This window comes from Cupressus sempervirens, chromosome 5 (assembly GCF_028749045.1).
Source record: "Cupressus sempervirens isolate cs-2001-9-10 chromosome 5, ASM2874904v1, whole genome shotgun sequence".
Lineage (NCBI taxonomy): Eukaryota > Viridiplantae > Streptophyta > Pinopsida > Cupressales > Cupressaceae > Cupressus > Cupressus sempervirens.
This window is the reverse complement of record NC_143122.1, coordinates 972630820-972771203: the sequence shown is the minus strand read 5'-3', so window position 1 is coordinate 972771203 and position 140384 is coordinate 972630820. Positions and strand designations below refer to the sequence as shown.

The following is a 140384-nucleotide window of genomic DNA, read 5'->3' as shown; positions in this document are numbered from 1 at the left end:
ACTAGTGTTTTCTGATATATTGGTGGTAAAAGGCTATTATTTGCAATCACCTTTTAGAAAGTAGTTTTAATTTTTTATTTGCAATCTTCCTTAACTCTTTTCTCAGCAAGAAAGTAGTGTTAGGAGAATTAATCAGGTGATTTTCTATAGAGGAGCCGGCCTAGAATTTGGAGGTTCAGCCATTGATAGGTTACCCATAGCCTTTGGTTGTTCTAATGTTGCCCTAGATTTTCAAGTTTTTCTTGAAATTTGATAGGGTGCAAATTTAGGTGACAACAATTATCATCCCACACATTCAAATATTAGAGATGGAAAATAATATTTTTGGTTATTGATAGAGATGGAAGGAAACTAGTCAGTAGAAATGGAAAGAAATTGGGTCTATTCATTTTTTCTTTTTTCTTTTTCTTGCATACTTTAGTTTTTTATCGTTGTCTCGCCTTGTGTCATACCTAATTGTGGGAGCTTTACTTTTTAACAATTTGTGTAACTTCAACCCTAAAATGTTATTCATGTAGATGGTTTGATATTTGTCAACAATGGCTCCTTCGAACAAGTGCCCCTACAAAAAAATGTTGGAAGTGTTTAACATACAGATTACCTACTCTAAGCTCATAAAAGTACAAATCAAAGAATCACAATTTTCACCTCAACCTTATACAATGACTGGAAAGCAATAAAAGATAATTCACAATAACACCTCAGTTCTTTACAAGCAACTGGAAAATATTCCAAAAATAATTGATCGAAGACTCAAAGGTTAAGTCAAATATGTCATACCATTCATCTCAGTTTCACACAAGAACACTAAAAATAATAATGAACAATAAATCCAAACTCATCATAGAGCATACTAGACACATTACCATGGTTTAGTTTAAAAAGATCGAGATCAAATCATCATCATGACATCACAAACACAGAACTCTCGAGCCTCTGGTAACATCCTAAGACTAGTCAAAGCTAAGTCAAACCCTGAAACCCCAAATCATAAGATACACGATGCAGAACACACAATGTAGCTTTCTCAATACATTACATTTTGAAAACACAAAGGTTTAATTTTACTATAGGTTTCAAGTTTCCATTTTTCTTCTAGTTACCAGATTCATTAAAGTTCTCTATTTCAAACAGAGTTAAGTTTGTGTCTTTACAAAGTATAATAACTATTTAAGGTTCTCAAATCATAAAATTACCCTAGTGATAAAAATCATTTTTATCATTATTATTTATAAATTAGACAATCGACTAAACCTGAGACTACCAAATAACCATTCATAATTTATGATCTTAAAATATTTTAATAATAATTTAATTAAAATCATTAATTAAATATTATTAAAATTTAAATTGATAATCATAACATTATTAATAGATAATAATTATTTGTGTATCTATAAAATAACTTATATCAATTTATTAATCTAATAAATAATGTTATTAATATTGAACAACATTTAATATTTAATACTTAATAAAATTTAATAACTTTAAAACATTTAATAATTTTAATTAATATATTAATTAAATTATTTTAAAGAAAAAAATTTAAATAATCTAAAATAAATTTTAAAAAACTTACCCCTAACTATGTTTTAAGCCCATGCGGTTGTTCCATGCAACCACAGGCTATCATTGCAGTTGCGATTTGCCGTTGGCAGCTGCGGTTTGCGGCAGCCATCGGCGCCAAAGTAGGAGGAGGAGAAAGAGGGGTGGGGGAATGGTGGCCCCCACCCACCCACAATAAATTTTTAATTTATTTTTTTAATATAAATTTTTAAAACAAATCAACAACCCCATAAATTTTTTTAATATAATTACATGGCAATTATATTCTTTATTTATATTTTTTGAAATATTTTTTCCAATACATATTAGATATAGAAATTTGAACCAACTAGTCAAATTTTCAAAAACAGAATTTATTTTCTTTTCAAAAACCAAAACCTGATTTCAACATCCAATTACGAAATAAAGTTCTCAAATTTGTTTGATTTCTTATTCAAACCCTACCGGTAATAAAATATAATTCTCTAAAATATACAAAGCGAGGTTTTCAACTAAATCCATTCATAGAAATTCTCATGAAACAAAGAGCGATAAAACATAAACAAGGGTTTTCTAATTCTTAAAGCATAAACAAATATTTCTCAACCAAGAACAATAACCTCACGTACAAGGATTTCAATCCCTGGAGAATTCTGAAAACAGGAAACACAATAGACATGGAGAAGATAGAAGATCAGAGAATGAAAATCGTAGTACAAATAAATCACAAGATCCTACTTGGATCTAATGCTAAGATGACAACCACACGAAACACACAAACAAAACCCTTTCTCTAAAAACTTCCTTCCCCAAAATTACTCCTCCAAAACTTTGGTTCCTAGAAAATGAATGCTAAATTGCTAATAAGGAGTTCTCCCCTAAATTCGGGGCACTAATTGTGTGATCACCCAGGGAACTCATTGATCACAATCTTTTATCACTTTATTAACTCTTCTTTTATGTTTTCATGCATGCTTTTTGCAATATAAAATATCTTTATTAATTTTATTTGCTTTTTCTTTTTAATTAATTTATTATATTTTAATCTCATGCATAAGCTTTATGCAATTTAATTAAAATAAACTTTATTAAATAATTGTTTACTCGCTCTTATTAATTTTCGAAGCATTTTTAATATAATATTTATTAACTTCAATAATAATAATATTTAACATTTATTTATAAGTGAATATGGCGAAGTTTCCAAAAAGCATGAAAAATGAAGGCATTTTGATTGATAAAAAAAAGCAAACCTTCCACAAAATATCTGAATTCCTAAACATAGAAGGAGAATAGCCCTAGAAATGATTGCATTTATCCAGATTCTGCACAGTGCTCTTGGCATCAAATTGAACTTGAAGGTTTTAATTACACAATCAACACCTCAAACAAGTTCTCCATTTTAGAAGGAATTAAAGATTTGGAACCCTATTGTTAGCAATCGCCATCTATTCGATCCAATGTTTCACAATAGGAAAATAGATAGGAGAAGGCAAGAAATCGATTGCAACTCTCATCAAGACATTTCACTAGTAATTGGATCAGACAAGAATCAAAGTTTTATCAGAAATTTCTGATCCAATACCAAAAGAAGTCTGCTCAAAAACACCCCCGCAAGGAGGAAATAGGTTTGATCCAGAATAATCATAACTCCCCCTATTCCTCAGTATCAGCTAGGTTTTTTAGACCTCATCCTACTATTTTCTCAATGAATCGCTTAGACAACCAAATTAGGATTTTCAATCTCACCAAATACATTCAAATTAACCAGAATGAGATGTTATTTAAATAGAAAGGGTTTCTATTAGATGCACCTCTAAATACATCCTTTCAATTTCATACCTTTTTTAATAGGTTAGAATATCCCAGCACCCAACTTGCAGGCTCGCCTCATAGATCATATGTTCCCCCTCACCAGAGGGGCTCAGATGACAATTCTCCTAGAGCTTATCATTTTTCCAAATCTTCCCTAGTTTCAACACCTCTAGTTTATGAGGATAATACCATCGTCATAAGCAATCAGGAATGTGAAGATAGATGGATAGACTGCCAAAAGGTTGGCATATTCGCCTTTTGGAATGGCCCCAAACGTGAGTTGCTTAACCTCGCCAACTGGCTACAGGATTTTTGTGAGGATCAGGTAAGTATTTATCACTTCTTAGATAGATTACTTTATATACATTGCAATGATGAATATGTGAAAGAAGACTTTCCTTTTGCTTATGAATGCTTTTTCAAAGGATATGCAGTTAAGTTTTTAGAATGCGTTCCTGGATTGTAAGGAAGGGTTGCTTGATTTTGTGATTCCAACATGGTTCACCATTCAATCTCTCCCTCCTGAACTTTTGCAAATAAAGATTATTAAAAAACTAGGCTCTTCTATGGGCGAATTGATTGGCATGGATTCTTCTTTTCATTTGTATAATAATGTTAAACTTCTTATCAAAAGAAAGATTAACAATTCGGATTCTTAATAAGGAAATATCAGCTAAAGTTGTCTCCTTCTCATCTCTCTTGTCTTGGGATCCTCTTCTGTCTAAGGTGGACCAGGAAGACTTGGTTGCTTCTATTCCTCAGATAATCCAACCTCATCATAACTTAATGCTTCAAGCCATTCCTTCTGCAATTGAAGTTCGTGAAGCTCTCTTTTCCTTGCCTGCAGATAAATCTCCTAGCCCTGATAGGTTCCCTACCTTCTCTTTTTAGATGTATTGGCAGGTGGTGATGGAAGATGTGTTGAAGGCAGTTCAAGAATTCTTTGGAGCCAAGAGCATTCTTAAGGAGATTAACTCCACTTTTCTGGTCCTCATCCCTAAGGTGCCCAAGGCTAACTCTTTGGAAAAGTTTAGACCTATTAGCTTGTGCAATTCTTTTTACAAGATTATCTCAAAGGTTCTTACCTCTAGGTTGCTCAAGCTCCTCCCTTTGATTATTTCGCAGCAACAAATGGGTTTTGTCCTGAGCAGACAGATTTTGGACTCGGTCATGATGGTGCACGAAGTGATTCACTCTTTGGAAGTTGGAAAATGAGAAGGGATGCTGCTTAAACTGGACCTATCTAAAGCCTATGATCAAGTTTACTGGACTTTTCTTGATATGGTGTAAGAGGCTTTTGCGTTTGATTTTAAAGTTTGCAAACTGATTTCTCAGCTTGTCTCTACTTCCTCTCTTGTTGTGTTGGTTAATGGAGCTTCTTCAAAAAATTTCAAACCCTCAAGAGGGTTGTGGCAGGGGGATCCTCTCTCACCTATTCTCTTCATTATCCTAGTTAAATGTATGGGAAGGCTTATTGAGAGAAAAAAGAAAGAAGGCAGAATTAAAGGGATCAAACCTTCCTCTAAAAGTGATCCTTTCTTGCATCAGCACTTCATTGATGATACTATCATGGGGGGGGAGGCTTCTATGAAGGAGGCAAAAGCCATGAAGGATGTCCTGGATACCTACTCCAGAGGGTCAGGCCAACTAATTAATTGGGATAAGAGCTCTTTATATTTTATTAACACCCCAGAGGACAGACAGAGGAAAATTTCTAAGATTCTAGGTTGTAATGTGGGAAAGTTTCCCTCTACATACCTTGGGCTTCCTTTGGGTCCAACTCCTCCTGACTCCTTCTGGAATGGCATTATGGACAGGTTCAGTAAAAAGCTTGTTGGCTAGAAAGGAGCTATCCTCAGTCAAGCTGGCAAATGTTAGCTGGTTAAATCTACCCTGCAGAACTTGCCAATGTACGCTTTAAGCCTCTTTGTGATCCCAATTAAATTCACAGAGAGGATGGAAAAAATTCAGAGGGATTTCTTATGGTCAAGTGTTGAAGGGAAAAAAAAATACCCACTAGTTGCCTGGGACAAAGTTTGTCTTCCTAAGAATTATGGAGGTCTTGGCATAAAGAAGCTTACTCACCTTAATAAGGCTCTTTTAGAAAAGCAATTTTGGCACATCTTCAACAACACTGGGGAATGGAGAGACACATTGGTCAACAAGTACATTAAGAGGCCTTCTATCCAGTTCACCCTTTTTAGTGAAAACATTCCTAAAGGATCTGCTATCTAGAATGGCTTTCTTAAAGCCAGGGACCTCACAAAGGCTAAAGTTTCTTGGAAATTGGGGAATGGGTAGGATATCCAGTTCTGGTCTGATAATTAGCTTATTCAGGGCCCCCTAATGAACAATCTTGTCTATGATGTTTGGGCGAACCATTGTATTCAACTTTTTGGGCTGAAAGTCTGCAACTATAGGAACAACCAGGGTTGGATAGATCTATCTATAATCTCTGATGATCTAAATCCAATCATGTTAATGTTAAATTCAATGGTTCTCAGTAATGAGAGGGATGAAATGATCTGGGGGGACAACTCCAGTGGTAATTACTTTGTTGCTTCTGGGTATATGGCTCTTTGGAGCTTAAAAGAGAGGCCTCCTTGGTCGAAAGCTTGGATCCTAGGCCTCACTCCTAAAATCAATATATTTGATTGACTAGCATTACAGAAAAAAATTCTCACTCAGGATAACCTTATAAAAAGAGGACAGATTCTGCCAAGCAGATGTAGTTTATGTAAGAACCAGCTGGAAACAGGCAACCACTTGTTCATTCACTGTTCCTTCTTGACCCAAGACTTAGGGATTAGTTGGTACATGCCAAATAATCTCCCAAATTTTTTTTGCCATTGGAAATCCTTGTTCAATTCCCCTGTTTTGCAGGAATTAGGTACCTAGATCTTACCCCACTACTGTTGGAGCATATGGAAGGAGAGAAACAATAGAATCTTCAGAGATAGAGAGGAACTAGCCATTGTTCTTGGGAAGAAGATTAACAAAAATATAAAAGAAAACTACCTAGTGAGTAAGGGGGGAGATATCGAAGTGGGCGGTAGGAAAATGGAGAAGGAAAAAGAAAGATTGTTAAAAAGATAGGAAGCCAAGTGGCTTCTCCCCCTAGAAGGATGGCATAAAGCCAATTTTGATGGGGCCTCGAAGGGAAATCTTGGCTCCTCGGGATGTGGAGGCATTATTAGGAATGAATTCGAGGACACAGTAGCGACCTTCTCTCTCCCGCTAGGATTCCAAACTAATCACTTTGCGGAAGCAAGTGCGGCCTGCCATGTAGTGAAACTGGCTTTTGAAGTTGGAGTTACTAATTTAAGGCTTGAAGGGGACTCAAATAACATTATAAAAATTTTAAATGAAAAATCTCATTATTCGTGGTTGATTGCAAATCTTATAAATAAGACACGTGAGACTCTTGCTAAATTTGAAAGAGTCCATGTGACTCACGTTTTCCAAGAAGCAAACCCAGTGGCAGATTGGTTTGCAAATAATGGTGTCTAATCTGACCAAAAAATGACCTGGCAACCGGGAAAGAGCTTTCCGGCGAATGTTAAAAGCCTGATCAAGCTTGATAAGATCCAAGGGAGTACGAAGGAGATCAATCTGCAATTATGAATAGGAAAGGCTTATGGAGAAAGGGTACGACTCTTAAAGGCTACATTGGTAAATGCAAGAAGTGGAAATTATTACAATTTATTCAGCACGCTTTATGGGTCATTTTTTGCATTTGTAATCTGAGCAATGACAAGGCTTATTAATTCTTTGGTCGCTCTCTAAAACACAGAGAACCCTATCAGGTGTGAGGTTTCAGAGAGTCGTGCTTAGGAGAATAGTGGGAGAGAAAAGTGTCAATATGGTGGGTGAAAGGTGAAGAAAAGAACCGGTGGGAAAAATGGAGAAATGGAGAAGCGTATGGGAGAAGCTAGTTCAGGGTGAGATTTCAAGGTATATCACAAAGCTGCATGGTTACGACCAAAATGTGACTGACAGCATAGTCAATTCATGGAAGGATGGTAGAGTCATGGTGAATGGGATAGCTTTTCTGATAATGGAGGAGGTGATTTTGGCTATTACTAATATTCTGATGGTGGGCTTTAAGTTCTTTAGGGATAAAAAGCTTTCGGCCAGTGCAGTGAAGGACTTTTCCGACAACCCCAATGAGTTGAATGCCCTGAAAAAGAGTGATATGTTTTATGATCCGGAGTCTATAATGAAGATTTGAGGTATATTGTATGTGCTATCATTGAGTACATTACTCTTGACCCTAGGTTTTATCGTGTTCACACCCACCATTTTGTTCTTTTGAATCATTTTTGGCATGATAACAAAGTTTCTTTCCCTTTCTATTTGTTAAACTCTATGAGCAAGGCAGTGTCAAGCTTCAAAAAGAAACCCTCTGCTAACCCTCCTCTGCATGAGGGGTTGTTACTGCTCATCTATGAGCACTTCAAGGCTCAGAGGATTAGTAACATCCCTTCGTAGGCTAAGAATGAGGAAATCAAAAGCTTTAGGTTCTCCTCTAACCCGGATGATATACAGAGCATTAGTTTTGAGGAAGGAGGGCTTACCTTCTCTAGTAAAAAAGCAACGCCTAATGTTCAGAAGTCACCCTCCCCCATTATCCCTAGAAGAAAAAGCCTTAGAGATCATGGTCAGAAGAAGCTTGAGAAGGAGGAGCAGGACACCTGTGATGAAGAGGAGGCTATGGAGTTTGAGGATGAGGAAAAGGAGAGGCAAGAGGAAAAAAATGATTCCCAGGGTGGAAAGAAATGCAAGAGGGTGGGCACAGAGGATGAGACGTTGAAGCAGGACCTAGACTCTTCCTCGCTCTCTCTCTCCCTTGTCCATCCCCAAGCCCACCCAGAGGAGTAGACTCAGGATAGTTTTGGAGCTAAGAGTGGGGAGGTGTTGGCCAAAGATAGGAGGAAAGCCTAGAGAAATTTTAATGTGAGGACCTCAAAAATGGATATTTTAAGGGAAGTGATGAACCCCCAGATCCTGATGGACAATCAAGAGGAACCGCACCTTGAAGAGCTCATTAACCCTACGATAGTGGCTATCTCTGATAATGCCAGGGAATCTGGGATGAATCTCTTGAACAATGTCCGCAACAGCATGATTGACAATTACAGGTCAATTAAGTGGCTTTTTCATGAGCTAAAGGAGGTTAAGGAGAAGGTGGTTCAAATGGAAGGAGCCAGGAATCTTAAGGGCCTGGACAAAGGGACAAAATATGATTATAGGAGAATCCACAATTTGGAAAATTATAACCACAATTTGTCGAGCCAAACAATCTCACTGCTCAACTCGATCAATAACAACATCCTATCTTTAACTGATTGGCTTAAAAATAGAGGCATGTAGGGGGATGTGGAGGGAAAAGAAAGGGGTAAAGCTAGATCTAATGAAGATAATACCACTGTTATCACTTTTTCTACTCTGGACTAGGAAGAACACAGGACTCACTAGCAGGAGGCTGAGGAGAACAAGATGGCACAAGAGGCTACCTAGGTCATGCAGGAGCTGGAAAGAAAGATCGAGGATTAGTTCCTATCTTTTTCCTTTTTGGCTAGCTTTTCATTCTGGCTTTTGACTATTTTGTCTCTCTTGTCTTTTTTGTTTGGCCTTTTCTTTGGCCTTTGTTTATTTGGCTAGGCCTTGTGCTTATTATCAGCCTTTAGACTCGTTTCTTTTGTGGATGGGCTTCTAACACTTATTTTCAGCCTGTTTTGTATTAACTCTTAGGTTTCAAGATCCCTATAAAACCTATTTATCTAATCAAAAACAATTTGGATTCCATGCAAAAGAAAGTGATTACCAACAGAGCCATTTATAATCTAGACTTTCATATTTACGAAGGCAAAATTCTAGAAATAATAAGACTAGATGATGATAGGAAAATAATTTTTAGATCGCTCCAACTTACTTCGAACCTCAAGAGTACTTTTCCTATGATGAAACATAGGAATCTTAAGGAATTTCTAATGACATCTTCCAAAAAGACCTCCTCACATTCTCATAGGGACCCATTATCCCAAACAGAGCTTACCCAAAAGGAGGGGCATCCAGAGAAGATAAAGAGTAGGAAGGTATTTCCATCAAGGGATAGAGATATTCCCATTTCAAATACAAAGGTGGCCCAAAAGGAGGTTTTTGAATCTATTCAAGCAGATAAATCAACAGATAACCAGAGGGAGGCAAAGAATAAATGCAATGCACCAAATAGCAATAAAAGCAATACTAAGATATCAAATGTAGGAGTTAGAAAAAAGATTTAGTAGAATCCTAACTTGTAGCTTTTAGATGGAAAGAAGAATTCGAAAGATTTGGAAATGGATAGTACTAACAGTTTTCATAAAATGATTAATGCACAATCATAGGTAACACCTAGTAATAGTGGAAACATAGAGCCCAGGAAATCAAGTATCCAAATTACAAAATTAGAATTGTCAAAGAATAGAGGAAAACACCATACCAAGGAGCCAATCAGAAGTGAGGATACCAGCATAGAAGAATTAGAAAACTCCCTTTTATTCGAAAAGGAGATGGCAGGAAAAGAGGAGGACAATACTCTTAAAAAGGATTGCAAATCTCCACAGCATCAATCAAAAGATAATGGGGAAACAAGGGACACTCCCAACAAAAAGGCAGTTATCAGGCTATCTAAATTTTAGCAGAAACCAATGTGAAAAATTGGCCCTCCTTCTCCATTGGTTAATAATCAAAGGGATAAGAGTAATGATCTATACAAAGAAAATAGATAGTTGTGCAAGAGTTCCATGAATTTTTGCATAGTGATTTGATTTGGGAGGAAGAGCTAGAAAGTAGAAGTCTGAGCAAGTCTAAAGAAGATAATCTAGATTCTTTAACTGAAGAATTAATACAAATCTTTAGTTTTGAAAATATAGATGGAAGTACAAATACTCATAAAGAGAACCTTATCTAGAGGATTCTAAAATTAGGAGGAGAGAATTACACATGTCAAGATTAAAGAAGAGATCTGATGAATATAGAAAGTAATGTTAAAGATAGGGAAGATGCTCAGATAAGGATAAACATACCATGTTCAAAGCAACATGAGGTCCCTGAGGGAAATGAGATCAGGAAATTCACCATGTTTAGAAGACAATATTTCAAACAAGCCAGATATAATGAAGCAAATTCTACAAGAATTGAAAAGGGAAGATATTGAAGGGAAAATGGAAAGTATGTCAGATGTTGTCCTAGATGCACAAAGAAACATTTATTAGCTAGGTATTCAGATGAATCAGGAAGGATTAAACTCCCCTAAGTGTGGGAAAGCAAAAGCAAAAAGAGATAGAAAATCCCTCAAGGAACTTAGAGAAGTGGATGGTGTGGACAGAGTACAACAAAAGATTGATCAAATATTTAACAATGGGAAGGGGAAGTTCCTTCCCAAGGAAGCATGGAGATCACACATGCCCCTAGTAAAAAAAGATTACTTAAAAAAAACCTAAAAATATTTGAATCTGATATTATTTTAGTACAAGAAACAAAATTTAATAAGATAGAAGGAATTAAATTAGGTAAGAAGCTAGGTGATTGGAGCATCAATCTGCAAGAATCTTTAGGTGCATCCAGGGGATTAGGCTTCATTTGGAATCCCAGGAATGTAACCTTAGATATCTTAAATACAAACAACAACTAGATCAGTGGTTCAATCAAAAGTTTGAAATCTAATCTTAAGTTCATTTTAGTCAACATTTATGGTCCAACAAATAATTTAGAAAAAAAAATTAACTTGGGAAGAAATCAACACATTTATGAATGATCATAAGAATAGTATGATTTTATTAGGTAGAGATTTCAACACTATTCTAAACCTGAATGAAAAGATAGGGGGCACTTAGTCAATTTCTCAAGCCTCCAAAGATTTTTTAAAATGGTACGAGTTACGTAATCTGATTGATATCCCACTTAGTAATGAGAATTACACTTGGAACAATAAAAGGAAGGATTTTGCGTATATAGCTGAAAAATTAGACAGGTTTTTCATTAAAGGAGAATTGGATGTAAATAACTTGAATATCCAATCATCTATTTTACCTATTGCTAGTTCAGATCACTTCATAGTTAGAATTGAATTTTTTGAACCGTATAAACCTACAAGGAACCCATTTAAATATGAAAAAATGTGGTTTTCAGATCTTAGCTTTCTAGAGAATATTAAAGAATGGTGGTCTCAAGGCAATTTTGAAAGATCTAGGATGTTTATTTTTATTTCAAAAATGAAAATGCTCAAAGAAAATATTCTTAGATGGAATAAAGAACACTTCAATAATATTTTCAAAGAAAAATTGGATATCGAAGAAAAACTAAAGGAATTAAACCTAGAGGTAATTAAGAAAGGTATGAATAATGATAGCTATCTTTTAGAAAAAGAATCACTCACTAAACAAGAGGATATATTATTCAAAGAAGAAATTTTTTGGAGGCAAAAGTTACAAGAAAGGTTGTTAGATGAGGGAGATAGGAACACGAAATTCTTCCACAACTCTACCGTTCATAACAGAGCTAAGAGTAAAATATCTAGAATTAAAAACTATCTAGATGTTCCAACTGAAAATTTGAAAGAAATTTCAGAGATTTTTGGACTATTTCCAAAAAATGTTAAATAATTTTGAGGGGTCAAACAGAGAAGCTCAAACCAATTTTCTTAAAGTGATTCCCAAATTATTATCAGCTGAAGATAATAAAGCACTAAATAAACCTATCACTTTGGAAGAAGTTAGATTGGTGGTATTTAATATGTGTTGGAAATATTCAGGATAAGATAGGTTACTGAGAGGGGAGGGGTGAATCAGTAACTTATAAAACTTTTAAACAATCCAGCATTTTAACCATTCATCATTCATTCATCTAATCTACTGCATAAATGAAAGATCAATCATTTATTGGACATGTACACAGAGATTTGGTGACCCAGAAACCTTCCAAATAGAAAGTAAAACTAGGGTAGGGATGATGCCCACAAAACTTCAATACTGCAGCATAAAGTTGGCCTGTTAAGGCTTACAATGATCACTTCTGGTGATCTGCCCTATTAGGAGCAAGTAGGACTGCTAGATCCACCTTGTTAGAGGATTTACAAACATACAGTGAAGTATGCACTCTGTTAGGAGATTTACAAAAAGACTATTAAGTCTACCCTGTTAAAGGATTTATAAATTGATTCACCTGTTATGATGAAGTAGTGGATCTACTTACAATTGTTTGTTGATAAGATCCATTTTGCATTGATCACCACATGTGATAGATATAACTTTTCTGCTCTTATGTTGACCTTGTTGTATTCCTTTTACTCTGTTGCTAATTTGCTTTCACTTTTCTCAAAATATAGCAATACCTTCTTCATATGCGAACATCACTCTCTTCAATTTTTCATACATCATACTGAAAATGATAACATACATTACATATATACCATTCCAATATTTATAATTGCAAGGTCAGCGAAAACACAAGTGAACAAAACATTACTGAGTCGGCCCAATAGTAAATAACTCGGGTTCACTGAAATGACTCGGTGACCTTCTGATACTCAGCATCTACTTCATTTCTTGACATCGTCATGCACTTGGTAGGAGTAGAGGCTCAGTTCATACTAGCCACACAACATTTCTTGGAACTCAGTAACCATAGGTGACTCGGTAGATATAGTGTCACTCGGCAGAAACTAACTTCTTCATTTATCTTGCTTTACTCGGTAAACACTGAGTCCTTCACTTACCTTCTTCACTCGATAAACACTGATTCCTTCATTTACCTTTTTCACTTAGTAAACACTGAGTCCTTCGTTTACCTTTTTCACTCAGTAAACACTGCTAAACTTCTCATTCACTCGGTATCTCTGGAATGCTCGGTGAGAAGTGTTTACCTGCTGAACTTATAAGGTAACCGTTGAATGCTTGGTATACACTGTAGACTAAGTGATGAGCTAGATAAGCATTCAGAATTGAATAAGTGTTTGCACTAATGACAAATATATCATAATTCCAACAATCTCCCCCTTTGGCATTAGTGACAAAAACACTTATGAGCCAAAACTTATGTGAAAATTTTGACATAATGATTTACATATATCTCCCCCATACAATATGTATAGAGTATTTACAAATATCTCTATCTTTACACATGGCTTCCTTATTTACATATATCTCCCCCTTTTTGACAATAATGCCAAATTACACAATATGTATTTACATAGAGACACCAAAATGGGAGATAAACTCAGAGTGTACCTTGAGAATAAGAGCCAAAGTCTTATCCCAATTTTATTGCAAAATTTTGCAGGTGGAGAGTGCTATTTGAACTTTAGCTAAAAGTTCAATAATATGATCTGCAACTAAAAATTTGTTGTCATGGATCAATGCTTTGGAGTAGACAATGTGTTTTACCATTGTGTCCATGATAGGAAGGATCATATTCTGAATGTCAATCAAGGTAGACCTGATCCTTGCTTCCTCTCTCAATAATTTTGCCTGCTTTTCTGAAAAAAATTTGATTCTGAAATGATGGGATGAACTTGAATTTGGGGTCAAGTTGCAGCATTTGGGCACTGACCTTCATATCCTCATCAATTTTATTCAATTTTTCTTTGATCGCCTTGGTGTACTCGGTAACATCACAAAGTTTGGCAAAAAGTGAAGTTACATTATTAAAGGAATTTTCAATATTGGCCAAAATTGTGGATTTCTACCTATTTTATTGCAATGTGCTCAAGAACCTTATTATCAAATTTCCCTTCAGCCTTTTCAATCATTTTTTCTTGACCAGAGGTATCCTCATTGAATTTATTTACAGCCTCTTCTAACTGAATCAAAATGTGTTGAGTAGAATCTACTTCAACACCTATAGCATCTGTAATTATATTCTTAGCATTCTCAATTATTCTGTATTCCTTATCCCTTTCAGACCTTAACTGCTTCTGTGTAGCTTTCATCTCTATTAGTTGACTAGCAAACCTCATCTCTTCAATGGTAGCATTTTCATAGTCAATCTTTGGAATCACTATCTCTGTGTCTAAGTCAATATCTTTTGGAATTTCCTTTCCAGTGATCAGAAGTCTTAATGGATGCTTTTGTTTGACTTTTGTGATGACTAGTTTGATCTTAGGAATAGACACAATAGTGGAGATGGAAGGACTAGCAGTAAAAACTGGGATAGGACTTGAGGATTGAATGCCAATAGAAGTATTTATCGAATCAAAAATTGGAATACTTCCCAAAAATGACGATACACTCGGTATAGCAGTATCTAAACTAATTGGATTTGAATTAGATGCAGATAATGCTGACAAAATTGTAGAACAAGCTATAACTGACAAAATTGTGGAACTTACTGTTATACTGACTGATGATGATGAAGCTGAGGAGGCCGGCTCAGTAGCTGAAGAAGAGGGTTGCAGCTCGGTAGATGAAGTGGTAGACACTTCCATTGATGATACCTGGAGTTGTGATGTGGTAGGTGCAGATGATAAATCTGATGTAGATGCTATCAAACCTGCTAAAGCTAACTTCAACCTTGATGATGTGATAGTTTTAGGTGGAGAGTGAGGAAGGGATGCAATAATTGTTGCTGCAATTTTTACTGGATCATCTTCCTCCTTATCTTCCTCTTCAGCTTATTCCTCCATTCCTTGTTCCTCCTTGTCTTCTTCCATTAGTGCATGTAGCTCTCCTGGTGAGACTATAATGGATGGAGTGCCATTAATATCATCACTATCACTGTTGTCATCATTCTTGATTTCTACCAGGTCTTCACTGGGCTTATGCAGATGATAGATGTTTTTCTACATGTTTGTTGCATCATTTACAACATGCTCAATGTCTTTGATTAAAATCAAACAGGTGTGAAATCTGATCATCATTTTACCTTCATGATTTTTCATTTCAGTCTTTATTTCTGCTCCAGTGAGACTTGGTCGAAGATTCTTCTGAGATTGCTCATAGATATCTTTTACTGTTTGGGTGGTTGACTCCCATCTCGGTTGCAATCTCTCCAATAGTTCTTTGGAGATTTGAGAGGCAAGCTGGTCCGGGGAGTATTTCCATTTACCCATCTTGGAGAGTACCAGTTCCTCAATTTGCATTTTCTTAGTATATGTTCTTGTTTCAAATTTCAATGCCTTGAAATTTGTGATGCCTGCTCCTTCTTCCAATTGTTTGAGCCTTTCCTCAAATGTGGGAGGAGGTCTAACCAGTATAGGTCCCTGCTTGCCTTTTTTGGTTCTTTTGGTGAATACTGCAGTAGGCTTCTTCTTAGGTTTGGTAATGATTGCCTTACCTTTCTTCTTTGGAGGTTCTTCTTCAGATTCTTGTTCTTCTTTTTCTTCTTCTCCTCCTTCTTCTTCATCATCTTCTTCATCCTCGCCTTTTCCTTTTGTTAGCATGAGAGGACCGGTTGCAGTTTTCAATTTGGCCATCTTCCTCTTGACTTTGCTTATGGCCTATGGTAGCTTGATTTCAAGCTCAATTCTGGCCTTTGCGTCATCATAAGTTCCAAAGGAAGGGATGTTAGGAATAGCTGGTTCATTCACTAGTGCCTCAATGATGTCTCTTGCTTCATCAATATTTAATTCATAAGGCAATGGTTTGACCCATGCCACTCAGGGTATGACTGCCTGTATGTACACTTCATCACAGTCAACCATGAAACATATATCATCTTTATAATCCTCAACAAGCTTAGGAGGAATTTTGAACCTGTTATTCATTCTTTCCTTGAAGTCTTCAAAATAGTTATCCGTGACTTTGTCAAAATTTTCAACCATTTCTGCTATAAACTCATTAATCTAATATAGAATTGGAATGTCTTTTCTCCATACTACTATTCCTTTTGATGGAAAGAATTTTTGCACATAGAAAAATAAGTAGATCAATAGAGAACCAAATTTACAAGGATTATTCTTTGAAGTCCTTATACTTTCCAAATTCTTGTTTAACTATTTCAACAGTAAGTCTGCCAAGTCATATTCCAGATTTTTCTTTACTATCTTAAATGCTAAATCCATTGCCTCACACAGTACACTATTCAATCTATTGGAGCTATATAGTTTATATGCAATTACATAAATGCCAAACTTGAGTTCCATGTTAGATATATTGTTAAGCTTTAGTCCTCTACCGTCCCATTCTATTAGGGTTTTCTTCTGCAACTCATCCTGACCTAGGGTTTTAGTGGTTTTGGCTTTGCTAAGCATAGGCAAACCCATAATTTTATGAATCATCTTCTTGGTTATCAATATGGGTTGCTCCAACCACAATTGACCATTGTGTACACGATTCAGAACATATCTCACCCATTTAATTTGGAAATTCCTTGGTAGGTGCGGAATGTGGGTCAAGCCTTTTTCTTCTACGTGCTTATGCTTAGGTTTTAGGGCTCCATCAACACATAATTGTCCTAGGGCATTGTCCATATCTAATGTACCATTTTCTTGAATAGTGCATTTGAAATGAGCACGAATATCATTAATAAGAAGTACCTTAGGTGGAATTTTTGATTGAGCTCTGTGTGGGTCAAGTGATTCAGCAATTGCGGGTACTAGTTTGAATTTTGGGGCTTTCCATTCGACTCCTTTCACTAGCATTTCAGAACCCCTCTTCGCCTTGCTGCTACTGGTGCTTGCGGATGCCATTGCTGCTCGGTGGATGATAAATTCTTCGTAGGAAATTTTCTTCAAATCGCTTGGAATCACTAGTGTGCAACTGGAAATCTTTTAGCTCTAAGTATTCTTAAGTCATGGTGAAAAATGAAATCGAATTCTACCCTTTTGATGGAAATATTGTCATTAATGCTCGGTATGAAGGTAGTTGAGATGACATAGTGTGTGCTAGTCTATCATTGATTTACTCAATAAAACCTTACAACTTTGTGGTCGAACAAAATCTTTGATACTCCCAACCTAGCTCGGTAAGGTCTTTAGCCAACCTTGCTCGGTAGATGCAACATAGTGAATGATAACTTTTCTTTGATCCTTGTATCTGAAATATTGATTTGATCATTTACACTCTTTCACTTTGGAACTGCTTGAGATATGGCTTAGAAGATGCAGTTCTTGATTCTTCTTAAATCTAATTGGAAATGGTAGAGTCACCCACTTCTTGAGTGACATGACCATTATTTGAACTATCTTGCTCGGTAGATTTAGGAATCCACTGTTGTCTCATTTGCTTTCGAATGTTATCAGCTTTAGCTTTCTTTTCATCTTCAATTCTTCCAATATTCATGCAATTCTTGGCTATATGACCAAGTTCAGTACATGTGTAACATGTTATGGTTGTATCCTTCTTTCTTAGGTGATGTCTTGCACAGTTTATCCCAATGTATACATATTCTCCACAATAGTGACACCTGCACCAAGTATTGTAGTTCCAACCAAATATTGCTTTGATAATTTGTTCTATTGGATTGAATGTTTTTTATTTGCATTCAGATTCCTTGTGACCTTGTTTCTTGCATTTGTGACATTTGCCTTCAAATTTTGGTTTTTCTTTCATCATTAGCTTTGTGACCATGCTGATTACAGTTGAAGCATTTACCATTGAATTTTGCCTTTCCATTACTCCAACATTTGTTTGATGGATGACCTATCTTGCCACAGTGATTGCAAGTGGGTCTTTGATTCCTTTGGGCACCTTGTTTGGAGGTTTTACCTTCTTCCTTATATCCAAGACCAGCTTTAACTTTTTGTCTACGAAGATTCTGTTCATTTTGTTGATTCAATTGATTCATGTCTATTTGAGATTTCATCATTCTTTCATTGACTTGCCTTTCAGTGATCAAGTCATTTTCCAAACTTTCATTGATTTGTCTTTCAGATCTCAGATCACTTTGTAAGCTTGCATTGATTTGTCTTTCAATGATTAAATCATTTCTTAAACTTTCATTCTCAGATCTTAGATTCATAATTTCTTTATTTGCATTAGATAGTTGACCTACAAGATCTTCATGCTGAAGGGATTGATTATTTCTTGCCTCTAAGTCTTCATTTGCCTTGTTTTACTGTTCCAAAACTTTACATAGCCTGATTGATTGGATTTCTTGTTCTCTTTTAAGCTTTCTTACTTCTTCCTATAGAGAACCATTCTTTGCTAGGAGTTCCTTGATTTCTTCATTAGCTTCATTTGAATTGCTTGATGGTAAAAGCTCTTCAATCTTTTCTTCAACATATTGATGATCATTCATTTATCTTGCAAGTTTCTTCCTTCTTTTTAGAGATTGAGAAAGATGCTCCTTTGCTTCTTTGAGTTGATTTATGGCCATTTCTAGATCTAGCTTTTCATTTTCAATAGATTTGTCAAGTCTGAATATCTCCATTGACCTTGATCTTTGCTCAAGTTGTCAAACTTTATCCTGAGAACCACAAAGCTCTGCTACCAATTGTTGGAAATATTCATGATAAGATAGGTTACTGAGAGGGGAGGGGTGAATCAATAACTTATAAAACTTTTAAACAATTCAGCATTTTAACCATTCATCATTCATTCATCTAATCTACTACATAAATGAAAGATCAATCATTCATTGCACATGTACACAGAGATTTGGTGACCCAGAAACCTTCCAAATAGAAAGTAAAATTGGGGTGGGGATGATGCCCACAAAACTTCAATACTGCAGCATAAAGTTGGCCTGTTAAGGCTTACAATGATCACTTCTAGTGATCTGTCCTATTAGGAGCAAGTAGGACTGCTAGATCCACCTTGTTAGAGGATTTACAAACATACAGTGAAGTATGCACTCTGTTAGGAGATTTACAAAAAGACTGTTAAGTCTAGCCTGTTAAAGGATTTATAAACTGATTCACCTATTAGGATGAAGTAGTGGATCTTCTTACAATTGTTTGCTGATAAGATCCATTTTGCATTGATCACCACATGTGATAGATATAACTTTTCTGCTCCTATGTTGACCTTGTTGTATTCCTTTTACTTTGCTGCTGATTCGCTTTCACTTTTCTCAAAATATAGCAATACCTTCTTCACATGCGAACATCACTCTCTTCAATTTTTCATACATCATACTACAAATGATACCATACATTACATATATACCATTCCAATATTTACAATTGCAAGGTCGGCCAAAACACAAGTGAACAAAACATTACTGAGTTGACCCAATAGTAAATAACTCGGGTTCACTGAACTGACTCAGTGACCTTCTGATACTCGGCATCCACTTCATTTCTTAGCATCGTCATGCACTCGGTAGGAGTAGAGGCTCGGTTCATACTAGCCACACAACATTTCTTGGAACTTGGTAACCATTGGTGACTCGGTAGATATAGTGTCACTCGGCAGAAACTAACTTCTTTGTTTACCTTGCTTTACTCGATAAACATTGAGTCCTTCGTTTACCTTCTTCACTTAGTAAAAATTAAGTCCTTTATTTACCTTTTTTACTCGATAAACACTGCTAAACTTCTCATTCACTCGGTATCCTCTGGAATGCTCAGTGAGAACCGTTTACCTATTCAACTTATAAGGTAACCACTGAATGCTCGATATACATTGTAGACTAAGTGATGAGCTAGATAAGCATTCATAATTGAATAAGTGTTTGCACTAATGATAAATATATCATAATTACAACAAATATGAACCCTAATAAATCGCCAAGACCAGATGGATTTTAGGCCTTTTTTTACCAAAAATGTTGGGACATTATAGGCCTAGATCTATGGAAAGCTATTAAAGCTTTGAGAAATGGTGCGCTCTCTGTTAACCAAGATCAATCACTTCTCTCTCACTCTAATCCAAAAAAAGGCAGAGCCTGAGAGTCTAGGAGATTTTAGACCCATCATATTATGTAATATAGTTTATAAATACTTTTCCAAGATTTTAGCAAATAGATTAAAACGTGATCTTCCAAAGATTATATCGGAGGAACAAACAGGCTTCGTTCCAGGAAGATCCATTCTTGATGGTATTCTTATTATCCAAGAAGCCATTCATTCAGCCTATAAGAACAAAGAGGCTAGCGTGTTTATGAAGTTAGACATCCAAAAAGCCTATGATATGGTTGATTGGTGGTTCCTATGCAAAACTCTAGAAGCTTTTGGTTTTTCCCATCAATGGGCCAACCTGATTTTTAACTACATCTCCTCAACAAAAATTTTGGTTCTTACCAATGGGACCCCTGAGGGTTTTTTCAAAATCTCTAGAGGTATTAGATAAGGAGATCTTCTATCTTTGTCTCTCTATATAATTATGGCTGAAGCCTTTGGGAGATCTCTCACTAGGGGTTACAACAACTAGGAGATTAGAGGTATTACTATCACAAGAAATATTCCTAACATCACTCACCAACAATATGCAGATGATACTATCTTGTTTGGCAAAAGTATTGTTAAAAAGGTACTAGTTCTAAAATCCATCATCAAACAATATATGATTGCATCTGGTTAGAAAGTGAATGATTTGAAATCTGAAGTTTATTTTATCAATATGGATCCAAAGTTAGAATAGTAGATCTATCATATTATGGGATATAAAAAAGGTTCATTCCCATGCAAGTACCTTGGCATCGAGCTAGAGAAAGGTATGAAGTCTAGTGAGGTATGGAATAGTACTCTAGAGAAATTGGAAGCTAGGATTGGTAGTTGGAAAGATAAATGGCTCTCAAAAGTTGAAAAGAGCATCAAGATAAGTTCAATTTTATCAACTATACCAACATACCTGCTATCTTGCCTCCCATCACCTAAGCATCTCCAACATAATTTTGAGGCAAAACTGAAAAATTTCCTTTGGAATGACTGTGAGGAATCCAAACAACTGGCCCTCATAAAATGGGATAATATTTGCAAACCTAAGGATTATGGAGGATTAGGAATAAAAAACTTACAGTGGAAAAATGAAGTATTAGGGGCTAAATTAATATGGCATTTGTTTGTGGAAAGAGAGCATAAATGGGCCAAGATCATGTATAATAAGTACCTTAATGTAGATGATCCTTTATCAATTTTCAAAATGAAGACCCTCCCCAAAGGGTCAGAGAGTTGGAACTTTATGGTTAAGTGTCGCTACCTCATCAGCCATTACCTAACTTGGGATGTTGACAAGGAAGACAGAGCTTTATTTTGGGAAGACTCTTGAGATGGGCACCCCCCGGATAGATAGCAATAAAATTCGCGGGGACCTCAAAGAAAAATTAGTTAATCTTTGGGGTAGAAAGGTTTGTGATTATAAAACTAAGATCTCTATGGAAGGAATCTCTAAATGGATATGGAAAACTTTGAAAGACATAGTAGTGGATCTAGTTGTAATAAAGGCATATGAGGCAATAACACAAAGCAGGAAAGTTAAGCAGTTCGAGAGAAATGACAAGCTCATTTGGGTGGCATCAAATGATGGCAAGTACAGTGTGAAAAATGGATATAAAGCTCTGATATACTCACAAAGATGGGATGAAGTGGAAATTCCACTCAAACCTTGTTGGGACACTACTTGTCTGCCAAAGGCTAGATTCTCAAAATAGGATTTTGACGGCAAATAGATTCCATAAATTAGGGTTTGAAGGCCTTTCAAGATGTGTGCTATGCAAGCAAAACAATGAAGATATTGATCACATCTTATACAACTATTCTTACTCTCAAGTTTTTTTGGACTGGCTTAGACATATGTTAGGTTGGTTTTCCCCGTTGCCTAAATTGCTAATTGATCTTCTCAAAGGTTGGCCCACCAACCTATGTTATGACATCTATAGAAAACTGTGGAATATTTGTCATTCCATCCTTTTGTGGGAAGTATGGAAAGAAAGAAATAGAAGAATTTTCTATGATAAAGAGTTGAAGCCTGAAGAGAGTTATTAAAATTGAAGCTGGGATAGTTGAAACAGTTAACTCTCATCTCAGGAATGCTAGAAAAGAAGAAGGTTCCTTTTCTAGCTGGGATGGTCATATTAAAAAGAAATGGCCAAATTTGATCAATCCTCCACTTGTCTATTTTAAGAAGAGCAAGGAGGCAAGGGAAAGGTGTAAATGGACTCCTCCTCTAAAGGGTTGGACAAAACTTAATTTTGACAGAGCAGCTAGAGGCAATCCAGGAACAACAAGGATTGGTTGTATCATTAATGATGATACAGGTAAATGGATTGTGAAAAAAGCTAAGTCTATTAATCCTACTACCAATAATCTGGTAGAGCTCGAAGCATTGGAAGAAGGTTTGTGGATTTGTCAAAATTTAGGATTATCAAAAATCATCATTGAAGGGGATTTGCAAATTGTCCTAAATGTGATAAGAAAAAGAGCAACCCCCAACTGGGTCCTTAATTCTAAGCTAGAAGAAGTCCTTGGGCTTCTGGATTGGTTTGCAAAAATTTAGATATGTCACATTTTTCGAGAAGGTAACCAAAAGGCAAACCATCTGGAAAATCAAGGAGTGGATGGTGAAAACTTCTTGGTTTAGAAAAATGTGTGATAAATTTTTCTAGCCTTAGTTCTATTTTATTTTTAAGTTTCTTTTATATAAGGTGAGGTCCTTTAAATATGTTGTAGTTTTTATATAGGTTAATGTGTGGATATAGTTTCTTTCTAAGGATAATTATTTAAAAGGGAATGAGCAGCACATATTATTTAGTATATTATAAGTTCTTATTGGGGGCATTATAGTTAGGCCAACAGGTAGAGGTTTAGGCCATTTTTTCCGTTAGATACATCTTCTTTACATAGAGTATGGGACTCTTTAATTTGATATCTATATTGAAGTGCATGGTGTCATGGAAGGTTTACCCGATAGGCCCTCCCTGTCATCAAAAGTATAGGGTGCTACCTTCATCATTCCTTTAACTTGTACACTTGCCCTCTCTGAGGATTGTTTGCATCATGATAGCATTGTGATGACGTCAAGCTTCATAAATAATGAGGGAAAAGTCTAGGTTGTTCCAGAGATTTCCCTGAGTTTATTTATCCCTTTCAGTTGATGTCTTGCCTATCATTGTCATACTGCTAGTAATTTTTGAGATATGGATACATTCATTTGTATTTTTCATATCCCAGAGGCCTGCACCATGGCCTTCTGAGGCAATATTAAACTGGAGAGATGGAATAGGGTGTTGAGGTCAGTCGATGGGATGATGCATATCATAGTTAGTAGGGCTATAGGTGAGGGCTTTTTCAACTATGACTTCACTTGGAGGACAAACAATGACATCATTGGTAACTTCATTAGGTGTATGGCCAGAGCTAGGATAAACAAATGGGACATGGTTAGACTCTATTTGAACATATTCGATCCCATTTGGTGTCAAGGCTTGGTAGAAGCAGTCATGAGCTTGGATGAGAAGTTAAGAGTGCCCCTCCCTAAAATGTACATGGATCATCCACCAGGGAGCCTCGGTTTGGCAATTATACCTAGGCGACCTGCACTGGTTATTAGGGATCTAGTTGCCTTCAATAAGGAATGGCTAAAAATAGAATCTTGGTTTTAATTCCTCCTCAGATGGAAAAAAAATTATGATGGATAACGAACATGAATGGCTCAGAAATTATCTCAGTATGTTTAATGCTTATATCCATCTAGGGGTGAGATTTGGTGATCTGGATGCACTAGATTTTTGCACTTCCAATATTGAGAAGTCTAGTAGTGAAAAGTTCTCGTTTGAATTCCCTCCCTATTTTCAGTCGAAGAACCCTAATGACATTGCAAAAGTCATTGCAGTTTTTTGGAAGAAACAAGGTGCGTCAGGGTTAAAGTAAGACATTTCTAGATCTGGTTGGGTATTATTGTCTACCCTGGTCTGAGTTGCTCTGTGGGGCTTGGTCTATTGTCTCCTACTATGGAAAGAAATTTTGGTTGATGCTTGGTATGTCCAGTAGTTCCTTAGTTCATATAGCTCTTTAGAAATATTAGGTATTGAGTACTATAGTCCCTATTACTTATGTATCAACCCTTTAGAGGGATTTTCTTCCAAGCAGTAATGTTTCATAGTCCTTATGTGGTAATGTTTCCAGAGAGTGTCAGAGTGGTTGTACCTAACCCATTTTTTGTAGTAATCTTTCCATGCACGTATTTAATTCCACTATTAATATATCAATCCATTTTAATGAATGTTTGTTCTCTCAATTTGTTTGCTATGTTATTTGGCTTCCACTTATCTTTATAGATTGTTCATAATGGTTTCTATTAAGAGGATGTTTCCCTCTGACCATAGTATTGAAGGATACATATCTATGATCAAATGGAGTTGAAATGATAAAATTTTTAGTAGCACTCTGATTCTTTGCAGAGCAGATAAATTATTTGGGTCTAAGATTCTAGACAAGCTCTATTAAATATAGAAAGGTTAAATATATGTTCTTAGAAGAGTATTCTTATAAATCCTTATTTGGTTGGTTTGTTATATTGCATTCCTTCTTTGTTTTATTTATTCTATATGCTGGCTTATTATCTTGAGCTTGGATTGTTTGATCTATTTAATTTCATGAGTTGGCGGTTGGGTTATCAATATGTGCATACTGCTTTGGATTTCATTTGGATTACACTTTCTCAGCATGCTCTGCTTGAATTTTTGGCATCTAACTCGTAAAATATGGCTTAAGGCTTAATTTTGGTCAGTCTAGTAGCTTTGTAGGAAGAAACCTATATACTATGCTCTTTAAGAGCATAGTTGGAAGTTTTCTTTTGTCATTGGACAGCACTAGACCTCATTGCATTATGAGGGTAAGTTAGGAACATCTTAGTGTATTATAAAGGGGCAAACAAGTTCTGATTTAAATAAGAGCTTCAAAATGCTAAATTAATTAATCAAGGATCTATTTCTCCATATTGACATTTATGATTAATATTGGACAATATGCTTAATGGACTTATTAAATGGGGTATGATAAGTTAATTTACATTGTTTTAGGGGGATGGCTCTGAGTTATTATGGATGGATGAAGTATCTAATTTGTCTAGTAGATCTGGTCCAATTTTGTATCCCTCCAAGGTTATTTTATATTTGACCAAGAAGCTTAGTGATGTGCTATTACTAACCAATCTAATTGTAAAGGCATTGGTGTTTTTAGCTTTCAGTGATGGATGAGAGTATAAAGTATTGTTTGTTATGTTCTTTCAGCAACAGGTTCACATTTGGCATCAGAGGCAATAGATTACGTAAATTTGTGAAATGATGATCTGCTATTTTGTAATGATAAAAAAATTGTATTAATTCTACTAGGGTATACCCCTTTTATGTTGTAATAATAAAGGACCATGGTTTCGGGCTAGACTGGAGGTTTTCTTCTCTATTCTTTCCTACCAATGCCTGTTTGAACGAAGGTACTCTATGTATGTTATTCACTTTTAATTAATATAATCAAGGCTCTAATCGTTTATCGATCAAAAATAAATAAATTAGCTTTTATTTAAAAATGATCTCCTAAATATATTATTAAATTAAATAAATATTATTACACTCTCAAACTAGACTATAATTTTCTCTTTAAATTTAATTCCTTTTATTTAATTAATTTTCCAATTAATTAAATATAATTAAATATAATTAAATATTGAAATTATCATAATAATTTTCCATTAAATTAAATCATTAATTAATCTTTCAATTTGACTTAATTAATAGAAAAATCACCAAAGACCTGCAAGACAAAATATGAAAACCCATCATAAAATACCACATACAAGATCAAACTCAAGGGTTTAAAATCACAAATTTACTCTATACAACACATTCGGAAGGGTAATCATCTCATATACTTGTCCTAATTTTCTAGGATAATTGGCTTAAAGGTTAGGATTTGGTCTCAAGAATTTATCTCCCCTCTCTTACCATTGAGATATTGTGATAAGATACGCTTATCCTAAAAATTCAGGGAAGTCAATACCCGGTACCTACAATCTGCATAAAATTCACGCATGTACAAACACATATATTCTAAACTAAATAGGAAATGGAAGGAAGTGGTGCATTGTGTAGATCCTGACTAGCACGTGACTACAACTCCCTTCCTTAACCACATCAAAAACATCATACATAAAGAAAACATACACACACACCATACACATGCAGTATGGGGTAAGTATCCATAGAAAACACGTATAAATAATCCATCTAACTAATATCATCAAATAACTAAGTATGAAAACAATATCTAATAATCTAGAAAACACTGCTACTAATCATCAAGCATAAACATAAACTTGCCTAAAAGAGTTCGGCAATAATAACAGAATGTAAACTAGGGGCATGCACTACACTACCAGAGTTAGGAATAAAGTTGTCTAACTCAAAGGTTGTCAACCTTCCCAGTAGTGCATCCAAAGTTATATCATTTTTGGGATCACATCTCATTTCTTGAATAGCTGAAACTCTAATTGCATAAATAGGAAGTAGAGTTCTAAGTACCTTGCTGACCACTTGTTGGTGTTTGAAACTACTGAGCAACAAAATGCTCAATATCACAGTGAAATTATTCACACAATCTAAGGATTAGCCAATTCCTAGTAGCAATTACATGAATAAACCACTTTGACCCAACTTCAACAAAACCAAAAATGGTTTTTACTCTTTAGGCTCTGCTAAACCAAGGCAGGTATACCAAGAGATGATTTTAATGCAAACTATGGTATGAAATTATCTTAGTTTCATTCTGATTCTCATCTTCTACCCTTAGGCACATAGTTTATCAATTTTTTCTAAAAGCTCTCAGATCTATATGCATCCCCTATAAGCAAATCTGGTTATAAATCTCCTATCAGTTTACAAGTATTCCTGGAATTAGTGGCTATCTAAGACTCAAAAAACTATATGTAAACGAGTGGTAACCAGCATTTGTGACTTTAAACAAAATGGAATGAAATGGTTCTGATTTTAAAATAATTTGATATGTAGTAGTAGAATTCACCCTTGCCCACTTCTAACTTATGTGACCAGTACCTTATCCATGGGGCAGAAAATTGACTATTGGCGAGAGATCTAATTCAAATAACTTGTAAATGAAAAAATCAATTGTAATCTCCCATTTCCCTTCTTATGAAATATCCCTTTCATAAGCTCACAAACCCTACTAATTTATTGAAGCATTTCCATAATTCTTTGAATTAAAAGCAACAATAAAACCAGCGTACTACCCATTTAGATTGCATTCAGCCAATTAAACCTTATTTAAATGACTTCAAAGTAAACAAACTCATAAAATGGAGACAGCAATTGGTGACACAAATATACTATAAATACCCCTTTGTATTATCCTTTTGAATGATTAATACAGTAACCAATAGAATTCAAAGAAAATCCCAGAACATCTTGTTGGTTCTGTCATTTCAATATCATCAGAGAGTACAATTGGAAGCAAACTCAAAACAACTACATACTATTGGACCGACTGTCTATACTTTTCTTGAGAGAAAACAAAATCATACAAGTGTTTTCGAACCATCACATTGCCTTGAAAACTCATTTATTTAGGCATGAGTTGCAACAAGCAAAGGGCAAATGTAATTGACAGGTGTCCTTAAAAAGATATTTACACACACCTATCACAAAAAGAAAAAATGCAAATAACAAAAAGGTTAATACATCAAACATTCATTTGTGGGTCCGCTTCTATTATTCCCTTTGGAAAGACAAAAATACTATGATCAAATTCTTTTAGCATTCTAGTTCCCCGGGATAGGTGGCCATCAAATGTGACAGTGATGAGTCATCTCTTGCTACATGAGGATCCTCTTTGTCTTTATCATCAATGGTAGAGGTGGCTTCTACTTTTGTACCCTCTTCTTTATCATCATCCTCCACCTCATCATCTCCTTTTGTTTGTTCTATAGACATAAACTTTTCCTTCCACTCATTGTAGGTAGTGTCCTCGGGCCAATCAAAATTTAGAACTTCTCTTTGTACAGTTACTAAAGAATTTGCATTTGCCTCTATATCAACAAAATCTTTTCTGATGATATTATAGAATAATTGTACTTTTACCAACTCCTCATTTGTCATTGCCCATAACAAATGACCAGTTTCATTAATAATTTTATTCATCCTTTCAAAAAGAATTTCATTTAATTCTCTTTTCCACTCCTCTTTTTTTTCACTTTATCAACACTTTTTAGAGCACAGGGAAATAAATCAAATTTCTCTACAACATATTTGGAAAAGTAAATAATTAATCTTTTTTGAAAAGAATCTTGTTTGTCATCAAAACCTTGCAATTTATTTAGCAAATCAAAGATCTGTTCTATTTGATGACATGGTAGTTGAATGACAGATATACACATAGTAGTGATATCTTTATTTCTTTCTGTCCATTTCTGCATAAGGGGTATGAATGTAGCTTCATTTTTCCTCAATTCATCCCTGATGGTTGCAATCCCTGATAACAAATCAAAAAATGATTGCCATTCAATTCTATCTACCAAATACACAACACCCTACCTCAATTTTTCTTCATACTGATCATTTAGTTCCACATGTAGTGCATACAATTTATTCTTCTCTTCCTCAAAATCCTCTATGGTATAGAACTGAGGCCTTTCTGGGGTATCAGGTATCTCAATAATTGGTGTTGATTTAAAAGGCTTAATAGGTGACCGTGGGGGGTATGCAATCCTAGGTTTATTGGACTCTCCTAATTTTATTTTCCCAAGAATCTTCTCCATTTGAGTTACTTTATTTTCCAATGATTGTATTTGCATACCCCTTTCCTCATATGCTTTCAAAACTTCTTCAAACCTAGCATTCAGTTGGGCAAATTTATCTTTCTCTTGGCTAGACACCATGCTACTAAATTTTAACATCTCTGATGCCATTCCAATTATTTGTTTACTACCTATCTCACCAACCCTGAACACTGTCAATGCACCAGTATGCTTTGCAGTGGAAATCTCATGCATTCTGGTATTGTTCCTTTTTTCCATGGACCATATAACAAGGGCTTGGTGGTCATCACTAAACTTGACTCCTCTGTGAGCTTGTAATATTTCTTCTGCAGTCCTTAGTTGAACATCCCTTTGTTTCCTTGCTGAATAAAAAATAATGGCATTTGCTATATCCCATTCCGAAAGAAGGAGGACTCCCGATTGTTTAACTACTTGCCTCCCAGCTTCAAGAGTAAATTGAGCAAACTCGTTCAAAAATTTAGACTTTACCTCTTCCTTAATATCTGAATCAGGTTTGTCTGGTTGTTATGCCTTTATCTTCTCACAAGTTTTCTCAAAATTTCCCATGTTTAATCTCCACAAAAATTGAGCAAAAGGCCTAGATTTTACAAATTTTTCATCATTAATAAACCTTTCAAAGGCTTGGGCAACTATTAGATCAATTTCCTCACCTTGGTAATTAGCAATGGTCAAGTCCAAGGAATGTGTAGGAGGTTCTTGTGGCTCTCCAATCTCCAAGTCTGTAGAAGTAATAATTACATCCCCTTCTCCACCAATTTGTGTAAGCTATTCCCTTAAAGATGCTTCTCATCGATCTGGATTGGGGACTGGCTTGGGGAGTATTGTTCTACTTGAGAAGAAGAAGACCCCTGCTCCAATTTTTGCCTTTTAAGAGCACTAGTTGTTGATGGACTTTTTGGTCTTGGCCTCTAATGAAGGGGAGCCTATTGCACACTTTGAATCTTCACATAACCTGCCCTTTTCTATAAGGTATACTAGTCAGGAGCCACCACATTTCTGCTGCTTATCCTTCTTTGCACCTCTACTACCTTGTCTGGATACGCTTCAACATATCTAGCTTTCTTCTCATTCATGGTTTGGATTATTATAGCAAAATTATTCATTAATGTTTGCATTTTGGCTCCCCAAGATTTCTTATCTTTCAATGGGTCATAACTAGAGTCAAAAGCATTAATGAATTCTAAAGTCTTACTAAATATTATCCATTTTTCTTTTCTCAATTCCTGCTCTTGTAAAGAAAAAACATTCCTAATAACATCCTTAGGATAGTATACTCTGGTGTACCATATGAGCAACCTTTGTCCTCTCTCTTAAGAGATCATAGAAACCTTCAGGATCAATAAATTTGGCATGAGACTCTGCCATGTTGTATCTATCCAGGAATAAGTTAAGATGTTTCCATCCTTTCTTCACAAAAACAAAATCATGCACTATAGTAACAATTGGAAAGAATCTACCCTTCTTTGGTAGATCTCTTTCATCAATAGTGCCTATCTGTCATAACAATTCTACTATCCCTAATTTTAGAGGCACATGGAAAGGTAGAACATGAGGCTTTCCCAAGAAGCCATATACTCTTATTACTATTGAAACATTGTAAGGGATTATATCCCCCCAGTTATGACTGACAAGTAGCCCTTTTGCAGGGTCCTTGGGTCTAACCAATTCTAGTAGTGCTTGTGGAATCCTAGGGTTGTCTCCTCTCAAGAGTAACCTAAGCTTTGATGCAAAGTATCTGTCAAACCTCACATAACTGGCATTTGTAGCTTTTGAGGTCATATCCACACTCCACAACTAAACTAGATTCCTTTCTCCATCCCTAGTTATTTCCAATTCCATTTCCTTGGAGAAAAAGGTAAATCCCTTATACAAACATACATACATGAGTAAGGAATACCAACATAAAGGTTTATCCACTTTTCCTGGTGCTATCCCCACCAAACCATTGTGAATCTCCTTTGTAAGGAAAGTAGCAAAATCTAGAATAGTGCTTCTCCCAAATTGAAGAGTTTGAGCCATTATGAGGACAATTGAGCCTAGGATTTGCTCGGCTTCATCCATTCCAAAAATCTTGCAAAGAGAAAAATACAATGCTTGAGCCCTAAGGTTAAAATGCCTTCTTAGTAATGGTTTAGAGGTGTTGGCTATAATCATAGGCAAAGTACCAATTTTAGCAGCATGCTCCTGCAGTGGCCCTGTTCTTATGTAAACCCTTTGTGCATCGTACCTTGCTTTAAAATCATCCATATCAATAATTTCATGCACAACATGGTTAGGGTTAAGACTAAAAACCTCTCTAATTAAGTTAGGGCAAACCCTAAAAAGATTTACCCCAGTATGGTTCTTTACCCACCCCGTAATTGGATCATATTTCTTGGCCAAATCCATCAAAAAATCACTATCAAAGAAAACTGTGGGGATTGTTAATTTACCAATGTCAAATTCCCACACATTGCTCATAGGAGTGCCCAGTTTTTGCTCTGAAAATCACTTTCTAAACAACTCTAGACCTCCTGTGGAGACCTAGGCATCTCGTACCCAGTTAGCTTTGTCATAAAAACCCTCTACTATGGCTACCCTAGGGTGTTTAGGAATCAAATCCCTTCCCTTAGTTATTTCATGTACAGATAAAGGAAATTATTCTAAAAAGTCATCATGCACAGAGTGCTTCAGATAATTAGTCTGTCCAGTAAACTCTTTACGTGGAGGCATTTTGAAATTTTAAAAATTTTATCTCACCAAAATCTTACTACTCGGAAGCTTTAAAAGGACTTACCCACAAAATTCTGCTTTGCTCTGTGAAATTCTTTGCTGTAATTCGTTGGATTTCCCTATGAAATTTTGTGCCCTAGTTCTGAATTTTTTTTATATTCTAATAGCCTTTTGCAATTTGATGGTTCAATAAATGGTGAGATCATGAATTATATTCAAGCATTGAAATCACATGAACGAGCTTTGAACCAAATTAACTTCCAGTAGCCATTTTTTCTCAAGTTGCATCAAAATTTCAAATCTTATCTGTCGATTTCACTGGATTGAACAACTTTAATTCAAAAAAGTAATAAGCTTTATGTCCTTAGGAGGGGGGCCACATGTCACATTACTACTTACATGCATTGCTTAAATTTCTTGCATCTTAAAATAGTGGGTAAGCGCCAATCGTTGATCAAGACAAGATCAATGACTACACAAATTTACATTTGACTAAGGCCCAGTTAGTTGTTTTAACCAATAGGAAGTCTCCATGTGAGTCTGTGCCTTCTGACAACCTCCATGCAAGCAGGTCCCATATCACCTCCTAAGTGAATGAATACTTGATGTCATTTTTTCCACGTGTCAAGCTAGCACATTTCTGCTTTCCTTATTGATCGAGCATCTCCATATTACAGGATTGCGCCAGCCGTTGATCTTCAAAAGATCAATAGTGACACTGATTATACCTTTAATCCTTTTGAGTTGGGAATAGTGATGTCACCATGGACACATGTTCGCATGGCACATACCTGCTTTATTTAAACTTCATTCAAGTTCTCAATGTGAGCAAGATCCCTTCGTTGATTAAGACAAGATTAATAGTGTAAGAAAAAATCTGTACTTTATGGTTGCTTCATCTACCTGGGCCAATGAGATGACTGCTTTCAATTCTCATGCTCTGACTAATCTAATTACTGCATTAATCTCTAAAACTTTTCGTGCTTGTAACATAAGTACTTCTAGCTAAGCATAGGTGACATACAACATGGCACGACTCAGTTTCCTATCCTAATCCTGGCCCCACTATGACATGCGGCACAAAGGTGCATTCTCGCATTCCTTATTGAACGAGCAGTTCTTTATTGTGGGCTTGCGCCAGCCCTTGATCTTTGAAGGATCTATGGCTAACCAAACTTCGATCACATCTGGTAGGGAAACCTCTTTAACAGCACAACTAGCAGTACATGTCAGCAATCACTTTTCAATTTGGTACACCGTAGCATATACTAAGAACTCCCAACCCCACCTTGCTAAGTGTCCAAAAACCACTTGCCTACTTTATTTAAAAGCCTTGCATCTCAACATTGCAGGAATGTGATATCCGTTGATCTGAACAAGAACAACGGTCACACATAATTAATAATACTTTGGGCATTTCTCAATAAAATAATATGGTCAATAAGTTTTTTAAACGAGATTTTAATAAAACCATGCTCACGTAGGCCCAAACTTAGGGTAAAATGATATATTTTCAAAATCATTTATATGAAAAACTATTTCAAGGGCTTCTCAAAACTAGGGTAAAATAAGAAAGGGCACTAGGGTTTTTGAGAAATTTTCTGAAGACAAACCTTGAGAATTTAATAGAATTTCAAAGACACAAAGACCAGGCTATGAACTAGGGCAATCTAAGGGTTTGAAAATACAAGGAACAAAACCCCAATTTGCAAGACACAAAGACTCAAATGATTTTTCACTAAAAATTTTCCAAAATTTTTGCATTGTGAAAAATCAAACCAACAGTGGCTCTGTCTGGGGATGATAGACTACTTGAGTCTATTCAAGAATTCAGAATCTTTGGGAGAGCAGACCACATAATTGGTATAGGGATGACAACTTTTTCAGAGAGCACAGAGCAACACACAAAAACAAGAAATAAGAAACCAAACTGTACAGAGAGACTATTTACAGGGATTTACAAAATATACTAAAAGGACAAGAACACAAGGGAACCTAAACTACTACTCATGGAAAATAGATACATTAGGAAAAGTACCTCTTCAAGAATTGTCCATGAACTAGCAATTCAAGAATATTTCTAGTTGACTTCTTCAAAAAATATGAATCTTCTCCGTTTGTATCACAAATTTTATATGGGCCAAGCTAGTTTGGGTCAAATTTACCATGCTTTCCTTTATCTTCCACTCTAGCATTCCACATCAATACCATGTCACCTATTTCAAATTTCCTCTCAGTGGCACTTTTTTCATATAAGTGCTTCATTTGTGATTGTAATTTAGCATTCTGAACAGAAGACTCTCTCCTTGTTTCTTCTAATTGCAAGATATCATCCATTCTAAGTTGCATCTCATCAATGATATCATCCTCATATAGTTGAACAAAATTAAACATCTCCTTTAGGTTTTTTTTTGGGAGTCTAGCTTATATACCATAGATCAAATCAAATGGGGCACATCCAATAGCCTTTTTCATAGTAACCCTGTCAGCCCACAGGGCTAATGGCAACTTTGAATCACAGGCCCTCTTGTTTTCCCCCAAAATCCTCTTGATGATTTTCAATATACTCTTATTACTAGATTCAGCCTGACCGTTACCTTGAGGGTGGTAGGGTGATGATGTGTATTCTGTAATGCCATGCTTTTTACAAAAATCTTTATATTCCTCTGATCTGAAACACATGGCATTATCAATTAAAATCTTTTGAGGACATCCAAACCTAATTATAATATTATTCAGGATGAAATTAATCACCACCTTGCTTGTTGCATTCCTAGTAGGGATTGCCTGAACCCACTTGGTGAAATAATCAGTAGCTACTAAGATCCATGAATGACCACCACTAGACTTATTTGTGATCTCACCTATAAAATCAATTCCCCATTGTTGAAAAGGTGCCTGCACTTCAACTGGTCTTAATGGAAAATTCCAAGAGAATTTTGATTTTCCACTAAACTTTTGACAAGCATCATAAACTTTTACAAACTCATGAGTATCTTTGAAAAGTGTAGGCCACCAAAAACCATCTCTAAGAATTTTATGAGCAGTGGTTTTAGCCATATAATGACCTCCACACACATCTTCATGCATATCTTTCAAAATTCTTTTAGATTCATTTTCATCTACAAATTGCAAAAGTACCCCTTCCATATTTCTCCACCATAATTGACCCTGCACTATAACATACCTTATAGCTTGCAACTTGAGGGATCTTTTTTGATTGTCTATTAATTTTGGTGGGGATTTCATATTCTGCAAATCATAAATAACATCCGTGTACCAATTAGAGTTATCCATATCACAAAGATTCTCCCTACAACTATCATCAAGTTGATTGATTTGGTTTGCCTCTAGATTAGCTTCTATCATCAATTTGACCAAACCTTGACCCCTAACCAATTTAGTAATCTAAATATCAATGTTAAACTCTTGTATCCTATTAATCCACCTACACCTCCTACTAGATACCTCCTGTTGTGAAAAGATGTCCTTCACAACAGCAATAGGAACAAAAGCAATGATAATAGCTCCCATTAAGTAAAATCTAAAAGCTTTCACCCCTTTTACCAGTGCATATGCTTGTTTTTCATTGATGTCATACTTGAGTTATGCTGCTTGCAAAGACTTACTAAAGAATGTAATAGGTTGCTCATAACCCTCATCATTTTTCTGTAACAATACTACAGCAATAGTCTGAAATGAGGCAAAAGAAAATATATGCACTGGTTTATCATAATTTGGAGCTTTGAGAATAGGGGCATCTTTAATAGCTTGCTTAATTTTCTAAAATGCAATATTAGGTTCACCATCCCATTTTAGCTCAGATCCTTTCTTTAGCATTCTTGATATAGGCCTACTAATCTCTGCAAAGTTAGACACAAACCTTCTAAGAAAATTAATTTGCCCAAAAAATGATTGAATTCCCTTAACACTTTTAGGCTTATGAATCGTGTCTATTGCTTCTACCCTTTTAGGATCAATCCTTACTCCATGCTTGCCAACTAAAAGTGACACCAAACTGATATTTTTTGGGATTTAAAGAGACACCATACTTGAGGGCCCTGATAAACACCTTTTCTAAATGCATGCAATGATCATTCTCATCCTTTGAATAAGCAGTTAGATCATCTTGATATACAGCCAAAAATTTATCAATAATATCAACAAAAGCCACATCCATTACTCATTGAAAATTTGCCCCAGCATTGGTAAGCCCAAATGGCATTCTGACATAAACATAAGTACCCCATGGAGTAGTGAAAGCAATTTTAAACTGTTTTGATTCTTTAACAACCACTTGATTGTAACCTGAAAATCCATCCATCATTGACATAAGCTCTGAACCAGTGACCGTTTGCAACATGGCTTCCATATTTGGCAATCCAAAATTATCTTTTAAGGAAGATATATTGAGGTTTCTGAAGTCAACACATAACCTTATGTCTCTATTTTTCTTCCTGACAAGAACTAAATTGGATACCCAAGAAGAATGTCTAATAGGTTTATGATCCCAACATCTCTTAACTTGATCAATTCTCCTTGCATTTTGGGAGCCAAGGTTGGGTTTATTGGCCTTTGTTTTTGTCTAAAAGGTTTACCATCTAGTTTCAAAGGGATTTCATGTTGAAAGAGATCTTCCCTATAAGCCTTTAAATCATCATATGACCATGCAAACACATGTCTATATTTCCTTAGCAGGTTTATTAAATCTTTCCTAATTTTAGGAGGTAGCCTCTTACCAATATATACCTTTTTAGGTGTTTCCTGAGTTCCCAAGTTCACCTCCTCTAAACCTTTGGCATTATATCTATTAGTGTCCATTTGTGTCCTATCTTGGTTGTGTCCTATCCACAAAATTTGTCATGTTGTCATCTTCCTCTATCATGTATATATTCTTAGGTTCCCTATTGAATTTTATCAAATTTTCCTCAATATTGAAAGTAGCAAATGATAAATCACACTATAAACTCCCACCCACAGCAGCACTCCACTTTCTTGATAACAGCATGCCATATAGAGGTGGAATATCAACAACCAATACACTCATAGTAAGATCTTTGTCAGGGCAAGCTGTTAATCTATATGGCAAAGAGTTTATAGTGCCTATGACTATCACTTCTCTTTTATCCATAGCACAACATCTTCCTTGGGTTGTATCCACTTTTAAGCCTAATTCCTTCATTATTTCAAAAGGCATCACAATGTTGGAAGCACCAAAATCAATCATGCAATTTTTCAATGTTTTACCATTTACTACAATACTCAAGAAAAATGGTTCAACATTTTCCAAACACTGGTTTACAAAATTATCCAAAAACATTTGAGGAATTTGAGAGACAACTACTTCAGCTTCATTGTCCTTTACCTTTTCTTTACTACTTTCTTTGGGACGGTGATTTTTGTTACAATCCTAACTTACCTTTACATCAGTATTTCCCAACCATGCTATAGCTTTATTTTGGTGTTTAGGGATTCTTAGCAATTTAGACAATGGAACCTTAATAGTAATTTGACATAAAATTGTTAGATTGTGGTGACTGATCAGGAAAGTACTGTACATACTGTATATATTCGTAGATTCACCATTCGTAGATTTGCCACTAAAGTTATGGCTAATTTATGACCAACATGTTATAACCCTAAAGCAGTTTAATACTTGTATAAAAGGGTTTAGGGTTGGGTATTTTCATTATGTTGTGATGCGAAATTGCTTCTTGTGGTGGTATTGAGTTGTAAGGGATTACAGATTGTAATCAAGTTGTAATCACTGGATTGTAATAATATTGGACTTGCTATTTGGTGGACATAGCCCAAGGATTGGGTGAACCACGTTCAATCTTGGTGCCTTGTGTTCATTTATGTGTAATCTATTATTTTCTATTATTGGTTATATTTGCATGTAGTGTTTTATTTCTGTCTGTGGTTTATCCTAACAAGTGGTATCAGAGCCAGTTGTCTTTCAGTTATCCTCGGCAGAAAAGTCTCACGATTAAGTGGGAGTCTCACAGTTGAGTGGGAGCGATGGCAGATGAGGGTAAGCTAAGGGTTGATAGGTTTAATAGGCAAAACTTCCAGTTATGGAAGATGCAAATGGAAGACTATCTATATCAGAAGGATTTATGGAAGCCATTGGAAGGCAAAGCCAAGAATCAAGGAACTATGTCAGATGCTGAATGGGATCTTTTGGACAGAAAGGCACTTAGAAGCATTCAGTTATGCTTGGCACCATCGACGGCATTTAATATTACAAAAGCAAAGATGGCAGAAGATTTGATGAAAATCCTAGTGACACTGTATGAAAAGCCCTCTGCTTCAAACATGGTATTTCTCATGAAGCATTTATTTAATATGAAAATGGCAGAAGGTGGATCTGTTGCAGATTATTTAAATGAGTTTAATACTATTACTAGTCAGTTATCTTCTGTGGGTATCAATTTTGATGAAGAAATTAGGGCTCTCTTGATTTTGTGTTCTTTGCCTGAAAGCTGGAATGGCTTGGTAATGGCGGTGAGTAAATTGTTCATGGATCTAGTACCCTACAATATGATGATGTGATCGGTGTTGTTTTGAGTGAGGAAACTCGTAGGAAATCCTCAGGTGGATCTACATCAGGAAGTGCTTTGAATGCACAAAATAGGGGCAGAACGACTGAGAGAGGAAGTAATTCTAGAAATCGTGGAAAATCAAGAGGAAAGTCAAAGGGGAAGAGGTCTCAATCGAGAGGACCAAATGATTGTTGGTACTATGGGAAACCAGGGCACAAAAAGAAAGATTGTTTGAATCAAAAGAAAAATGAAGGAGATAAATTAGATGGAGACAAGGAGGCAAATGTGGTAAGTAACAAATCTGAAGAGGATACTTTGCTTCTGTCTTTAGAAAGTGTTGATGATTCATGGGTTTTAGATTCAGGTGCTTCATTTCATGCTACACCTCATAGAGGTTATTTCATTGATTATGTCCAAGGGGATTTTGGGCTTGTTTATTTGGGGGATAATGAACCCTGTCAAATTGTTGGATAGGGAAAAATTAAGATTAAGTTGCAGAATGGGAATCATTGGCTACTACATGAGGTAAGACATGTTCCAAGGCTGAGTAGGAATTTAATTTCAGCGGAGTAACTTGGTGATGAGGGTTGTGTAGTTACTTTTAATGATAAAAATTGAAAAGTTTCAAAAGGTTCCCTTGTAGTAGCAAAAGGTGTGAAAGTAGGCATCTTATATCTTTGTACAGGTCATACAATTCCTTCTACTTTGATTGTTTCAGAGAAAAATGAATGTTCAGGAACAATTGCTGCAATTGAGCAGGGAGAACAAATAGCTGCTGTAGATTTTGATACAGCACTGTGGCACAACAGACTTGGGCACATAAGTGAGAAAGGTATTAAAGTATTTCATTCAAAGAAAGTTTTACCAAGTCTAGAAATGTGTTAATATGGATTTCAATGAAAGTTGTGTGTATGGAAAACAAAAGAGAGTGAATTTTGTAAAGACTAGGAAGGAAAACAAAAAGGAGAAATTAGAGCTTGTGCATACAGATGTATGGGGACCAGCTCAGGTATCTTCCCTTGGTGGCTCTCATTATTATGTTACATTTATTGATGACGCAACTAGAAAAGTATGGGTTTATTTTCTTAGACAGAAATCTGATGTATTTCAAACTTTTAAGAAATGGAAATGCTTGGTTGAAAATGAGACTGGTAAGAAATTAAAATGTCTCAGATTTGATAATGGTGGTGAGTATTGCAGTCATGAATTTGAATATTATTGCTCCACTAATGGTATTCGTAGATAGAAAATTGTTTCAAGGACTCCATAGGAAAATGGAGTGGCTGGACGCATGAACAGAACTATAATGGAGCGCAGAAGGAGCATGAGGTTGCATGCTGGGTTTCCCTTACACATGTGGGTGGAGGCTGTCAATACTGCAGTATATTTGATTAATAGAGGTCCCTCTACTCCTTTGGGTTGTGGTATTCCAAAGGAGGCATGGACGGGTAAGAAGGTGAGTTATTCTTTTCTCAAGACCTTCGGTTGTGAAGCTTTTGCTCATATAGACTCTGAAAATAGAACCAAGCTAGAAGCTAAATCAAAGAAATGTGTCTTTGTTGGATATGGCATTAATGAATTTGGTTATAGGCTTTGGGATTTTGAAAATCATAAAATTTTTAGAAGTCAGGATGTCATATTCAATGAGAAAGTGTTGTACAAAGATCTATTGCAGCAACATGAGAAGAAAGAAGATGATTATGTAGTGCTGGATGATAATCCAAAAATTGATGTTCCAGCCATTCCTCATGATGTCCAACAATTGCAAAAAAAAATACCACACACACCCGTGAATTTTAGATGGTCAACGAGGCAAATTAGACCTCCACAAAGATTTTCTCCCTCTTTGTATTCTATTTTACTTACTGATGCTGGTGAACCTGAAAGTTATGATGAAGCTGTGTAGGTGGATACTAAGATTCAGTGGGAGTCTGCAATGAAAGATGAAATGGATTCTTTGCTGAAGAATAAGACATGGGATCTATGCAAGTTGCCTGCAGGTAAAAAGGCTTTACAGAATAAGTGGGTTTATAGGTTGAAAGAAGAGGAAGGAGGTAAGAAAAGATTTAAGGCCAGGTTAGTTGTAAAAGGATTTGCACAGAAAAAGGGAATTGATTTTGATGAGATATTTTCTCTTGTTGTTAAAATGACTTCTATCTGTACTGTTTTAAGTCTTGTGGCTACTAAAGATTTGCATTTAGAACAATTGGATGTTAAAACAACCTTTCTTCATGGTGATTTGGATGAAGAAATTTATATTACTTAGCCATGGGGATTTGAGGTCAAAAGTAAGGAGAAATTAGTGTGCAAATTGAATAAAATTTTATATGGCTTGAAGCAAGCACCTTAGAAATGGTATCTGAAATTTGACAGGTTTATGCATGAGCATGGCTATAATAGATGTCATTCAAATTATTGTGTTTATTTTAAGAGGTTGGATGATGATAGCTACATTATTTTATGTTTATATGTTGATGATATGCTTGTAGCTGGGTCTAACATGGATCATATTAAGGGGTTGAAATGCCAGTTAGCACATGCATTTGCTATGAAGGATTTGGGGGTAACAAAACAAATCCTTGGTATGAAGATTTGTAGAGATAGGAAGAATAGAACATTCACGCTATCTCAGGCTAATTATGTTGAAAGGGTGTTGCAACGTTTCTCTATGGAGAATGCTAAAGCTATCAGCACACCTTTACCTAGTCATTTGAAATTGACTAAGGAGATGTGTCCTAAGACACAGGAAGAGGAGGATAAGATGTCCAAGGTACCCTATGCTTCAGCTATAGGAAGCTTGATGTATGCTATGGTATGCACTAGGCCAGATATTGTCCATGCAGTGGGAGTCGTTAGCAGGTATATGAGTCATCCAAGATTTGAGCATTGGAATGTTGTCAAGTGGTTTCTCAAATATTTGAGAGGAACATCCAATAAGTGTTTACACTTTGGGGGCTCTACTATTGATTTATAGGGCTATGTTGATTCAGATTTGGCAGGGGATATTGATACCAGGCGGAGTACTACAGGTTATGTCTTTACTGTTGGTGGGGCAGCTATGAGCTGGGTTTCTAGGTTACAGAAGATTAATGCTTTATCCACTACAGAGGCAGAGTATGTTGTTGCTATAGAGGCAGCCAAGGAGATGATATGGCTTCAGTTCTTCTTGGAAGAATTGGGACATCCTTAGAAGGATAATTATTTGTTCACAGATAGTCAGAGTGCCATTCATCTTGCAAAGAATTCAACTCTGCATTCTAAGACCAAACACATACAGTTGCGGTACCATTTCATTCAGTCAGTTTTGGAGGATGGACAGTTAAAGTTGGAGAAGATACATACCAATGACAATCCAGCAGATATGTTGACAAAGGTTGTAACATGAGAGAAGCTAAACTACTCTTCACTTCGGTTGGTCTTTTAGACTGAACATGAATAAAAGAACAACAAAGTCCAAGTTGGTTTGATCCAGTGGGAGCCCCATGTGGTAGTAGTATTGCTACAGGATCAGTCTCCAAGTGGGAGATTGTTGTTTTTTGTGGAGCCTGATCAGTCCCCAAGTGGAAGATTGTTAGATTGTGGTGACTGATCAGGAAAGTACTATACATATTGTACATATTCATAGATTCGCCATACGTAGATTCACCACTAAAGTTATGGCTAATTTATGGTCGACATGTTATAACCCTAAAGCAGTTTAATACTTGTATAAAAGGGTTTAGGGTTGGGTATTTTCATTATGTTGTGATGCAAAATTGCTTCTTGCGACGGTATTGAGCTGTAAGGGATTACAGATTGTAATTAGGTTGTAATCACTGAATTGTAATAATATTGGACTTGCTATTTGGTGGATGTAGCCCAAGGATTAGGTGAACCACATTAAATCTTGGTGCCTTGTGTTCATTTCTGTGTGATCTATTATTTTCTATTATTGGTTATATTTGCATGTAGTTTTTTATTTCTATCTGTGGTTTATCCTAACAAAAATAGTAAGCATATCTATAGAAGAATCAGAAGGATTATCATTAGTCAAATTCCTTTTCTCATCTTGTTTATCCAAAATGTTCAGAGCATGTTGATGACTCTTATCATGTTTTGTGATGATCTTTGATACCTTCTCATCTATTTTGTGGGGACATTATTTGAGAACTCCATATCTTTAGGATTTCCTCCTTTCTTTTGTTCCCACCATCTATTAGTAATTTTAACCTTCATAGCAGAAGCTTCTTTAGGTTTCACAATTTCCCCTTTTTTAGGATCAGTTCCTTTTATGAAGATACTAGCTACCTTATCACTTTCATCTCTCTGAGAGATGTTTCTAGTTTGAACCTATGCTATGATATTAGCAGTAATTTGGTCAATTTCTTCCCTAGAAGGTTTTCTTAGTGTTATTTATTCCTTTGCATTTACCATATTACACACGTTGTCTTCCACATCACTCTCATCAGAAAATACTTGTTGTTGTATGACATTTTGAAACTGTCTTTGATCATACACATCTCTGTCATAATCTTCACAGTCAGAATAATGTGATTCAAACATATTGCATCCTACATCATCATTATTTTCTTCCTGCTCATGACACTTTTCTACTATAGTTTGGTTTCCTGGGAATGACAATGCTACTACACAAGATTCAGGGGAATGGGGTAATTGACATGCAAAGCACCATGTAGGTTCAGCAACAAACTTAGGATCATCTACTAAATTTACAAAAAATTTTGACAAAGGATCAGGGGTCACCTTGTTGTTGTTGTTCTTTTTGAGGAGGGATACTAGGCCAACCATCCTTCCAAGTAGTGTTATAAGGGAAATTTTGCAGCCTATTTTGTCTAGTGAATTTTGATTGATAAGGGACCCTATTATCAGTGGGGTTCCTATCATTCTTTACTTGAGGAATATTTAGACCTTTTATAGCATTTAGAATTTGACTCATTTCACTAGGCTCTTGCTTTTTTCCTCCTACGACCTTATTTTCTTCCTTTTTATTTCCCTTATTTCCAAATAACCTAGGATCATCTCTTTTGCTTTCTAATCTCCCTGAAATCCTTAAATTATTTTCTATAATAATGGCAATCTTGAAAGCATCTCTTAAAGTCCTAGGCTTTTTATCCCTAAGTTGGTATGCCATTTTACCATCAAAAGCATTCAGATAAGTGATCAAACATAACTTGTCATCAATTCACATGGCTTGCATTAGCTTGTACATCCTTTTCTAAAATCTAGTGTTAAATTTAGTAACAGATTCATTAGGCAACCTCTTGATATTATTGAATTCACTCAAAATATAGCTATGATTTTTCTTGTCACCGTATTGCTCTTTGAAACAATACTCAATATCTTTCCAATCAACAATAGACAATTCAAGAAGTCTTTTGAACCACTCTCTAGCATCTTCAGTTAATGACTACACAAACAACTTCATAATGACATCTTTAGCTTCAACCTCATAATCACTCATCATATCAAGAAAACTTCTCAAATGGTCCTCACAAGAAATAGCATTATTTCCATCAAATCTAGGCAATCTTTTCCTCAGTTCTTGTGGGATAGGATTTGGAAAACCAGGGATTCCATCAAAACATATTTTCCTATCGCCTTCTAATTGAACAGGTCTTCTTTGTAAATCAATCTTGGGGTGATTAACACCGTCTTTCTTAGTATTATTCATAGTATTACTAGTGCTAGCATTACCAACAGATTTGTTAAGATCTACTTTTAGTGAAGATGAAGAAAAGAAAGAAACAAGTACCTTAGTAGTATTCTGATTTGCATCATTAGATCCATCATCATCTTTAGGCATAGCTACAAACTGCTTCTTGGTATTTTCCAAGAATGTAATCTTGTTGTTCATCTCAGTTATAGCAGCCTCATTTTCAACAGTCTCAAATCTCTTAGCTAAAGCATCTCTTTCTTCCCTTCTCTTTTCCAATTCAATATTAGAGAGTGACATAGTATCATGGACCTGAATTGTCTTCACTGGCTCATTGATCTTAATACCAATCTCCTTTTGCTTTCCCTTGTCCTTAGCACCTACAATAGGTTCCACATTCTTTACTCTATTGTTATCAACTTCTAGAGCAATAAAGTTCCTAATTTTTTGTATTACAAGTCCCTCTATATTCATTTTTTGAGTTTCCAAAAAATTATGCTCTTGCCTCTTAAGCTGTTCAACTTGTCCCACAATCTCAGGCTGCCAGGCACTAGTTGCTATCTCATTTTTCTTCTTTAGAGCAGCAATTCGCCTAAGTAATTCTTGCTTTTCTTCATATGCCTTCGTGATCTTCTCTTCCCTTTCCTTTTGAAATCTCCTATTAATAACTTCTTTCTCAGTAAGCTGTGCTTTCAAAATTTCATTCTCATCAGGATCAGGGATAGTGAATCCAGACCCAGATGTTTTCTCATCATTAAAACTTTTAGGTTCTAAGTGTCTAGGTCTGACCTTTTTAGGGGAATAGTCTGACATGAAAGGGTTTGTACTACATTGGAAAAGATTGTTACTAGTCCTATCCTCCAGACTAAATACATGTGGTTACACAACCTTTACCTGACATATCATTTCAGGGGTATTATAAAAATCATCATCAGATGGAATTGGGTGAGATCTCGAACCTTTGGAGAAAGACACCTTTTCAATAGCAGAATGGTGAATGTTATCTTTCCCTACTAGTTGCTCTTGTGAATAGCTTCCTTTTTGCATTCGATTTCCCATCACAACCCAATTCTGTCTTCCTTTAGGAGGGAGATCAGTTTGTAATTTGATTCCTGGGTTTTTCCTCACATTTTCTTGTGTTTTTTTCTTATTTTCCATGATATTGAGACAACAAACTTTTAAATAATGACACTGGTTATAACCTTGTGAGTCGCCACCCACCCTATTAGAATGGGAAAAAGAACTAAACAAATGACAAATCCTTTAGTGAAATTCTTGGGCAAAATGTATACAAATTCCAAATCCACGAGACCTTCAGCATGAAATGCTTACTTCAAACTCTACCCAAGGTAAACACAGATCTTAAATGATATACTGGTTTATGAAAACATAGAGTGTATTCCCCAGCAGAGTCACCATTTTGTTGGTGTTTGAAACTACTGACCAACAAAATGCTCAATATCATAATGAAATTACTCACGCAATCTAAGGATTAGCCAATTCCTAGTAGCAATTACATGAATAAACCACTTTGACCCAACTTCAACAAAACCAAAAATGGTTTTCTACTCTTTAGGCTATGCTAAACCAAGGCGGGTATACCTAGGGATGATTCTAATGCAAACTGTGGTATGAAATTATCTTAGTTTCATTCTTATTCTCATCTTCTACCCTTAGGCACATACATAGTTTATCAATTTTCTCTAAAAGCTCTCAGATCTATATGCATCCCCAATAAGCAGATCTGGTTATAAATTTCCTATCAGTTTATAAGTATTCCTATAATTAGTGGCTATATAAGACTCGAAAAACTATATGCAAATGAGTAGTAAACATCATTTGTGACTTTAAACAAAATGGAATGAAATGGTTCTGATTTTAAAATAATTTGATATGTAGCAGCATAATTCACCCTTGCCCACTTCTGACTTATGTGACCAGTGCCTTATCCATTGGGTAGAAAATTGACTATTGGCGAGAGATCTAATTCAAATAACTTGTAAATGAACAAATCAATTATAATCACCCATTTCCCTTCTTATGAAATATCCCTTTCATAAGCTCGCAAACCCTACTGATTTATTGAAGCATTTCCATAATTCATTGAATTAAAAGCAACAATAAAACCAACATACAACTCATCTAGATTGCATTTAGCCAATTAAACCTTATTTAAATGACTTCAAAGTAAACAAACTCATAAAATGGAGACAGCAATTGGTGACACAAATATACTGTAAATACCCCTTTGTATTATCCTTTTGAATGATTAATACAGTAACCAATAGAATTCAAAGAAAAGCCCAGAACATTTTGCTTGTTCTATCATTTCAATATCATCAAAGAGTACAATTGGAAGCAAACTCAAAACAACTACATACTATTGGACCGACTGTCTGTACTTTTCTTGAGAGAAAACAAAAATCATACAAGTGTTTTTAGACCATCACATTGCCTTGAAAACTCATTTATATAGGCATGAGTTATAACAAGCATAAGGCAAATGTGATTGGCATGTGTCCTTCAAAAGATATTTACACACACATGTCACAAAAAGACCAAATGCAAATAATAGAAAGGTTAATACATCGAACATTCCTTTGTGGGTCTTCTTTTGTTATTCCCTTTGGAAAGACAAAAATACTATGATCGGATTCCTTTAGCATTCTAGTTGCTCAGGATAGGTGGCCATCAAATGTGACAATGATGAGTCATCTCCTTCTACCTGAGGATCCTCTTTGTCTTTATCATCAATGGCAGACGTGGCTTCTTCTTTGTACCCTCTTCTTTATCATCATCCTCCACCTCATCATCTCCTTCTATTTTTTCTATAGACATAAACTTTTCCTTCCACTCATTGTAGGTAGTGTCCTCCGGCCAATCAAAATTTAGAACTTCTCTTCGTATAATTACTAAAGAATTTGCATTTGCCTCTATATCAACAAAATCTTTTTTGATGATATTATAGAATAACTGTACTTTTACCAACTCCTCATTTGTCATTGCCCATAACAAATGACCAATTTCATTAATAATTTTATTCATCCTTTCAAAAACATTCATCTAATTCTCTTTTCCACTCCTCTTTTTCTTTCACTTTATCAACACTTTTTAGAGCATAGCGAAATAAATCAAATTTCTCTACAACATATTTGGAAAAGAAAATAATTAATCTTTTTTGAAAAGAATCTTGTTTGTCATCAAAACTTTGCAATTTATTTAGCAAATCAAAGATCTGTTTTATTTGATGACATGGTAGTTGAATGACAGATATACACATAGTAGTGATATCTTTATTTCTTTTTGTCCATTTCTGCATAAGGGGTCTGAATGTAGCTTCATTTTTCCTTAATTCATCCCCGATGGTTGCAATCCCTGATAACAAATCAAAAAATGATTGCCATTCAATTCTATCTACCAAATACACAACACCCTGCCTCAATTTTTCTTCATACTAATCATTTAGTTCCACATGCAGTGCATGCAATTTATTCTTCTCTTCCTCAAAATCCTCTGCGGTATAGAACTGAGGCCTTTTTGGGGTATCAGGTATCTCAATAATTGGTGTTGATTTAAAAGGCTCAATAGGTGACCATGGGGGGTATGCAATCCTGGGTTTATTGGACTCTCCTAATTTTCTTTTCCCAAGAATCTTCTCCGTTTGATTTACTTTATTTTCCAATGATTGTATTTGCATACCCCTTTCCTCATATGCTTTCAAAACTTCTTCAAACCTAGCATTCAGTTGGGGAAATTTATCTTCCTCTTGGCCAGACACCATGCTACTGAATTTTAACATCTCTGATGCCATTCCAATTATTTGTTTACTACCTATCTCACCAGCCCTAAACACTATCAATGCACTAGTATGCTCTGTAGTGGAAATCTCATGCATTCTGGTATTGTTCCTTTTTTCCATGGACCATATAACAAGGGCTTGGTGATCATCACTAAACTTGACTCCTTTATGAGCCTGTAATATTTCTTCTGTAGTCCTTAGTTGAACATCCCTCTGTTTCCTTACTGAATAAAAAACAATGGCATTTTCTATATCCCATTTTGGTAGAAGGAGGACTCCTGATTGTTTAACTATTTTCCTCCCAACTTTAGGAGTAAATTGAGAAAACTTATTCAAAAATTTAGACTTTACCTCTTCCTTAATATCTAAATTAGGTTTGTCTGGTTGTTCTGCCTTTATCTTCTCACAAGTTTTCTCAAAATTTTTGATGTTCAATCTCCACAAAAATTGAGCAAAAGCCCTATATTTTAAAAAAATCTCATCATTAATAAACCTTTCAGAGGCTTGGGCAACTACCGGATCAATTTCCTTACCTTGGTAATTAACAATGGTCAAGTCCAAGGAAGGTGTAGGAGGTTCTTGTGGCTCTCCAATCTCCAAGTCTGTAGAAGTAACAATTACATCCCCTTCTCCACCAATTTGTGTAAGCTATTCCCTTAAAGATGCTTTATTATCGATCCGAATTGTGGACTGGCTTGGGGAGTATTGTTCTACTTGAGAAGAAGAAGACCCCTGCTCCAATTTTTGCCTTTTTAGAGCACTAGTTGCTGATGGACTTTTTGGTCTTGGCCTCTGATGAAGGGGAACATGTTGCACACTTTGAATCTTCACATAACCTGCCCTTTTCTATAAGCTATACTAACCAGGAGCCACCACATTTCTGTTGCTTATCCTTGTTTACACCTCTGCTACCTTGTCTGGATATGCTTCAACATATCTGACTTTCTTCTCATTCATGATTTGGATTATTATAGCAAAATTATTCATTAATGCTTGCATTTTGGCTCCCAAATATTTCTTATCTTTCAATGGGTCATAACTAGAGTCAAAAGCATTAATGAATTCTAAAGTCTTACTAAATACTATCCATTTTTCTTTTCTCAATTCTTGCTCTTGTAAAGAAAAAAAATTCCTAATAACATCCTTAGGATAGTATACATGGTGTACCATACAAGCAGCTTTTGTCCTCTCTCTTAAGAGATCATAGAAACCTTCAGGATTAATAAATCTAGCATGAGACTCTGCCATGTTGTATCTATCTAGGAATAAGTTAAGATGTTTCCATCCTTTCTTCACAAAAACAAAATCATGCACTATAGTAACAATTGGAAAGAATGTACCCTTCTTTGGCAGATCTCTTTCATCAATAGTGCCTATCTGCCATAACAATTCTGTTATCCTTATTTTCAAAGGCACATGGAAAGGTAGAACATGAGGCTTTCCCAAGAAGCCATATACTCTTATTACTATTGAAACATTGTAAGGGATTATATCCCCCCAGTTATGACTGACAAGTAGCCCTTTTGCATGGTAAGAAAAATTTTTCACTTTGTGGTTGCTTCATCTACTTGGGCCAATGAAATGACTGCTTTCAATTCTCATGCTCTGACCAATCTGACTACTGCATTAATCTCTAAAACTTTTTGTGCCCATAACATAAGTACTTCCAGCTAAGCATAGGTGGGATACAACATGGCATGACTAAGTTTCCTATCCTAATCCCGGCCCCACTATGACAGGTGGCACAAAGGCACATTCCCGCATTCCTTATTAAATGAGCAGTTCTTTCTTGCGGGCTTGCACTAGCCCTTAATCTTTGAAGGATCTATGGCTGACCAAGCTTTGATCACATCTGGCAAGGAAACCTCCTTAACGACACAACTGGCAGTACATGTCAGCAATCACTTTTCAATTTGGTAGATCGCATCATATACTAAGAAATCTCGACCCCACCTTGCTACGTGTCCAAAAATGGCTTGCCCACTTTATTTAAAAGCCTTGCATCTCAACATTGCAGGAATGTGATATCTGGTGATTTGAACAAGATCAATGGTCACATAGAATTAATAATACTTTGGGCATTTCTCAATAAAATAATATGGTCAATAAGTTTTTAAAATGAGATTTTAATAAAACCATGCTCATGTAGGCCCAACCTTAGGGCAAAATAATATATTTTCAAAGTCATTTTTATGAAAAACTATTTCGAGGGCTTTTCAAAACTAGGGTAAAATAAGACAGGGCACTAGGGTTTTTGAGAAATTCGTTGAAGAGAAACCTTAAAAATTAATAGAATTTCAAAGACATAGAGACCATGCTATGAACTAGGGCAATCTAAGGGTGTGAAAATACAAGGAACAAAACCCTAATTTGCAAGACACAAAGACTCAAATGATTTTTCACTAAAAATTTTCCAAAATTTTTGCATTGTGAAAAATCAGACCAACACCACTATCATGTCATCTATTGTCCCTCTTGAGGCTCTAATAGCACTCACACTTGCTTTGATTCTTTCAATGTATTGTGCAATGTTTTCATCTTCTCTTATCTTCATTTGATTAAACTAACCTCTTAGAATTTCTAATTTAGCTCTCCTCACATTATCATGTCCTCCATAGATATCCTTTAGCTTGATCCACATTTCATGAGAACTAGGACAATCTTCGACTTCATCAAATTCAACATAATTGAGAGTAGAAGCAATGCCAATCATCATTATGTTGTGATTCTTCTTTTCCACAATTTTGTCCACAAACAAATGTCTAGCAGGTGCCACATACTTGTTCTCTAGGTATTTTGGGCATGTGTCTCCAATGGTTTCCAAATGCAGCTTCATGAGCTCCTACCATGCTTGGAAGTTATCTTTGTTCATCTTAGGAATCTCTCTTTTGTAGGACATCTTGATCTTTAGCTTAGGTCCTTGAAACCTTATCTAGAAGCACCAAAAAAAGCTTTGATACCAATTGTTAGAAATGTAGAAGGGTATCTGAGAGGGGAGGGGTGAATCAGTTACCACCAAAAAAAATCCCAGATCCCTTAGATGTCAATATAAACTTCTTGTTTAATTAGATCCTTGCACAACTCGGTTATAACTAGATAATCATTGTTACTTGGTTTACATAGCAATATGAGATATTAATGTGTATAAACATTTCGTAATTTAGTTGTAGAAAGATAAAATAGTAAACAAAAAACATGAACACAAGAGACACCAAGATTTAATATGGAAACCCAATTTGGGAAAACCACCAATTGTAACTAGTTACAACTTTTTACTCTTCTAAAGTGAACCCTATTAGGAGCCAGCCCTATTAAAGGTTACAAAACACAATGTTAGGTGTGATCCTATTAGAGGATTTAATTCACCCTATTAGGAGTGGCCTTGTTAGAGATCTTCAAACACTTCAATCTAGAAATGTCACCTTGATTGAGGATTTGCTAAATAGTTGTTAGGCTAACTCTGTTAGGAGATTTGATTCACTACTACAATTATTAGAGAGTAACAATGACTTGACCTGATTGCTAATGCAACTAACTTTGTTGATTCAGATATTTGTTTTGGCTTGTTTTACTTTATTCTCCTTGATCAAAATGTTCTTTGCAACTCAATCAACTCGGATACTCTGCCCTTTATCCGATATCCTTCCAGATTCGCTTCCTTAATTCATCTTCTTCAATTCCACACTTCAATCCCCAACTTAACCTTTCATACATATGATTCACCTTGTCAAGTCGGCTTGAATACTCTTATAATTAAATAATTATCATCCCTTAAGTCGGCTTGTATTTACTATTTAATTTATCATTCTTAATATGCTGATAGTCGGCTAAAACAAAATTGGGTACTCGGTTAACACATAGGATCCCTTCATTTGCTAACCAACTCAGGTAGAATAGGAGTTCTAATGTTAACTAATCTAACTTAGTTAGTATAGACTTCATGCTAACTTTCCTTTGATAACCGATTGAACTCGGTCAATACAAACCTAGCTTCATTAACCGACTAAGCTTGGTCAATATTGTCTTTGAACTTGGTTATAACTTGAATGCTTGACATATACAAGAAACTATCTTCAATGCCCGAGTGAGCTCAATTATCACTGACTGCTTGGTAAAGACTTGAGATTTTGTGTAACATCAATGACAAAATCAATTGAATAATTGTTTTCAATAGCTTGAGCTACATCATAGATGTTAGAATGTGAGGTTGATGATTTTCATTGATGTCAACATTCTTATCTCAAACCCTGGTGTATCAGTATCTATGTATCAACAAATTGGTTCTTCTATGGTGTATCATTTGTATTGTTGGAATTTAAAAGTGTTGGAAGGTTTACTTCTAAAGGGGGGGAGGGGGGTGAATAAAAATAAACTAACTATAACCTTTTAAAACTTTTAGCTGAGATCATTCACATGCATCTAACATATCTACTTATCATGAAAAATAAAGACATGCATGAAAATAGATAAAACAAGATTTTGGTAACCCCAAAAACCCTCCAAAATGAGAAGGTAAAACTGGGGTGGGGACGACACCCACAAATTATCACTGTAGCAATATGTAACTATTTAAGATTACAAAATTTGACCACTTCCAATGGTCTACCCTATGAAAGGCCTGTCCTATTAAAGACTTTACATCCTGTTAAAAGTGATTTGGTTAAAGGATTTACAAACACTCACTTGGAATGTTACCCTATTAAAGGATTTAACACCTTGTTGAAAGGCTTACAACATGGCTATTAGACCAACCTATGATCATAGGATTTTCACTCCTAATACAATGGCTAGAGAGCATTAGAAAGTCTTGACCTGATGACTTGCAATCTTCAATTGTTGATTCTAGATCCTTGTTCTTATGTAATTTGATCTGATCCTTCCTAATCTAATATGTCTCTCCTTGAAGTTTTGATGCTTTTTTCTAATCAACTGAATTCTACAATGTTGTTCTTCCTTTTCTAAGTCTTTCATCCTTCTGCACTTTGCTAGCATTCACCCATAAACTCTCACGTAGGGACAAATAATGAAGTTTTGTCCTCCTTTGAAGGTTTTTGAAGACTTAAGGTTAGGTATGAATCTACGATCAATATTCATTCTTCTTTTCCCGCTCAATTCTTTCACTTTTCCTATTGGTTGCATGCTTTCTCCATTTTTCTTATTGGTTGCATGTTGATTACATAGGGAATGCAAAAGATTCGATCTTATCTTCAAGATCCTTTGAGATTCATCTTGAGTTGGCTAAAAAATGATTTGCATATGAGTTTGTGAAGATGCAAACTCATATGTTGATTCTGTGTTACTCGACACTTACTGGTTGCTGATGCTCAGCACATATAGGAATTTTGTCTTGCTTGACATCTATAGTAACTCTATCTCGCTCAACATCAATACTCTGCATGACACCTATAGTGACTCGGCATCACTTATCACTCAACACTTGAATCTTGCTTGACACCTATAGTTCACTTGGCACTTGTTGAGTTCCTGGCTCAACACATATTGTAGCTTGGCATCTGTATTATACTCAGCATCAACTTAGAAATTGGTTAAGTATGTTGACACTCAATTTTTAAAACCAAGACCAACATTGTATATCTTATTGTTGGTTAAAAACTTATCATTTTATCATTTCATACCTCCATGATGGTTTGCATCATTCTAGTAGATCATGTTCTTGGTTGTGACACATATGGTTCAATTTCTCTAGGCCAAGCATTGTTTTGGTTCTTTATTTGTTAAGTCAATTTATATACACTTGATTATAAGCTCAACTAATTCTTCTAGTTGAAGAAAGATGTATATTTCGCAACCCTTGCCAAAGGTAAATTTCTTTTGGTGGAAGGCCCTTCATGGTAAAATATCACCCCAAGACAAACTTAAGAAAATAGGATCTCAATTAGTTAACATGTGTGTTTTATATAAGCAAGAAGAGTAGAGCATTAATCATTTACTCATTCACTGCCCCTTTGCCTTTGCGGTTTGTTATATAATTATTGGAAGATTTAATGACACATGAAATTTTAAGGAGGATCTACAAAAAATTATCTACAATTGGAAATGCCCATCATCACACCCTCTCATTGGGTAAATATGGAAACAAATACCTTCTCATATTTGTTGGGGTTTATGGAGGGAGCGTAATAATCACATTTTAGATATAATGAGAATTGTGTGGAAAATGTGTTGTTGATCTTAGAGAAATTGTTATTGAAAAATTTGTCAATTAGTAAAAAAAGACCCTAGTGGATCTCCCTTCTGTTGAGGATTATAAATTGGTAAATTGGAAATTTCCAAACTCTTTTTACCAGTTTGATAGTTCTAAGAGACATGCTAGAATGAAAACCCTATGATCAACTCCTCATCTCACTTGGATGAAAATTAAGTTGATCTAATGTGTTGTTGAAAGATTCGGGTCCAAATGTAGCAGTGATTGTGTAGATCTCAACTAGCATGTGACTACGACTCCCTCCCTCAACCATATTAGGCACGTCAAGCATAAATGTAAAGCAAACACACACACACACACACACACACACACACACACACACACACACACACACACACACACACACCATACACATGCAAGTATGGGGTAAGTATGATAGTAAATCCTAAATATAAATAACATCATATTCTAACATGAACATCTCATCATCATGAGGACATAATAAACATCTTTGTAAGTTACACCATATGACTTCGTCGCAAAAGTAATTTCATTAACTAACCAAAAGCAATTAAGGCATCATCATTGCAAATAGGAAATTGTTAAAACCTGACATAATCAATTACTCAACATATCAAAGTATTGCATTTCAAATATCAATTAAGGGCTAACACATTTATAGAAGAGTTATATTGAACTTTAACAACTAAGTCTACAATGATAGCAAAGGAGGGATATTACTGAATACCCCAAATAAGATTAATATTAGGCTGATTAAGTTCAATACTTTTTTTTAAAATTTTGTAAGCTTGATAATCTTAGAAGAGATAATCAAGATGAGTTGGTGTTTTTTGAGATGCATAAGGCCAAAAGAAATCAAGGTCAACATAGTCTCAAGGATTAGAAGGATGATAAAGACTATCGTTAATGGTCTTGATCTTACCATCATGGAGAAAATTAAGATATTTGTGAGTACGAGAAGCCATGACTTACATGGAAGAGAGCCAAGGAAGACCAAGCTTAGCTTGAAATTGATCATGACAATGATTGCAATATCCATAACTTTACCACAAATGTATATAGGAAGAGAAATAGAACCATGCAAATGATATAGAAAATCATTGCAAGTTTCAATCCAAACTTTAGATGTATTATATAATCCTTTTGTAAATTTTTACTAAAATGATGTGCTTCAGTTATGGCATTCTCCATGGAAGAAGGGTAAACTAAGGCACCACATAAAGGAATACCAACCACCCTAGTAGTAATGTAAAGAGGACAATTATGTGCTTTAATAATATTGGGATGATCAAAGGTAATAAAAGGTTTAGGTTTAGATGGAGATTTAATTTAAGGTTGGACATGCTCAACATTATTAGCAACATGATTGTCTTCTTTGACTTTATCATCACAAATAATGTGTAGCAGAAGAAGAGGGTTGGTCAATAGTATTGGTAGAATGAAATGGTAAAGGATTAGTGTAAATTTGCAAAATTTGATTAGGAGGTGCAATAACTTATTTCCATTATTAACATCAACATCAACAAATATATAGTTATAATTGATGAGATCATGGATGGTATTCTTCAAATAATAACACCCTTAAGTGTCTTGATTGGCAAAAAGTTTTGGAATCAAAAGATCTAGGAAGAGGTTTATATTTTTTAGTTAGTTTGATAGGAAGAATCTTCATAATGTTGCCATTGAGTAACTTCATCGTCACATGATACAAATATTTAGACAATGGAGTGTGAGTACGATTGGGTCTAAAAATAAAGGACAAGGGAGGCACACCTTTGGATGTTGTTGCCACTTGATCATCTAATGTATGGATGGTTTTTTGATCTTGATATAATTTTTAGGCTTATGAAACTTAATAGGATGAGATGAGGCATCACTCTTATCAATAGTAACAAGAGCCATTAAGAGTGTTTCTCTCGAACTGAGTCACTTGTAGTTGATAATGATGAAGAACCACACACAATTGTGATTTTTTTTTAATTTGGTAAGGAAAATATTATCTCTATTGTCTTTTTGAAAATTAGAAATAAATATGCATTGTATATCAAAATCAAGCATAAAATAAGAAATCTAAGAATGCAAAATTTTAAATCGTCCAATAAAGTCACTAAACCTTTCGTTAACCCCTTGTTTGCAATGCATTGGGTTAGTCAAAAAATTTGAGGACCAATATTATTTTGAAATTATTGAATGAAAGTACTAGCAATTTTTTCAAAGGAATCAATGGAAAAGGAAGGTAAAGAATATCACCATTGTAAATATTTGTTTCTGTTGGCTAACAAACCCATGTCACGTTAGACCCTCATTTTTCCTTTTCAAAGTAAACTTCTTTTCAAGTTTCAAATCCTTTAAATGTCATGAGAGAATGCCAAGAAAAATGGTTTATGGATTTTAAAATATAATACATGGATGCTAAAAAAAATCCTAGCTTGAGCTACATCATAGATGTTAGAATGCGAGGTTGTTGATTTTTATTGATTTCAACATTCTTATCTCAAACCTTGTTGTGTTAATATCTATGTATCAACAAATTGGTTCTTATGTGGTGTATCATTTGTATATCTTATTGTTGGTCAAAAATTAATTTATCTATCATTTCATACCTCCATGATGGTTTGCATTGTTCTAGTAGATCATGTTCTTGGTTGTTACACGTATGGTTCAATTTCTCTAGGCCAAGCATTTTTTTGGTTCTTTCTTTGTTAAGTCAATTTATATACACTTGATTTTAAGCTCAGTTGATTCTTTTAGTTGAAGAAAGGTGTGAAATTCTCAGCTCAGGTGCCAAAGGTAATTTTCTTCTGGTGGATGGCCATTCATGGTAAAATGGGATCTCAATTAGTTAACATGTGTGTTTTATATATGCAAAAAGAATAAAACATTAATTATTTACTCATTCACTACCCCTTCGCCTCTGTGGTTGCTATACAATTATTGGAAGATTTAATGTCATGTGAACTTTTAAGGAGGATTTACAAAAAAATTATCCACAATTGGAAATACCCATCCTCACACCATCTCATTGGGCAAATGTGGAAACAAATACCTCCTCATATTTGTTGGGGTTTATGGAAGGAGGGTAATCACCACATTTTTAGAGATAATTAGAATTATGTGGAAAATGTGTTGTCGATCCTACATAAATTGTTATTGAAAAATGTGTCCATTAGTAAAAAATAGACCCTAGTGGATCCCCCTTCTGTTGAGGATTTTAAACTGATAAATTGGAATTTTCCAAAATCTTTTTACCAGTTTGATAGTTCTAAGAGACATGCTAGAATGAATACCCTATGATCAACTCCTCATCTCCCTTGGATGAAACTTAACTTTGATGGAGCAAGTAGACATGATTTGGTTGTTGGAGGTGGTATCATTAGAGATCAAAATGGTACTTTGGCACTAGCTTTCACAAGAAACTTATGTTCACCGACTAGTAACCAAGCTGAAGCCATGGCCCTATTTTGGAATCTCAAAATTTTCCTCTCCATTGATACTAAATGGTTGATAGTTGAAAGGGATTCAAAGCTTATTTTTGAAGTTGCTAAGGAAAAGATGAAGTTGGGTTGGAGGATTAATAATTTACTTAAGGATATTAGGACTACGTTGAAGGGGTTAAAAGAATTCATTATACAATGTATATTTAGAGAAGGGAACATTGTGGATGACTTAATTACTACTATTGGGCTATATAAGCAAGGTTTGTTATGTTGGAGGCACATTTTGAACCTCCCAGAAGCTACAAAATTTCTCATAGGGAGAAAACAATTTATACATTATCCATGACAAGTTCTAAACTCTTTCCTTAGGGGATATGTTTTTAGTGCCATTGGGTCATAATTGGGAAGTCAAGAGAAACCCAAAATTTAAATTCAAATTCGAATTTGACAAGCCTTGTTTTGGGAGGGACCCATTGTATTCCATGTAGGGATTACATAGAAAGGACACATTACTACATGATTATGCATAGTGACCATACAAATTTCAAATATTTTTAAACATTGGAAAGAGGTGATCATGGATACACATGTCCTTTATTTAGCCTTAATTAATTGGACACCTTCTTGAATTTTTGGTCTTGAATTACATTGTGATAAGGCTGAGATAAATTTCAATGACCTCCCACACGCTTTGATGTGTTGGATTGTATAGGCATCATGAAGAGGCATTCATGGTAATAATTTTACCCCTTTATGGAATTTTATGGGGTTTATTTTTAACACTACTAGTTGCAAACACATTGAGTGTTTTTGGATCTGCAATTATTTTCCCATTTCTATTGGCTGTTATCCTAGATTTATTATGTTAAAAGAGAGAGACATGGGAGGAGAGTAGGTTTGTGTGGAGCTAGACAAGATTGAGGAAACCATACACAACAAACCAAAGATTTGGATGGTGATTGATGAGAGGGGCATTGTTTCATTCATGGAAGCCATGCTCGGCTTTTACCAGTATGTATCTCTTTAGTTTGTAAATAGTTAGGATGAAAGGAAAGTCACTTTGGGATAAATGACTTTTGAAGTAAATGAGGAGGTCATCACCCAAGCAACTGAGCTTTCAACAAAAAGGATGTAAATGAAGGAAAACTAGTCAAGTACTTTACGAAACCAATCTCAATCATTTATTCCGCAAATGTAAGGAACTTGTTAAAATCCCTGGTGGGTTCAATTGAGATGAGCTACTAGAACCATGGAACTAGGTGTGTACCATGATTATGAAGTATTCTACTTTGGAAGGTCATTTCAGAGTCTACTTCTACTACTACCATTTCCCTTTTCTCAAGGCATCGTGAGTTACTTTTGTTCTCATTTTACTTTCTTCATTCCCTTGAATTTACTTAAAGGATGTTAGGGATTGTAGAAAATAAGGCCTTGTTTAGTTGCAAGAATTGGGCCGGAATAGGAAAATCTAAATATTCGCATTCACCAATTTGATGTTTGTTTGCAAAATGCAAAATTGGAGTTAAAATTTGCCAATCCTAATTTGACCCCAAAATGAGCATAGTAGAATTCCTAAAAAATGGTGGAATAAGATTAGCTTATTCTTATTCCAATTTTTAATCAACCCAATTTGATGGGTTGTCGAGTCCGTGAGTTTGCTTTTTGATTGTATTTTGCCACTTAAATGTATTTTTGAACTATTTTCTTCATTCATCATAAGATATAAACTAGGTAAACATTATTTAACTTTTAATATGTGTATTTTTTAAATGACAAAAAATACTAATATCAAATTTCATATATTTTCTAAACTTTCATAAAATTATCTTTACAAATAAATCTTGTGTTTAGTCTTATAATTAAAACTATGTTGAAAGATAATTTAAATATCATATTAATGATCTCAACTTATTTGTATTTTTAATTTTCTTTACTATATTTAAAAATAAAATAATTTTAGTCTTGATCTTATACTCATTAAAAATAATTTGATCTACTTTAGAATTAAATTTATAATATACAATATAATATGTCCTTTGACTTTTGATGAATTTCAAAGTTTGTGGTATATCTTTGACTTATAAAGTCATTTTAAAAAAAAAAAAGGGTAATTAAAATAATTTGGCTTTTAAAAAAGTTAATAAAAACATTAGTTTTTTATAAATACATTTTTTTGTTTATTTAGAATATTACCAAAATAAAAATAATAATTAATTGTTAAAGTTTTAAAACAAAACTTATTCCAATTCTTATTTCCATTGTTGCAACCAAACATAGAATATGCATCTTTCAACTCCTCTTCCAGGTCAACCAAATAGGTCGAAATGATATTCTAGAACTTATTTTAAGAATGCACGAATACCAGAAGAGAGCTTATTCTAGCATAGATGAATGTCATATTCGACAATTCTTGTAGCCAAACGGGTCGTAAGGGAAAACCTACACCATCCTATACCATGGTCTTATGCTTAGGTTGTTTAACATTCACCTCACCTTATCACTCCTAGAGTTATGTTTGTCCAAGGAGATCCTTCTTCCTTGATTCTCCCTCTAGGAAATATTGTTGATTTCCCTAGTAAGAAAAAGGGTTAAAAAAAGGCCTAAGATTCCACATCCTTCACCCCAAAATTCTCCTTTATAAGACTCCCCCTTAGAGGCTATAAAGAACAAAAAAGACCCCTTTGGCCATATATATCCAATGCTTCTAAAAAGACTAAAACTAAACCACAAATTCATCTTGTTGATTCTGATGTGGAAACTAGACAAACCTCCAATTGGTTAACAAGGACAACTGCCAAACCCAGGATTAAGGAAAATTTTTTGAGAGATGTAGAGGAAAAAGATTCAAGTGATTCAAAAAGCAGCGACAAGAATGTGTTAGATAAGGATACCACCCAAAGTAATAGCAATTCCACCCATGTCTCAAGTACAAGTGTCAAAATAGAAACCCCTAACCTTACTAAGTTGATGGGGATTTTCTTTAACCTTTTCAACTTGTATTAATGGGTTGATTCTAGTTATTCTTGTCTTGTTTACACTCAGCTCCTGGGCTTTATTTTTGATATTATGTGGTGGAGGCAAATTATATGCTGTCAAAAAAATGTTAATGGATTTTGTTACCCTTTTGCTGTCAATGTGCTTATAGAGGTCAACGATCTCTTTGTTGCTAGATAAGGGTCACCCACCTTGTTTTTAGTTGCTTTAATATCAAAGACATACCTTAAGTTTTTGTCCAATTTGTGCCATGTTAATGATGCAAATTAGAAAAAAAATTGGATAGAGTTTGTTGGAAAAGTATTACAAAACTTTATCAAAATATTTATTTTAAAAAGCCAAGTTGAACTATAACCGATCTCCCCACAACAATGACATTGATCTATTCACAAAAAAATCCTAGATTTAAACATATTAGAGTTTTAGAACCAATAGATTTTTTTAGCTTGAGAAATTATTTTTGTAGTTTTTTAAAGAAGATATCAGTTGCAATAATTTTTTAATTTTCAAGCATGATTTGGTGGATGTCTCAATCACTTGAAAGCTAATTGTTTAATATGCGAGACAAGTTTTTCCAAATAAAAGCTGGTACAAAATACTTTCAATTAAATATAAGTACTAAGTTTTTATTTGTGCATAACTTGATGTATACGTTGAATGATGTTAGAAACCTCATTTGAGACCGTTTGTGCACAACTTGATATATACATTGAATGATGTTAGTAATCTCATTCAAGACCTCACTTCACAATAGAAAGTGACTACTATGATGTGTACAATAGTACTCACTATTTCAAATCATTGAACATAAAACAACTTTTTTAATTCTATATACTCATTGATTAAACTAACACAAAATTGAATTATAATAAGAAGTAAAAAGTTTAAAAGACTAAAACAAATCTAAAAATAATTTTCACTATATTATAATGTAGTTGTCAATTATTATTATTATTATTTTTATTTTAATGTTGATTTCGAGCTTGAAGATACTCAAATAGGCCCTACCTATATGAAGTTGCCATAGAAGAAAATAAAATCAAAATAAAGAGACAATGGGAGAACCTTAGTGACCAAGTTAAGAATAAAGCAGTTCAAATTTGTTTTATGGTCTTAGAGCATTGTCAAAAGGCTGAAACATACCAGTCAATACTTTTCCACAATATTTTCCTTTGCTCTGGTCACAATAAGCCATCTTTCAGGCGATGCTTCTTGTCCACAACTGATTATAGTTCACACTAGGTTTCATTTATTTCAGATAGGAAAATTTGATCTCCACTTTTTCCATTGTTACCATCATTTTTGCCTCGCCATTTCCTGTTATGACTGTTCATATTTCATACTTCCGAAGAATTTATGTGAGATTTGCTAGAGACCCTCAATTTGTTTTCTGAAAGACAAATATATTGTCGTGGGTGCTGTTTATCCTCTTTTATATGGCTTACCATACAATGCTTTTAGCTCTGATATTCATGTCAAGCTTCATCAAAGCTACAGGTACTACCTTTTGCATGTAGTGATATATTCATTTAAAATTCACAAATGTCTGCCATGCCTCTTACTTCAAGGTTCTATTTGTTTATTTCTGAGTAGGCTAAAACTGTGAGAAGTATTATGCTATTCCACAAAACCGTGTTGTGTGTATATGAATGAGTTGAGATTCTCCTTTTTTTGGCAGCATCTTCTCAGTACTGGAAGATGGGTACACGGTGGATACTGTTCTTGATGGCCATAAGCTGGATATGCATCAATATACAATCCTGCTTCATACAATGGGAGAACCTTAGTGACCAAGTTAAGAATAAAGCAGTTCAAATTTGTTTTATGGTCTTAGAGCATTGTCAAAAGGCTGAAACATACCAGTCAATACTTTTCCACAATATTTTCCTTTGCTCTGGTCACAATAAGCCATCTTTCAGGCGATGCTTCTTGTCCACAACTGATTATAGTTCACACTAGGTTTCATTTATTTCAGATAGGAAAATTTGATCTCCACTTTTTCCATTGTTACCATCATTTTTGCCTCGCCATTTCATGTTATGACTGTTCATATTTCATACTTCCGAAGAATTTATGTGAGATTTGCTAGAGACCCTCAATTTGTTTTCTGAAAGACAAATATATTGTCGTGGGTGCTGTTTATCCTCTTTTATATGGCTTACCATACAATGCTTTTAGCTCTGATATTCATGTCAAGCTTCATCAAAGCTACAGGTACTACCTTTTGCATGTAGTGATATATTCATTTAAAATTCACAAATGTCTGCCATGCCTCTTACTTCAAGGTTCTATTTGTTTATTTCTGAGTAGGCTAAAACTGTGAGAAGTATTATGCTATTGCACAAAACCGTGTTGTGTGTATATGAATGAGTTGAGATTCTCCTTTTTTTGGCAGAATCTTCTCAGTACTGGAAGATGGGTACATGGTGGATACTGTTCTTGATGGCCATAAGCTGGATATGCATCAATATACAATCCTGCCAAGGGAGGATGATATCATTTTGTTAGACTCTTTAAACAGCAGTTTCTTGAGAATTCGTTTGCCTCTCTTGCCAGGTGAAAAAATGAGTCCTCAGTTTTTCTAGTGTTTATGGAGCAGAGACTCTCCAATGTACAAGATTTACTGTTATAACGTAGTGATCCCTCTCTTACTTCATATTTTAATGCACTGTAAATTTCTTTGGGTAAATCTTGGACGAGATCATATGTTGCCTTTGAAGCAGTTGGGAAAGCTTCGCGTACATCCTTATGCTATAAATCTTGGTTCCCTACAAGCTGCCCACGTATTAGATGCCCTCCTCTTTTTGCTCACCTTTTAGGTTTTTGCCCCGGTTTCAGCATTCCTCTGATCTTTAGAGTCTAGACATTTGGAAAAGGCGCTTGATTTAATTCTCTTTGGTTATTAATCTTATCAGAGTCACGCTTTAGTGGAATAACCAATGTTTCCTTAAGATCCCTTGAAAGATTCTCAATTTTTATTAGAAGAATAAAGTTGAGATGCGGGTTTTACACCTACTACCAGAAATAATTTGCTTTGCAAATGTCCTGATGTTTGCATTTTCCCTGCAAACCCTCGAAAGACTCATGTAAGACGACAAATAGTCTTTTTGGAATTCAACCTTATACCAAATAAAACTTACATCCTCTGTAATATCTCACCACCCATAATTTTCCCGCGAATGAGAAAGGTACAGTAATCTATTGAGGATGGTGGTTATGGAAATAGGATTCCCGAATCCTAAGCAGACCTGATAGTAGTCACTCCCGCACTTCCACATTTTAGACACAACACTGTTTACTGCAAGTTGAGCCATAACAAAGGAAGTAAATTTTGCAATTTTTTGTGGAGGCAATTGCTGGGCTTATACGTATGAACACCAAATATCCACATCAAATATCACAAAAAGGCATCCAAAAGTTTCTTGTCCGAACATTAATGGTGTGCACCTATTATCCTGCAGAATTGATAATGGCACGAGTTATCATTAATTTTGGGTACAAACCGAACTTTGCTGATTAATTCAACACATTTCAGTTATTTACAAAGTAAATTACGAGTGCCCTTTACAACCTCAGTGATCAACAGAGCATAGTGTTGGGACTCAAGAATCCGCAAGGATTTTGAGTACCATATTTGAACAACTTTGATAAAGTAACCCCATAAATGCTTTTCTTGCATATATATGCGGATGTTGTTTTGAGTCCGATCACGTGTTTCAGGTATTCATTCTATTTAGCACGTACAAACATCTCAGGTCGTTGGTTTTAAGTTTCGAGTCATTTGGTGAGATGTGTTTTTGTGCGCTTGTCATATCTGCATTTTTGTCTTAGTGTCAAACAATGTTCGGAGGGTTAGTTTGCATTTGAATATCTGTACCTGGTTGAGTGCCATAACTTGCCACTTTCGGAATGGTTAATATGCATATCAGAGAACTTATGTTTCAGTTTTCGAGTCATTTCAATAAGTTTTGATAATGTTTTTTCAAAGTTGGTTGTCCACTGTATGTCATGCTGATGCACCTAGCACATTGATCCGGGAAGCCCTATTTGACAGTGAATATTTTGTGACCCATGGAATATTTTGAAGAAATAATCATACCACTGTATTGTAATCATAAATGACATTAGCCATGTGCAATTTGAAGCCCAAATGAACCCATAGGATAAGTTTTACCAGCCAATTTTATTAGCAAAACCTTAAAACTGCTCAGCTGTCATTTGTGACAGTTATCCAGTAGCCCTATTTGACTCAGTTGACCCTATTGAGAAAGTTTCTTTTCCAGTGCATATTAAAGGTCAAACACATGTTATGTTTCAAATTTGAGCTTATGACGAATCCGTTTGACTAGTTTTCAAACATGATTCCATTTGCAATTTTTAAAGTCTTATTGATGATCAGATCTGCAGAACAATTAGGAGGCTTGTTTGTGAGGTTATTACTCTGAAACCGTGATTGATGAGCCTAAACCAATCATACCACTGTGTTTTAAGTTGAAAATGCTCCTATTGTGCCAGTTTGTAGATTTTCATGAATCCTTTTGCACACTTTTCTAGGTGCATTCTAGATGCAAAATTCACTGATTTGTCAGCATATCTAGTTTTGCAAATTTTGGAAGCAAATTTTGCACGCTTGCCAAATGCGTCCTGTTAGTTGTCATGAGCCCAAACTGTAGATTCATATTCTCCATGTAGGGAAGAACAAGCGCCCAAAGTTTCAATTCCCCAATTGACCATTTGACCAGTTTTTGAAGTCAAAAACATATGCAATTTCTTGTTCTTGACAAGTTGTTTGCAGGGTGTATTTCAGAGAGGTAACTTCAGAGGTTAATATATTTTGATCAGAATGCCGTTATGAGGGGAGATTTTGTATGAACATGTTTGCCAAGTGTTGGACTTCAATTATTTGGTTTTGTCAGTTTTTGAGGGCAGTCAATGTGGCGGTTTGTTCTAAATATAAACCATTAAAGATTAGTGAAATTAATAAGTTTCAATGATTGAGAGCAAAGTAACAAGAATCGGAATCGGATCGGAATCGGCAAGGCCGAATCGAATCGTGAATCGGCAATGAATCGGCAATGAATCGGCGATGAATCGGCAAATTTGAAAAAACCCTTTAAATTTAAAGATTTTAACAATTTAAAACTTATTTCATGCACCCTTTATTGAATATAACTTAAACACACTATAACATCATCAAATAGAAGTTAAAACTTAACATACATAAACATGGAACATAAAATCCATCACATATGTAACTATGTTATCTAAAATGTAAATTGTAGGCTAGTTGAAGTAAATAGAAATCAAATGATCACAATGATTTAAATCATAGAATGTATGTAAGATGATCCATAAGACATCAAATCATAAATGTATGTAAGAATCTAAGATGAAGATCCATGAAAGTTTGAAACATATGTCTATCAATGATTCAGTATCAATATCTGTAAACAAAATATAAAAACAAGGCTCCAGCTCAAGCCTCAGACTCATAGTCATCATCATCATCCTCAACATCATCCTGAAGCTCGGCTGCAGCCTCAACCTCAGCCTCTGAGTATCCAGTCTGCCTAGTAGCAAGGCGTCTAATGTAGGTCCTAGAGGACTGCCGAGCCATATCTCCCGCATGTAAGATGGGCTCATGAACGTCGCTAGGGCCTGTGCCTGTGCGTGCACGTGTGCGTCTACCAATGCCTGAAGAACGTGCTCTAGCTGCCTCAGCCTCTATATCCACCTGGTCAACCCACACACGGTCTTCCTCAGTGAAGACTGGATCCACAACCTCTGTGAGCCACTCTGATTCTGGATCAATCTCCTCTAGAATGATCGGAGAGGAGTTAGTGCCCAAAATTTGTCTGATCCTAAGACGGAGGTTGTAATGAACAAAGACAATATCATTCAACTTCTGCACTGTCAACCTGTTTCTCCTCTTCGAATGGATGTGCTCGAACATGGACCAACTGCGCTCACATCCAGAAGCGCTGCTTAGCTGACTCAGAATACGAATGGCAATTTTTTGAAGTTTTGGGGTTGTGGCCCCAAACATTTGCCACCATCTATCTGCAATAAGGGAAAAATTGAAAATAGAAACAATTAGTCTCATTTACAAATTACAAGTTAACTCTAAAATTACATAATCAACTTTAAGATTAGAATCTCGATTCATGAACATTGAATATATTATTTAATTTTTACCTGGCTGTAGTGTTGTCTGAGCATTTATGGCCATCCTGCTAGAGAAAAGTGGCCCCTCTTTATTGTTGAACTGGTCTAGCTCAACAATCGCAGCAGCGCTATCTTCATCGCTACTCAACCTCTGAATCACTGTGTATAAGCCAGTGAGAACCTCCGCATCCACCTTGAACTCAGGACGGAAACGATATGCTGGATTCAGAAAGTAAGCTGCTGCATGGATGGGTCGATGGAGCTGATTCTGCCATCTCCTATCGATGATGTCCCAAATAGGGCCATACCTCTCCTGCACTCCTGCATATTGGGCTCTGATGGCCTCCTTGACCCTATCCATGCCCTCATAAATGTAGCCCATAGAGGGCTTCTCCCCATCAGCAGTTCGTAGCAAAGCTACAAGGGGCTCAGTGACCTACATATAAAGTAAAACAAAAAACTTGAGTCAAAACTTAAATATAAAATAATATAACTTAAAGTAAAAGTAAAATACTAAATGTTAAATTGCAATAAATTTACCTGTAGGATTTCTCTAGCGGGTTTCCAAAAACCATCCTCATCAAATATGCAATCTGCCACATCTATCCCTATAGTGGTCGTAGCATAGGAAGAGGAAATCCACTCCTGCCCAACAAACATGCTCCTCAATTCATCCCTTGATGTCAACAAGGACTGCAAGGTGATGAAATTCGAGGCAAACCTCGTGATACCTGGGCGAGCTAACTCTTTGCCTTCTGTGTACTTCCTCATTGTGCTAAGGACAAATGAATGATTATAAATGAATTTGCATATGTTTTTTGCCCTTTCCACACATGACTTGACAAACTCAAGTTTGCCAATTTCCTCCAACATGAGGTCAATGCAATGTGCGCACAAGGGGACCAAAATATGGTGGGGTGCCTCTCCATCAAAAGTTTACCTACAACAATTTTAAGTCAATTAGAAATTCAAATTTCAAAATTCAAATAAATTTATTTTCAAAACTTGAAAAGTTAAAAGTTTACCTGCAGCAACATAACTTGCTGCATTATCCGTCACCACCTGGATCACATTTTGTTCTCCCACCTCTGCTATGACTTCCTCAATAGCCTCACATAAGTATGTGGCATTTTTTACATGTGCGGAAGCATCAATGGATTTGATGAACATGGTATATCCTACAAGTAACAAAACAACGAATTAGAATATTAAAATTAAATGGATCATCAACAAATTAGCATTCAACAAATCAAAATTTACAATTATGTATGTAGGAAAGTAGAATGATCAATTACCTCCACAGGATACAAGAAAATTGAGGAGTGTTCTATTCCTCCTATCTGTCCAACCATCAGTCATGATGGTGCAACCCTTTGCAATCCACTCCTTTCGGTTCTCCTCGAGCTCAGCCCTCATGTCCTCTACCATCTCATCCAAGAGGTATCCGCTCAACTTAGCCTCAGTTGGGGCTTTAAACCCCGGACCACAAATAGCAGCCGCGTCTATCATGTTCTGCCAATAAGGAGCCCTGTCACAAATAAAAATTTAGATGTCAAAGACTCAAATTATAAAACAAGTAAATATAATTAAAGTTTTACTTTTACTTTTAATTTTAACTTTAAAGAAAACAACGAAAAAAGAATCAATTACCTGGCTGCAATAAATGGAATGTTGCAAAAGTACCAAAATTTGCATATCTCCTTTCTGGCAGCATCATGAATTTCCTTGTTCAAACCCATGCCCTCAAGCGTGGGTTGGGAACCAGGAGTAGTGCGGGGCACAAAGTAACTATCCATTCTGTTTTTCCGCACTCTAGGCTGCAATAGGTTGGTGTGGGACTCTGTCTCAGTATGTGACCGACTAGCACTAGCACGAGCAGAAGAACTAGGATAAAAAGGAGGCCTAGAAGAACCCTCTCCAACACAACCTACAGATGCAGAAGCTGATGCAGATGCAGATGTGGATGCGGCTGCACATGCGGATGCGGGAACATGGGAGCCAATACCCCTAAACCCTTCAAGTTGCATTTTCCTATTGGCTTTGTCTTTTTCAATTTTTTCTAATGCCATTAAGCAAGTACGTTTTGCCTCAGGAGTTTGGTGAGTGCAAATTGTAACATCGTGTCCAGGTATAGCAGCAATGTGGTATTTCAATCTATAAATACCCCCAGAAGTTATTTTTTCTTTACAAAAAATACATTTTGTTTGATATTTGGTTCTTCCAGGAAACTCTTCGTTATATTTCCAACATTCATCTTTTCTACCCATTGCGAATTTGCAAAAAATGAAAGCAAAGGCTGCTGCAATAAAAATTTATATGTAAAATATCAAAGTTTGAAGCTAATAAAAGCTACAAAACAACAAACCCTAGTTTGCAACTTAGTAAAAATAAAGAACATTCAAGATCTAAACTACAAATCTTGAAAACTATAAAAATTTAACAAAAAATGCATAATACACTAACATGCAAAAAAAAAAAGAGCACTTACCTCTTGCAAATGAGTTGAGGAGTGTTGAGATTGGCTCTCTAATGCTCCCAATGCAATTGATGGCCTTCCCAAATGGATTGCTGATCTCTTTTGTGCTCTTTCTTCTTGCCGGTTAGAAACCTATGGCTTTTCTTTTCTCTTCTTCTCTCTCACTTTTCCTCTCTTCTACTCATGTTAAATAAATAGAAGGCCCTTTAGGGTTATAACAAAGAGAAATGGTCAAAAACAAAGTAAAAAAACCAAGCAATTTTAAATTTTTTTACAACTCTATACTTTATTGGCCGTGGGCGATTCCTGTCGATTTTTCCAGGCGATTCATGCGATTTTTTCCCTGAATCGCCTGAATCGGCGATTCAGGCGATTCACTTGAAGAAATCGGCAATGGCGATTTCCGACTCCAAAAAAATCGCCATAGCTGAATCTAATCGCCGAATCGCCGATTCAGGCGATTTTATGGCGATTCTCGTTACTCTGATTGAGAGTGATACAATGGTTGATCACATTCGTGTGAGTTGCCCGGATGATTTTCTAAAAAGCCAATTGTTTCAAATTGAATTTTTTATTTAGTGTAATGTCCCCTTTTTGGCAGGCACCAGCTACTTATTTTATTTTAGCCTTTATTTTCCCCGGAGGCTAAAAAGGAAGAAATAAAGGGGAAAAGATATATTAAATTAATTACTTATAAGGTTACTAAATAATGAAATATTAAAAAGTAACTTTATATTTAATTGATTTAATATTAAAGTGACTAACATAATAAAATAACAAAAATTACTTAAAAGAATAAAGTGCTGGATTCCTCTAGAAGCTTCTTGGAGTTGCTTGTGAAATTTTTATAAGGAGCCTTTGGTGGGTTATTTTACACATCTTGAGTTGCATATTCATCTATTGTGCTGAGAGCCTTAGTGCTTGCATACTTGCCTGAGGGTTTGAAGACTCTAAGGTGCCAATTTCGGTTGTGAGATATAAACCCTAGTTGGGAGTGGAGGAATTGGTATTCAGCCAATTCATTTGTGATTAATTGGGAGATAATATTCAGTGATTTTTGTTCAGCCCGTGCATCTAATTTTTGACATCAGTTGGCGAGGAGAAAGGTTTTGGTTTTCGCAGCGGATCCGAAAAAGCAAAGTGAAAAAGCAGTCCGAAAAAGCAGATCCGAAAAAGCAGTCCGAAAAAGCAGATCCGAATAAATAGATCCGAAAAAGCAATCCGAAAAAGCAAAGCGAAAAAGCAGAGCCGAAAAAGCAGTCCGAAAAAGTAGACCTGAAAAAGTAGTCCGAAAAAGCAAATCCGAAAAAAGCAAAGCCAAAAAACATGTCATCTCAGCTACTTATTCCAAGTTCTTTTGGTATTTACATTTGGCAATTGTAGATGGATACATTTGACAAGTAATATATGTCTTTTTGTTACCAAAGTATTCAGTCATTGTAAACATTGAAATATTGAAGGGAAATCAACTTAATTCAGCTGTTCAGTTTGTATGCCAAATGTTTGTAAAAACGTCTCATTTCGTAGTCATTCATAGGATGCATGCCAAGTGTTTGTGAAAATACCTCTTGGCTGTAGGTGTGCATTTTACATCAGAATTTCATGTACTTGCATTTGGAAAATAATAAAAAGAAGTTGCATATCACTTTGATTTCCAATTAGTTATTTTGCAATCATTTGTATTCATCAATATCATTGGCATTCAAAAATCATAGCAAAACAACAAACATTAGCAAACTGAGGCTGCAAGGGAAGTGTTTGACAAAATTCCTAAGGTAGGAAAATAGGGATAGAACTTCAAAAATTGTCAAGGCACTTTACAGTGGTATCAGAGCTAAAGTTCCTGCCATCTTGTATGGGTTATGAGTGAAGAGTTTCCAAATGTTCCATTCATAAATCCTTTGGATAAATTCTATAACAAGGCAAGAAAGGGCTTAAGTACTTTAGAACTCATGGAAGAAAGCAGTACCCAGCTGTGAGGCCTCGCCCCGACCCATCGTGGCATAGTGATACATTACCCTTATTTTGTTAGTCACGACTCGAGATGTCGAGACATTATCCGATGCTTGGCATATATTTTATTATTTCATGTTGTGTGATGTTATTTCCAGATATATTTGATGATTGTCATTTAATGTTCATGTATATGTATGTTGAGGAAATCAGTAGATGTAGGATTGAGATGTGATTTAAGATATTTCAAATGGTTAAGAATTATAAAGGATGAAGAAACTTTATTGATGTATGTTTTAAATTATGAAAAATTTTGATACATATACGTTTATATACATGTGATTTTACGGGACTACTGATGGGTGCAATGAGTGTGCAGATATTTAGCCGAGGAACCCTACAGAGGAACAAAACTGATCTCCATGTGCTAAAATTTGGAAACCCTATTGTTCGTAATTGTGTTCTTTCAGTGTCGCTTGACACTCGTAAAATGTTTATGTACTTAATTTGCTAGTTAGAGTCGTTAGATGGACCTATTTTATTTCTAGATTTTTACTTGACTCTAACCTCTTCCCTAAGGCTTTAAAACATGCTTTTTTTCTAACCTATGGGTGTGGGTATGGGTTAGGGGTCTTTTCCAACCCCTAAGCCCCTAGCTTTGACTTTTGAGGGCACTCAAAAAGTCCCTTTTTGCCTTTGTGCGAAAATTGCAAGTGGTTGTCATGAGTTGTCTTTCCCCACCTCCTTTTAGGGTTTAACCATGGTGTAGGTTGTGTTAGGAGTTTCTAGAGTGGCTAAGTGGGTGGAGATAGTTATTGCTCTTTTTGGGGTGGTTGAGTTGGAGGCTTATTAGAGGCCTTCCTTTGTTTAGTGGTTGGGTTACCCAATCTCTATTTTTTTTTAGAGAGGATTTCTTGAAGCTTGAAGGAAGGAGGGATACTCTACTCAAATTGGTTCACTGCCATTACCTCTTTGTGAAGGTAGGAAACTCCCATTTTCCCTTATTCAGTTTTTATGATTGGTTTCATGTTCTTGTTACCTTGTTATTGTTTTACTGTTGTATGGTTGTGGGTATGTTGGGAAGTTTTGTAAACCTTGTTATTTTGGTTGTTTTCCTTTCTTGTTTATGTTTGGAATTTTGAGTTTCCTTGCATGGGTGTTTTGGTATTACTCACCCTAGGAGAGGGCAGAAGTGACCAATTTTGGGAGAGGTCTGTTTATTTGGACTCCAACCTGTGTAGAGTCTCTTCTCAGGATGAGAAGAGGGATAAAGGGTAGGGTGTTATGGGCCCCTACCCGTCAGCACAAGCCTGGTATGAGTATGGCAAGTTTAAATGGAAGAACGGAAGTTCTTGGTTATTGGCCCCGATTGGGCATCTGAATTGGTGTTGTGCTTGACTTCTCCAGTTGGAAGAATCCACCTCTCCCTAGTCTTGATTCACTGTGAATCTTATTGTGTAAACCCTGTATGATTATGCATGCTTGATGTTCTTTTGGTTCTGCTTGGTTGTCACCCGATCAGTTATTGGTTTCCTCCATGGTTCTTGAAAAGAGATTCAGAAACACATTACATATTCCTTGATTGATCATGAAGAAAATTTGATAAAATTATTGAAAATTGGGATTGAGATCCTATTGTAAATTGTATTTTTTTAAAACCTTATTATATATGGCAACGAAGCCGGGTTTTCTTCCTGATTCTTTCCCGGCTGAGCCTTGAATCAGGGTGATAATAAAATAAGTGATTGAGTAAATTTACTTCTCTTAAAATTTTCGTATCCTATGTTGTCATATGAATGTGTATCAAAGATAAGATGCAACAATGGTGTTCAATTTTACATGATTCAAATTGTGATGTATGGTGATGCCTCTATTCATATGGACGGTAGAGAGAGAGATATTACTAATCCATGTAAATGTATGATGTCTTTATCAAGTGTGAAATGATTTAGTTCATGGTTGATTGTGTTGAAAATAATTTTGCAAGAACATGTAGGAAGAATTATGTCAAGATATCCAAGCTACAATTGAAAACATGATAGAGAAATAACTTTGTGTATTTTGATACTCCTTTCAAAAGGAATGGAGCATTATCATTTTGATCTCTCTTATTGTCTCAAATGCCTTATGACTAGTTTAGTCATTATGTTGATCCATCAGTTTTATTAGATAGTTAAATGAAAACGTAGATGGTTATTTCATGTAATGTGGTTTCATTGAAATGCATGGCCATTTGAGAATTTATGGAAATAACGAATTAGAAATTCACAAGAAAATGCATACACCTATTGTGGTAATATAATTGCAAAAGAAAAATATACATTGAGTTTCAAGAGAGAGTAGACAAATTTTCAAATAATCCACCTACAGGATGCTGGAGTTTGTATGAGAGAATGTGATAATCTTTGGTTTGCAACAGAGAATATTCTAAGAATCTATTAGTGTTTAAAATTAGTAATAAAACAATATATATATAAATGATATCTAATACATTGCATAAGTTATTAAGCCTTTATAACTTTAATATTCTGAATATCTTTTCTTCACCTATAAAACTTTATGTTTTTATTGCCCTCCTTGGCCTTGCACGTCAGTTTAAGCTTGCCTTAAAGAGGTCTTTTTGTGTCTGTCTCATGTCATAGTGGATGGAATGGGTGGGTGACGTCACCCTGCCACCTTGTCCCATCCCCATCCTCCTCCATTCCTAGTGGCCAGTTGTGGGAAAGGTGGCATTAATGTTGTGAAGGGAAAATTTGAATGACCACCTTCATTTCCTTAACCCTTCCTTGCCACCTCTGTTCACGTGCCCCTCTTGGGCTACGTTTTCACTACCTCGGGCTGCGTGGCAAGTGGAGTGGAGAGAGTGTTATGTCATGATATGACATTTCATTTGGACGTTGGTTTAAGTGTGGGGTCGAGTTTGTTGTTAGTAAGTTTTTTTTTTTGCTTGCTTGTCTTAATCCTTAGTCCTTAGTTTCCCCTGCGTACCTCCTCTTGGATGTGCAGGTTTGGGATTGCGTGGGGCCTAGGGAGAGGAGTAGGGAGGGGTCACATCCACTTGACTTGTGGTCAAGTGGATGTTAGAGGCTAGGGTGTAGGTTAGGTCTTAGGACAGGAGGGTTAGTGGTTAGATGCTAGTCAATAGGTAGGCTTAGTTAGTAGGGTATGATTTAATTGTTCTTTTTTTTATTTTAGTTAGAATTTAGAATATAATTTAGTGTTAGATTAGCTAGTTAGTATTTAGTTAATTTAGTTATTTTATAAATGTAATTAGTTAATTAGTTTAAATCTTTAAGTTATTTTAGCATGATTAGTTTAGTTAGTTTTTTTTTTATATATTGTTTTTAAATTTTAAATTGTTAGTTTTAAAATGATTTTCAAATTTGTTAAAGTGTACTTAGTTTAATTTAGTAAAGTTTTAAGTTAGTATTACGTTGAAACTTATATAATCCTTTAATTATTAAGTTAGTTGATAACTATGTTGTTTAATTGTGTGTTGGTTTTAGGTTATCTGTCGTAATATAGTTAGTATAAATTTTAAACATTTAAGGTTTTAACAAACTCATCTTGAAACTATCATCTGTTTCATTACGTTAGCATATGTTAAAACCTATAGGAAATGTTGGATTGTTTCCTTTATCTTTTAGTCAAAAGTTAAGAGTAACTTACACTGTTAAGATCTTTTGATATGTTTAATTCTTAAATGGCATAACGTAAGACTGATATCAATCTAGTAACAAAAGTCTCAAAGTCTTATCAATGTAATCGTTCTCATGTTTATAACCTTAAGACGTAAAGTAAAGAACCTGTACTAGAACTATTATCAATCATTTCAAACCTAGGGCATGATAAATGATTAATTCAAAAAAAAAAAAAATTGTGTGTTTTTGCCTTCATGTTTTTGGGCATGACACCAGCAAATGCTTAATGCTCTCTTGCAAGAGGGCAACAAGAGTTGAGAGATGAAATGGCAAGAGGAAGAGAAGAACTGTCACTTATCCTTGGACAGCTGGTAGATAACAGAAACAATGGAGATGATAGGAACCATAACAGGACTAATGGGCAGAATGGACACAATGGGGGTCAAGAAAACAATGACACAGCTCAAAGTAGTGCTAGAACAGCAAGTAGAACTACTCCTAGGCCTCTTATGCCTACATTTTTGAGAGAACAGGGTGCTGCAAATCACGACTAGCAAGTAAGAGAAGAGGGATATGGTGATTATTTGAGGGAGTACAACTCTCTAGGTGATGATTTCAAGGCTGCCATGTCACTAGTAGACTTTTGTGGTCTTAAATTAAGAAATAGACCAAGAAACAATCAACGGAGAGTGCAAAATCAAGACTTGCAGCGTAAGGTGGGAAAACTAACCTTACCATCATTTGATGGAAGTAACCAAGGTACAGCTAGAGCTTGGGTTCAGAAGCTCGACACATATTTGTAGCTCAATCTTATGTTGGAAACAGAGGCTATCCAGTACGCCACACTCCATTTGGGAGGTGAAGCACATGAATGGTGGTACCATGGACTTGTCACCTTGGGGCATGCCAACATTGCTTCATATTTGGAATTCACCTAGAAGCTCATTGATAGGTTTGATTGTAAGGATCCTGAACTCCACTTTAGGGAGTTAGCACAACTCAGGCAAACTAATTCAGTGGATGCTTACATCACAGAGTTCTAACGGTTGGCAGTTATAGTGACAGATATTTCAGAACAGCGGTTGGTTATGCTCTTCATTGAGGGATTGATAGAGCCTCTTCGTGGTTGGGTTAAGGCCTTCAAACCAGATTCTCTCCAAGATGCTATCATGAAGACTAGAGATATGGAATATTCTACATCTAGCATTAGGGCTCCTAGTAAGCCTTTCACATCCCATAAGGATAAGGGGAAGAAGCCATTTTAGAAAAAAAGTAATAAAGAGAACTTTGATGAAGCCTATAGATAGGAGTGTCGGCTTAAGGGGATTTGCTATCATTGCAAGGAGAAATGGTCTAGTGGATACCGTTGCTTAGGGAAAGGCAAGGCTCACTTAATTGAGATGATATCAGATGATGAGAGCAGTTCTGAGGAAGAGGAACCTCAAAGGGAAGACAATAACAATTAAGATGGGGAAAATCATGATGAGGTCATTGCTTCTATCTCCAGTGCTCCTAAGTTCAACTCTTTCAAAGTTTGTGGGGTCCTACGAGGTCATCAGATAACAGTATTGATTGATAGTGGAGCTACTCATAACTTGATTGATGCATCATTGGTGAACAAGCAACAAATTCCTCTAGAGGATTTTGAGGGATTTAGTGTGATGGTGGCTGATGGGCGTAAGATAGCTTGTACTTAGTGGATTCCACAGTTGTCTATTATGATGGGCAACCACATAGTTATAGATAATTTCTATGTGGTTGACTTGGGTGATATCCATGCCATACTTGGGGTCCAATGGTTGCAGTCATTAGGGAAGTACTCACAGAACTTCCAAACCATGGAACTCAAGTTCAGAGATGTTGATGGGCGTAGAGTGGTGCTTAGAGGTATGGCATTTAAAGCACCTAAGATTGTTTCAGCTAGACATATGGAGAGTATTTTCAGGCATGATGACATAGTTTGGGCAGCAGAGTGTGTGATCACTCCTAAGGAATCTACAGATTTAGGACAACCAGTCCACATTGACATCAAGGAGCTATTGGGCAAACATGACAAGGTTTTTGGTGAGATACCCCTAGGGAGGCCACCGGACAGAGGCTTCAAGCATACTATTGAGTTGGAAGAAGGGGCCAAGCCAGTGATTACTACCCCTTATCGCCATCCTAAGAAATTTAGGGATGAGATCGAGAAAACAATCAAGGAATTGCTTGATATGGGACACATTCGTCTTAGCTCCAGCCCTTTCGCTTCTTCAGTGGTCCTGGTGAAGAAGAAAGATGGGACCATGAGAATGTGTATAGATTACTGAGCCCTCAATAAGAAAACAATCAAGAACAGGTACCCGATACCCAGAATCGATGAGTTATTGGATGAGTTACATGGGGCAGTATATTTTTCAAAGATTGATCTTCGATCGGGTTACCATCAGATTAGAGTGAGGGAACAAGATGTGCACAAGACTGCTTTTCGATGCCACTATGGGCACTATGAGTTCTTGGTGACGCCATTTGGATTAACTAACACACCTGCCACATTCCAGTCTTGTATGAATCATATCTTCAACAAACGGTTGCGAAAGTTCCGCTTGGTATTCTTTGATGATTTTCTCATACACAGTAAAACTTGGGAAGAACACTTGCAGCAGCTTGATGAGATCCTTACCATCATGGAGGAGTAGTCCTTGTACGCTAAGGCTTCGAAATGTGAGTTCGGCCTTAGAGAGATTCTTTATTTGGGACACATGATCAGTGCAGAGTGTGTCCAAGTGCACCAAGAGAAAATACAGGCTATTCTAGATTGGTCCACACCACGGTCACTTACAGAGCTACGGGGCTTCTTCAGACTGTGCAATTACTACAGGCGTTTTGTTAAGGGGTTCTCATAGTTGGGGGCACCTTTGACAGATTTGACTAAGAAGGGTGCATTTTGTTGGACAGCAGAGGCGCAACGAGCTTTTGATAAGCTCAAGGAGGTGATGAGCAATTGTCCAGTGTTGGCACTTCCTGATTTCACGCAGCCTTTCATTCTAGAGTGTGATGCTTCAGGGGAAGGTATTGGTGCAGTATTGATGCAGAATCGACACCCTATCGCTTTTGAGAGCCGTAAGTTGAGGGGAGCTGAGAGACTATACTCCATCTATGATAAGGAGATGCTTGCCATTATGCATGCCTTGGCGAAGTTCAGACAGTATCTAGTTGGGGAAAATTTGTGGTGAGGACAGATCGTAACAGTCTCAGATACTTCTTAGAGCAGAAGGACTTGAATGAGAGATTGCAGAAGTGGGTTAGCAGGATACAGGCATATGATTTCGACATAGAGTATGTTAAGGGGAAGAAGAACATTGTTGTAGATGCCCTCTCCAGGAGGCCTTCAGCTTGCTCACTCTCTGAGATTTCGGCAGATTGGAAATCCATCTTATTGGTGGAGTACTCCAAGAATACATTTGCTTGTGAGTTAGGATGGATTGATTCGGGATGACAGGTACAGGATAGTTGATGATATGATTTACAACAAGGATAGGATCTACCTGGTACCGGAATCAAAATTGAAGGAGAAAATATTACAATCTTGCCATGATACACCCCTAGCAGGCCATCAGGGCTACTTCAAAACTTATAGACAGATTAGAGAGAGGTTTTCATGGAAAGGCCTCAAGGATGATGTGTTGAAGCATGTGAAGGAGTGCGTGACTTGCCAGCAGAATAAGTCTGAGCATACACATCCAGCTGGGTTACTTCAACCTTTGCCCATTCTTGAGCGGAAGTGGGAGAGCATTTTGATGGACTTCATCATAGGCCTACCCAAGGTACAGGGGAGAGACAACATCTTTGTTGCGGTAGACCGGCTCACAAAATACGCACATTTCTTTGCTATTCCGACAGAGTATAGGGCTTCACAAGTGGCTGAGCTATTTTTTAGGGAGATCTTTAGATTGCATGGGCTACCTAAGAACATAGTCAGCGACAGGGATAGCAGGTTTATGAGTGCTTTTTGGCAGGAGCTATTTAGACTGACAGGTACTAAGTTGACACCCAGTACCAGTTATCACCCTCAAATTGATGGGCAAATAGAAATTGTTAAGAAGTGGGTTGAGGGGTACTTGTGTAATTATGTGGCAAGACAACAACGGGCTTGGATCAGGTGGTTGCATTTAGGAGAGTATTGTTACAATACCACACACCATATGTCCATTGGAATGAGTCCTTTCAGAGCCTTGTACGGGTATGATGCACCTTCATTCGTGGAGATGGCTTTTGGTGAGAGTAGGGCACCTAAAGCAAAAGATTGGATTCAGGAAAGCCAAGATATATTGAAAGCACTCAAGGATAATCTGGCAATGGAACAGAATCAGCAAAAGACTTATGTAGATAAACACAGGGTTGAGTGCAGCTTTGAGATTGGTGATATGGTATATCTACGATTGCAGCCCTATAGACAGTCGTCTCTTAAAAAGAGTGGAGCTAAGAGACTAAGACCAAGGTTCTACGGTCCATACAGGGTTACCAAGAGGATTGGGGAGGTAGCATATGAGCTAGAGCTGCTTGTGAGCAACAATATTCATAATGTATTTCATGTTTCATGCCTCAAGAAGGCATTAGGTTAGTAGTTTATCTCTTCCACGGATCTTCCACTACTTGATGAGGAGGGACATTTGGTCTTGGTGCCTGAAGAGATCATTGATGTCAGAGAAAGGAAATTGCGGAACAGAGTGATGAAGGAGTACTTGGTGAGATGGAAGGATCTGCCTGCAGAGGACGGCATATGGGAGAATGAGCAGATTTTACAGCACCCAAGTTTCCAATTGCTTGAGGACAAGCAATTTCGGGAAGGGAGGACTCTAATGTCCCCTTTTTGACAGGCACCAGCTACTTATTTTATTTTAGCCTTTATTTTCCCCGGAGGCTAAAAAGGAAGAAATAAGGGGGAAAAGATATATTAAATTAATTACTTATAAGGTTACTAAACAATGAAATATTAAAAAGTAACTTTATATTTAATTGATTTAATATTAAAGTGACTAACATAATAAAATATCAAAATGTCACTTAAAAGAATAAAGTATTAGATTCCTCTAGAAGCTTCTTGGAGTTGCTTGTGAAATCTTTATAAGGAGCCTTTGGGGGGTCATTTTACACATCTTGAGTTGCATATTCATCTATTGTGCTGAGAGCCTTAGTGCTTGCATACTTGTCTGAGGGTTTGAAGACTCTAAGGTGCCAATTTCGGTTGTGAGATATCAACCCTAGGTGGGAGTGGAGGAATTGGTATTCAGCCAATTCATTTGTGATTAATTGGGAGATAATATGCAGTGATTTTTGTTCAGCCCGTGCATCTAATTTTTGACATCAGTTGGCAAGGAGAAAGGTTTCAGTTTTCATAGCGGATCTGAAAAAGCAGAGCCGAAAAAGCAGATCCGAAAAAGCAGTTCAAACAAGTAGAGTCGAAAAAGCAGTCCGAAAAAGTAGTCCGAAAAAGTAGATCCGAAAAAGCAGTCCAAAAAAGCAAATCCGAAAAAAGCAAAGCCAAAAAGCATGTCATCTCAGCTACTTATTCCAGGTTCTTTTGGTATTTACATTTGGCAATTGTAGATGGATACATTTGACAAGTAATATATGTCTTTTTGTTACCAAAGTATTCAGTCATTGTAAACATTGAAGTATTGAAGGGAAATCAACTTAATTCAGCTGTTTAGTTTGTATGCCAAATGTCTGTAAAAACGTCTCATTGCATAGTCATTCATAAGATGCATGCCAAGTGTTTGTGAAAATACTTCTTGGCTGTAGGTGTGCATTTTACATCAGAATTTCATGTACTTGCATTTGGAAAATAATAAAAAGAAGTTGCATATCACTTTGATTTTTTAATTAGTTATTTTGCAATCATTTGTATTCATCAGTATCATTGGCATTCAAAAATCATAGCAAAACAACAAACATCAGCAAACTGAGGCTGCAAGGGAAGTGTTTGACAAAATTCCTAAGGCAGAAAAATAGGGATAGAACTTCAAAAATTGTCAAGGCACTTTACATTTAGCTGGGCCACTTTGTGACCTAGCCTGGCTTTGCAGTCTTTAGACCTGTTGTGACCTTTTCACGCCATCACTCCATTGCAAATGGGGACTCCTGCCTTCTTTTTTTTGCTTGTGGTAGTTAGGCTTGGTAAATTTTGGCATTACATTGTGCAATTGAAAGCTTTAAAATAGAAGGGTAACACAAATGTCAAATTTTCAAGTTGGGATTTTGAAGTGGGGACGTTAAAATGGAAGCTTGTTGAACCATGTTATAATCACCTAGAGCAAAAGACACCTTTGGACTTGGATACAACAAGCACTCTTCGTCGACTGAAGAAGGAGAATCATCCAAAATTGGAGAACAAAGGAATGCAAAATAGAAAGGCAAACCTATATGTCATCACTGTGGGAAAATTGGTCACACAGCCAACATTTGCAGAAGCAAAAATGGTATGTAGACTCCTAAACCTAAACCAAGTGGTAATTATTCTAATTGCGAGAAAGCGGGACATCAAGCACATGAATATAAATTAAAGAACAATGACTTAACCAGAAAGGTATCTAAATTCCAAGGTCATTGCTACAATTTTCAAAAGTGTGGACATAGAACTCATGAGTGCAGATTCAAGAAAAAGTTAAACTGGTTATCTAGAAAACAAACTCATACATCAAGGAAAGACAATTCCTACAATTGGGATTACAATACATGGTAAAGTTGTCACTATTGTGGAGATTATGGGCACATTCTAGAGAATTGCATCAAAACTCATTTAAGAGGAAATTACAAGAAATTACTAAATGGAGAGATAGTATGTTTCAATAGTCTCAAAGTTGGACACATCAGTAGAAATTGCAAAACCAGAATGCTAGCACCAACACCAAGTAATGGAAGTGACAAACTTGAAGGAAAGAAAACATGGATAGAAATAGTGAGAGTTGGAAGCAGTGAAGCAGGCAAAGCTAAGATCACCCAATTTGACGGATCAAGTGATCACACCACATCTCACTAAAGAAAGAAGGTATGTAGGAATTGTATATTCAATGTTATATTTTAAACCAGTTCCTAGCATAGAAGTGATAAAGGTTCATATCTGCATAAGTAAAGATGCATTAAGAATTGTTAGAAATAGAAAATCATAGAGTACCAAGCATTAGTGGTACAATCTATATTGATCGAGCTTTGCAGTATAGACTGAGTGATCAAGGAAGATAACATATTGACCGAATGAATTAGTTATGGTTGAGTGAGTAACCTTGACCGAGCTGAAGTGGAGACCGAGCTCGCTATCATACACCAACCAAGTACAAAGACATCTATTGCAGACCTAAAATGAAGGTTTGAAGGTATTTATCGAATTTGGACATTCATTTTCATTCACCAAGCGATCAAAGAGCTTACGAGAAGATTTCAAGGCGATGGAAGTGACTTTAGCGATTAGAGCAAAAGAATCACAGCAGTTTATCAGCGAATTTGTGAAACAAAGTAAGTATTACTCTTAGTGCCAAGTTAAATATTCAGTGAAGATATTTGCAAAAGATTTTTGTTTCAAACCCTAGTTCAAAATGGCCTCTGGAAGTGAAATGATGGACAACAGTGCACAAATCATAAGAAATGATCAAAGTCCACCTAACTTAAGAAATTCAGTGAACCTTGAAACAATGTTGATGATATTGGAGCTTTGTCATCAATTCCGTCCAGAGTCTTGATTGCTCAAGATTTAAGTTCGTGTTATTTATGCAAAGTTGGAGAAATCAAAGATTTTGAGATTAGAGCAACTTATGATAAGCTATGTGTTGATGAAATCCTGAAGGATGAATACAGGCTCATTGTCAAGAAAGGGCTTACCCATGCTCTAGGATTTCCAAAGGTTTTTAAAGTTGAATGGATAAAGATTGTGCTCAGCCATATTCATGACATGAAAATATGGTTAGAAGGTGGGCCAATCAAAATAAACAAGGCTATCATTCGTAGGGTAACTTGGTACCCTACCTTGGATAGGCCAAAGAGTATTAGAAGCAGAAGGAAGAATGAAATTGAAAATCTGACCAAGGCAAAATGGAATGGTCGTAGTATCTCAATTGATGGAATTGAGGACCCATTAATTGAGTTTGCTATTCATGTGATTGCACACAAATTTTATCAATCTAGCAGGTTGAACATTGTACCCTGTGTAGCAATGGATTTGGGCTACAAAATCATGAAGTAGGATCATTCCTATGATCTTGCCGAGTTGCAACTTCACCAACTTATAGAAAATTTAGAAGAAGTGAGGAAAGCGAAGAACACCTCTTGTAAGTTTGAATCTTTATTAGTTTGTAGATTTTTCTACGTACAAAATTATTTTCCTACTATTGGAATTGTTGCGTGGGTAGAACAACTATGGAACAGAAGTGATTTAATCAACAAATTGGTAGAAAATTTTGTAGCAATAATAGACAACTACTTTGAAGAATTCAAGGTAAAGATGAGGAATAGAATGAGAATTCCTAAGTCAATTTTTGATAAATACTATGATGAAGTATGTTTTATTGTAGATACAAATTTTGTATATGCACCGATAGTTTTGCCAAGGGTAGCATGGCTAAGGCCAATGCTCCCGAGCAAACAAGTATATAGAAGCCGAGTCACAACATGAAGAAGTATACATGACCGAGTGTTAGAGCATTCAAGTGCCAAGTAGTTCAGTTTTGACATATAAGTTTGCAATGGCACAAACACATATGTAAACCATTTTGGCTGACTTATCTATGATATTTAATATTTATAGAGCCATCTAAGAAGATGATCATGCATCATTTTAGAAGGTAATGATCCCAAGGCGTGCAATTCAACCAATCAGAAAATGGGATAGAAATGACAAAAGATGATGTAGTGTAAGTTGTCGATCAAGATCTAGTACCTTCAAAGAACATCTATTTAATGAGGATTCTAACCCTAGAATCATACGTGTATGTTTGTATGTGTGACTAGAGAGGAGGAGTATCCTTCTATGTGAGAAGCGGATCAGACAAAGAGCAATCAGAGCAGTGAAGAACTGAACAAAGTTATTAGATTAGGAGATCAGATTAGAGATATGGGAAAGAGGAGACCCAAGATCAGCTTATAGAGAAAACTGAGGGTCAAGTACTAAATCAATTATTGTTAATTGAGACATGTTAAATCTCTTAACAGAGTGGTCTTAACAGGCCTCTGTAAACCTCCTAACAAAGTCCTTACTTCATTGTGAGTGTAAAATCTTTTAACAAGGTGAGACCTAAAATTCTCTTAAGCTTGTAATAGGGCAGACCCCTCACAAGGTAGATCATATCTTATGATCAAACATTGTAACCTTAACAGGTTCACTTTATTGTTGTAACAATGAAGATTTGTGGGTTTCATCCCCACCCAGTTTTATCTTCATCTTGAAGTGTTTTTGGGTAACCAAATCATTGTGTTATGTGTACTTTTTATGGATGTGATGTATTTCATTTATGTTTCAGCACAACAACTTCAATGGTAGATCTATTATATGAGATGAATTGGGTGTGGATTTATGAAATTGGTTTTGAAGTGAAAAGTTTGCGATTCTGATTCACCCTCCCCCCTCGCTCTCAGTATCTTGTTTCCCATATACTTACTCCAATAGGGCATTCCCCTTAATATTGCAAACACATAATAGAAATAGAGAAACCAAAACAATTCGCAAGAACGAAAAATGAGCTTCTTATTATCTCCCAAAGTATGGAATTAAAAATTTTAGAAATACAATAAGCGAAGGCAAATGGGTGTTTTCCTTACAATTTTTTTGTAAGCCAGAGCCACCAATAACCACCCAGATTTGTCCTAGACAACCCTATGGGCCTTCTTATATAGGTAATTTTCCACCGCCCAAGAAGGTTCTAGAAATTTAGCCCTAACCCTTGAGGTTACCAACTCTAAATTATTATAATTTTAAATATTTTATTACATTAGAGTTGCCCAATTTTTTTTTATGCTAGTTAGCCCAACTTCAGAAGACCATAACTTTTTAACTGTAGCTTCGATTGACTATTATAACCACTTTTTGGAAATGACACCTTATGAACTACAATGCCGCAATTGCCTAAGTACTATTAGTTGGGGTTCGAACTCTTTTCAAAGCCTTTAATGCCTTCAAACTTGAGCTCAGAGATTTTGTACCAAATTTTTTTAATATTTTCACCAATACACTTGGTATTCCAATGAAACTGAACTGGCAAGCTAATATATCTAAGATGAACCTCCATGTAAGTTTTCACAAATATCAACTCTGCACTGAAATAACCCTTATTGAAAAGACAAAAATTGAAATATTTTTGGGTGATGCAAGATTGCCCCTACACCTAGGGTGCTCTTACATCAGTGCATTCATGAGAATTCAAACAAGAAGATCGGTTGCAGTAGTGGAAATACATTTGTGAAAGAGGAGTCACCCAAATAAATGAATAATTTGGGAGATGGAGATGCTCTAATGGTTAGAAGAGCTCTATGTAACGAGGAATATGATCAAGAACCGATGATGAGGAAAAGTTTGTTTAAAACCATATGCAAGGTTGTAGGAAACTGTTGCAAAGTCATCATTGATAGTGGAAGTTTAGATAAGTTAGCATCAGAGGACTTAGTTACCAAGTTGCAGTTGCCAATAACGAAGCACTTGAAGCCATATCAGATTGCACGGCTCAAGGATGATCATAAGGTTTTGGCATAGTTACACTGCCTTGGGGTAAAGGGGGATAGAGGGGCCTTAATTTAGGGACAATGGGGGGACGGTGGTGGGGGACAGAGGGGGGTTGTATATACTATACATATGGTACTTAAAATGGTAGTTATGAAAAGATGTATTGCAATATAAGGTATAACGATGTAAAAGAGTAAATACTTGAACATTTCATTGAATTGGAACAGCGAACACCGAACTTATTAGTAAAATCAGCAAATAGTCAACACCAAGACATCTCCCTTACGATGGCAGATGTAGTAGAGTCTGGTGGCACCGTTGGGGATGGAGGAATAGAGTCCCCAAGTTCTAGGTGTGTTCCCGTCTCCGAGATGTGGGGCAAAGGGGGTGGGGTGTCTCCATGTTACTATGGGTTCTGGTAAGTGAACAATGTCTTGTGAAATTGAAAATGGGGTCATTTCATGATGGAGTTCTTTGTGATATTATGTCGATGGATTGTTGCCATATCTTGTTGGGTAGACCATGACAACATGATAGACAAGCAATGCATGATGATAGATTGAATAGGTATACTATTGTGGCTAATGGTATGAAGCAATTATTGTTACCTTTGGTAGAAGATTCTAAGAATGTGAGTTGTTCCGCAGTATGAATTCTTGAAGGAATAACATTTTTAGATGGCTTGAAGAAAGAGATTATGTGTTTTGCTTTGATTCCTCAGAAACATAATTTAAGAACAATAGATGAGCAACTACGGGAAGTAAGGGAGTTATTGATAGAGTTTGAGGATGTCATTTGGACAATGTACCTGCTAAATTACCCCCTATTAGGACTATCAGTTATTGTATAGATCTAATTGAGGGAGCAAGTTTACTAAATAAGGCATTGCATAGAATGACATCTATAGAGAATGAAGAATTGAACAAGCAAGTGCAATAATTGTTGCAAAAAGGATTAATCTGAGAAAGTTTGAGTCCTTGTACAACACTTGTTGTATTGACACCTAAGAAGAATAAGGAATGGATAATGTGTATTGATTCCAAAGCTATAAACAAAATTAAGTGAAGTATAGATTTCATTTACATAGGTTTAATGACATAATGGATTGTTTAAGTGGAGCAAGATATTTATCAAAATTGATTTGAAGAGTGGTTATAACTAGATTAGAATCAGAGAGGGGGATGAATGGAAGATTGCTTTCAAGATTAATGAGGGTTTGTATGAGTGGTTGGTTGTGCCTTTTTGATTAACCAATGCACTTGGTACTTTTATGATGCTAATGAATGAGATATTGAAGAAATTCTTAGTTAAACTGTGATTGTATATTTGGATGATATTTTGATTTTCAATAAGAGCCAGGAGGAGCATTTGTTGCATCTGAGACAAGTATTGCAAAGATTGAAGGAAGAGAAGTTGTTGATCAATATCAAGAATTGTACTTTTATGAAGGAAGAGTTATGTCTTTGGAATTTGTGATTCCAATTGAAGGATTGAAGATGGATCTTAAGAAGGTTAAAGCAATTGTTGAATGACCTACACCAAAGAGTGTTGGAGAAATTAGACCATTTCATGGACTGACTAGTTTTTACTAGAAGTTTATTAGAAATTTCATTTTGATTTGTAATCCTATGACAGAGACTATGAGAGGCGTTCATAAGGATTTCAAGTGCGCATATGCAGCAGCTAAAAGTTTTGAATTATTAAAGCAAAAAGTTACTGAACAACCAATATTGACTTTACCTGATTTCATTAAGGTATTTCAAGTGAATTGTGATGCAAGTGGAAATGTAATTGGAGCAATATTGAGTCAAGAAGGTAGATCCCTTGCTTTTTACAATGAGAAGTTGAATGATGCCAAGAGGAGTTATTCAATTTATGACCAAGAATTTTATGACATAGTTCAATCTTTGAAGAAATGGATACATTACTTGTTACTAGAGGAATTTGTGTTGCATACTGATCATAGAGTATAGCAATATTTGAGTAGTCAAGGTAAGTCGAATCAAAGACACATGAGATGGGTTGAGTTCTTGCAAAGTTATACTTTTATTTTGAAGCATAGGAATGGTCAGTCAAACAAGGTAGCTGATGCATTGAATAGGAGAACAAATTTGTTGATAGAGATGAGAGTGGAAGTGCTTGGGTTTGATGAATTGAAGACCTTGCATGAGGATGATTTTGACTTTACAGATCCATGGGTAGCTTGTAAGGAACCGGTTTCAGTTGACCGTAGTAAGTGGTTAGATTATTTCATTTAGGATGTGTTGTTCAAGGGAGTTCACTTGTTAATACCTAGAGGATCAATGATGGATAATTTGACTATGGAGAAACATAGTGGAGCATTTGCATGACATTTTGTTATTGATTAGACAATGAGTTTGGTTAGAGAAAGATATTATTGGCTGCATATTCATAAGGATGTTCGGAGGGTATAGTTTCAGACACTAATACTAAGCTTGTGCGCTATTTCCGTAGGACACTTAGGAGGAAGATGGATACTAAATTGAAGTTTAGTTTTACTTTTCTTCCATAGACCGATGGACAAATCAAGGTTGTGAATAGGATTTTCGGTAATTTACTGAGATGGTTGGTTGAAGATAAACCCGACAATTGGGATTTAGTTATGGCACAAACATTGTTTGCATATAGCAATATGGTAAAATAGGAGTACTGGTAAGACACCATTTGAGATAGTTACATGAATGGATCTTAAGGGTATTGTAGAAAGGGATCTTAGTCAAGAGTTGAAAAGGAGCGCTAAAGCAGAAGGATATGCAAATCTTATGAAGTCATTGTATGAGGAGGTTAAACATCATTTGGAGTGTTATTGACATTTTAATCTTAGGCTTGTAGACACCTTTGAGTCTTTCATGAAAACCAAGGTTGAGTCAAAGCCTTGAACTTGAACCAATTGGTTCAAGGTTTACAGGTTCAAAGTTACCAAAGCACATTGGGAAGTCTTCCTTGTATTTGGTTTTACAACACGTCTTCCTCGAGTTTAAACCTTGAACTTGAATAGTTGAACCCGATGGTTCAAGGTTCAAAGTTCAAGAGTTCGGTTCGCGTCGGTATAGGTAAATCCCAATAGTGCTTATAGTACCATGTGGATTTTGGTGCTCTTTTTGAACTTGAACATTGAATTGTTAAGGTTCAAGTTCAATGTTCAGTTTTAAAATAGAAATCTTTCTGTCATGTCAAGTCAGTACATAAGCACCATATCTTGACATTTTAAGACAGTTGAACTTGAACTTTGAACAAATATCAATAATTCAAGAGTTTGAGCTTCATGAATCTGAAAGCTTCCTAAACAGATGACACGCAATAGTACGGAGATCACTAAATCTTTCTCGAAAAAGTAGAAAGGACACGAATTAAATGCTATAGATAGACTACATGAAGAGTTGTCACAAGTGTTCGGGACTTATGACTTTTACATGTCTTCGTAACGGTTTTACATTTGGGCATGCTGTCAGGAATAGGAAGGATTGCCACATCAAGTTTGGGTAAATAGTATGCCTATATATGAATATTTTCCTTTGTTGCAAAAAGAGGAAAATTCCAAGGGTTTTAAAAGAGTATAGGACACTTTCCTCACCAAGCTAGTTTTTGAACTTGAACGAAAAGAGCATCGGAGATTGAAAAATGAGGCAGCTCAACTTGTTACTACTTATGGTAGCTTCTTCACTTAGTTTCCTAAGTTTATGTATGTAAGAGTTGGCAGTTATGAGGGGAAACCACTGAAATTACCCCAATATTGCGTAGACCGATATATTTTAATTGAAATTTGCAAACAAATAGTAGAAGTAGATAAAAAAATGTAAAGCCAAAGAGGGCTTTGGTTACGTCTTCCCAATTGAGCTTGGTTATTATAGGTGCAGAAACATTCACGACGCTTTAGGCTTGCAAGCAGAATTGAAGATAGTGAACTCGCCTACCTTCTTTGCTCACTCAAGATTTGATAGTAAGGGCTTTGCACAGTCTTAGTTTGAACTACACCTTGCTTTCATTCACGAACCACAAATGGAGGATTTTTGGGCTGATTGTGAAGAAGACTATGGGGTAAGGAAAAGATGGTGGTCTAGGTTCACTTTGGAACATGTGAAAGAGTTCAAGTTGTGTTTTGACATCTTTGATGTTGAAGAGCATGAGATTGAAGAAGTGGTAGACCCTTTTTATGCTCAACAAGTGGAAGCTTTTCCTATACCTAGGCTGGATTGGGATTCACTTGAAGAAGATGATCTTCAGAGTAGACCACTTCTTGTTATTGAAAGAACAGAAAAATGTTTGGAAGACAAAAGAAAGTTGAAGTTGGGGCAAGCCAATTCGAGCTCCTTGAGAGGTCTCACTAGTTCTAAGCCCACGGTTCCTGTTCGTCGTACTAACAAAACTGTCACATGCTCTTCCGTAGGTGCACCCATCTCAAAACCAGAAGCTGAACCTTTGGTTCAAAGTATAGTTCAAGGGACGCCTAGAACAAAGTGGACCCGTTCACGTACTAAGGAGAAAAGCTCAACGAACGGCTACAACAGGTGTTGGTGAAGAACCTATAGATATTGAAGTTGTGGCTGATTCTGCCATCGAAAACTTAACTGAAGCTATGGATCAAAGCAACCAACAAGCCTTAGATGGAGCTAACACTTTGGGTTCAATGTCTGCTGCAACCTTCTTTGTTTTTCAAATGCCCCTTCTAAAAGTAATCCTTTCACAACAAACTGGTTTGACATGTCCATTAGTAAAAAAAGGAGCATAGTACTTGTGAATGTCTCAGTCAAAGATATGGTGGGGAAATCTCTGGGCAAGTCCTTTAAGAGAAAGAAGCCCAAAATAGAGACTTTGCTCGAGATTGGTGAGAAAATAGGGAATTGGGTGGCTGATGTGTATAAACCTGCCACAGATAAGTGCCTAGATGATATCATGCCCTAGGATTATACCATGGAAAAGACTAATCTCGGGCTTTCGAGTAGAGCCACAGACATGAAAATCTTGGATGTAGGCACACGAGAGTCACTAGTAAAATCTAGAAGGATTGCTCCATTCGATTGATGACATCATGCAATTCAAAACACCGAGAGTGAGTCTCAACCAAATGCACTCTCTGTGATCGATGTTAAATAGATAGGTTAGTTGCCAAAACATTTGATGAATGGATAGAGTCTATAGTTTCTCGCGAGTCCAATTACATTACTCCTCTTTCTGAGACAAAGGTCAGAACCGATTAGATGATGGCTGATCTAGAGTCTAAGTTGAGCACCTAGGAAGAAGAAAAAGAAAAATGGGATGAAATTATTACCCATATCACCGAGGTTCAAGACTATGGGGTTGACAAGCTTTTGTCAGAGAAGCTGAACACCAACACAAATGCTGATTTTTTGTACGTAGACAGGACCAATCTAGAATGGAGAAACATGGTGATCGAGCAATGCTTAGATGAGTGTTCAGAATTGGTAAAAGAATTGGAATGCCTGAAATAGATCCTCGCTAATGACATCAATTGCATCAATGTCAAAATTATGGGCAAAGAGGATCTATCTAACAAAGATTTGAAAGATATAGGGGATGCTTGCCAAAATAAATTAAAGGCTATGAAAGAGTTTAAGGAGGTCTAGGTTGCGAATTTCGCCATCACAATCCGAGCAGATGCCATGATGGTCAGCTGCGAAGACCACTTGATAGTGCAGGACAAAAGTTGGAGCACGCTCGTAGGGTAATCACTATTTGGCAACTAAGGACCGAACAACTGGGCGTTCCTCAACAAAAGGAAATGATCGAGTTCCAGGTAACACACAAAGAATGGAAGGAAGCTGGTGGAAATGGTTCGATGAACCGGGAGCATCAATTTGATCCAACTAGTGCAGCTGGTAACTAAATTAGCTATAGAGGGCCTCGGCCAATAGTTTTATTGTGATAATTCTATTTTTGGCCTGATTTAGACTTAAACTCTATTGGTTTTTCTAGTCACTCTGTGAGGAGTTAGTTTTAAAAACTACTTTCAGCCTTGCATGGCTATATATGCTACTTTGATTGACATTTTTGGGGTCGATTGTCTAAACATATTCGCAAGATAGTTATTTTTGTTACTTCTTTTGATTGTGACATTTTGCATACGGTTAATAGAAATGATGATGGATTGGTTGGTTCTTCATATTGTGCTATTATATGCTTGAAATCTTATGGTTTCTTTGGTAATTTGGGTTAATTTCATGTGGAATTGAATCTTGATTGTAATAGCTGATTTATTTTAGCCTGTAGATAGCATCTGAATCATTATGTTCCGTTGATTTGATCAGTAAATATGATTTCTATTCTGTAAGTCTTAAGGCTTATCTATCAATTAATCTTAATAAAAAATGCTTTAACATGTTTATGGGAAAGCATTCTGAATGCCTTTAGTTCTTTCGGGTTAAAAGATCACATTTCATTATATTCTTTAAAAATAAAGGGATTAGTGTCTATTATTTTGGGATTGTGCCTTAGAACACAAAGAGTTATTCATGGAGAACTCATTTGTTGTGTGATAGTTTTTCCCGTTGTCAAAATGTCTCATATGTAAAAACGAAAAACTATTAGCTAACATGGAGCATGGTAATTGGAGGTATAAGGAAAAGGTTGATAGGACTAGGGAGATATAAGGATTTTTCAATGGGAGATGAGGTTATGGTTCATTTGAAGAAAGAGTGATTTCCGGTTGGAACTTATAGTAAGTTGAAGAAGATTGGATCTTGTAGATTTTTGAGGAAGTTTGATTTCAGAAATGCTTTTGAAGTGAAATTATCCAAGGATATGGATATATCACCCATATTCACGCAGATTTGTATGAGTATCATGAGAGACTGATTTGAGTTTAGAGGATGGTTTAGATATACAACAATATCCTAAGAAGCAGATGGATGAAATAGAGAGATTCTTTGATAGTACAGTTGAAGGAGTATAAGAGGCAGGGAATATATGTAGTATTAGGTGAACTGGAAGAACACATCAATTGAAGATTCTTCATGGATTTCTCATTATGAGTTGGATTAGTTAGATTCTTCCTAGATTGAAAAGTGAGACCCACTTTCTTTATAACCCCAAGTGTCGGATACAGGAGCATCTTGGGTTTGGAGCAATTTTGCATCAACCAAAAACATTTCTGTTTCTAGTTGTTTAGTTTGTTAGTTTTTAGTAGTTTGTACAGTCTATGTGATCGATTCTGCGATCATTTTGTTCGAGTTAGCCTTTGTGATGATCGGATTATAATTAGGACTTATCTTGGATCACACTCCTAGGTTCACAACTAATTTGGATCATGTCTACTCTAGTTATGATTTGTTCTCTCTTAGATAGTGTGTTCTTACCTATTCTTGGACCCGCTGGTGAATCTCGATATTGCGATGGAAATCTATGGCTCGCAAAGCTTAGTGGCGTATACATTTATGTTCTTGGATCATATGTGGACCTAAATCTAGGTTTGCTAGTTCTTTAACGGTTTTTATGGTTTGTCCCTTATGATTTGGGACCGGACCTATTTGTTGTACTACGTTGTTCTTGGGGAATGTAACCTTTTTCTTGGGCCAACTTGTGTGTTGTGATGCCTATATAATATATATTGTAATTTAATGTATCTCTTGAGTGGCAGTGGTGGTAATAGTAGTTGTTAGATCAAGGAAGATATCAGTTAGAACTAGATCTAAGGTCTCTGACTGAAGATTGTAGTCAGGCTGGCCTGTTGTATCTTGACATGTATGAAGGCTTGTGTGTTGCCAACTAATTGTTGTTTGATTTCCAATTAAATGATAGTGGTTCTGGCATTATTCTCTCAATCTCTTGTTGCTTTCTGTTGTGTTTTCTCTTGCTGCACACTCTGACAGATCTCTTTGAGGTCCCTCCATCTGTGTCTGCATCACAATAACACTAAAGGTCAGATGTTATGAAGTCCTTAACCAGATTTTAGATCATGAGGTACTAACCTAGGGGTTTGAACAAACGAATCTTGCCATCTTTCAAATCTAACTCATTTTCCAGATTTCAGCACGCAAGTCCCTTCATGTAAATAACTTCACAATGAAAAACCGAGGTATCCACATGCCAAGATTTGACAATCATAGACTTGGGGAAAATTAAATTTTGTTGTAGATGTTTCATTTCTTTTCAAGATAGATGAGTTTGTTGATGGATTTTCATCTTAGTTCAGGGTGTCAAACACACGCCTCAACACTACTTCGTTGTGATGATTGGGATTTGACTCTAGGTAATATTCTTACAACTGTCCCACATGCCCTCCACTAGTTATTCCTTAAACTCTTGGATGACAATTGTCTTACTGATATCATGGTTCTGTACCCCACAGTTGTTTAGGTTTATAGAGGAGATGATTTTTAAGGTGTTGGATTTACATTACATCAGATTTTGAATTCCTACCCATATTTGATTTGTCTTAATTCTGATGCTAACATCCCAACTCCTCAGCTCAAATCTTATTCTGAAACTTATCTTTCTAATCTCGTACATTGGTAATTTCTATCTCCCTTTTCTGTCATTGGGTTGTGGGTACAATTCATAACCATGTCACAAGAAGTTCAATTGCATCTGGCTTACCAAAATCGTCTCGAAATGTGGTGCTGAATAAAAGCATTAGTCTTCTGCAGACTAATTTTTCAATGTATAGTCTGATGAGCCAAGGCTGCGTGATAAGTGGGGGCCGTTATCATCAAGATAACCCAGGTTCAAATCAATGATGTGATTTGTATCTGTTATAATGCCATTTTTGTATGGTGTGGCATATATAGTTTATGCATTTGTTGTTGAGAATGAGATTTTTTGTATAATTTTTTTTCCTGGGGATATCATATTTTCAGCTCTGATATACATTTTGAGGAGCAATATGATGTAGGAGCATCCTAGGCTTGCTTGCAATCTTGCATGTTTGGAGGGATTTTGGTTGAGTGTTGTGGAGCTCGGTAGATACTGGTGTTCGGCATGGTGTGGGAACTCGACATGGTCTATGGAACTCGGTATGGTCTCTGGAACTCGGCAATGCTTGGGAACTTACTGGTGTTCGGCTTGGTCTTGGTTTCCGTTGGTGCCGAGTTGTCTGTGAGCCGACTTTTGGCATTTAATTTATGTATGGGTATTTAATTTAGTGTTGTAGCTGACTTGTGGCTCGACCTATATTTAATGTAAGGGATTTAATTTAGTTTGTAATGAGCTGGGCCGACTTGTGGCTTAGTTGGGTATAAGAAGGGGTCTTGTAGAGTCTTTTTGGAGGACAATGATTCATTCTAGCTTGGAGAAGGGGATGAAGTATAGATGCGAATTTTGAAGAGCTAGGGTTGTGACTTAGGAACTAGAGGATTGCTTGGTAGACTTGAGGGTACAAGTGTGAATTCTTCTTGGTGTTCTTATCCAGTTGTGGATCTGGACTAGTTGGCATTGGTGTGTGGTAACTGGTTCTTGCAGAACTGGTATTGTAATTGTTGTTTGTATTTGGCCCTAACCTAGAAGGTCTTATAGCCGAGCATATTACATGTGATCAATTATTATATGAATAAAGAGTTGTGATTTGGTATTAGATCTTGCATTGTTGTTTCTTGTTGTTGTATTTCCGCTATGTGGTTATTTGCTGGTGGTTTGGACATTTCCTTTGGGGATTCTCCTACCTTGCACTACATTAGGTGGTATCAGAGTGAAGGTTGTTCCTGAGTGTGTGGACAGATCGCCGAAGTTGGGGCAGTTTACACTAGGACTTGCAAAGAAGGTTGATCTTGTGGCTGATTAATCTTCTGGATTAGTGGATCTATTGCTTAGGGTTTGCGAAAATTTTGGAAGATGCCTCCAAAAAGATTGGACCCTAGGGCAGTTGAGGATCTTAGTGATGCTATGGAAGAAAGAATCTTAGAGAAGATAAGAGCAGAGTTTAGATCTAAGATTGCATTGATGAAGAGTGACATGATTGCTGAAATTGTAAGTGCTTTAGGTGGTGTACCTAGGCATGTGGGTATTGAAGGTAGTTATGAGGAAGTTGATGAAGACTTTGAAGTTGTTGGATCTAGTGGTGAGGACAGAATTGATCGTGTGGAGAGACCTATGGGAATTAGGGCTGGTCAGTTTGCTAGACCTGGATCTCAGTTGAAGCTGAAGCATAAGATGGAGGTTTCTAATTTCTCAGGTACTTTGACTCCTGAAGACCTAATTGATTGGATTGGTGAATTGGAAGACTACTTTGAGCTTGAGGATATTGAGAATCCACTCAGAGTGAGGTTGGCACAAACTAAGCTGAAAGGACATGTTGCTCTTTGGTGGAAAGAATTACAAAGAGACAGAGAAAAGGAAGGTGAAATGAAGATCACCAGGTGAAGATTGATGGTAAATAAGTTGAAGGCTAAGTTTATTCCTGCTGATTATGAACTTGAGTTGTTTAAAAGATTGCAAAATCTGAAACAGAAGGATATGTCTATGAAAGATTATATCGAGGAGTTCTACAAGTTGACTATTCGGTCTGGTCATAGAGAATTGTCAAAGGAAAAGGTAGCTCGGTACATTAATGGTTTGAGATTTAATATTCAGGATGAGGTTGGTATGCTGAATATTTCTTCAGTTGAGGATGCTTATCAGTATGCCCTGAAAGCAAAGGATAAGATGAAGAGGAAAGGTCAAGGTAATGCTAGAGGGAAGGAGAAGCAAGATAGCTTGGCACAAGCTAAATCAAGTGTTGAAAGTGAACCAAAACCTGCTGATTAGAAAAGGAGGACAAGTAGAGGTGAGTTCAGAGGTAATTGTTTCAAGTGTGGGAAAGAAGGGCATAGATCTTTTGAATGTCCGATTGGTAGGACAATTGCTGTTGTGAATGAGGTTGTGGTTCAAGACAGTCAGCCTGAGCAAGGAGAAAGCTTGCTGGCTTGGCGAGTATTAGTTGGTGAGAGGACATTGGATCCTTGTCAGAGGACTAGTTTGTTCAGGACTCATTGTAAGTTTGGTGGTAAAGTCTGCAAGGTGATTGTGGATGGTGGTAGTACTAATAACCTTGTTGTTGAGGAGATGGTTCAGAAACTTGGTTTGAAGAGAGTAAGTCATCCTTATCCTTATAGGATTGGTTGGTTGCAAGCTGAACATGCTTTGGAAGTGAGGGAGCAATGCCTTGTTGATTTCCGGATTGGGCAGTATAAGGATTGAGTGTTGTGTGATATTGTGGACATGGACAGTTGTCATGTGTTGCTAGGTAGACCTTGGCAATATGATTGTAGGGCTGCGCATGAGTGTGTCAAGAATGTGTTTACTGTTGAGAAAGGTGGTAGAAAGTTTTTCTTGATTCCTTTGCAGAATGAAGAGCTCGGTAGGAGGAACTTGAGTATTGGCAGTCGAGTTGAGTTGCAAATTCTGAGAAGGTTGGAGATCAGCATGGAAAGCAGACTTGTAGCACACTGAGGATGGATGTGAAGAAGTAGAAGAAGGACAAGGGAATGAGTGTGCAAGTTGAAGACTTGGAGGATACGTATGTGAAGAACCAATTTGGGTTTTATGTGGAATCCTAGAAGATGTTCTTCCAGTTTCTAGAACATCTTTTTGAATTTAGGGCGTTTGATGCAGGAGCATCCTAGGCTTGCTTGCAATCCTGCATGTTTGGAGGGATTTTGGTTAAGTGTTGTGGAGCTCAGTAGATACTAGTGTTCGGCATGGTCTAGGAACTCAGCTTGGTCTTGGTTTCTGTTGGTGCCGAGTTGTTTGTGAGCCGACTTTTGGCATTTAATTTATGTATGGGTATTTAATTTAGTGTTGTAGCGGACTTGTGGCTCGACCTATATTTAATGTAAGGGATTTAATTTAGTTTGTAATGAGCTGGAGCTAGGCTGACTTGTGGCTTAGTTGGGTATAAGAAGGGGTCTTGTAGAGTCTTTTTGGAGGACAATGATTTATTCCAGCTTGGAGAAGGGGATGAAGTATAGATGTGAATTTTGAAGAGCTAGGGTTGCGACTTAGGAACTAAAGGATTGCTTGGTGGACCTGAGGGTACAAGTGTGAATTCTTCTTGGTGTTCTTATCCAGTTGTGGATCTGGACTAGTTGGCATTGGTGTGTGGTAACTGGATTTTGTAGAATTGGTATTGCAATTGCTGTTTGTATTTGGCCCTAACCCGGAAGGCCTTACAGTTAGGCATATTACATGTGATCAATTAATATATGAATAAAGAGTTGTGATTTGGTATCAGATCTTGCATTGTTGTTGTTTGTTGTTGTATTTCCGCTATGTGGTTATTTGCTGGGGGTTTGGACATCTCCTTTGGAGATTCCTTTGCCTTGCACCGCATCACAATAGCTGAACCGTGATCCATCTATAGAAGAGAAACATTCTCAATTGCTTTTATTTTGCAATAAAAAGGTAGAGAAATTTAGTCCTTCTCCAGCAATCACTGGAAATCTCTCCTAGAGGAAATGTTCCTTGTTTGTTACATATATTGATCTTGCATATCTAGAATTCATCACTCTTTATGGGCTACTATCAGCTTAAAAGTTTGAGTGGTATAACTGTCTGTTGAATTTGTGTTTTGGTTGTATGAGAAAGTTACAGGTCATATTGTCTTATTGATTTAATTTCTGCTGCTATTTGTGTTTCACCATTTCTGAGAGATAAACATAGCTATGGTAAGATAACATCATTGGTTTTCTTCTATTTGTTGTTGGTTGACCAAAAACACATATCTTATTTAATGGAAAGAAAAAGATAAATTATCATGTTAATTTCAGGACACCATCCAATTTGGTGACTGGCATTACCCTCTCAATTTGGTGACAGATAATATAAACTTAGGCCAACTTGAGACATTGAAAAACCCAAGCAATGTTTTAAGATACTAAAAGGAAAAGGATTTGTATGGTGAAAATTCACACAACTTGTGCTAAAATTCAATCCCAGCAAACTCATATCTGTCTGGAAATTCAAATTATTAAAATATATTTAACACCAATCCAAAAAGAAGATACATGGAGTTTCATATCAGTCATTGATGAAATTATTTGTGCTGGTTGAAGCTGACCTGTCTCATTCACAGCCTGTCTCCAAACTCTTTATCCTTGGGTATGTGTTTTTTTAATTCAGGGCTCGCCTCAAGTTTTGATCTTTCTTAGCATCAAGTCAATTGTAAGGTCCCCTTTTTGGCTAAGTCTGGAAGTAGGGACTATTACTTTGCAATCCAATTGCAATAGACTTCTTTCCTTCGAGTCCTTTAATTACTTTAATGAATGTAAAATGATTTTTGATCACTGGTATATCTGATATAATAATGATTTTGCAAGTTGATTATTAACTCTGATGCCAAATATATTTGCATTGTCTGATTTATCAATGGGGACTATGCTTATGAACCTTGTCCACAATTGCTTATAGCAACTAGGTTGCCATTCCTGATATGATCCTTAATTATAAGCAATGATGAACTGATATATCACTTATAGCAATAATATTGCTATCTCAGATACAATCTTTAATCCTTGCAATACCTGATATATTGATTTATCAGTGATTTAGTTGCTATTCCAAGTAGGGGTTTATAATCTTGCAACCATTACAATGTTTCTGTGTATGATCTCTATTGATGTTTGCCTACAACAAAAGTACTGTCTCTGATATTTAATTAAACTCCTGCAACCAAATTCTGCCCAAGAAGGCAATTGCTTGATATGAGCAGATCCAATTGGATGATGTATAAAAGGGTTATTGCTGCTGCCTGTTTTCCAAGATCAAAATGCCTTCTTACACCTTGTATGACTGAATGGTTACATCTCTTGAGCATCAAAAGACATATCGTTTCTCTAATTCATCACTTATAAGAATTCATATCTCTTCATACTGCATAATTATTTCTTAATGTATGATAATTAAATTATTACCAGTTTACTTTATTCTTCGTATGATTGTTTATCATTGTATCATTAATAAATTTGACAGACGAATACTTACTTGATCGATTAAGTCATAATCGTATGTCTTTAGCTGATTGGTAATTCACTGAATTCACATAGTAATTTTAATATATCAATTCGAATCTAATGTTTCACTTGGGTTTCCCAGTCTGCTTATGCTAGCTTTACTATTGAAAGATCTTGATGACGTTTTTATTGTATAAGGATGTGAGAATTCAGTCATATGCTGCCACATTAGCATTATTCAATTTATCCTTCTCAGCTTCTTTGTGGAAATTTCATGAGAGCTTAATGATCTTATTTCTTCTTGTTTTAAATCTCTCACTTTGTGCAATAACACATTGAATAATATAAATAAAATAAGGTTCTCCTTGCTTCCATTATGCCCCACAAAATCTTCCAATGTCCAAACTCCAGTTGATGTCTTGATTAGTTAGTTACATAGTAAGATCCGCATTATTTACTTGTAAACCCAAATACAATGTTTTGAATTTGTTTATAACTTTATAGCCCTTTTCAATTGTATGCTTTTGTGAACAGAATTGCCATTATTTATGATTAATGCAGTCTCTTGAGGCCATGCCTTCTTTTATTATCTTCTCTAGCTAAATTCGATCCTCTGAAAATTGCTTGTGCTTCAGCTAAGTTGTTAGTGTCTTGAGCATTTATTAATCTTCATGTGCTATCAGTTCCAACTTTCTCTGGTTTACCTTTTTTTGCTCCATGAATATATATATATATATATATATATATATATATATATATATATATTTAGGGTAATTACAATAATTGGTTGATCTAGGGGGAGAATATAGTGTCTTAGATAAGGTGGATTTGGTTACAATAAGAAGATTAAAAAGCTTACAGAGCCATATGCGTGTCTTCTAGCTAAGGGTCTATAAACCGAATAAGTGTGCGTCAAAATCTGTAGTGAAGATCCTTAAAAGTATAAATTTCTATTTTTGGTTTGCTTCTTTTGATTTGTATTACAGTTAACTTTTGAGATTCTATTTGAACAGACTCAATGGATAATGTGGTTGAACTATTCTCTGGTTCGGGAAATGGATTTTCAGGATTTGCAGATGTTGAGTTAACAAAAGCTAAGTTTAAACATCCAAAGTCATTCACATCTGATGCCAAGGGAAATATTTATGTGGCTGATCAGGCAAACCTTGTGATTCGTAAAATCAGCAAATCAGGTACCATATGGTATATCATGTTATTATCCTGTTCCTTATTATGTGAAATTAGCAATCAGCAAATCAGGTACCATATCATGTTATTATTTTCCTTATTATGTGAGATTAGATTTTATAATCCTCCCCAATGAAAATGGATTGAATAGTATTAGGCATGAATTCAGGGCTCTGTATTTGTGGAGAAAAGGGATAGAGGCTACTATAAAGGGTGTTATAGTGAGGTATCACATAGGTTGTAACTTTTAACTAGAACTGGAACAGGTTGTCAGGTTCCTAAACCTCCTTCTTGAGAAGCAGGTTTTGCTTAGGCTGTTTCTGTCTTATGAGTCTATGACTAACATATTCCCATGATATGTGGAAACTATTGTTAATGTGATGGTAAAACTGATTCTGGCAATTATGCAGTGATCATTTTCATCTTTTACTCAGGATAGCTGTCTTGTGGTCTGACAACCTGAGTCCTCCATTGAGATGAATTTATGCTCAACCAGTTTCCTGTTGAGCTGTTTCAACAGTATTTTGTTTGTGTATCTTATTTGTTATTTTTTGTCTAAAGAATGCTGCTACCTGGTGAAACTGAAAGTTTCTGGAAACTAAGGTTGTTTTCCTGTGTGAAGATTGGTTTTTGATGCCATATTTCTACAGTTACTTATGTCTATTGATCTAGCTGGGAAATAAATAGGTTCAATACCAAAGGTCATGAAGATCAATCTCTATCTAGTAAACTAATCAAAGGATGAGATACAAGGCTCGGATAGCTACAACGTAAAAATCAGAAACTCATATGCAAAAATCAAAATTAAGTTGTCTTAATGTTGAAAACCTTGATTAGATCCTTATTCTTAATGTTGCCACAATTTAGCTTGTATATCATGCTTAATAAACCTATCTTATGTGAACTTATAACAACAATAAATAGTGATTATTATCAGCATAAGATTGCAGCAATAAGGCATAAATCAGCCACATAAGATTAAAACATAACACAGGATGTATGCATAGAAATCCTTGTGGGAAAAAATTTCACCACGAGTAGAGGCCAAACTTACATTATCAACAAAAGAAGTGCTGACAATACAATCACTTATATTCTCCTTTTTGCCTCTGCCATAATAGGACATATGTACATGTGAACAACCTCCTTTTGTCTCCCACCTGTCCTTTGTTCTTGCAAAGAAATCTACATTTAATGGTGCTCACTAATTCTACATCCAAAAGGCTGAATTTGTAGAATGGCAAGAGCTCCAAAACCACCAATAATTGCATAAGGGTAGATTAACGTGCAGACAATTGTGGGCAGCAATCCATTTAATATGACAATTTAACTGATGGTGAAATATTGATCTCTGAAAATGGCTACTTCGGAAGCTCAGACTACAAACTTTCATTGAACCCTTCAACTTGGCATTCTGGAGACTGATCAAATCTGATTGTGGGAGGCTGAAAATGGTCATGGACACTAAGCTGATGATAGACAAATAAGATCCCCAAGTGGATTTTCATGACAATCAAGTGTCATCAAGTAATTCACCCTCAAAGTAGGCCATTTAGAAAAGTTTGAGTAAGGGTGTTTCTAAATGGCATAGTCAACTTTTTAATCAAAAGCACTTCAGTGCTACCCTGGGCACTTCTGGAGTACCTTGGGTGTACTTGGGCTGTACCCGTACTCATATCGGGGCCCAGGCTTATAGCAGTACCGAGTAACATAGTGTATGGTTAAGTAAATTTTATGTTTGATCAAAGCCTATGGTTTTGTAGATTAGTGAAATTGATACTTTTTGAGCATAATTCTTGAGGATTGTCTGAATGAGAGACAATTGCATATCTGCATTATGAATTGTGATAGTTAGAGGAGGTTGGTTGCAGATTTATTTGTGCAAGAGTGTTGATACATGATCAATAACTCAGCATTCTTGTTGCAGTTCTTCTTGGGTGCCTGAATTATGGCATTTAATAATGTGTATTTGTGGCATTTTTTGGATTTAGATTTTCTCTGAATTTGATATTTGTGTTGGGCAAAGAATCGACATGTTGCCTCTATACAGTTGTTGGCAATGGGATGAATTTGTTTTGTTTTCTGTCTACATTGTTTTGGTTGGTCCAAGTTGCATTGTTTATGGATCTGCTAGTTCCGTGATTTTCTTTGGTTATAGTAACAGTACTGGTTGTGCTTCATATTGCCTTAGAGATTCTTTGGATGTCATGGAGCTGTAGATTTTTGTTTGTTAGCTTTCTTTTGGCCATTGTGGTGCATTGGTGTGTTTAGTACTAGGGAGACAGAGAGATAGATTGTCGTCCATTTTACTTTTGAAGTAGTACTTTGGGTCACTTGCACTATAATTGATGACACTTTCAACAATACTTTAGCTCACTTGCAGTGATATGACACTTTCAACAATACTTTAGCTCACTTGCAGTGATACTCTGCAGTATTTTGGTCAGTTGCTCTAGTAAATAGTGGCCCCAAGAGCGGTTGCGTATGTTGTCATGAGATGCTATGGATCATGACTAATTGGGAGCTTTTTGCATGAACATGGTCATGCTTTCTTGTCCTCATAGTTTTTAGACAATAGTTCTACTTTTCCTTTTGGGAGCTATTGGTACATCAATTAAGGTCTTTGATTGTGTTAAGGAATATGCAATCCTTAGATTTCAGGAAATGTTTATCACTGTGCCATGGGTAGCTTTGGATTGCTTGTATTTTGAGATTCATTGATATTGTGAGTCTATTGGTTGAAGATTGCTGATATTCTGTTGAGAAAATGTAAATCTTGATAGCTTGAGAAGTTCTTTGATTCCACACTGATGAAGTGGTGGCAGCTTTGACAATGATTCAAGGTAGTATTTTTCTTATTGTTGAATACAATGAATGTTTTACTTTGAAGAGCTTTGGACATTGTAGAGTTGCAATTGAAGTTCAGTTGGCATGAGATCATTGATTGATGCTAGGTAGACTTGGATGAGGTTGAGGTTTGAGTGTTGGTAAATCTCTCATTGAGTTTTCAAGTTTCCATAGGAAAACTTAGGTCCATTCACCTGGAGTTGGATGTAAATTTAGAATGGATTTGTTGAGGGGATTGTTCATAGAGAGAATCAGTGTGATTTGAAACATCATAGGAGGAACAATTTCATATCACCACTCTCGATGACATGATGCACAATGAATTGGTAGGTATTGCCCGCCTAGTTTTTTAGATGCATTTTGTTTTGTACTTTTCCTTTTTTGTGAGAACAAGTTATAAATTTTGGCTATTAGTTTTGCGGATTGGTTTGAATAGTACATGCTGGGTTTCTATTTTCCTTTGTTTCCTTATATGTACGAGTTTGTCTTGTTTTTGAGTAGAGGGATGGTTGGTGGCTTTGGACATATTATTTGGTAATGAGAATGAATGGTCTTCTAACTACCTTCAGTTGAGAAGCTTACATCTCTGATTCTTTGATTTATTGTTTTGTTTGACATTACAATTGAACGATTAGTTGTTGAGACGGCTTTTCTGTATAGGCTTTTGAAAGTTGTTAGTATTGGCTGAGGGACATTTTATGGTTTGCAGAATTTCTATCTACGATTTGTTATTTTGTTTTAGAGGTTGGAGTGGGATTTGTGGAGAGCTAATCAAATCACTATTTTTTGTTTTCCAAATATGTTGGAGATCATTTACAGTTATTGTACTTAATTTTGTTTGTTTTAGTAATAGTATGGACCTGCTGATGTGAGTTTTGGTCCAGTAAAACATACAAAATTGAATACTTAGTATTCCAAGATGACTCTCTCTTGAATAAGGATACTCGTATATTGAACAATGTAGATGAACTGTGTGATCAAATGAGACAACCTCAAGATTCTTTCTTTATTATGGGCTTACACTTAGTTTAATGATGTGATATATAGGTTATCAGAAAGGGACTTAATGCTGTTCATTTATGGATATCAATTTGACTTTTACTTCGTCAATCATTTCTAACCTATGTTCCCTCGAGTTTTCGGGACAAGGACAACAAGGGACGGATTTATGGGATGACAAATTTTTTTGCTGATTCTGAGGACGGGGGAGGGTGGGAAAATGCGGACAGCTATATGAATAGTGAAAATTTAAAATATGCACTAAAATTTGCCAATAAACATGTCATTCATATGAAACTAAGCACAAAGCATGTCATTTAAATATCATAGAACCTTGACATACACCATTTGAATGCCATCTAGGAAATAATAATCGATTTAGTACTCAATGAGTCAATTGTCAATATGCATATCAATATGTGAATAAAAATATAAGTTTAGTAGTTAGCAATATCATAGAAATATGGAAATCTAAATATGCTGAAAGGCTAGAGGGCTTCCATAAAGTTTCATCTTCATGTTCAAGTTTAACATAAAAAACAAAATATAGAAAAGTGAAGCGAATTGATGCTCCTATTCTTCTTTTGTCACCATATCATCAAAATCAGAGTCCTTGTTCTCACTAGCATGGCCCATAGGAAGCGTTGTCTCATCCGATGGAACCCCAATCGATCCTTTTGTTGTCTCATCCTCATTTGTATGGGCCATATCCTCATGCTCAACATCCCATCGCAAAGTTGGAGTTTGACGATCATGATGCACTGCCACTAGCTTCTTCTCTCGTGTAGAGGTAAGTCTATCCCTCTTAACAGTGTGGATAAATAAATATGTGGGCTAGTTCCTCTTTGTAGCTTAGAAACTAGCAACCTGTGCAAGTAGGCGAGTGACAAGTACTTTCAACTCTTTTGTATCTCTCCCATGCTAGGTCCACCATCTAATAGGATCTCTTTGTGCCAAAACCACTCTATCCAACCTTGCTTGTGCTTTACTCAAGTTTGGGCCATGAAGGTTGGTGAAGTCAAGGAATTGTGCATGAAGATTAGAGGGCTCTTGAGCTGAAAACATCTTATCAATGGCTCTTGAGAAGCCATCCAATACCTCAAGATCATCACATAGGGGGCCCTTTCCACCCAATTCTTGATACCATTTGAGATTTAGAGCAAAGGATGCCATATGAAGCAGGGTATTTATTATGTCCACCTCCGCGTCACAATAGGCCTAATATTCTCCTCATAAAACCCCAATGTAAGATCCTTTGCTATCACAAATTTTTTCATTTTCCCCAACATGCTGCCAAAAGTCTCATATATCTCTCCAAGACTATTAGTGTCAGTATCAACATGTCTAATGACATCTACAATGGGGGCTATGACAGAGCAAATATATTTGCAAGATGCAAATGAAAATAAAAATCAGAATTAGAAATTTTAAGTTAGTATGAAAATCAGCAAGCAAAAGACTAACATTTAATTTTAAAATCATCAAGTTACCTCATTGTGGACCACCAATTGTCATCAAGGATCCTTTTCTTCACCACTTTTCCTTCAGAGGACTTAGAATTGGACCATCATCCCCACTCTGGATTCACCACCATCAATTGGAGGGCCTCATGCACCTCAATCATCCTTTCCATCAAGATGAAGTATGTGCAATACCTATAGAGAAAATTATAAATTAAAATAAAGTTAAACATTAAACACCTCACATGTAATTTTGTAACAATAATAAATTAAAATAAACTTAAAGCAATGTAAACTATAATTAAAATTGAGATACCTTGACTCGGCTGGTTTGAGGAACTTAGAGAAGGACCTGAATAGAGCAAGTGAAGTGTGGCGGTTGCATATAAACATTTGCACTTATCTAGCTTCTAACACCATTTATTTCACCCACTCAATTTTCACTATCCTTCAATGCATGAACACAAGGAGTCCAAAAGATGTGCCTGCAAGCACCCTCTACTATCAAACCGGCTGATTTGTACACACATGTAGAATGATCACCTGTACTACATTAGCCGACCCGCTTCCTCTATGACATCCCTCAAAATGGTGAACTAAAACTTTGCATCCTTGCTCAATATCCTTCCTCTTTCTTGAGCAATCTATGGCTTTCAAAAAATAAGAGTCAGCAAGGGATGTAACAATGATATTGATGAATGACTGATGTCTAACATTAGTCCACCCATCCATCACAATGTCGCAGCCCGTCTTAACCCAAGTACATTTCAGATCCTCAAACAACAAAGAAACCTTAGAAGACTTACTATCTAGGATGGTGGCTCCTAGCTTATGCTCAGTAGGGGGTACAAATGAGGAATTCATATTCAATATATCTTTCACCATTTGTTTAAAATAAGTGGAAGGGGCTGCATTATATGGATACCATTAGCAACAAAGAATCTACCAATGGATGCCCCTCAAGTTTCCTTAGTTTGTGCATTAAACAAACTTTCCACCGAGCCCTTCTCAGCACTACCCATCTTCCTCTTCCCTCTAGCCATAGTAGGGCTACCACTAGTACCAATGGTAGATGTCATATGCCTAGATGATTGTGAGTGAATAGAGTGTGATGTCATTGTCAAATTTTGCACCCCCATTTCAGCCTCTAAGTGCAATCTTTGACACTAATCTCTCCTCATCAGTCAAGTAAGGACAATCTTTGACTCCATGGCATGCAACACCTAAAAAGTGTGACTTCACAATTGTATAGCTGCCCCTAAAATCATCATGACAAATATGACAATCCCACACCTCAGTCCCTCCAACATTCTTTTTATCTTGTGGCCTAGGAGTGATAAATTGGAGAAGAGTTTTTTTCCTATTGAAAGGACTTTTTGCATAATTCTTCATGATGGTGGAAGGCATTTAAACAAATTGGTTTTAGGATCAGCTTCTTTCCTCGTCCCACTACTAACAATATCATCCCCAACTACATTTTCCTCATCACCACCACTACTACTAGTACTTCCATTGCTGCTCATTGTGCTTTGTTTTGAGATTTTAATATACAGTAAAATTATGAGCTAAAATGATGACAAAATAAAAAAAACCCAAACTCTTTCAAGTTGCAAATCTATTTAAAAAATGGAAAATGGAAGCATGAAGATTTTCATACTTAGTGCACAATAGATGAAGCTCAAACCCTTGCACAAGCTCTTGGAATCAAACATATCATCTCCTTTGCTGCTATAAACTCAAGTTTTACATGCAAACCAAAACAACTGTCAATAATAGCATAATGTGGTTGTTTTTGACCTTTTAGGGCTGTTGGGGAGGTGGGGCCCACTAAGCGTCCAAGTCAATGCAAAAAGAAAAAGACATTTAAAAGTATATTTTTTAATTTTTTGTTGTGCAAAACAAGGGGGATGGACGGTTAAGGGTGTTTATGGCGTCCCCACCTGTCTCGGGGATGGTTGTACGTCCCCTTTTTCTCTCCCTTGTCCCTGAGTTTCTAGGACGTCTCCTTGGCTTTTTGGAAAATTGGGTATAGTAGGGGGATGTGATGCCCCCATTTTAAAATATAATTTTAATAATAATTAAATATATAATTATAAGAATATCATATTCAAGTATAGAAATAAGAAATAAAAATTACATATATAATATATTTTCAATAAAATAATATTTAAAATAATTAAATAATAATAAATTTAATATGAATAAATAAATTAAAAAAATAAAATAGAGGAGAATATTGTAAGATTTAATAATAAATGATGATAAATACAAAATAGATAAGTAAATAAATAATATAATAAAGTTTAACTAAATCTAATAAAAAGTCAAGAGATGTAATAAAAAGATGTCTCTTTAAAATTAAGGTATAAAAGGGAGGAGAGTTCATTTTAAAGAGGAAGGAAGAGGAGAAGAAGGGAAGAGTTAAAGAAGGATTATTAGAAAAGGAATGAGAAGAAAACAAGTGTCTTTCTCAAATATTTTCAATGATGAAAGGATGTGACTCTTTGAAAAGGATGTGATCATGAATGGTTGTGACCCTTCAAAAATATGAATAACTATGAAGAGTTGTGACTTTTCAAAAGGATTTCGATTATGAAAGGTTGTGACTTTTTGATAGTATTGTGATTATGAAGTGTTGTGACTTTTTGGTAGTATTGTGATTATGAAGTTTTGTCACTTTTCAAAGGATTTTGATTATGAAGTGTTATGACTTTTCCAAAGGATTGCGATTATAAAGGATTGTGACTTTTCAAAAGGATTATGATCATGAAGGTTTGTGACTCTTTGAAAAGGACATGGATGATAAATAAAATATGAGAGGATTAAGCTATAATTATACCTAGGAGAGTTGAACTACAAAACCATTAGAGTAGAGAAAGTAAAGAAACTAAACTAATATATATTGAATGTTGGGAATTGAAGTAATATATATTCTATAAAGGATTATAAAATGAAAAAACTAAAGGGAATTGGAGGTACGTTCATTTGATATGTTTATTTCATAAATAAATTTGAATCATTTGGTAGATAAAATTATCAAAGATCAAGGATTTAGATGAGAACTTTATAGTTCTCATAGAGATCAAGTGAGAACTTGGTAGAGGGCATTCGTTAGAATGATGAGTTTCTTTTAAGAGAACTCAAAGATTAGAGGACATTCTTGATTGAATGTTGGGATAACGAATTGGAACCCAGAGAGAGATTTGTAGAGAATCTCTTAGAGACAATATATATTGTAGTGGTCAAACATATGCATATGTCAGAGATAAGAGACTTGGTTAGAGGTGGGATCTCTACCAAGTAGTGTTACTAGAGATCCCAAAGAGGCCTAAGGAAGACGTTCTTTATATGATAATTACTTAATCAAGATACAATTCTCACCAAAGGGTTAGGTGGTTTGAGAAGGATCTCTTCTAAAGGATTAGGAAGGGTAGTATGGGTAGTATTTAGATTAATATTTACTTAATCCAATATTTTTTATGTGTTTCACATACAATTTTTCTATATTATATTGACGAATGGTTGTAGTCTACAACATTCAAATTTAATCCAGAAGAGGGGACATCACAGGGACATCCTGAACCCATCCACTATCCCCGAGATGTCCCCGTTTCCAAAACTTGGTGTTTTTGAGGGGGGTGGAACACATCCTTGGGGAACATAGCTTTTAACCAAATAAACTACAGGGAATAAGGGTTTAGAGAATCTAATAAATAATGTAAGACAATGCTGATGACGGGATAAGCCTCTAATCAATCCTTACTTTGCTATGTCAATTGGGCATTGGAGGGTGATAGCTTCTACGGATGAGGGAATTGTTTTCACATTGTCAATATTCATCCAAATATCCTATGAAGGTGCAATCAATCCAATAGAAATCAAACACCAGACTAACCTCGCACTATTACTTACAATCAACAAGTACCAAAAGGTATGGACACTAGCTCCGCCATCAATCACCATTCAACAATATCTTCCATTCATCTACTTAATGATGCAATGCAAGGTTGGGCGCAACCCCAATGGACGTGACCAAGCCCCCAATAGATAACTACAATGGAAAATGAACAATAACAAAGAGATTTAGATCCAAAGCAACATTCTTTTATATATAAGAATCATAAGATTTACATCCAACATGTCGGGCTGTAAGGCCTTCCTTGTTACGACCTTTACAAACAAGGAAACATCTCAATCCTCATATGCGAAGATCCACCTCCTAGCTATCATCCCTCAAGATGCTCCTAGCTACTCCATGCTTACCACTGACTACTTAGACATCTCAAGACTCTATACTTATACCTAGCAAGCCACAAGTTGGCTTGATAGATTACATTAAATAAACACTTAGAACAGGCCCCAAGTTTACAGACATAACCAACTCATATGATAAAATAATACTATGCAACCTTAGACATAGGTCTAAACTCTAAGCAACGATTCAGATCCAAGATTGCATAAGCTTACTCTCACGGATTGAAGATCGCCAAAACAATCTTCAAAGTCTGTCCAGGAATTAAATTACATGCTACCAACAACCACTAAAAGAGCGCTAACTTGAACACGATCTATCCAAACATTATGCAAACATAGGAAAAGGTCCGTAGAGAAGCCCCAAACATAACCCCAAGCTCACCGACATAGGGTCCACTCAAAACCATGCTCGATGCTCCTGCATCAGACTGCCAAGGTAAATAGAAAATTGTGTCCCATACTTTGATGCCAAAAGAAATATCTAGACTCAACTTCATCTTCACCAAAGGTTTCCAATCCCTCAAACACCAGAGAATACATCTACAAATCATCCACATCTGCTTCATCCATTCAAGTATCAAAATCATATGAATCTCAACAACCTAATCAACATGCCTACTTTCAAGAACCAACTGATCAACACAAGGTTTCACAAATAATCTATACAACTAATCACAAACAGTAATAGTAACATCCTCAATTATAAAATCCATGTCAGCAACATCATGAAAATCCAAAACCAAGTCAGCAACATGTAAACCCGAATCCACGATAGTAGCAACATGTAGATCCTCAACCATATCAGTAACAAGTAAATCTACATTAGTGATATGTAAATCCAAATCCACAACAGTGGTAACATCCATATCCACATCAGCAACAATATGTAAATCCTCATTAACCTCAGTGATCTCATTGTCCACAATAAGATGCTATGGGATTTCCATGTCAGATCCATTCATTTGCTTACGAAAACCAACACATACCTCATTATCTTCAATGAAGTGAACCTTTACATTTTCCTCATCAACAAAGTGTCTTCTACTCCATAGTAAAAGACACCGATAATTAAACTGGCAGGTGTGCAAAAAGAATTGCTATGCCACCACCAAGAAAAAACAAATTGTTTGTGAAAAGTACGGTTATTGTTTATAATAATTACAAGAGAGAAGATATGAAGAAATGTATTCAAAAGCTCTGACCAATGGAGATTTGTCTAAGGAATATATATAGATTTATAAGACAAATCAAACTAATTGTTCTTTAAAAATGTGTAGAGTGGTGTGTGTATTGTAGAAGATAAATCAATCTTCCACATCAACTGATAGAGATATATTATTGGAAGATTTATTTACAGATTTATGAACAGATATTGAGGAGATTAGAATAAGAGGTTCTATTTGTGTTTATGATAGTTAGATCTCATATGAATATTAATATGCAGTGAATATACTTTGAGATAAAAAATTATGCTTATGATATCAAGTTGAAAAATTTAAAAAGGTTAGTTAAAATATTGATTCAACACCAAGGCTCTTCAAATATTAAGCCAAATGGATGTAGAATGGATGCAAGATGAAGGATTTATGGATGCTATGGTTGACTAGACAATTTGGCATAATGTAAGTGCTATGCATAAAAATGGATGGATTATGATTGAAATGGGAGGCTTTAAATGGATTTTAGTGCAAGGTGAGGGGTCTCCAAAATGCAACACTCGTCACCATAAATGCAAGTGGCATTTTAAAGAATGACATGTGGAGGGAAGGCTAGGTGGCTATTTTGGAGGAATATGGCCAAAAATGGAAGTTCTTTTCCTATTTAATTAATATAGGACTGCGCACATATCTGGATAGAGTTGGTTAATGGGAGGTTTAGAAGGATAAGGTTGGTTAGAGGTTGGGGGTTAGATGGAGGTTAAAGGGACAATGTTGGTGAGGACCAAGGATGGGTTAGTAGATTATGTTGAAGGGTTAGGCTAAGGGTGTGGTTAAAGTTGGGAGGAGTGACAAAAAATGAATCTTAGCAAAGAGGAAAATGACAAAGAAATGAAATAAATAAGACATTATTTAATAGACGAAAGGGTAATCAATTAATTAGATGGATTATGGCTAAATTGACGGTTCAAGTCTGGGTTTAGATATGGTTTCAGAGAACTGGTTTGCCGGTATGACAATTTTGAAATGGGGTTTGGGTTTGTTAGTACAGAAACATGTTTTATATATATGTATGCATGCGGCCTATAAATATGAATTAAGAATAGAGAGTTACATAATATCATATAAACAACAAAATCACCTTAAACTTGTAACAATAGCATCATAATTGATCATAACACCATGCATCATATACTTCCAACATCAAAATATCAAAATGTCAAATGATAAATCATAAAGTCAAGTTCAAGTATCATTTTTGAGTTTCAAGTTCAAGTAATGGATTAATAATTTATTCTTCTTCATCTTCGTCTTCTTCAATTGCTTTAGTTGATTCACAAATAAAGCCAAGGCCTATTGGATTGACTGCACCAATAACATTATCAATGTCCAAGTCAATAAAGGCATCAATTGCAAGCTGAGAACTAGAAGCATTGAAGTCTGTGTGCTGTGCATTTATATCCCACATCTTCATCTCCCCTTCTTTGTATTCATTTTACTTGCGGGAAAGGAGACAAAAGTTGGAATTCCTATATACTAAGTTCTTTTCTCTTTTTGATTGCAAACTATTGCACTTTATTTAGTGGATGGAAGAACATGTACTCCAATTTCCTTCAAATGTAGACGAAGTAGCAACCTATGAAGACAAAACAATGTAAACAATAAAAATAAAAATATTTAAGTTATAAAATTTCTAGCAACCTATGAAGACAAAGTAAATTAAATTTATAGATAAAACTTGTGATCTAATTTTGATTTCAAGGGGCTGTAGCGATTAGAATCGTTGCCCATGGAGGTACCGCTAACTATGAGCATCCTTCCTAAATTTGTGATGAAGAGCATCATTACTTAGGCCTCTTGCATTCCCAAACACTATGAACCCATCTTTAATCAAATCTTGCGTATGATCATTAGGAAACAATCTTTCAAATGTTGCCTGTACCCATCAGACATTTCTGAATCTCTATTTGGTGGCAGTTTTCCTAGCACACTAATATATTGCTTGCTATAATACTTTGGTGTCAATGCATATGCAAGCAAATGTAGAGTTGTCATCTTCTTCTATTGTTCTAGACCAATTGCTTGCGATTGTTTGAAGGTCTCCTCATTGTCTTGCTCTTTGTCATTTATGATTCTCACGATCTTCTCAAGCATGGAGTCAATGCCATCATACACCTCTCCAAAGCAAGGCCTACCCATGTCAATGTAGCGAGCAAGCTCATAATGGGCTTGGTAAAGCAAAAGAGATACTACAAAAGTTGCCACCATGAGTCATCCAATATCCTTTGCTTAATTTCCGTTTCCCTCTTAGTGTTGCTTTGCCTCCATATAAACCAATTATTGGTGATCACCATATTGCTAAGTGCCACGTTCACTCTTACAAGTTGTCTCAAGACAATTAAGTTTGATGCAAAATTGGTCTCAATACCCTGTAATAGAATTTAGACCCAAAAAACACATAAATAGAGACTAACTTTAAAAAAGAAAACACATTGCATGATCAAATTATGAAAATCAGAAAATGTAAAATATTAATTTTAATATTTTTAATCTACTTCAAGGTCAAGTTCACTTACCTTCAATAGCTTCAAAGTTGAGAACAATTTGAAAATTCCTCAAGTCATGTGGTCGTTCATAATGAATATTTGGATGTCCTTAGCCTCTGCATACATCTCTTTGATCTACCCAATTTCGTTCCCAATCTTTTGTAGCATAAGATTTAGCGAGTGTAGTGCAAAAGGTGCTTAAAAGCTATTCCGATATCGATTTTCAACCAACAAACCAACTGCTCTGCAATTCTTTGAGTTGTCCGTTATAACTTGGACAATGTTTCTAGGTCCCACTGGTTCAATGGTAGAGATGAGAATATTAACAATGAATTGCCCATCTTTTGCTTGCCTCCCACAATCCACGGATTTCAACAATATTGCCTCTTTAGGGTACACCGCTATGCATTGATCAAGGGATGTTTTCTTGCATCTTACTACCCATCTGAAAGAGTCAATACCCCTGTCTTAGTTGATTAATCCCTTGTGAGCTTCAATGCATCCTCAACTCCCTTGACCTCTCTTTCCAACAAGGTGGTCCATATTTTCTCATAACCGGGGCCCTTATACCTTCTTGGAGCTTCATTGACAGTTTTCAACATCTTCTTCCAATTTGAGGAGTCAACAACACTTAAAGACAACCCGCTTGCATGCATATATGCATCTTGGTATATCTTGGTTGGCAATGCTCCAACTATCATTTTGAAATCGAGTTTTCAAAGGTCCCTTTCTTTTGTGTGGAATGGGTGCTTGAGTTTCAATTTTATTCTCAGTTACAGTAGTATAAAAGGGTGTTCTTCTATAACAATATTTGAATATGGGGGTTGCATTCCATTAGATTTTGTTTTAGTGGTTGTATTTTGTCTTCTTCATGTTTGTGATATATTTTAATACTATTTCATTTGGTATAGGTGCATCATCTGTAATGTCCCCAATTTTGTCAACATTAGAGTTTCAAGGATTAGCCTATTATTGTGATCCTCGTAGGCTAATTATTGTGGATAGAGGGTCTACGTGGCAGTGGCTTGGCTTGGGAGGGTCTTATCTTCTCTACATTTCAATAAGCTATAGGTTGGGCTTCGTTTGGCTCAGATCGGACTTCGTTTGGGCTGAGTTTTGTTTACTTACTATTTGTGGTAAGTTGGTGTTGATTGAGATGGACCCTTTCTATTTTTGGAAAGTGCATTTGGTCATATGGAGAAATAATAGGTATGACTCCTATTTTAGATGACATATTTAAATGATGAGTATTTTGGGAGTTATTATATTTTTAGCGGCCAAATTGTTATTAATTATTAAATGGCTTATTATAAAGTTATAATTTATAACTTTATAATTTCACTTGAAAGTTGAGTTATCATTGGAAAGTGCCATTTATTAATTAGTTAAGCCATGTTAAGTGAGAATCTAAAGGAAGCTTCAAATTAATGTTGTGTGGTGAAGCTTCTTGAGTGAAGTTACATTTTGGCAACAAAAGGGAATTTGGAGGTTATAAATACAAGCCCATTTGTTGAGAGAAATACGCTTGAATATTAATTCTCTTTTGTTGCCTTTGTGGCTTTCTGAGGTTCTGAAGTTTGTGCCATTGCTGAGGTATAAGGGTTTGGAGGTTTGAGTTCATTGCACAACTGAAGTATTGTGGAGAATTGCTTTGGTAGTTGTGCACAAATTACTGCTGAGGTATAGTAGTTTGTCTCAACTTCTCATCTGTAGTTACTGTATTAAAAAGTGAATTAGTGTTGGTGTTAATTCTTATTTCTGAGATTGAGCTGTGAGGATTGGAGTAGTTATTGCCTTAGTATGCCCTGCGATTCTCATTTGGCAGATCAGACTGCACCAAAGCGGTTTCAATACTCAGGAAAAGGGCAGTATTTGGGATTTTAGGAAGCCTGTGACTGGAATAGCAGGTTTGCAATTTGTAGGTGAGCCTGTATTTTATCATCTAAAGCCTGCGATTATCTTTTGGTAAGAGCAGTAGACATTGCATTTGCATCTGGAGGCTGCCTATGCAGATTATGGGGCTGCCTGTGTGGACGTCTGCTAGAGATGTTTTACCCTGCAACACATAAACATCCATTGGCACATGTTGGACACCATTGTTTGAGAGTTTCTCCTGATATTTTCAGATGTTCGGGAGGCCATTTGGCTGACTGCTGGTGTCAGATTTAAGTTACAAACTGGGCGTTCAAACTGCATATTGGAAGCTCGATTTCCTAGCTGTTGGGATTGTTTTCATATGCACAGACTTGGGCACCAGCATTGGTACTATCTATTGCTGCAAGGATCATATTTGGGACAGAGGTTAGAATCATTGATTGATCATGGACTACCAGGTTCTTTTGAAATTTAAATAAATGATGGAATATGCTCAGCACAAGATATATATTGTATTAGAGTTTGCCCACTCTCTTGTTATTTAATAAATGATTATCTGTTAGAGTTCTTGTGGATGCAAGTTCATAGTGCAGAATAATATTTGGTATTCATCTATACAAAATTTAAAATCCAAATTGTTCTGAAAGTTGTTAAGCATTTCCGTGCATTCTCTAGCTTGGTATTTGGATTTTAGAATATCATTTATTTAGGGATAACTGTGAATTTTTGCCAAGTGTTTGATGAAATACCAAATTGATTGATTACTATGATAAATTGGTGAAGTGAAAGTGTTTCAGTTATTGCCAGGTCGAGGTTTTTACATCATCTTTTCTAGGACATTTCTTGACTCCTCTTCTTGTTAGAAACAGTGGTCCACCAAGATCACTGGGGTGGGTTGGTGGGTGAATTAGTTATCAAACAATTAAAGCATTTATCTTCTTTAAACAAACTTAACCATTCAGCCAAAGTAAACATTAATCATAATAAAATGCACATAGACAATTACATCAGATATGTTGACTAAGGAAACCCTTGATTAGAGGGAAAACCCCGGTGCAAATGATGCCCACAAGATGATGTATTAATATAAATATTCCTTGTTAGAGGATGGACCCTATTAGGAGTCTATTATAGCATTTAGTACAATGAATCCCTATTAGGAGACTTTGAATCCCTATTAGGAGATTCCAACCCTGTTAGGAGTTGTGCCAACCTTGTTAGAAGTTGTGGTATAATGTATGCAAGAAGAGCCCACTGCCCAAACATGCAATTTCAACTACAAGAAGAGCTAACTGCTCAAACAAGTAATTTACTGTTATCTTCTTCTTTCCTTTGAACTTTGCTTTGTCTTGTCAACCGAATCAATCACTGTCAGACCTTGTAGACTAGGTCATGAACCTTGGATCCAAATACCAAACCTCGGATCACTTAGCAAAACCTCGGCAGTGAAGTTTCCTTCACTTCCGCACTGCTCTGCTCAACTTCGCATTCCGCACTTTATTGCTGCTTTCCAATAATTCAAATCCATACATATGATAAAGGAAAATGTCCTTCCTTTATATTGAGTCCATAAAACAATGCCCTGAGTCGGCTGTTAGACCTTCCCAATTAATTATTATAGGACCACATTAAGAACACGTTACACTTCGTGATAACCTTAATCTTTTGCCTTGCAACTTGAATAGCTTTCTGTACATGCAATATTATGACAAGTGAGCTTAGCCACGTCATCCTCAACATGTCTTCTTCATGTCCTCAACATCGATCCTCAAGATATCAACTCTGTTAAAGAGATATAACGAGTTTACTAGAACATGCCTCTGTAAACTCTATCTCAGAACATACATCACCAAACCTTACATAACTTCTTCTAGACTTATCCTTTCTTCTTCCAATGTTAACTGCATATACTAGATACTCAGAAGTATCTCCCATAACCTCGGGTGGTTATCATGCTCAACTAGTCATCCGTACCAACTTAATCTTTCCGCTGTTCTTCTATCAGATACTATAGAAAACTGTTATGTAGACATCAAACATGCTATGTTGACATCAATGACAAACTCAGCCATGAATGTAACATATCATCATAGTAGTACTCCCCCATAGGAATATCATCAGCATTCATGCTTCCAACCAATCTTCCAATAATCTCCCCCTTTGGCATTGATGGCAATATAGATGAAAAACATCTAGTTCTAAGAATACCAACAAAAGACGGTTCATCTTCAAATCCTCTTTATCAATCATTCTCCACCATTGATATACTTCAATGTGCTCTATACCAAACTGTTATTCCGCATATTGTGCTTGTGCCGAACATCTTCTTTAGCATATTGTATTTCATACCAAACTTCTCTCCTTAGTATAATGTTTTTCATGCCAAACTTCTCCCCCATTGACATCAATGTCAAAAGTTTTTTGCAACCAACATCTCTGCATCAAACTCAACAACAACTTACTAGCTTGAGTGTCAAAAGACATTGTTCAAAACAACATCAGCAAGAGTCCTAGATGACTCTGTCCATCTCAGATACTCCTCCGTACAGGAAGCATCAACATTCAGTCCAGACAAACAATGATGCTCTGTTACACTGGACTGATGCATTCTTGCATCTTCTACTTTGATGTAGGAAGAGCCATAACCCCAAGTATACCTCACAAATACTCAAAAGTCTCTTTGGGAAGAGGCTTAGTGAATATACCCACAATCTGCTCTTTAGTGCTCACATACTCCAATTTAATTTTCTTTTCTGCAACTTTTTCTCTCAACATATGATACTTAATAGAAATGTGCTTAGTCCTCGAATGAAATACTAGATTCTTAGACATATTTATGGTGCTTGTGTTGTCACAATGTATAACAACAGGTTTATTGATCTCTATCCTTGTATTCTTTAGCATCTGCTTCATCCAAATGACTTGATTGAAATTATTTGCTATTGCAACATACTCTGTTTCTGCTGTACTTTGAGATGTACAATCTCGCTTCTTGCTTAACCAAGAAATCAATCTTCCTCCAAGAAAGAAAGCTCCTCCATTGGTGCTCTTTCTGTCATCCATACTACCTGCCCAATCTGCATCAGTATAAGCACTTAGAGTAAAATCATTAGATTTGTCATACCATAATTCAAACTCAGATGTTCCCTTCAGATATCTAAATATTCTTTTGACTGCTACATAATGTGCTTCTCTGAGATCAGCTTGGAATCTTGCAACAATTCCAACTGCATTTGCTATATCCGGCCTTGTGTGAGTCAGATATTGCAATCCTCCAATCATAGATCTGTACTTCTTCCACTCAACAGTAGGTGTCTCATCCTTTGTAGATAACTTGTGTCCAGTTACCATAGGTGTTCGAACAGGTTTGCATGTTGTTAGCCGACTGGATGGTTTCGGCGGTATTTTGTATTCTGTAGCCGACGGTCCGGCGGTGTTTCTGTATTCTGTAGCCGACGGTTCAGCAGTGTTTCTGTATTCTGTAGTCGACGGTCTGGCGGTGTTTCTGTATTCTGTAGCCAATGTCGGTAAATAGTTTGTAGCGGATAGAATAATTGTGGCCGACGGACTCCTTCGGAAAGGTTAAGCGGTAGTATTTATATCTCGTCTGGGATCATTGTAAAGCATCATTCATCTGCTATTGCGAATATAATTCTGCTGTTCATGTTCATTGTCTGTATGCGATCATTTTCTTTACCTGTACGGTAAACATTTGGTGCCGTTGCCTTATGAATCTGGAAGGTGGGAGGAATGAAGATTAATGCCAAATCAGCTTAACAAGGATCGGAATAAGGTGAAGGGAAAAGATGGAATCCGTACTGCGCAAGAGAATTTAATTCTGGCACAGCAAGCCGAACGCCGACGGAGATTTCAAAAGATTGCCGACAGAAACCATAGCGCGGAAGAATTGTTGGAGGAGACTTGGCAGCAGGTGGAATTGGTGGAAGAAGCACGGGAGGAGTTCTTGAATTTGCGTTCGCCGAGGGAAGAAAATTCAGACGGAAGAGCATCAACTCACACGGCTCGCAGTGCCAACGGAGCACGAGCGTGGAGTGACCTCTTCATCCAGGATAGACTTCCGCGGGAAACAATTTCGGAGGATCCTTCTTCTTCACCAAGGTTCGCAGCTGTCGACACCTCCGGTGTGGGAGTGCAGACCGCCGGTGTGGGAGTTCAGACCGCCGGTGTGGGAGTGCTGTCCGCCAGTGTAGGAGTGCAGACCTCCAGTGTTATGGCCGGACCCAAAGAAAAGCTGCCGAAATTTGAAGGTGATGGTACAGTCGACCCCATCCGACATTGTAAGACATGTGAGACGATCTGGCGGGCAAATGGAATCACAGATGCCGACGAATGGGTCAGGCAATTTTCGGCAACCCTACGGGGTGTCGCGATTGATTGGTTTTCGGATATGGATCTGCAGAAGCTGGATACATGGGATAAGATTAAAAAGGAGTTCTTGGCGGAGTTTAAACTCTTGCGGGATGATAATGAAATCGTAGCGAAAATTTTCAATACCAAGCAGGGGAAGCACGAAATTGTCCGTGTCTATGCTAGGAGATTAAAAGACTTAATAAACAAAATGGAAAGCAAGCTAGCGGACGGATTGCAGAAAAAGGTGGTTTGTGGACGGTCTACGCTCACAGTTGCGGAGGAAAATGAAAATTGTACCATCGTCGTCATATGTCGATGCTTATAACAGAGCACTAGACCTTGAAAGTGCGCACAAGACAAAGAAGAAGAAAACTAGCTCCTCTGACTCTGATGACGACGAATTTGCTAGAGATGATAGCAGCGACGACGAAGGTAGTAGCAAAAAGGTTCGTGCCTTACAAAAGGATATGATTCGAATGATGGAGTTTAAAAATATCCAGAAAGAGCCAAAAGGTAGTGAATTGTGGTGCACGGAATATAAGATCGACGGTCATACTAAAGGATCGTGTCCGAAGAACCAATTCTGTGACATTTGTCAAATCATGGGACATTCGACAAAAGACTGCCCCTTTAACATGAAAACAAGAGGATCTCCGCAGGTGCTTCTCACACAGGAAGCTTCCTCGTCAGGTGGTAACGGAAACACGAATGCCGCCGGCGCTACGTCTAGAGGATACAGGAATAATCGGTGTGGACAAAATAACAACAATAACAATACCAATACGAGCAAAAGCCGGATCCAGTATGATGCAAACGGACGACCGATTATTCAGTGCCGAGCATGTAACCTGTGGGGGCATTTTGCGTGGGAATGTCCAACAACAAATACACCTCAACTATTGTGCCGATGGTGCGGACCCGGCGATCATGACGACTCAAAATGTCCAAAATCCGGAGTGAACTTGATCACTGTTGGAGCGGATGAGGAAGAAGTTCTGGCAATTACGCGACAACAAGCAAAAGAATACCCGGACCTTGCCAAAGAAAAGAAGAAATTTGCGGCAGCACGGGCGGAGGTTGGAAAAGTATCTCAAGCAGTAACACCTCCGGACACCGCCGGCACTTCAGCAAGGAATTCCGCAGAACAAAACATAGTACGACAAATTTTGCAAATGGAGGTGCAAGTAAAGGTAAGTGATTTGCTTCTCACCATGCCCCAACTTCGATCTGCTCTTTCAAATATGGCAGGAGAATCAAGCCTCGAGAAGGAAAAGTCACCGGGAGAACCAAGTCGACGAAAAGAAAAGGAAATTGCTACGGGAGGAGAAGATCAGATGTTGCTGGCGCTGACATCCCGACGACACCCTACAGTTGTCGAGATGGGGATACTTGGACATGTTCTCACAGACACCATAGTGGACGGAGGGTCCGGTGTAAATGTATTGCCAGAAGAAACCTGGAGGAAACTTGGACAACCGACATTGTGGCCTCCAAGGTTTCAGCTACTGACCGCCGATCAACATGGTATTAAACCACTGGGTATTCTCATGGCACAGCCGGTAACCATTGGCACCTAGCCGTTCCTGATGGATTTCGTGGTGATTCCATTGAAAAGGAAAGGCTATGACGCCATCCTGGGCCGTGGGTGGCTTATCGAAGCAAGAGCTCGACACGACTGGAAGAACACTTTATCCCTCGAAAGTAAAGGCCGCCGATTCGTCATTGATCTGCATACCCAAATGGTAGGGGAAGAGGCCCTGTCATCAGATTCTGAGGGAGAGGAGGACGAAGGTAGACGATGGATGGAACCGGATTAGGAGGGCGTCCTCCGATTGGACGGGGGAACAACGGATGACGACTTGGATTCCGTCAACGGTCTCTACCGCTGTCAAATGGGGGACTATGAATTATTTCACAGCTGCAATGTTCTGTCAATTGAGAATGATTATCCGAAGGAGTTTACTGAAGTAAAGGAGGGGGAGGCACCGTTGGATGTTACACCCGCCCACGCATTCAGTAAAGGAGAGACAATCAAGTACAACGAAGCTCCACTGCAAACAATGAATTTGGGGGACGAGGCAGAGCCGAAGAACATACTAGTCGGAGATAATCGGGATCCAGTACTCAAGGCTGCGACATTCAAGATATTTATGGACTACAAGGATGTGTTTGCATGGACATACAAGGACCTCAAAGAAGTACCGTTGGAATTGTGTGTGCATCGCATCCCGCTGGTGGACGGAGCTGTACCTGTACGAAAGCGACCTTACAGGATGAACAAGAACTATGCCGCACGGGTCACGGAGGAAATCAACCGGATGCTAGAAGCTGGCATTATCTTCAAGGTACAGACTAGCGAATGGGTGTCACCGATAGTCATCTCATTGAAGAAGGATACTATTCAGATCCGGATATGCGTTGATTTTAGATGCCTGAATGCAGTGACGATCAAAGACCCTTTTTCAATTCCTTTCACAGACAACATTCTGGAGGAGGTTGCAGGACATGAAATCTACTCTTTTATGGACGGGTTCTCTGGATACAATCAGATTTCTATAGCAGAGGAGGATAAGTTGAAGACAACGTTTGTTGTCGAAGATGGGGTCTACACGTACAACCGGATGCCTTTTGGGTTGTGTAACGCGTCGGCCACATTCCAGCGGATTATACTGCATATCTTCGACAAGATGTCTATAGGAAATTTCAAAGCCTTCTTGGATGATTGGTCAATATTTAGCACAGAGGACGAACACCTGGTAGCACTTGGTGAGTGTATGGAGAGATGTCGCAAGGCCTGGCTAGCATTGAATCCCAAGAAGTGCAGATTCATGGTTCCGCACGGCAAACTGCTCGGACACATTGTCTGTAAGGAAGGATTAAAGACGGATCCCGACAAGGTGAGAGTCATTCTTGAAATGTAGCCATCTACTAATGTGACGGAGGTAAAATCTTTTCTCGGGCATATAGGTTATTATCGGAGATTTATTAAAATTTTTGCCAAGGTGTCCCAACCGTTAGATAAGTTAACTTGCAAGGACGAATCATTTAGATGGGAGAAAGAGCAGGATGAGGCATTTGAAGGGTTGAAGGTACGACTGGCTACGGCACCCATCCTAGCATATCCGGACTGGAATAAAGAATTTCATGTTCATGTGGATGCCTCCAACTATGCGATCGGCGCGGCCCGCCACAGACTGGTAATCACGGACTGGATCATCCAATATACTTTGCCAGCAGGTTGCTCTCAAAGGCTGAGCAAAACTACAGCACGACTGAAAGAGAAGCCTTGGGAATGGTTTATGCTGTGCAAAAATTTCGTCATTATTTGCTTGCTACACCGTTTGTGTTTTATGTTGATCACCAGGCCCTGTTGTACATGATTAATAAACCCGTCATCCAAGGGAGGATCAGCAGATGGCTACTACTATTGCAGGAATTCACTTTCAAAATCATTGTCCTGCCAGGAAAGAAACATGTCAGTGCCGACCACCTGTCGCGGATCAAAACAGGGGAATCAGCGGATGGTGTGAATGACGACTTCCTTGACGCACAACTATTTCAGATTGGGGTACTGTCGGAATGGTACAGGAGTATTGGCGAGTACCTCTCAACAGGACAGTTTCCCATGGGGATGTCACCGAATGATAGGCGCAAGTTCATAATCAGGAGTCGTACGTTTCAATTGATCAATGGGTTGCTCTACAAAATGGGGCCGGATCATATTCTTCGGCGGTGTGTACTGGAAGAAGAGATACTGCAGGTGTTAAAAGAAGCACATGAGGGTCCGGCGGGAGGACACATGGGACCCGACACCACTGCACGGAAGATATTACTTGCAGGACTCTGGTGGCCAACGGTGTACAATGATGCACGGGAATGGGTCGTCGGATGTGACACTTGCCAACGGGCTGGGAAGCCGTTGAAGAGAGACTTCATGCCACTTCAACCCTCTCATGCGTAGGAACTTTTTGAGAGATGGGGACTAGATTTCATTGGACCACTAAGGGTGAGCAAGACTCGACAGTGTCGATACATCATTGTTGCAATGGAGTACCTGACCAAGTGGGTGGAGGCCCGTGCGTTACCAGATAACTCGGCCGTCAGCACCGCGAAATTTATTTATGAACAGATCATCACAAGGTATGGAATCCCGTTACAATTAACAAGTGATAGGGGAGGTCATTTTGTTAATCATGTTATTTGACTGCTCACCACTTAGTTCAAGATTTATCATTCACTGTCGAGTCCGTACTATCCAAGAGCAAACGGGCAGGCAGAGGCCACCAATAAAATTCTAGTATCCATCATCTACAAATCTTGCGCGGTGGAAGGTGCCGATTGGTAGAACTTACCTGCTGCCCTCTGGGCGTACCGCACGGCATACAAGGTGACGACAGGGCACACACCATTCCAGTTAATGTTTGGAGAGGAAGCAGTGGTCCCAGCGGAATTCATGATTCCGAGTCTCCGAATAGCATTAGAAAACAAATTGGATGACGACGGAAGCCTACAAGAGCGATTGATTAATTTGAATAAATTGGAGGAGAAACGGTTGTTGGCACAGTGGGCGATGGAAGTGGCACAGAATAGACGCAAACTCTGGCATGATAAGCATCTAAAACGTAGCGGATTCCAGCCGGGACAGTTAGTACTGAAGTATGATGGCCGTAATGAAATCAAGCTGGGCAAATTCAAAGTGCGATGGGTTGGACCATATCAGATCCGAGAAATTGGCGACATTGGGGCAATCAAACTGGCAACCTTGGATAGATAGGAGATAGCTTAGTCAGTTAACGGATCCAAGTTGAAACCATATAGTGCAAGAAAGTTCTCGCCGTCATTGAATCCTCCATCGTTGTCATTACAACACTCTCTGGCGGCGACGTCGTCCGAAGGTACCCTTGTTATTTGATGTATTTGAATTTTTTTTTTTTTTTTTGAGGACCCCACAGACAGAAAGGTCCCGCGGGCAACAATCTGTCCGCGGGCGTTACAAACAAAGCCCCGCGGGCAACTGACGGCCCGCGGGTGAAGAAGACAAGGCCCGCGGACAACAACTTGTCCGTGGGCGACAAAGGAAAGGCCCGTGGACAGCCTGCCCGCGGGTTAATATAAGCCCCGCGGGCAACAACCTGTCCGCGGGCATAAAACAATTGTTCCTCCACCAGGCCACGGGTAAGAAAAGAAAGGCCGCGGAAAGGACGCGGGTTAAAATAAAAAACTCCTTTGCCAGTTAAAGTTTTTCCTCCGCCAATAATAAGGCCGCGGGTATACAAACAAAACGAATAATCAACTATTTATCGTGAATGGAAGGAGTGGAGCGCGGGTGAGATGCAGGGAAATCCATTATTTTCTCCTCTTTTCGTCTGGGAAGCTGCAACAAAAGCCCTGAAGGCAAAGTCAATCGGATGGACGGGGCCAGCCCTTCCACGGGTGACCGGCAGATGTTCGTTGAAGAGGAAAAACTTATTTATAGCGCCTCCTAATCCATCACAAATCTCTGGTTTGTTGTCGCAATGTTGGTATTCAGGCAATTGCTCCTGTCCTATTCAAACAGTTCGGAATGCAAATGATGAGGTTACAAGAATTATAATACCAGAAAAATGAGGGACAATCACACACGGCTGTTGGCAATAATCACAGGACGAACTCTCAGCACGTAGCAATTATCGAAGGCAAAATTGGGTTGTTTGTGTATTGGTTTAATTGGCAGGACTGTTGATTAAGATTTGTTTTCTCCTCTTCCGCGGGGTGAGATTTTTTTTTGTAACGGACGGAGGAAACAAATATAAGGAGAAATAAACCATTTGTGCATGGAGTCAGCGGGCAAGCGGATGTCGTGGAAGAGTCAGTTGGCAGCTAGCATGGAGAAGAATTCAAGAGTTTTGGCATCGGGAATTCGAGTTGCAGGCCCTTCCGGTTCCAGTAGCAAGAAACAGAAGACCAAGGAGGAACTCACTTATCTCACCGTCCAGTTTGAGAGTCTTAGTGGAAGCGAATGCCGGAAGTGGTGGCAGGAGACCCCTGAGGCAGACCAAATTAAACAGATTTTGATGCGGGCATAGGTACATTGGGCTATTTAGCTTCCCATCTTTTCTATCCGGTTGTTCGAATCAGTTTTGCGCACCATGATAAAGACATATAGCGCTCCGAGCAAAACGAGTACATTCCTGTACAATCAACATCAGATGACAGTATCTTTTAAACCGAGGGATTTCACTAGGGTTTTCGGCATCCCTGGCTCCGATGGGAGGAAAGTGGAAATCAGGAATCATAAACTGTCACGGGAACGGAAGGAGCATTGGATAGCTCTAGTGTGCAGGGACCTTACACCCGTGGAAAGGGAGACAACGGTTTAGGGGACAAAGTGCAGAGGGCTTTGCAGAGACTTTATTCGGGAGGGTCATTGGCGTTGTATCATGGACGTCATCAAGAGCAGGTTGATAGGCGCCACCCGGGCCTCAGATATCGCATTGCCGCAGATTGTGTTTATGAATGGTATCATGCAGGGAGTGGTATATGATTGGGCCTTAGTACTTGCCGACAAGATGGAGGAATTCATGATGCTTCAGCACCGAACATTTTTTATGCTGCACCATGCCATTGGGTTGTTTCTAGAGGCTGCAGCTAGCCAGATTCCAATGGATGGCTTTGAGGCTCCTCCAAGGGGCAAGTTGGCAGACGGGGAGCCTCCCATATTCTACTGGCGACACTTAGATACAGGAGGATCAGCAGCAGGTCACAAGAAAGTACTCCGCGAATTGGCTCCTTTCGGAGAGACAGATAGCGGACGGGAGGGCACTTCGATGAGTGACGGGGCTGAGTCCGTGGAAGAAGAGAAGAGCACATCGACTGAAGTTGACGGTGAGACAGCGGGTAGTGGGCCCACATTCTTTACCCCTCCTTAGCTGTCAACTTAGCGCACTTGACTACCTTTTTGACAGTCATTTCGGCATTTGGTCAGAACCGTGCCCCGGTTCTTATGACTCCCTCCAGAGGAGGCAGATGTCCCACGGACAGTGACGGAGGTGGTTCCACAGGCACTGACGGATGAGGTCCCACGGACAATGACGGAGGTGGTTCCACAAACAGTGACGGATGCCGTCCCATGGATAGTCGTCGAGTCATTGCCGACGGCTGTAGCGAAGGTGATTCCAGTTGTACCAGCAGATGTCACCGTCGCGGTCACACCGAGAGCACAGTTGTCACCGCCACAGTCTGAGCCGCAGGTTCGGTTGGAGGTCATTGATTGTGATGCAATGGTCACCATTTCATCATCCTTTTTAGTAGAGGCCGAGTCAGCCCAGCCAGTACCGGTGACGAACATGGAGCTTGCGCAGTTTGACCAATCGGAGGTGATGGATAGAGCTAGTGGGTTTTTGAGGCAGTAGTTTCGACTCACTCCGGCGAAGTGGAGTCCGTCCATTCAGTCTCCTAGGCGTTCAGGAACATCACCAACAGGACTGGAGCCTCAGCTTCAGGAGGAGGGAATGCCACATGCCGTGGTTGCGCCAACAGCAGAAAGGGCGGCATCGGATGTGGGCATGGCTCCTGCTGATGAGGAGAACAGTGATGCGGAATGGTTGTTGGAGGCCTTCGCCAAGGAGGACTATGGGTCGGATGAGGACAGGTGCCGGGATTACCTCTAGACTATGAAGTCTGCATTGAAGAAGGGACACGATGTGGCAATTCAGGCCCTGACTCGGCGGAGGGAGTGGCACTTGATCAGAGCGTATATCCGTGGGATTTGTCCTCGGCGATTTCAGACTTGCTTTATAGACAGGGGCTGGCCGGCGACGGAGACAGCTGAGATGTTGGCAGATTGGGCCACTGAGCCGGAGTTGGGACCCAGTGACACTCCTATGATGAAGCTGGCACATGAGATTGTAGGACTATACAAAGATGTTTACTACGGTTGTTGGCGTGCGGAGGCGAACAGGGTTGCAGCAGAGAGATCATTGGCAGCTGAGACTGAGGCTAGACAGAAGCTAGCCCCCGCCTTGGCCGACCAGCAGGCAGCATGGGCCGCAGAGCGGGCAGCACTACTGGCAGATTTGGTAGCAGCAGTGCAGGAGAGGGACATGGCTAAGCAAGGTACGAAGGTAGCGGTTCGAGATAAGGATGTGGCTGAGCACGAGATGCAGTTAGCCAGGACGCAAGCCATGGATGCGGTACTTCTTCTAAAGGAGGCCGTCGAAGTTAATTCTCAGATTCAGACAGATCTCCGCATCAGGACAAAGCAGGTGTATGAGTTATGTCGCCAGCAGCACACTTCTGGGATTCCCCCTTCTCTCTAGTTTCTTCTGTGCTCTGTAAGTTGTCTCCTAATTTTGTTAGTCATCAGGAGACGACTTTTTTTTTGGGGGGGATGGTGTTAGCTGACTGGATGGTTCCGGCGGTGTTTTGTATTCTGTAGCCGATGGTCCGGCCGTGTTTCTGTATTCTGTAGCTGACGGTCCGGCGGTGTTTCTGTATTCTATAGCCGACAGTCCGACGGTGTTTCTGTATTCTGTAGTCGACGTCGTCGGTAAATAGTTTGTAGTGGATAGAATAATTGTGGCCAACGGACTCCTTCGAGAAGGTTCGACGGTAGTATTTATATCCCGTCTGGGATCATTGTAAAGCATCATTCATCTGCTATTGCGAATATAATTCTGCTGTTCGTGTTCATTGTCTGTATGCGATCATTTTCTTTACCTGTACGGTAAACACATGTTTCCACAAACCTTTTTAGTAAATCCTTCAAGTAATTAGTTTGAGAAATAAAGATTCCTTCTTTATTCTGTACAATCTACATTCCTAGGAAATATTTTATCTCTCCTATCATACTCATTTCGAATTCTTTCTTCATCTCTTTTGCAAACTTCTCACTTTCTTCATCATTTCCTCCAAATATAATGTCATCAACAAATATTACCAAAATCATGAAACCATCATCAGTTTCTTTCCAGTACAGATTACTATTTGCCATACCTTTGCTATATCCAAGCTTTGTCAAATGCTTGTCTAACCTCGCATACTAGGTTCTGGGTGCTTGTTTCAATCCATACAATGCTCTCCTCAATCTGCATACCATGCCCTTGTCATTTGTTAAAGGACATCCTTTAGGCTGCTCAATGTATACCTCTTCTTCGAGTTTTCTATTCAGAAATGCTGACTTGACATCCATCTGCAATACTTTGAATTTCGTTTGTGCTGCATAGGCTAAAAATAATTTTACTGTTTCTATTCTAGCTACTATAGCATAAGTCTCCTCATAACCTATTCCTTCTTGCTGTGAGTAACCTTTACCTACCAATCTTGCTTTGTTTCTTACAACTTCTCCCTGTTCATTCATCTTGTTCCTGAATACCTATTTAGTTCCTATAACATTCTTGCTTGCTGGTCTGGGAACCAATTCCCATGTCTCATTCTCTTCTAGCTGATCCAATTCCTCTTTCATAGCTTGCTTCCAGTAGTCATCTTTACACGCTTCATCTGCGTTCTTAGGCTCAACTTGAGATATCAAGCATAGTTCATTTCTCTGCTTCTTGTCATGACACTTTTATCTTTGCTTCCGATGATTTGTTCAGATGGGTGATTCTTTATCATATTCCTTCCTGAAGTAGGAGTTGCTATTTCAACTCTTGGTTCTGTTAAAGGACATCCTTCAAGCTGCTCAATGTATACCTCTTCTTCGAGTTTTCCATTCAGAAATGCTGACTTGACATCCATCTGATATACTTTGAATTTCGTTTGTGCTGCATAGGCTAAAAATAATCTTACTGTTTCTATTCTAGCCACTAGAGCATAAGTCTCCTCATAACCTAGTCCTTCTTGTTGTGAGTAACCTTTACATACCAATCTTGCTTTGTTTCTTACAACTTCTCCTTGTTCATTCATCTTGTTCCTAAATACCTATTTAGTTCCTATAACATTCTTGCTTGCTGGTCTGCGAACCAATTCCCATGTCTCATTCTCTTTTAGCTGATCCAATTCCTCTTTTATAGCTTGCTTCCAATAGTCATCTTTACACGCTTCATCTGTGTTCTTAGGCTCAACTTGAGATATCAAGCATAGTTCATTTCTTTGCTCACACTTTTATCTTTGCTTCCGATGATTTGTTCATATGGGTGATTCTTTATCATATTCCTTCCTGAAGTAGGAGTTGCTATTTCAACTCTTGGTTCTACTGAAGGTTTCGAGCTTTGTTCTTGCCTTGGCTCTTCTTCATTCTGCAAATCAATGATTCTTTATCATATTCCTTCCTGAAATAGGAGTTGCTATTTCAACTCTTGGTTCTCCTGAAGGTTTTGAGCTTTGTCCCTACCTTGACTCTTCTTCATTCTGCAAATCATTGTTAGTCTCAAGAAATTCGTCATTTCTTGGCTTAGTAACAACATCATCATTTGAATTGTAATCAACTATTCTTTCTTGTATTCTGAATTTCTCATTAATTCTCACATTTGCACTTTCCATAATAGTCTTAGTTTTCTGATTATAACATCTATAACCCTTGCTTTTCAATGAATAACCAAGAAACATACCTTCATCACTTCTAGCATCCAACTTATCAATGTCATCATCTCTCTTTATGTAACACTTCCAAATATTTTGAAATACTTGATTGTAGGTGAGTGACCAAACCACAGTTCATAAGGTGTCTTGTTTGTGTCCTTCCTGACTTGTACTCTGTTCATAGTGTAGACTGCTGTATTCACAACTTCTCTCCAAAATGTCTTTGATACATCATTTTCTGCTAACATAGCTCTTGTAGCTTCTGTAATAGACTTGTTCCTTCTCTCTGCAACGCCATTTTGTTCAAGGGTTCTCGGAGCTAATAGCTATCTTTTAATTCCATTTTCTTCACAAAACATGTTAAACTCATTTGTAGTAAATTCTCCTCCTCTATCTGATCTCAAACATTTAATCTTCATACCAAATTCATTCTCAACTTTGTTCTTGAATATCTTGAACTTGTCAAATGCCTCAGATTTCTCTTTAAGAAATGCAACCCACATCATTGTAGAAAAATCATCAACTAGAATCATAAAATACCTTTCACCATAAAATCCTTTAGTCTTTGTAGGACCATTGAGATCTGTGTGTACGATCTCCAACTTCGTTGTAGTGGTAAACTTCTTGTTGGGAAAAGAAGTTCTGTTATGCTTTGCCAAAACACATTCCTTGCAAATTGTGTTAGTAGGCTTTACAATCTTCGGCAAATCTCTAAAAACAAACACTCTACTAGTCCTCACAATACTATCAAAGTTCATATGACAGAATTTCTTATGTCATAACCAACTGTCATCTACTTTTGCAACCAAACATGCCATTTCAGTAGGATTCAACTGAAATACATTACCTCTAGATCTGGTTCCTATTCTAATTACCTTTCCATCCTTATCTTTGATCATGCATGTCATCTCTGTGAACTGCAATTGATAACTTTTGTCTACTAATTGTCCAACACTCAAAAGATTGTGCTTTAAACCATCAACAAAGTATACATCCTCAGTATTAGTTTTACCATCAAGAGTTATAGATCCAATACCTTGGCATGCTGCATTGTTTCCAACTCTGACAATTCTTCTATCCCGACTTTTGAAGTCAACAAACTTGTTCATGTCACCAGTCATGTGATGTGAACAACTATTGTCAATTATCCAATTAGATTTCTTCTCAACCTGTGATACCAAAGCTACCTTCTCTGGACTTTCTTTTTTAATTGCCACAAATCCAATTTCATCATCACTAGCACTTAATGCTTGTTCATCAGAATCATTATCTTCATTTGCATACAAACATTTTTTATCTTTTCTAGGTTTATGATTTCTCTTATACTTTTTCTCCCTTTTAGGACACTTAGATGCATAATGACCATATTTATCACAATTCCAACATTTAAAGATTTTCTTACCTCCTTTTTCTCTTCTTAACAAAAGGGCTACTCCTTCAATCTTTCTGTTTTCCTCAGATCTGCTGCTGCTAGCAAAATCACTTGTGCTCCTTGATAGGTTAGGTCGAATATTCAAGGCACTGAAAGCTGTCTCTGTTCTAGTCAATTCTCCGGATTGTCTAAGTTCATTCTCAATTGCTTCAAGTCTTCCAAGCAATGTCTCCTTTGTGAAATCTTTGATACATGATATCAACAACTGTATCATCTGAACTGCTGACTTGAATGATGGTGTTAAAGTTTTCAATATCTTCCATATAACCTCATCGTCTTCTTTGGTTCCTCCTTGAGCTTTAATACATATCTTGCCTATATATGTTCTTACAAATTCATCTTCCATCTTTTTAGCATTTTGAAACGCACAAACCCAACTTTGTAGCCTCAACTTCTTAAAACATCACCTTCAAAACTATTTTTCAAAGCTTTCCAAATCAATTGTGAAGTAGCAAAAGATATTACCTGATTGTACTCAATTTCAGGAAGTGCAGTCAATAGTGCTTCTCTAGCTCTCATGTCACACATGAAAAAATCTCATTCTGCCTCGGAGCAAATTTCCAAATCCTTTTCTTCAGTGATTGTCTTCGTTGATTTTGTCAAGATCCAATATCCTGGACCTATACACAACAAATGTGTCTTCATCTTTTCCTTCCAGCTGTCATAGTTTGTTTCATCAAACTTCAGACAATCTTTCCTGAACATGTTTGCCATGGATCTCCCAAAGCTATTAAACTTTTTCTTCAAGGACTTGATGCTCTGATACCAATTGTTAGAAGCAATAGTTCACCAAGATAACTGAGAAGGGAGGGGGTGTGTGGCGGGTGAATTAGTTATCCAACAATTAAAGCATTTATCTTCTTTAAAAAAACTTAAACCATTCAACCAAAGTGAACAACAACCATAATAAAATGCACATAAACAATTACACTAGATATGTTGACTAGGGAAACCATTGATCAGAGGGAAAACCTTGGTGGGAATGATGTCGACAAGATGTACTAATATAAATATTTCTTGTTAGAGGATGGACCCTGTTAGGAATCTATTACAACATTAAGTACAATGAGTTCCTTTTAGGAGATTCCAACCCTATTAGGAGTTGTGGTATAATGTATTCAAGAAGAGCCCACTGCCCAAATATGCAATTTCAATTACAAGAAGAGCTCACTGCTCAAACAAGTAATTTACTATTATCTTCTTTTTCCCTTTGATCTTTCCTCTGTTCTATCAACTGGACCAATCATTGTCAGACATTGTAGACTAGGTCACGAACCTTGGATCCAAATACCAAACCTTGGATCACTTAGCAAAACCTTGGCAATGAAGTTTCCTTCGCATTCCGCACTGCTCTACACAACTTCGCATTCCGCACTTTACTGCTGCTTTACAATAATTCAAATCCATACATATGATAAAGGAAAATGTCCTTCCTTTATACTAAGTCCATAAAACAATTCCTTGAGTTGGCTATTAGACCTTCTCTCAATTAATTATAATAGGACTACATTAAGAACTCGTTACACTTAGCGATAACCTTAATATTTTGCCTTGCAACTTGAATAACTTTTCGTACACGCAATATTATGACAAGCAAGCTTAGCCACGTCATCCTCAACATGTCTTCTTCATGTCCTTAACCTCGATCCTCAAGATATCAACTCTGCTAAGAGATATAACAAATTTACTAGAACATGCCTCTGTAAAGTCTATCTCAGAATAGACATCACCAAAATTTACATAACTTCTTCTAGACTTATCCTTTCTTCTTCCGACGTTAACTGCATATACTAGATACTTAGAAGTATCTCCCATAACCTCAGGTGGTTATCATGCTCAACTAGTCATCCGTACCAACTTAATCTTTTCGTTGGTCTTCTATCAGATACCATAGAAAACTGCTATGTAGACATCAAACATGCGACGTTGACATCAATGAAAAACTCAGCCATGAATGTAACATATCATCATAGTAGTACTCTCCCATAGGAATATCATCAACATTCTTGCTTCCAACCAATCTTCCAACACTTCTAGGGTATCCACACAAATGGTCTAACATTGGATAATATAAACTATGCCTTTCTATATTATAACCTCAACATTTCCAACGAAACCCACTATCTCTTGGAAGGAGTCTTATAATATCAATACTTCCACAAAGTAGAATCATAATTTGGATGTTCGTTATTGTCAACAGAGGAAGAGGTAGATGTCATTAGATGCCACTGTAGTTCCTATGGCAAACAATTTTATACATATTCAAAATAAAGATCAATTGAAAGAGAAATGAAAAAAATTTAGAACCTTAAAAAATAAAATCAAATGAATAAAAACTTCCCTCTTTCACCCGTTAGAAGCTTGCAAAGCTGTAGGAATGACACACAAACACTAGATGAAGACTGAAAAATCAATCTTCCAACTTGCTCTAGCTCAACCAAGCTTTTGCTCAACTACCTGTTTGCTCCACCTCAAGAGAAACAATCTATTTGCACACTAAATGAGCCATAAAACCAATGTAACACAGGGACGTGCCCCCCCCCCCCCAATAACTGGGACGTCTCGGAGAGGGGAACACACCCGGGATGAGGGGACGACATCTTGGCATTTTGGGTGGTACCACTTAGAGCGCCACCTCTACCAGAGATGGTGAGACGTTTGGGTGTCCCCTGTGTGGGTGCGGGGGGATGCGACCGTGTCTCCTTTAATGCGTGGGGATGCCGGGATGTCCCCGAAAAAAAAAAAAAATACAAAGCAAAAATTGACTTTCAGTGGTTCTGTAGAATTTGGGCTATTTTGAGTTGATTTCAGTATGTGAAAAAAAAAAAAAAAAAAAAAAAAAATAAGCCTTGCCGATTCTTATTTTTGGTTGTAAGTTTGTTATAGTTATGATCATTGATTACAATTTAGTAATTTACTATTAGATAATAGAATTTAGATACTCATACTATTGATCTAAAGACTGATATATAGACTAATATTTATTATTTGCTGATGTACAATGTTCAATGTTCATTGTTTGTTTGTCATTTGATTATGAATCATGATGTTCTAGTTGAAAACTTCAATGCAATGTTCAATGTTTAAGTATACTGTTTTTTACATCGTTGTATCTTATATTGTATAATTGTAGTACATCTTTTCATAACTAGCATTTTAAGTATCATATGTATAGTAATATTATATACATCCTTGCTCCCCTCGCCACACCCTGTCCCCCGCCGCCATCCCCCTGTCGTCCCCAAATCAAAGCCCCTCTTTCCCCCTGTCTCAGAAACTTGTTCCCCCGTCCCCCCCCTCTCGCAGGGCAGTGTAACTATGCATAAAACTGAACATAAGTCAGTTTAAAACACTTAATTAGAATTATGGATCTCAAAATTTAATAAAATTTGCAATAAAAAATGACATAGTGATCACTTTTACTGACAAGTTTGCTCTTTGTTCAAAGAAATTCAATGTGGTCCAATGGGTTTGAACATGGTTCAACTGGTATAGGACCACACAATGTGAGCACAACAAATTCTGCAACTCATTTTATGTCTAAAAAATAATTTTTTCTTAAGAACTTAAACAGAATTCTAAAGCTAAGAAGTTTCTGATACCATTTCAAAGAGTTTGTTGAAGTCATTACTGTCTGATATCGGTCTTGCCTGATATCTCATTTTTTGTGGTATTCTCAAGAAGTCTAAGCTAAAGTTTTTACTATTTCCTGACCTATGTTGGTTCAGTATACATGCCTGCATCTGCACAATTTCAAGTACTCAATTTTTTAATTTTTTTGATGAATAAAAAATTTGATTTGATCCTAGATATTCCTTTTAATTGTAGCTTGTAATATTTCTGATCTCTTGTCAATCCAGGTGTTAGTACAATTGCTGGAGGCAAATCAAACAAATCTGGTCATTTCGATGGACCAAGTCAAAAGGCAATGTTTTCTGCCGACTTCGATGTCATTTTTGTACCCAGCATATGTGCTTTATTAGTCAGCGACAGGGGAAACCAGATGATTCGCCAAATCAAATTGCCACCCAGTGAATGCATTCAACATTCTGGATTAGGTTTGTGCTTCACTTATTTGTTCAGTTTTAAACCAATAAATTGTTTCATCTGGGTTTGTCCATTTTGACACTGTAAAGGCAGGAAAAATAATAGAAATTCTACAAGAAGACGAGAAAGAGGGTGATTCATAGTCCATTATCAATTTATTGAATTTACTTCCACGTGTTAGTGCCATTGATTCTTAATAATATCGTCTGGTTACCTGGTGTGAACTTCCAATGGAAGTGAAGGAAAAGAAGATTGACGAATACTGCATAAGAGGAATACACTGTTTCTTGTAGGTTACATTGAAACTGCTGAATTATCCACCTTTACTTGTTTTTTGATACAGGAACACATTGGATGATGCCAGTCACAGCATGTTTGATTTCATTTCTCCTTGGTCTCATTGTCATGTTCTTTCTACGGCCCTATATTATGGCTCAAGTAAGTAGGTATATAAAAAAGAAAGAAAAAGAAAGTACTTCCATGGAAATACCAGCAAAATCATTGTTTTTACAAGGATTCAAAAAATCCCAACATTACTCTTCTTGTATATCATATCTATTTAATTTATCAACATTGTCCAAGAGATCACTACTTCAATTGGGTTGCTTAATATTGTTTGTTCTTGATGTAGACAGGCAGGTTCCATTTTTCAACATCAAAACCAGATGCAGAACTCATCCCTAATGAGTGTGGCGAAACAAGTGCTGCCGATATGCTGCTTTATCATTCTAAGTGCAATTGTTAGGACATGTCCATGTGAAGCTATAAGCAATTATTTCAGATCAGTAAAAGCATTGTGTTATCTTATGTATAGTGCTATTTTTGTGGGAAGGAGGACCCAGCATTTCAAACCACAGCAGACTTATCAGAAACCAGTGTGTCTGTTAGATAATGATATTGCACCTGAAAATCTTCCAAGTGAAATGAAACGGGTCAGTAATCTGCCAGAAGATCTGATTAACTTGGAATCTTCTATTTTTGGAACCCTTAATTCTTCAGAGGGGAAAATAGTTGTGGAGAAGTCAAATTCGAAACACATACCCAAACACCTAGAAGAGCTCATGCGTGCAAATATTTCAGCTTTTCAGTTGGGCGAACCAAAAATTGCGAGATGCAATACAAGGATGTCCGGTGAAAGGACAGTTGGTGACAGATTTTGAAATTTTAGTGAATATAGGTTGGTTTTATATAACAATTTATAAATGAAACATAGGATTGGCATTTTTACGATTCCTATGCTGTTGAAGTGTATAACTAAACTAATTGATGCATATCCTCTTTTAAGTATTTAAATAATTGTTGCTAATTTTGATACCCCTGTGAAAATTATATATTTGTGTATGAGGAGTGTTCTTCAGGATGTCTTGATACAAGGTTGCGAGCCTCATTGACAGTTACAATATGTAGGTATTTTTATGGATTATTGAAAGCAGAGGTAAGATTATTACACTTAATGAAGTGGTAAGATTATTCATAGGGGCTTTTATTTGCATGTCTTTTTAGCCCTATTCATTTCAGGCACAATAAAAAACAGTATAATTTACTTTCACGTCCAGTGTGCAGGGAATATAAAAAATCATGTAATTGTTTATGATTTCATTTAAATGAGGAAAAGATCTTTGAGGCAAATTGCGAGTTTGAAACTTCAAAACAGTAAAGTGAAGTAAGAATATTGTTAAGGAGAAACATAATTACTATTCTTGCACCATATTTAATATTAGAATCATTTACAAATCTTGTGCTTATTCAAGCAACAAGATGAGTCTTACAATCTTATTCAAGGTCCTTATGAGCAACCACATTAGAAACAACAATTGGAAGACCAAGAGTCGCAACTTAGAATCCACTTTTTAAATTTTTTTTTATTTTTATTCAAGGTCCTTATGAGCAATGACATTAGAAACAACAATTGGAAGACCAAGAGTCGCAACTTAGAATCCACCTTTTACAATGAGACAAATGCAACCACTAGAAGACCAAGAGTTGTAACTTAGAATTCCACAAAGATTTGCCTCTTGGGATTTGAACCAAGGTCTCCACAATGAGAATTCATTGCTTCAACCAAGCTAAACCCCTTGGACTTCTTGCACCATATTTGAAATTATACACATTACAAATATGAAATCAATTTAATGAATCAGAGTTAATGAGAAGTTTGAAACAAGAAATAACATGAATTTTGATATAAAGTTTGGAAATTTTTCCTCTAGTTTTTATTTAATTTTTTTTTTAAAGGTGAATGACTGATGACATGTTCTCCATGAGCATGTGCTTTTGATCCAAAATTATGAACCAACAAGGTCATAAACAAGATAGCTCATCCCTAATTATCAATGTTGAGGTTCAAACTTGTGAGCACATTGGACCAGCAAAGACACAAGCCTGCGATCATAGGGGCCCATTTTGATGAAATAATTTAATATTATCATATAATGACTAGTGGTAGGTCTTGTGCCCAGTTTGTCTCTTTATGTGATATTTTTTACTGTCCCCATTCACTCTTATTTACATATAGTTTTATACATTTGGTATTTAACTTCATCTTGTTTACTCTTATTTCCACATTCACCCTTTTATCAATCTAGAATCCATGCATATGTTCTTGCTTTCAAGACTTATATTTCCACATTGGGGCTTAATCCTACAACAAAATTGGGATTATTCTCAAGGAGTTGCTAGTAGTGGAAGTAGTTGACTTTGGTACACATTTTGTGACTAAGTGTAATGTCCTTGTATTTAAAGAAATTCATTTGCTCAAATAAAAATAAATATGTGGATCAACCTTCAATTATTAAAGAACAATTATTTTAAGGACGCTTGGATTTGGAGCTTAAAAAGAGGAATTGAATGCATCATCTTATAGACCCATTTTGCATGTTTGTGTAGGTCTTTCAATATTCACCCAAGATTGTAAAAATAATCTATTGAGGGGATCGACCTCAAAGATCCTTCCTTAATGTTGTCATCCCACAGATTCAAATATTAGAGATGGAAAAATAACATTTTTGGTTATTGATAGAGATGGAAGGAATCTAGTTAGCAGAAATGGAAGGAATTTTTCTCTTTCTTTTTCTTGCATACTCTAGTTTTTTATTGTTGTCTTGCCTTTTGTCATATCGTATTAATTGTGGGAGCTTTACTTTTAAACAACTTGGGTTAACTTCAACCCTAAAGTTGTTATTCATGTTGATAGTTTGATGTCCGTCAACAGTGGCTCCTTCGAACAAGTGGCCTTGAAAATACACGTTGGAAGTGTTTCACAAGGCACACCTTTCAATACTCCCACAAATATGGCTTTACCCATCTTAGAATTTCATTTTGCATGTTAATTATTAGAGCATCATACTGTTATGGGTATTTTCTTGAGAGGGTTGCTCCTAAATGCATGCTACAAATTCCAGGTTGTCAAGTTCCATTTCACTAAAGCTAACCATGTTTAGCCTATTTTTCAATATGGCCCATCACATGTCCAATAGTCTCTGCTAGTTTTCCAACATTTTTGTTTGTCTCAAGATTTTTGTCTTTGATGATAATAAATTTTCTACTTGTCTAGATAAGATAAGATAATTTTATTTATGTCCAACAAAAGACCACAAAGTGGGTCTATGGGATTGGAAGCTTACACCAAGAAGAAAGCAGACAAACGGAGCACCAAATGGTGTCCAAAGAAGAACAAGTACAACAGAAGAAGAAGAAAGCAGGAGACATTATAGAAAAGATTAGGTATCTATTCTCATAGGGAAAAAGTCCAACAACGTGATCTATGTGGCTACCAGAGGCCCTGTGATGAAGTTGAGTGCTACGAGAGGAGTGTCGTTGGTGAAGAGATCCCCTGCGGAGTCTCACAGATCTAGAATGGCTTGTGTTAAAGAAACTGTACGGTTGCTTCATGATGCAGAGGAATTTTAGAACCTTTAGAAAATCAAATGCACGACTTAAGGCTTCACATGCATGAATGCAAATTTCAGCAAATGCATAGAAATTTAATGAAATGAGGGTCAACACATGAAGATGTTGCGCATTCAAATTTGCATTACAACTGGGTTTTCTTGTAACCTGATATGAGACAACAATACAGAAATAAATAAATACATGAAATTACAGAGGATCCTCCAATGGCTGACAAAGACCATTGGAGGATCTTTAGAAAACCCCCATGCAAAGACCACTCTCAAAACAACAGAGAGATCCGGCTGATAGGAAATGAACAATAAGAAAATATTAAATTGTTAAGATCTGATTTTCAAATTTCTTCCAAGATGTTGATCTAAATACAAATAGAAAAATTTATGTAGAATACTACACAATCACATCTGTACAACACTAGAAACTTCAAAAAATTACAGGAAAACTCAAGAACTTCATTCTATTCACTTTCTCCCAAAAAAAATCTCTCTTCAAAAATCGCTCTTACAATATGCACTCTTTCTCTTTTTGAAAAACTTTCTAATGTAACTCCCTAAAATCCATCATAGCTTTCTTGTGGCGGTTACATTTTGAATGCCTACACATGGTGCTTTAGGAATATTCACCTTCTAATGTAACTCCTAAA

The 140384-nt window shown here is 36.8% G+C and overlaps 2 protein-coding genes across 15 annotated transcripts; one reads left to right on the top strand and one right to left on the bottom strand.

Moving 5' to 3' along the window:
* Nucleotides 1-61383: 61383 nt before the first annotated feature.
* On the top strand, nucleotides 61384-137146 carry LOC149559189 (uncharacterized). Of its 14 annotated transcripts, none has more exons than XM_089833112.1 (7): nucleotides 61384-61836; nucleotides 62038-62553; nucleotides 62755-62895; nucleotides 100173-100352; nucleotides 135646-135843; nucleotides 136176-136278; nucleotides 136468-136663. In XM_089833112.1, exons 2-7 carry the CDS (start codon nucleotides 62493-62495, stop codon nucleotides 136514-136516), a joined length of 732 nt encoding a protein of 243 aa, XP_089689238.1. In that variant the 5' UTR covers nucleotides 61384-61836; nucleotides 62038-62492; the 3' UTR covers nucleotides 136517-136663. The 14 variants fall into 14 exon arrangements, with proteins under 14 accessions (XP_089689238.1, XP_089689236.1, XP_089689229.1 ...); XM_089833110.1 differs by having other exon boundaries at nucleotides 61385-61836; nucleotides 100227-100352; nucleotides 136176-136270; nucleotides 136464-137146; XM_089833103.1 differs by having other exon boundaries at nucleotides 61385-61836; nucleotides 100227-100352; nucleotides 136464-137146.
* On the bottom strand, nucleotides 65627-66901 carry LOC149559190 (uncharacterized). Its single transcript, XM_089833115.1, has 2 exons — nucleotides 66535-66901; nucleotides 65627-66399 (listed from the first exon to the last, which is right to left on the bottom strand). Exons 1-2 carry the CDS (start codon nucleotides 66884-66886, stop codon nucleotides 65816-65818), a joined length of 936 nt encoding a protein of 311 aa, XP_089689241.1. The 5' UTR covers nucleotides 66887-66901; the 3' UTR covers nucleotides 65627-65815.
* Nucleotides 137147-140384: the final 3238 nt, after the last annotated feature.

Excerpts from the sequence above, each read along its gene's own strand:
- LOC149559190 (XM_089833115.1), bottom strand. The coding sequence starts at position 66,886 with ATGGGCTACATTTATGAGGGCATGGATAGGGTCAAGGAGGCCATCAGA. Across the intron at positions 66,400-66,534 it reads TCAGACAACACTACAGCCAG|ATAGATGGTGGCAAATGTTT; the intron begins GTAAAAATTAAA and ends CCCTTATTGCAG.
- LOC149559189 (XM_089833100.1), top strand. The coding sequence starts at position 62,493 with ATGGCTTACCATACAATGCTTTTAGCTCTGATATTCATGTCAAGCTTC. Across the intron at positions 100,353-135,645 it reads TCGTAAAATCAGCAAATCAG|GTGTTAGTACAATTGCTGGA; the intron begins GTACCATATGGT and ends TTGTCAATCCAG. Across the intron at positions 135,844-136,175 it reads CATTCAACATTCTGGATTAG|GAACACATTGGATGATGCCA; the intron begins GTTTGTGCTTCA and ends TTTTTGATACAG.